The sequence below is a fragment of the Schistocerca nitens genome, chromosome 2 (assembly GCF_023898315.1).
Source record: "Schistocerca nitens isolate TAMUIC-IGC-003100 chromosome 2, iqSchNite1.1, whole genome shotgun sequence".
Lineage (NCBI taxonomy): Eukaryota > Metazoa > Arthropoda > Insecta > Orthoptera > Acrididae > Schistocerca > Schistocerca nitens.
Genome location: NC_064615.1, coordinates 942,294,723 through 942,426,593, shown reverse-complemented (window position 1 = coordinate 942,426,593; position 131,871 = coordinate 942,294,723). Strand labels below are relative to the sequence as shown.

At 41.6% G+C, this 131,871-nt stretch overlaps 2 protein-coding genes across 2 annotated transcripts; both read right to left on the bottom strand.

Moving 5' to 3' along the window:
• Nucleotides 1-20,325: 20,325 nt before the first annotated feature.
• LOC126234720 (dehydrogenase/reductase SDR family member 11-like) lies at nucleotides 20,326-57,404 on the bottom strand. Its single transcript, XM_049943468.1, has 6 exons — nucleotides 57,176-57,404; nucleotides 51,533-51,695; nucleotides 43,384-43,513; nucleotides 36,711-36,840; nucleotides 35,338-35,466; nucleotides 20,326-20,746 (listed from the first exon to the last, which is right to left on the bottom strand). Exons 1-6 carry the CDS (start codon nucleotides 57,311-57,313, stop codon nucleotides 20,705-20,707), a joined length of 732 nt encoding a protein of 243 aa, XP_049799425.1. The 5' UTR covers nucleotides 57,314-57,404; the 3' UTR covers nucleotides 20,326-20,704.
• An 8,728-nt stretch (nucleotides 57,405-66,132) lies between these two features.
• Nucleotides 66,133-129,597, bottom strand: LOC126234719 (dehydrogenase/reductase SDR family member 11-like). The gene is made up of 6 exons (XM_049943467.1): nucleotides 129,430-129,597; nucleotides 115,974-116,136; nucleotides 109,397-109,526; nucleotides 92,721-92,850; nucleotides 69,345-69,491; nucleotides 66,133-66,345 (listed from the first exon to the last, which is right to left on the bottom strand). Exons 1-6 carry the CDS (start codon nucleotides 129,565-129,567, stop codon nucleotides 66,307-66,309), a joined length of 747 nt encoding a protein of 248 aa, XP_049799424.1. The 5' UTR covers nucleotides 129,568-129,597; the 3' UTR covers nucleotides 66,133-66,306.
• Nucleotides 129,598-131,871: the final 2,274 nt, after the last annotated feature.

Below are 131,871 nucleotides of genomic sequence, written 5' to 3'. Positions count from 1 at the left end.
TCCTCATTATTTACATGATCTACCCATCTAAGTTTCAGTATTCTTCTGTAGCACCACATTTCAAAAGCTTTTATTCTCTTCTTGTCTAATCTGTTTATCGTCCATGTTTCACTTCCGTACATGGCTACAATCCATACAAATACTTTCATAAAAGACTTCGCTTTTCTATACTCGATGTTAACAAATTTCTCTTCTTCAGAAACGCTTTCCTTGCCGTTGCCAGCCGGTTGTGGTGGCCGAGTGGTTCTAGGCGCTTCAGTCTGGAACCGCATGACCGCTACGGTCGCAGGTTCGAATCCTGCCTCGGGCATGGATGTGTGTGATGTCCCTAGGTTAGTTAGGTTTAAGTAGTTCTAAGTTCTAGGGGACTGATGACCTTAGATGTTATGTCCCATAGTGCTCAGAGCCATTTGAACCTTTTTTTTTTTTTTTTTTGCCGTTGCCAGTCTACATTTTATATCCTCTCTACTTCGACCATCATCAGTTACTTTGCTCACCAAATAGCAAAACTCATCTACTACTTTAAGTGTCTCATTTCCTAATCTAATTTCCTCAGCATAGCCTGATTTAATTCGACTACAGTCCATTGTCTTCGTTTTGCTTTTCTTGATGTTCATCTTACATCCTCCTTTCAAGATATTGTCCATTTCGTTCAACTGCTCTTCCAGGTCCTTTGCTGTCTCTGACAGAATTACAATGTCGTCGTCAAACGTCAAAGTTTTTATTTCTTCTCCACGGATTTTAATTCCTACTCCAAATTTTTCTATTGTTTATTTACTGCTTGCTCAATATACAGACTGAATGACATCGGGGATAGGCTACAATCCTGTCTCAGTCCCTTCTCAACCACTGCTTCCCTTTCGCGCCCCTCGACTCTTACCACTGGCATCTGGTTTCTGAACAAATTGTAAATAGCCTTTCACTCCCTGTATTTTACCCCTGCCACCTTCAGAATTTGTAAGAGAGTATTCCAGTCAACTTTGTCAAAAGCTTTCTCTAAGTCTGCCAATGCTAGAAACGTGGGTTCGCCTTCCCTTATCCTATCTTCTAAGATAAGTCTTAGGGCCAGTATTGCCTCGCACTGCAACGGAATCCAAACTGATCTTCCTCGCGGTCGGCTTCTACGTTTTTCCAATCGTCTGTAAATGATTCGTATTAGTGTTTTGCACCCATGACTTATTAAACTGATAGATCGGTAATTTTCACACCTGTTAACACCTGCATGCTTTGGGATTGTAATTATTATATTCTTATTGAAGTCTAAGGGTATTTCTCTTATTTCATACATCTAGCTCGCTGGATGGAAGAGTTTTGACATGGCTAACTCTCGCAAGGGTATCAGAAGTTGTAATGGAATGTTGTCTAATCCCGGGGCCTTGTTTCGATTTAGGTTTTTCAGTGCTGTGTGAAATTCTTCACGCAGTGTCATATCTCCCATTTCATCTTCATCTACGTCCTCTTCCATTTCCATAACATTGCCCTCAAGTACATCGCCCTTATATAGACCCTCTATATACTCTTTCCACCTTTCTGCTTTCCCTTCTTTGCTTAGGACTGGTTTTCCATCTGAGCTGTTGATATTCATGCAGATGATTCTCTTTTCTCTAAAGGTCTCTTTAATTTTGCTATAAGCAATGTCTATCTTACCCCTAGTGATATATGCTTCTACATCCTTGCATTTGTCCTCTAGCCATCCCTGCTTAGCCATTTTGCACTTCACGTCGATCTCATTTTTGAGACGTTTGTATTCTTTTTCGCTGCTTCATTTACCGCATTTTTATATTTTCTCCTTTCATCAATTAAATTCAATATCTCTTCTGTTATCCAAGGATTTCTACGAGCCCTCGTCTTTTTACCTACTTGAGCCTCTGCTGCCTTCACAATTTCACGTCTCAAAGCTGCCCATTCTTCTTCTACTGTGTTTCTTTCCCCTGTTCTTGTCAGTCGTTCCCTAACGCTCTCTCTGAAACTCTCTACAACCTCTGGTTCTTTCAGTTTATCCAGGTCCCATCTCCTTAAATTCCTACCTTTTTGCAGTTTCTTCAGTTTTAATCTACAGTTCAAAACGCTGGAAATGTCATACAATTTAAAACCATGTTCCTAAACTTCTATCTTACCATTATACAATCTGTCTAAAACTTTCCAGTGCCTCCAGACCTCTTCCATGTATACATCCTTCTTTTATGATTCTTAAACCAAATATTAGCTATGATTAAGCTATACTCTGTGCAAAATTCCACCAGTCGGCTCCCTCTTTCACTCCTTACCCCTAGTCCATATCCACCCATTACTTTTCCTTCTTTTCCTTTTCCTACTCTCGAATTCCAGTCCCCCATGACAATTAAATTTTCGTCCCCCTTAACTATCTGATTAATTTCCTTTATCGCATCAAACATTCCTCGAGTCTCTTCATCGTCTGCGGAGCTTGTTGGCATATAAACTTTTGCTACTGTCTTAGGCGTGGGCTTCATGTCTATCTTGGCTACAATAATGTGTTCACTACGCTCTTAGTAGTAGCTTATCCGCGTTCCTGTTTTTTTTTTTATTCATTATTAAACCTACTCCTGCATTACCCCTATTTGATTTAGAATTTATGACCCTGTATTCACCTGACCAGAAGTCTTGTTCCTCCCGCTGCCGAACTTCACTGATTCCCACTATATCTAATTTTAACCTACTCATTTCCCTTTTTAAATTTTATAACCTACGTGCCCGATTAAGGGATCTGATATTCCACGCTCCGATCCGTAGAACGCCAGTTTTGTTTCTCCTGATAACGACGTAAAGTCCCCGCCTGGATATCCGAATGTGGGGCTGTTTTACTTCCGGAATATTTTACCGAAGAGAACGCCATCATCATTTACAATATATCTGCATGCCCTCGGGAATAATTACGGCTGTAGTTTCGCCTTGCTTTCAGCCGTTCGCGATAGCAGCACAGCAAAGCCGTTTTGGTTGATGTTACAAAGCCAAAGCTGCCCCTGCAACTTCTGAAACGGCTGCTGCCGCCCCTTCAGGAACCGCACGTTTGTCTGGCATCTCAGCAGGTTTCCCTCCATTGTGGTTGCACCTATGGTACGGCTACATGTATCGATGAGAAACGCAAGCCTCCCCACCAACGGCAATGTCCATGGTTCAAGGGGGGACTGCGTAAGATATAAAATGAAGAAGTGACTCTGTGATCGTGTCCACAGAACCACGCGATGCCGGTCGGCCACCGTTCCATCCTTTGCCAATGGCGTCCTTGACACGAAAAAAAAAAAAAAGGATTTTAATTACACAAAGGAACGGGCTGGCCTTGGAAGTGGTTATAGCACGAAAGTCGAATTGTAAGGCGTAAACAAAACTGTGGAACAGAGCAATGAGCGTGAATTACCTTGTTTGGTACTCACTGACTATAAGTAACCTCTAAATAGTCCGCCCCCGGTAGCTGAGTAGTCAGCGCGACAGCATGTCAATCCTAGAGGCCCCGGTTCGATTCCCGGGTGGGTCGGAGATTTTCTCCGCGCAGGGACTGGGTGTTGTGTTGTCCTAATCATCATCATTTCATCCCCATCGACGCGCAAGTCGCCGTAGTGGCGTCAAGTCGAAAGACTTGCACGTGGCGAACGGTTTACCCGATGGGAGGCCCAGCTCACACGACATTTTTTGTTACCTCTAAATATTTTTCTACAAGACTTATACTAACAGCAGGAGAGAAGCCCAGAACTGATTCAACACAAGTGAGCATACTGAAAAATACGGCGGAAAAATTGGAAATTTGTGGTAAGGTCTTATGGGACCAAACTGCTTAGGTCATCGGTCCGAAAGCTTACACACAACTTTTTTTTTTAAATCTTTATTAACACAATACATCAACAACTATATGAAAATACAAAAATAACCCACCACCTCAATAATTAGTGGGTCTATGTATTATACTAGTACAAAATACAGCAAGTTCTACAAATCATTATTGTAACTGGCTTAATTGTGGACAAGGTTAATCTATTAGGGTATTCTACTTTTCTAGTTTATTCTGCAGCGATTACAGGTGTGCCAGTTGTTGTTACAAACCTACTACTTTAAGGCCTGCTCACTGAGCTAAACCCATGTGAGCGTGCCCCTGGCACTGGGCTGGCCAAGTCTGTGTGGTCGCTGCAGTCCCTACTTGTTAGTATTTGTTAGTGTTCTAAATCTACTACTACTGCTAATTAATTAGTACTATGTCTAAAGTAGAGTGCAGTTGTCGTAGCCTGGTGGGTGATGTACTCGCTGGCCTGGTCCAGTGGTGCGGCGGATTCCAGTCATGAAGTGACTGGCCTGCTCCGCAGCCGGCGGTATGGCTAGTACATCTCAGTGTAACCCGGGTTCAATGTCATCTGTCTTGGGTTCTTAAAAAGTCTCGCAAGATCTTCTGTGATACCTCGTTTGCCAGTGTGTTAAGTATACTGAAGGTATCGGCACGTCGTATTAGGGCATAAGTGTCGTTGTCGGGTAATTGTGCCACATCATCGTATAACGGGCAGTCATAGATGATGTGCTCAGGTGTTCCGTCTTGAGCGCCACAGTCGCACGATGGTGTAGCTCTTTTCCCAAACCGACATAGGTATGTCGGGTATGGCCCATGTCCCGTGAGAAAGTGCAATAATCCCCTACTTGGCTCGAAGTGTGTCATCCCAAGTCGCTCTTTGATATTCGGTAGCAGCTGAAAGACCCTTCTGCCAGTTTCTTCATTCTCCCAAGATGTTTGCCATAACTCCTCCCCACTTCTCTTTATGGCAGGTTTATCTCCTACCTGAACCCCCAGAATGTCCCTTGTTTTACCTATCTTTCCTTTAGTGATCCAGTACCGTGCAACTTGTTCTCTTATTTTTATGTCTAATGGACATAATCCCATCAGCACCAGTAGAGCCCCCCCAGGAGTCGTTCTATAGGCCCCTACAGACCGCATTATCATGTTTCTTTGCACCCTTCTCACGGCCATGGCCGGCATCACCCTCGTGAGCCCGTGAGCCCAGACCTCACACGCATACATAACCTACTACTGATGACAGGATGCTGTTATGGTATAATTTGATGAGAGCGGGTGGCAGGTGATATCTTTTATGACCAATGTTGATGGGATTGTTCAGGGTTTCTATGGAAAGTATTGTAATGGTTCCGATATGAGATGTGTAGCTCCATTTCTCGTCGATGATTACTCCGAGATATCGCGCTTCGCGACGCCGAAGAACTGGTGTTCCATCTATTCTTACCGTGGGATTCCTGACCAGACTGCCTTTTAGGAGAAGGTATGTTGATTTGTTTGGTGTGATTTTCATTTTGGCTTGTTGACACCACTCAGTTAGAATATTTATTGCTCTTTCTACTTTTGGCTCAAGTTCTTCACGGCTACGGCCGCCGACCAACAGGAGGAGGTCGTCAGCGTAGGCTATCACGTCTAGCACGTCCTCGCTCAGTTGTAGTTTTTCTAGCAGTGGCTCTACATTTACGTCCCAAAAGAGTGGCCCCAGTACGGAGCCCTGGGGACACCCCTTCGTAATGGTCTTGCTTATCTTGTCGCTAGGCGATGATAACCAGACCTCCCTGTCCATGCAATAGCTCCTGAGACAACCATAGAGGGGCCCTGGGCACTCCTTCTCGCGCAAGCGGGAGAAGAGCGAAGGCCATCCCAGGTTGTCAAAGGCGCCACTGATGTCCACCATGATGCCGATCACATATTTGTACGGGCAGAGCCACACACCTCAGCCGCTAGGGCGATTGGGTCAGACGCCGATCGCCCCGGCCGGAAGCCGAACTGCCTGTCGCTCATCCCGCACAAGGTCCTGTGTGCAGTCAGTCTGTCAGCCAATAGCTTCTCTAACAGTTTCCCCATGATGTCTAGGAGACTTATTGGTCTATAAGACTTTGGCTCCATGGGATCTTTGTCCTTGCCCTTCTTGATGATGACCATATTTGCCCTTTTCCAGATCTTCGGGAATTTACCGGTCCTTAGACATTCGTTATATAAACTCTGTGCTACTAGCTGTGGGGCGAGGAACTGTACCACCTCCGCTACTATACCGTCTGGCCCTGGTGCTTTCCCCCTTTTTAATGACTTTATCTGTGGAGCAGTTTCTTCTTCGGAGAAAGGGTACACCCTGGTGTCGTTGGTGTACTCCTGCTGATCTGCCCTGCGGATTTGCTGTTGGGTCTCTGTTTCTCCATTTTCCTCATCATCTGGCAGTAGAGTCCGCAGGAGGACCTCGGCGGTCTCCCGCCAGGACTCTGTTGTTCTTCCAGCCTCTCTGACAGTGGAGAGGACCGCTGGAGACCTTATCTTTTCCCTGACCAGATTGTAGGGAACTCCCCACGGGTCAGTTTCAAGTTTAGTACGTAGTCCTTCCAGCTCTCCATCATTACCTGTTTTAATTCTTTCTGGACTGCTTCCTTCGCTTCTCTGTATTGCTGCAGCCAGTGTTGTTTTTCCGGCCAGACGGCACTTCGCTGGTAATACTTCCTCGCCCGTTGGACAGACTGGCGCAGACGTTCGAGGTCGGCAGTCCATGGGGAGGCCGCTACGGCCCTTCTCCTAGTCGGAGCAGCGGCGTTTACCGCCCTAATTACTGATCCCACCAGTTCCTCGGCGTACCTATCCACGTCCAGGTCACCCTCGGGCAATGGAGGAATACTACACTCTCGAGCCAGGCGTTCCCAGTTGGTTTTATTGAAGTTGTGCTGTTTCCCACCCCAGGTCCCAGCGGCACTCTTCCTGACTGAGTTGAAAGACGATCAGATTGTGATCACTTGTAGTGACTTTATCTTTTACTTCCCAATTTTGGATGTTGCTACTGATGTTAGATGTGGCCAGGGTGACATCGATGTTGGTCCCTAAACCACCTCCACCTGTATATGTGGGGGGATTTCCTGGTTTATTGGCCACAACTAGCTGTTGGGCCATGATCAACTCTTCAGCCTTTTCCCCATTTGCATCTCTGGTGCCGCTGTACCATAGGGGGGATTTCGCGTTCATGTCTGCCGTGATGATAACCTTCTTTCCCCGTAACGCCGTGGTCGTTTCTGCGAGATGATCTAAGTGGTCTTCAAAATTCCCTCCGTACTGGAAGTACATGTTTACTATGTATACCAAGCCAAGAGGCGTCTGTAATTCCACGACGTTACAGTGGCTGTTTGACAACTGCGTTATTGTTGTTGCCCTCAGCCCTTTATTCGTGATGATCAAAACTGCTTGAGGTTCTTCCCCAGTTGAGATGACTTGCCAGGAGGCTGACATGAAGGGGATTTGCCCAACCCGAGAATATGGCTCCTGCAGACAGATTACGTCCAGTCTCAGCTCCTCCACTATCCTTCGCAGCTCCTGCATGACAAAGCGGCTGTTGTGGGTGTTGATTTGTCCAATTGTTACTTTTGGTGACATTATGGGAAGCATGAGTGGAAGTTACATTCAGGCCAGGGTTTATTCCAGTCTGACTCTATTCGCCCATTAGCCAGGACAGACTGTGCATATATTTCGTCCATTTAGAATCTTTCCCCTCTCCTTTCAAACACTTTTTTGAGCAAGTCACGCAGGGCTCCGAATTCCGTGGGGAGGTTCATTGACCTTAACTGTATTCTGTCTACAGACTCCATTGTGGAGAAGGTAACCCTTCTTCCGTATTTATGCCCTACACGTACGACGTGCCTGAGTGGTGTAGTGAGGACAGCCGGCTGCTCCAGGCGGGAGAGCTGCATTGCGAATTCTAGGTTGGGATAGATTCTCCTAGGGTCTACTCCCGTGGGTCTTGTTGTTGCTGCCTCCAGTTGCGTTGTACTTGTGACGGAGTTATCCTGTAGGATTGCTTTGGGGGTGTCGCCTTGTGTGGGGATTGTGGTGTTTGTGTTTTGGGATTCTGGGTCATTAACTGGCGTGTGGCTGCTTGGTGTTGGGGTAGGTTGGCTTGTTGTTGCTGATCGGGCGACAAAATTTGCCGCTTCAGGGTTGAGTGTGGAGGTGACAACTGGAGGAACATGATTCACGGGTTCAGTCTGTATGGATATATCTATTTTGGATGTTGTTTGTTCATCTGCTTCTTCTGCTGGTTCTGTTTGAATACTTACTCTTGTCACGGTTATTTCTTGTTTCTTGGTGTTCTGTATTTGATTTATAAATTCTTTGAATTTACGTGCTCTTTCAGCGTCTCTTCTTTGTTTACTGGGGGATTTCCTTTTCTTAGCTGTTCTGCTTTGATTTACAGCGTCAGCCATAGTCAGTTCTGGCTATCAAGCGCTGTTCCAACATCTTGTAAGTTGGGCAGTTCCTGCCAGATGCCCCGCAGGACTTTTTACCTCTGCGTGTACATGGCACACAAACGCTTGTTTTGTTGCAGTTTTTTCTATGGTGATCTTCAGAACCGCACCTGGAGCAAGCCGGCTTCCTAGTACAGTATTTGTGTATGTGGTCGATATCTGCGCAGTTGTGGCAACGAGGTACCACCAGGAAGTCTTTAACATTTATGGCATGAAAGCCTATGTATACCTTGCCCATTGTCGTTAACCTATTCCAAAGAGCCCCTGAGACCTCCGCCACATGGTGGACTACATCTCGGTCCCTCGGTCCTGTTCTGAACCTTAACTTAAAATCTTTCATAAAAGTTTCAATGTTACACACTACTTAATCTAACTTACACTAACTTACGCTAAGGACGACACAAACACCCATGCCCGAGGGAGGACTCGAACCTCCGACGGAGGGAGCCGCGCGGACAATGACAAGACGCCAGTAGATGGTTCAAATGGCTCTGAGCACTATGGGACTTAACTTCTGAGGTCATCAGTCCCCTAGAACTTAAAACTACGTAAACCTAACTAACCTAAGGACATCACACACATCCATGCCCGAGGCAGGATTCGAACCTGGGACCGTAGCGGTCGCGCGGCTCCAGACTGTAGCACCTAGAACCACTCGGCCACTCCGGCCGGCGCGCCCGTAGACCACGCGGCTACCGCGCGCGGCGAAAATACGGCGGTTTGACTATAATGGTTACAAATGAAAAGGTCGAGTAAAGGCCAATGAAATAACAAAACTGAACCGTGGCCCTGCAGTTCGATTTACCTTTTCCGATTATCCACTTTGCCCCATATATCGTGAGTGGTTAACTCTTTGATTGCGACCAGAGGGTATGATGGAGGGGAAGGATGCTCAGTAGTCCTAGCTTGGGGGGGGGGGGGGGGGGCGAGCAGGAACGAAAAACGAGACTGGATGATGTTCGTTGAGAAAGCGTGAGCTCTGGTGCTGAGTTGAAGGAAGAGAGTCCGGGAATGAGCTGAGTGCAGTTATCCAGGCTGTGATAAAATTTGTCCTAATACTTGTGAAGTAAGTAAAGTGTGCTCAGAGCGGGCAAGTTTGGTGACTGAGATTGTCATAGTGGTTAAATGAAACCTGTGTAAGACACTGGTTGGAGCCGTTGTTTCATTTAACTGGATGTTTTCATTCGGTTCCTTAACCAGCACGGTAGCTGCTAAAGGCAAAGTACAGTTAAATTTTGTTCATTTGCGAAAATCTGAACGGGTTCCTTTTAAACTGTGTGTGCTCATTTGCTCTGAGCTTGTGCTTGTATTTCTTTCATGTGTTCCAGGTAGCTTAATAATAATGTGCTTGTAAATCCTAGAGCTTGTACTGATGTCTGACGAGTGTTATGTGTGTCATGGCTTAGTGGTTCCTTGTTACCGCTACGTGTAGTTTTTCCGTCACATGATGCCAGTAGCTACGCGCGTTCGTTCTGGGCATGATGCTTGAGTCTGATATTACTGTAATTCTTGAGACAACTTGCAGCGTTACTGGCGTGTGAAGTTTAATTCTTTTAAGTGGGTCAGAAAGTAGTTCATTTAATAGAAGGTTGTCTAAAATTTTAATTAGTTTTCAACTTTATAAGTGTCTTGCAATTTTGGTTACTAGTAAATTTTGTCACTGTAAGAACTCTTTGCCTTGTAGCCACAGCGATGTTCTGGAGTTTAAAGTTAATTGAGCGTTCAAGATTTATTTGAGAAGTTGTGAATGAGTTTTCTGTAATGCTTTTTTAAGTCCATTATGGACATGATCAGATAAAGGAATAGTTAAGATCCTGTTTATTCTCTGGGAAATTTATTCTGTAATAAATGTGTTTATTAGCTAATCTAGGCCGTCATCACTTCACCATCTAGCTCGTGGTTACCGCAACACTTTAAAAATAAATCTAATAAACATAGTCCACAAACAACGGTGTCCCTGATACGACGTGTTATTACTGAGTATATGAACACTTTGTAACACAATCGACAAGGAACCAAACTGTAGATATACGCTCGAGGATAAACACAACAAGTATTCCAGGTAGGCACCGTTCACAGGAAGGTTGGCTTCAGCACCTCTCCTCATTGATGCCCCCACATTTTAAAAAATCCCAGGCGAGTTTCGTGTTGAAATCTATCCACAATGCATTCCCAGAGGTTTTCGACACTATCAACCTGGCTGTAAAAAAACAAAACGCTCAAATAACCCAACTCAAAAAAGTACAACGTGTGCTAGTTGGGAGACCTGGTATGTCAAGCCATTGGCGAGCCGCAGCCGATGCACTTATTGTCGAAACGTTATTTACCGCCACTTGGATAAGCGGACTGGTCTGCAACGAGGTCGGGATGGCTTGTATATTTTATTGACCTCCTTGCAGGTCGCGATGACGATGCAGGATGTTGCGCAGGAGTCACGTAGAGCCAGGTGGACGGCTACCATAAGGTCATAGAAGTAGTGACGAAACAGTAGCCAGTTTATTCATTACAATCAGCACAGCAGTCGAAACATTTTGTTGCGGTCAGTGGCTAGCAGCGCATTAGCTGAGCACACGGCCTCAGGAGGTGGAGAATAACTAGTGATTCTTCAGCAGAAGGAGGTTCTTACTCATTGGTCTGAAGATGACGACAGTAGTGGCCGAAACCGGTCACCGTAATGAATAAATTGTGATCAAGACTGTTTTTGAAAGTAAATATTTGTAACACATTGATCACTGTCACTCCCATAATGTATACAAAAGTAATTACATTCAGAATGTCTATTTGTTAATGTGTTTTTAGCCATGTATTTTCTGCTTGGCCACATTAGTTTTACTACATGATCTTTTAGGCCAAACGTGAAATGTCAATTGTATGTTTATTACATTATTTTCTTAGCCACATGTGTTTACGTTTGAAAATTACATTCGGCATATACTTTTGAATTCACAATCATGATTTTAACACCAGTATGATGGATATATGTGTGTATGTGGTAAACAACATTGTGATACTTGACATAAATATTGCGCTTTTTGCATCAGTGACGTATATCTGCTGACATTTTAAACATTGAATTAACATTGTGACACTTTACAAGTACATAGATATGTAAAATAATTAACTTGTTGTACCTTGCACTATGGTACAATAATCGAACTTGGGACGTTTCAAGAGAAATGATCTGTTTGTGATGACAAGCAACAGGAGCATAAATCAGCAGTTGATATTTACTTCGTATTTTGAGATGTTTGGGACAGTACTTAAAGTAAAACTCCTTTTCATCAACTACGTATTTCTAATTCGTTAACTACTTTGCATAAGCAAATTTTGGTTTTCAGATATTTAAATACAGTATGCTATATACTCATTTTGCTATTCTGTACTGAATGATATGTAACCTCCAATGCAATTAACAGAGGTGAGTGGTACAGCAGTCCATAAACAGCTTTCTGCGGTCGTGAATGAAAACATAAAATTAAGATTGCAGAGCCGCCACATGTCGTAAAATAAAGAAAAGAAGAAAAAGTTGCATGCAATCTGTGGGTGCTCTGCAGTTTTAATCACTATTCCGCTGCAAGCAATGACTGCATTTTCTAAAATTGAAAACATAGTTGACGACATTTTTTGACACTACTTTACGCAATTCAGTGGAGGTTTCATATTTCTTAAGTGTATGCGTGTTTTGATGACCTATTTTAGATGTAGACATGCTACAAATGTAATGTTTTGATAAGTAATTCATGTCACAGATATTTTGAGCACAGCCAAGCATTAAAACGTGATTGGCTGGAGAGAGAGGAGGTTTTAAATTTCCCATTCTGCACAGCTGGGTTTAATTTCCCTATCTTAGATTTTGATCGCTCCTTAAACAGGGGGCTGGAGAGGGGTGAGGTAGAGGGAGGGGGTAAATGCTGATTCTTGATTAGGTCATTGATAAGGATGATGATATCATTGATGGAAGTGATGACATTATGCGTTCAGGGACATAAATGGTGTCGTGTGTATGTGAAGGGCACGTGTACGACCTTCATGGTCTCCTGATGGACACGAAATGATCTTGCAGTCATAATGGCCTCGATAGTAACTTGATAGACTGCTGTTGTGCACGTAAACTTTTCCTTAACGATTTTCATAACTTTTTCAGATTTAACGAGTTTTAAATGTTTAACTTACCACTGACACTGGAGGAAATGCCTTCAAAATATTTGCGATTGGATTCCAAATTACATGCTTCTGAACGAGTAACTACACTGTCTGATCAAACGTATGTGGGCACTACTGAAAGTGAGATTGATCGGAAGACACCACCAGACACTAAGCCGCCAGTGTAAAAGGAGGCGGGGATATTTTATTGTCAGTAGGGAAGCAGTAACAGCATAATGAGTCACTTAGGAGAGTGATTCGAATGTGGAGCAGTCATTGGATGTCACCTGAGTAAAAAATACAGTAGGGACAATTCAACCCTTCTAAAGCTCCCCAGGTTATCTGTTGGTGGTATGATTATACAGCGGAAATGCGAAGGAACATCCACAGCTAAACCGACACCAGGCAGAAATCGTCAAGAATGGTGGAGGGTGGTTGTAAAACGTTCAGCTAACGAAGTGACTGTATCTATGGAGTTAAAAAGAATGGGGTACAGTGGTAGAGCAGCTGTTGATAAGCCACGCATTGCAGTAATGAATGCTAAGCGACTCTTGAAATGATGTAAAGAGCGAAGCCATTGGACAATGAGTGACTGGAAACGAGTGATTCGAGGAACTACACTATATCCTGTGGCAATCCGATGAAAAGACTTGGGTTTGGCAAACGCCTGGAAAACGTTACCTGGCATCAAGTGCAGTGCCAACAGTCATGTACACAGAAGGTGGTGTTACGGTATGGTGATGTTTTGTGATTAGAGTGTCGTCACGTTATTGCGCTTAGGAAAACTCTAAATGTGGGAGGAAATGAACACATTTTAGAGCATTTTGTAGCGTTTACAGTAGAGGCACAGCTCGGAGACGATGGTACACTACTGGCCATCAAAAATTGCTACACCAAGAAGAAATGCAAGTGATAAACGGGTATTCATTGGACAAATATATTATACTAGAACTGACATGTGATTACATTTTCACGCAATTTGGGTGCATAGATCCTGAGAAATCAGTACCCAGAACAACCACCTCTGGCCGTAATAACGGCCTTGATACGCCTGGGCATTGAGTCAAACAGAGCTTGGATGGCGTGTACAGGTACAGCTGTCCATGCAGCTTCAACACGATACCACAGTTCATCAAGAGTAGTGACTGGCGTATTGTGACGAGCCAGTTGTTCGGCCACCATTGTCCAGGCATTTTCAATTGGTGAGAGATCTGGAGAATGTGCTGGCCAGGGCAGCAGTCGAACATTTTCTGTATCCAGAAAGGCCCGTACAGGACCTGCAACATGCGGTCGTGCATTATCCTGCGGAAATGTAGGGTTTGCAGAGATCGAATGAAGGGCAGAGCCACGGGTCGTAACACATCTGAAATGTAACGTCCACTGTTCAAAGTTCTGTCAATGCGAACAAGAGGTGACCGAGACATGTAACCAGTGGCACCCCATACCATCACGACGGGTGATACGCCAGTATGGCGATGACGAATACACGCATCCAATGTGCGTTCACAGCGATGTCGCCAATCACGGATGCGACCATCATGATGCTGTAAACAGAACCTTGATTCATCCGAAAAAATGACGTTTTGCCATTCGTGCACCCAGGTTCGTCGTTGAGTACACCATCGTAGGCGCTCCTGTCTGTGATATAGCGTCAAGGGTAACCGCAGCCACGGTCTCCGAGCTGATAGTCCATGCTGCTGCTAACGTCGTCGAACTGTTCGTGCAGATGGTTGTCGTCTTGCAAACGTCCCCATCTGTAGACTCAGGGATCGAGACGTGGCTGCACGATCCGTTACAGCCATGCGGATAAGATGCCTGTCATCTCTACTGCTAGTGATACGAGCCCATTGGGATCCAGCACGGCGTTCCGTATTACCCTCCTGAACCCACCGATTCCATATTCTGCTAACAGTTATTGGATCTCGACCAACGCGAGCAGCAATGTCGCGATACGATAAACCGCAATCGCGATAGGCTACAATCCGACCTTTATCAAAGTCGGAAACGTGATGATACGCATTTCTCCTTCTTATACGAGGCATCACAACAACGTTTCACCAGGCAACACCGGTCAACTGCTGTTTGTGTATGAGAAATCGGTTGGAAACTTTCCTCATGTGAGCACGTTGTAGGTGTCCCCACCGATACCAACCTTGTGTGAATGCTCTGAAAAGCTAATCATTGCATATCACAGCATCTTCTTCCTGTCGGTTAAATTTCGCGTCTGTAGCTCGTCATCTTCGTGGTGTAGCAATTTTAATGGCCAGTAGTGTAATTTGTATCAGCATGAAGTGCACACCCTATGATAAAGCAGCATCTGTGAGACAACAGTTTGTTTACAATAATGTTTCTGAAATAGACTTGCTTGCCCAGCGGTCCGACCAGAACACAGTGCAACATCTTGGGATGAGGTAGAACGTCGACTTCACTCCTGATCCCAGGTTGCAATATCACTACCTTGCGTGGTTTTGGGTTCTGAAGAGCAGTGGGCTACCATTCCTCCACAAACATTCAGACTCGTCATGGAACGTGTACCCAGTAGAAATTTAGCCATGAAATGGCAAGGACGGAGACACCGCACATTAATGTACATTAATAGGTGTCCAGGTACATTTGAGCATCTAGGTCTGTATACCCCCTGCTGTTCCCCACTTGTAACGTAAACGGTAAGTCACAGGATTGTATTTATGTTATTACAGCTTTGTTATAAGGTAATCTACACACCCACCCACCAATACACCCCCCCCCCCCCCACACACACACGCTCCCACACACACACACATCTATATAGCCAAGAAATCCAGAATGAGATTTTCACTCTGCAGCGGAGTGTGCGCTGATATGAAACTTCTTGGCAGATTAAAACTGGGTGCCGGACCGAGACTCGAACTCGGGACCCTTGCCTTTCGTGGGCAAGTGCTCTACCAACTGACCTACCCAAGCACGACTCACGACCCGTCCTCACAACCTTACTTCTGCTAGTATCTCATCTCCTACCTTCCAAACTTTACAGAAGTTCTCCTGCGAACCTTGCAGAACTAACAGCTCAGGTGGTAGAGCACTTGCCCTAGTCTCGGTCCGGCACACAGTTTTAATCTGCCAGGAAGTTAGCCTATAAATGTTAATACCATAAATTTTGAACTAATCTCTTTTTTTATGTGTAATTACCAAAGACCAGGAATTTATGTATGTTGATTCTTACAAAGAAGACAGCAACCAGCCACTGTTAATACTGCTATTTAATTAAGTATATAGCGCCGTAACCGGTTTGGAACTGACAAGCTCATCAACAGACGGCTGTTCACATGAGTTGGAAGATACACTTCACATAATCGTCAGTTTTCGATTTTTAGTCTTCCACTGAGGCGAAATATTCTTGGTGTAAAGTGTGTCTTGCAAATCATGTGAACTGGCGTCTGATGATGAGCTTGTCAGTTCCAAACCGGTTACGGCGCTCTTTACTTAAATAAATAGCAGTATTAATAGTGGCTGGTTGCTGTCTTCTCCTTTGTAAGAATCCACCTACATTAATTGTACACAGCCATGGTCTCACTATGTCAGTTTTAGACAAAATAGCATCAGGAATTTAATTCTACCATCTGTCGATTCTTGTGTTACTCAACTTGGTATGTCCATGTTGACTTCCGCATATGTCATTTTTTAATTTTTTTTTTTTTTTTACCATTTGCTTAGCCTGACGGAACTCTCCAGTGTGCAGCTATAGTTAAGCTGCAATCACTGGACAGTGATGTAAGCAGGTAAATGTAATATGTAAAATATGGGTTGTTCATTAATTAACTTCAGTACTAACTCTTAAATGGCCATTTCTACTTGATATACGTATAAGCTAGATTTAAAAGTTAAACATAAAAGATTTGTTTCACTGGCCAAAGCTATTCAGTGGACATATCACCGAGAATGTTTACTAAATAAAGCACTTTGTGTAACGTAAATTTTGTAGTAACTGCAAAGTAAATTTATGCAGGAATAGGAAATCTTGCTAGCACAAATAAACGCTCTTTAAAATATTTCTTAGCTACGAACACCACATGCTCTGCAGCTGGAACTACCTTCTTCTGTAACACTAGTTTGCGTTTCGACGTTGTTTTTACTAAATTTTGCCAAAGTAAAAATGTTCATCCAGAGTGACTGGAATGCTCTTTAAACCGTCACAGCTAAAGGTCAATAATTAAAGGAGCATGGACGGTCGTATCAAGGAAAAGAGAGTAGTTTGGGAATCGACAAAAAGGGCAAAATTAAGAGTAAGGACGCGCTGTTGCAAGCCGCTGCAATGTAAAAAAAAATCGTAATGTTTGCTGAGAGTAATAAACTGACATGATCGCATCTAACAAGCAATATCGACTTTACCGTGGGTGACTGGTAGGCAAGATCTGCCATTAATTGACACACTGCTATAATCATTAGTGAGCCAACCCACAGTGCGACCTTCAAGTAACGAAGATGTACAAGATTGAACCCTACAGCATACCGCCTACTATTAAAGCTTAGCCCAGAGCACCTTTAGTTGTACACTGACAAGTAGATATTGTTCTCATCAGCTGACATAGCAGCGGAGCAGTAAGATAGTGATTAATTTCATTTGATTCCTACTTCAATATTGATCTTCTGCTGGTGATGGGCCGCCGTCGCTTCCTCTGTGCATAGCATAATTTGAATGCGGCATGAAGCGCCATGCAGTCAGTACATCGTTCTCCCGGCTGTTGTCATCTTTCTAAGAGCCAATACCTCTCGTCTAAATACACTCCTGGAAATTGAAATAAGAACACCGTGAATTCATTGTCCCAGGAAGGGGAAACTTTATTGACACATTCCTGGGGTCAGATACATCACATGATCACACTGACAGAACCACAGGCACATAGACACAGGCAATAGAGCATGCACAATGTCGGCACTAGTACAGTGTATATCCACCTTTCGCAGCAATGCAGGCTGCTATTCTCCCATGGAGACGATCGTAGAGATGCTGGATGTAGTCCTGTGGAACGGCTTGCCATGCCATTTCCACCTGGCGCCTCAGTTGGACCAGCGTTCGTGCTGGACGTGCAGACCGCGTGAGACGACGCTTCATCCAGTCCCAAACATGCTCAATGGGGGACAGATCCGGAGATCTTGCTGGCCAGGGTAGTTGACTTACACCTTCTAGAGCACATTGGGTGGCACGGGATACATGCGGACGTGCATTGTCCTGTTGGAACAGCAAGTTCCCTTGCCGGTCTAGGAATGGTAGAACGATGGGTTCGATGACGGTTTGGATGTACCGTGCACTATTCAGTGTCCCCTCGACGATCACCAGTGGTGTACGGCCAGTGTAGGAGATCGCTCCCCACACCATGATGCCGGGTGTTGGCCCTGTGTGCCTCGGTCGTATGCAGTCCTGATTGTGGCGCTCACCTGCACGGCGCCAAACACGCATACGACCATCATTGGCACCAAGGCAGAAGCGACTCTCATCGCTGAAGACGACACGTCTCCATTCGTCCCTCCATTCACGCCTGTCGCGACACCACTGGAGGCGGGCTGCACGATGTTGGGGCGTGAGCGGAAGACGGCCTAACGGTGTGCGGGACCGTAGCCCAGCTTCATGGAGACGGTTGCGAATGGTCCTCGCCGATACCCCAGGAGCAACAGTGTCCCTAATTTGCTGGGAAGTGGCGGTGCGGTCTTGGCGTGCATCCGTGCGTCGCTGCGGTCCGGTCCCAGGTCGACGGGCACGTGCACCTTCCGCCGACCACTGGCGACAACATCGATGTACTGTGGAGACCTCACGCCCCACGTGTTGAGCAATTCGGCGGTACGTCCACCCGGCCTCCCGCATGCCCACTATACGCCCTCGCTCAAAGTCCGTCAACTGCACATACGGTTCACGTCCACGCTGTCGCGGCATGCTACCAGTGTTAAAGACTGCGATGGAGCTCCGTATGCCACGGCAAACTGGCTGACACTGACGGCGGCGGTGCACAAATGCTGCGCAGCTAGCGCCATTCGACGGCCAACACCGCGGTTCCTGGTGTGTCCGCTGTGCCGTGCGTGTGATCATTGCTTGTACAGCCCTCTCGCAGTGTCCGGAGCAAGTATGGTGGGTCTGACACACCGGTGTCAATGTGTTCTTTTTTCCATTTCCAGGAGTGTAGCTCCTCATTCGGCCTCACGCACTCGCGTGCTCCATACTCCACTTCTGCCACAGAGGTAGCGTGTACTGCAAACGAACCTGATAGCTCCGCGTGGCAGTGAGACATACTGACAGCTCAGCTTCGGAAGCGGACAAATAAACATGTTGTTATTGGAAATACAAGGTTGTCTGTCGAGCATAAACAGAGGTGTATATCATTCTCCTGTTAGTAGCATTGTCTTGCCACACAAGATCTGCCATTCGTTTCATCTTCTATACTGCCACTACTAATAATAAAACTGTAAAACCATTCTATCTGCCTATCTGTCTGTTTGAACGCGCTACTCTCCGAAACTTCCGGACTAATTTTGATTAGATTTCGACAAGAAACAGTAGCCTAGCTCGGGGTAACGTATAGGCTCTACTTCGTCAAAAACGGATCACAACAAATAGTTACCGTGATTTAAAGTTTTATCTAAATCCGTCGTGTCAGACTCTTTGTCAGTCTGAACAAGCTACCTCGATAACTACTTGGCGAATTTTCATGGCGTTTTGAAAGGTAACGCGAGCATCGCTTAGGACACCATATAGGCTTTATTTCATCAAACTCGGAACCCGAAAATAAAAGATTCGTAATTTAAAATTTTAAGAGTCTTCTCAGCTTGCTAACTGGTATGTTTCCCTTAGTGACGGCGTAGTACACCATAATCCCAACAGAAGCACGGTTAGGTTCGCAGTACACCGAAGAACCAGTAAATGGCGTTGTTAGAGTTTATAGCTTAGTGACAGAAGACCTTCGAAAGAGTGAGCGAGAGGCAAGGGGTTCCTCTTATCATCCATCACAATGAGAACAGAAAATTATAACATCCACGTTGTTGTTCCTGGATCACGCTAAACGTAGTTTGTAACCAGGCACTGAAACGGCTAACTATATTGTACCGTTCAATAAAAATTTGCAACGCTAAAGTATATTTCGAACATAAACACCAACCGTTATAACGCGAAACTTTAAATTTGCTAAGTGCTAATGGTGGAGATGCTCGTGGATATGGAATGGGAGAAAACGAAAATACGGAACACATTTTTTGTAGAAGAACTAATCTGCTTACTGTAATATCCATTCCACTGGCCTCAAGGATGGTAGTCGCAGCAGACACAGAATATGTCAAACATGTCGAAATACAATTTCACCTAAAACTTAGTACTCGTACCGTCAGAAACGTGCACAACAAATGACTAACAAATCTTTTAGCTAAATACAATGAAATGAAAAGAATTTACAAAGTTTACTAACACTGTTTGTTTTAGTAAGCTTAGATGTGCGAGGGGTGACTATCACACTCTCATTACATACTCGCCTGCTAAAAATTTTGTTGGTACTATAGATGAAGTTAGTCGCTAATAACTTCACCATGCCGTTCTTTATTACTAGTTGAACATTTTGTGATTGTTAACAGGTTAATGAAAAAGTGTCTTCCTCAGTAGTGGGCACACTTATAAAAATAAGTAAATGAGTCACTTTTAATGTACATCGCTTTTATTCATTATACTGATGTTGTGAAATGGGGTATTGGCTCGAAAAATGGAAATGTCATTCATCTCAAAATTTAATAAGAAGTAAATATACGGAGAAGCAATAGTTGAGTGTAGCAACATTTAAAAGAGGTTACTGAACCATGTTCGCATAATCTCTGCACAAATCAAATATACACGTTATTATTTGGGACTGTAGGTTGCAAGTACATAAAAGATAAAACTTTTTGTTTTATTGTTGCGTCACCTACGCCACGTAAAGTATAAATTTCAAATAAAATTTCGGAAGTATTATGCAGTGCCTCATATGATTATGGACTATATTAATGACACTCTGGTACTGCAATTATTAAAATAGGCATAAAGGTGCTACAGAACTTATTTACATGATAACTGACATCTGGAGCTTATTCTTTGTAGCAGATGTCTTCCCTACATTTCATTGACAGTTATGGAAAGGTTTGTAATAACAATTCTCCCTGAAGGTATTAGAAGCAGTTCTAAATATTTTCATGTGCTGTTTCACTTTTCCGGCTGTGATGAAACCTGCTGTGATGTCTCGGCACGACTGCAAGCACTGGTAAGTAATAAAGAGAATATATATGTTGCTCCTGGAAAATGGTGCCTTCAGTAATCAAAGCCAGTTGGACGGATGATTATTTCATGAACCTGAAACAAAAATAAAATTGCTTGAGTAAAATTAGTTGAAATAAAAACGAAAGCAGAAATTGTAAGGTGATGGTCTAAAGGTTTGTTCACATTAACGCCTGACGCTACAGTTCACATGGTGTTGGTTTTATCCTGAGACAACTAAATATCTCTAAAAATATTGTACGAAAAAAATGTTCTAAATGAAAAGTTAATATCAGTAAAAGGGAAAAACAAAACTAAAACACTACACCACAGTGGTACGACCAGAATGTTCATATAGATCTGTTGCCTAATGATGAACTATAAGATGGACAAACTATAGGTACTGGAAAGAAGGATTATTAGAAAAATAATGGGTGCAATTAAAACAGTAAATGGTTGGAAAATAAGAAGTAATGAGGAGATCTACAAAAAATATCTGAAGTAATGGCCAAACGAAGATTAATCTTTCTCGGACACTCTACCGAATGGATGGAAATAGACTAACAAAACAAATACTCCTATATTTCTGGAAGAAGAAATAGACAATAGCATGGATTACATAAGTAAGGAAAGATCTAGAAAGAAACAACATCAAAGAATCAGAAATAGCGGAAAGAAACCGTTTTAAAAATAAAATATCTGAATTTAGAAGGCTTTCAAAGCAGAAGAAATCAAAAATCTGGAACAATGTGGACGGAAGAAAGGAATAGACTTCTTGGGGAGAAAATGAGGGAATACTGAAAAAATAGTAAACAACAAACGAAAAAGAGGAAATGAAGTTGTTAACTTGATCTTAGTTGGTCAGTACGATTGTAAAAAAAAAAAAAAGAGGGGGGGGGGACCTAATCACTGGTCCTGCGTGGGCCTGATAAACTTGGTATTTTCAAATGTGAACACCCCTTTTTATTGCATATTCGGATTCTATGCAAAAAATACGTATGGTTTACTCTAACTATTGTTTTCCACCTTTGTGCTCTAACCTTTGTGCTCTAACGGTTGGTGCTTCTGTTCGATATTTACTTTACTGGTGCAAATTTAATTGCACAGTACACAATGGTTAGCCGTTTCAATACCTAGTTAGAAACAACGTTTAGCGTGATTCAGGAACAACAACGTGGATGTTATGATATTCTGTTCCCATCGGGATGGTTCATACCGGTGAGTTCCCTTGCCTCTCACAATTGGGGTGTTCATTTCGGTGAGTTCCCTTGTCTCTTACCACTGGGGAATTTGTTTTCGGTGAGTATCCGTGGCATGTGCTCCTGTCACGATCACTTCATGGACATTTTACCTCATTGCAATGGTTACGGTTTGTATTCCGCCGGTACCGCGTAGCGGCCAGCGCGAGAGTTACGATGGTTGGTTGGAGATACACACTGAAATCAGTCACCCTGACGGCGAGGTTTCCGGGAACGTCCAACGAAACCAAGCATGCCGATGATTTGGGGACTCTACACAATCAACCCCGCAGGGGACAGAAAACCACATTACCATACAAGTAAGTTACATTCCAGAAATGTGAATGTCTAGGCATATTGTAATGTTGTTACTTTAATTTGCTATGAAAGCGGTGCTGATAGACAATAAAAGCGGGTTAAAAGCTGTGAGCGGTCTGGGGAAGTTAACCTTGCATTACTGAGCAACTGTTTCACCAGGTATCCAGTCTAGCTTACCAAATTCCCAACCAGACTAAAATTAATTATAATCTTTTAATAGTCATACGACAACCGGTGATATGTATATAAAAAAGAGAATTTAAATAAAAAGAAATAAATCAGTTTATATTTGGAAATTTATTTTAACATTGATCATTGAAATTTCAGCATATTAAACTCGATTCATAACTAAGCTGGTGCCTTATTTAGGATTGTGATAATGTGAGATTGTAATCTTACGGAACACATCAAATATGGAGCCAAGATTGGGAGACTGCATACAACACTGCATTCATAAAATAACACACGAAGAACGTTGAAACATATGCAAGAGGAAATTAACCATAACCAACCGATTCAATTTTCACCCAAAGAAGTTACGTTCGTAGCGCAATCCTGTCCGTCATGTAATTACCACATACTGGTATACTAAATTCATATTAACTCTCTGTGAAATCTTCCCGAAAAGAATAGCTGAGGGCTACTTTGATGATTACACCACGTGCTTCACGTGGTCAACTTGGCTTACACAAAGAGTGTAACTCCACAATAATTCTGATAATTAAAATAAATTAGCTCGAAAAGCAATTTACAAAAGAAAAACCTTGAACTGGTTACTATCGTCTTACTATTGACCTGATGGGTCAAACAACTGTATAAACACGTGGTACTGGTCTCACAAAGTACACCCCACGTGGGTTGAACATAAAGAAAACTTGCTATAACGAAAAATATTGTCAAGACGAGACGTTATAATCTCACGCACATTCGCATTTAAGATTGATGATCTTAGTTAGAGTTACTGATCAACACGTGGTTCCACTTTACTCACAAAGTAGTGACAGAGCAACTACCGGAATATATTCTGAACTTCAACTCGAATTACACTGCGTAGCAATTTAAGATAACATTAGATATTTTAGAGCTAAACCTGAAATAAAGGTGATTAAATTTTCAGTTAGGCTGAACTTATGAAATCCATTGTCCTACGGACTTAGCAGACACGCGCTTAGCCGGAGATCTTACCACTTCAGACGCTCGCCGCGGACAGACTGACCTGGGCTCCTACAAATGGGGCTTCCGTATACAAAACGGAAGTGACCAGAGAGGCAGCTTCCTATACCAACATGACAAGGGACGGACAGGACCATACTAAGAATAGAAACCTCTCTGCTTTTAGAAAGCGTAGCTACCTGTTCCGACGTTGGTCCTACTGTTCTCTAGCAGACAGGCTTGTCTGCTACCCTCAAGCATGCAACTAGAAATACATTTGCTCATTCATCCTCTCACACAGAAGGGAAGGGGGATGACAGTATCTTATCATATACAGTATATAAAAGAAAGCGGATGTAGGTTCCGTATGAGACTGGGTGACATGAATTACATATAAACTGTGTTTTAAAGTGTAGTAGTGTGACAGATCGTTCTTGTTTATGTGTAAAAGTAACACGTTCCACTACTCAGTCTCCTCCCAGATAGTCAGAACCGCCACAGTAAATTTAGAAGAGGAATTTATGCCGTAAATGACAACAGATTTATGAAATTAACATGAAAGGAATCCAACAGAGACCTTTCAATATTATTTGTACAGTACATTTGTACCGTACATTTGCAACAGTAACGTTTGAACAACAATCAAGCTTTAGAAAACAACGGTTTACATTTACATCGTGAATGAAATGTGAAACCAAATGCGTCGGTTCTTAATTGCAAAAACAGGCACACTTGATATCTGTCCGTTACAGCGCCATCTAACACGAATGGAAAACAATGTTTTGAGCAAACCTTGCGTATTTTTTTTTTTGTGTAGAATCAGAAGATGCAATAAAATGGGGTCTCCTCATTTGAAAATACAAAGTTGACCTCGCCCACGCAAGAGAGAAGGTTAGGAGGTGGCCAGTTGTAGCAAAGGCAGATGTTCCCTTTACTTAACTTATGCTACAGCAAAGAATATCTGCAGTCTGGATAACAAATTGGCTCTTGCTGCACTATAAATTGTAGATTCGACCGATAAATTGCGTAGGGTTTGACGTGGATAAAAAAATCGGAAGAGTAGGTTTCTGACATTCAAATGACAGGGAACAATATAATCCCAGCAACAACGAAGAACGTATGGCAAACCATTCTTAAGGCTGAGAATAAAGCTGGTTAGAGGTATATGAAGAGGGTCTTGAAGTAGAACGCACAAGAAGGCTGTAACATTGCACGAGTGTTGAACGCAAATACAAAGAGCTCTTAACCAAAAGGAGGCTGAAGCACTGGGAAGCTTATCAGTTCTAACTAGATGTCCGGTGGATGCCCCAAGAACTGTAGCAAACAAAACTAAATCATCAGCTATCTTTTCCAAACTGAAGAAATAAGATGGGACATTAATAACTGTTTATGAATCTTCAGCCAAACTACTACCCCCGCCCCCGATGACAACGTCGTTGAAAATAAGGAACAGCAGCGCAGATTACGGACAGAAATGGAAGCTTCTTACAGAAAGAACGGAGTGATTATCTCGTTTACCGTGTAGGTCATATGTGTCACAGTAATAACATAGAATAGAAAACGGAAGGCGTCAAGTTCAAATGGCTCTGACCACTATGGGACTTAACTTCTGAGTTCATCAGTCCCCTAGAACTTAGAACTACTTAAACCTAACTAACTTAAGGACATCACACACATCCATGCCCGACGCAGGATTCGAACCTGTGACCTTAGCGGTCGGGCGGTTCCAGACTGTAGCGCCCAGAACCGCTCGGCCACTCCGGCCGGCTGCAGTCAAATATTGGTATTATAGTGCCCGCATTACTGAACGTACTTTTGAAGAATTTAATAACTGGACTTTATTTCTTCTGCTTTCAATGTCAAAGTCAGACTGATCCACGAGAATTGGATAGAAGTTATGGAGCCGTTTATTGACTCTGGAAACGACGGCAACTTCCTAGGATTTGCTGACATATCGTTAGCTAGAATCTGACTGTTAGACTTGCTGTAGGCTTCACACATAACCCATATTCCTTTTTTGGGCATATCACAGCCATACACTGATATGACAAAAGTCATAGGGTGCCTTCTAATATCGTGTCGGACTTCCTTTACCCCGATGTAGTGCAGTGACTCGACATGGCATGAACTCAACAAGTCGTTGGAAGTCCCCTGCAGAAATGTTTAGCCATGTTGCCGCTTATAGCTGTCAATAAATGTCGCATAAATGTTCGCTGGGATTCATGCTGAGCGATCTGGATGGCAAAATCATTCGCTCGATATGTCCAGAACATTCTTCAAATCAGCCACGCACAGTTGTGGCCTGGTGACATGGCGTTTCGTTGTTTGGAAACGTGAAGTCCATCTATGACTGCAAATTGTCTCCAAGTAGTCGAACATAACCATTTCCCGTCAACGATCAGTTCAGTTGGACCGAGGATACAATCCATTCCATGTAAACAGCCCACAACATTAGGGAGCCACCAACAGATTACATACTGCCTTCTTGACAACTTGGGTGCATGGCTTCGTGGGTTCTACGTCAAACTCGAATTCTACCATCAGATCTTACCAACTGGAATAAGGACTTATCTGACCAGGCGACGGTTTTTCAGTCGCCTAGGGTCCCCAGGAGAAGCATGCAGGTGCTATCGTGCCGTTAGCAGAGGCACTTGCGTCGCTTGTCTGCTGCCATAACCCATTAACGCCAAATTTCGCCGCACTGTCCCAACGGATACGTTCGTCGTACGTCCCACATTGATTTCTGCGGTTATTTCACCAAGTGTTGCTTGCCTGTTTACACTGACAAATCCACGCAAACGTCGCTGCTCTTGGTCGTTAAGTGAAGGCCGTCGGCTACATCGTTGTCCAAGGTGATATGTTATATCTGAAATTTGATATTGCCATCACACTCTTGACACTGTGAATCTGGGCCTATTTAATCCCCTAACGATTTTCGAAATGGAATGTCCCATCGGCTCGCTCCAACTACCAATGCGCGTTCAAAGTCTGTTAATTCCCGTCGTGCGGCCCTAATCAGGTCGTAAACTTTTCACACGAGTCACCTGAGTACAAATTACTGCTCCGCCAATGCACTATCCTTTTATACCTTGAGTATGCGACACTACCGCCATCTGTGTATGTGCATGTCGCTAGCCCGTGACTTTGTCACCTCAGTGTACACTTACTAAATGAATAAGGCATTTATCCACCCTGAGGCTGTTATTTATTTAAGCTTTTCTTTCGTTTCATAATCGGTTTCGGCTTTTTAAGCCATTGCGCACTAGTCATCTGTACAGAAAAACACACTATATTTACGCTACAAAATGGAAAACACAATGGTGTGAAAGTAAATTAGCGGAAATATAGTTATCTACAAAACTTGAAATATTTATAAAATTGGCAGTGTCTTCACGTTTAGTGTTTCCATTCGTTTTTTGCTTACAAAAACTTAGGTGCGCTTGATCTTTTGGCAGTTAATTTATGCACATCAGGTGGCACACGTGTAAAGATATACTGCTGTCCAAAGAATAAAAGTAAGGGCAGTGTAACAATTTCAGAGATTTAGTCATCAATATTCATTCATAAAAACAAAATAATTTTAAAGATGTAGCAAATGAGATGTTCGAAAATTTAAAATTTTACTAAATATGCATAATTTTTCCTGTTAGTGAAGAAACTATGAATGATTAATCCTAACTGTTACTGTGGGAACAATGAATGAGACTGCCATTTTGTTTTTGATTAGCTGTAAACAGCATACCATTAAAATTGTGCAGATACTTCGCGTTTCTTAGTTCAGTTTTTTCGTTGATAAGTTATCTGGTTGATTTTTACAATCAAACATCTCTATTTCGTATAGAATATTCATTTTCCTCTACTTGTCTGCATGATGAAGGATTTGGAGTTCATCGGCAATATTTCAGCAAGTTTCTTTGCAGCGTGTAAGATGCATCATGAATGCACTTGGATTATTTGTTTAGTGATTTCTCTCTTTAGAATAGCGTCATTGGTGGCTGACTGTTGCTTAATGTCCCATTTCTGTTTCTGCATTTCTTTAATTATTCGTGCTTCGAAGTCGTTCACATTGCCAAAGTTTCAAGGATTTTAATTTCTTTGTTAATATGATCTTCGTCAAGATCATGAATGCACTTGGATTATTTGTTTAGTGATTTCTCTCTTTAGAATAACGTCATTGGTGGCTGACTGTTGCTTAATGTCCCATTTCTGTTTCTGCATTTCTTTAATTATTCGTGCTTCGAAGTCGTTCACATTGCCAAAGTTTCAAGGATTTTAATTTCTTTGTTAATATGATCTTCGTCAAGCTGAAGATTTCTCATTCTGTATAATACTGCGTGAAATTATGCTTTTTATGGATTGCTGTATGGCATGGTCTGTTATTGATTAATGTATGTTCAGTTGTGGTTAATGAAAAGTTCCGGATTTGTGCATTGAAACCTTTTGTTTTATTGTGACATACACTAAATTGGTACTGATATTTACTTTGACTTCGCTGATGAATTCGACTTTATATTGCATACCATTTAGTTGTGAATGCGTCTTAGCAATGTCCTCCTCTGTAGCGTTCAGCAGGCCTAAGGTGTAATCGAAATGTTTATAGTAAATGACTTTGTCAGCTATCTGTTTAGATTTCTCAAAAAAATTCCTTACTTTGGCTTATAAATATGTCTGCCAAGGTTCCTACCTTGCAGCTGTCCATGACTAAAGTATCTGGTTGTGAGCATATTTTGAAAGCTGAAGTAGTTATAAGAAAGAGCTAGTTCCAACAACTGAATAAGGTCGCAGATTTTCCCTGGACATAGTTTCTTGTACTTAATTATTCTCAATTATATCTGTGATTTTTGTTTGAATAGCAATATTTTTGCATACATAAGTAATATTAATAGAAACAAGATTGCTGTTGTTAGGAATGCTTGTATTTTTGATTTGGTCGGTTAATTCTTGTGTAGTTTACGGTGGATAATTTTTTGAGTAAATAACTGAGAGTTTTGCATAAAATATATTAAGTGCTATCACACTATTAACAGTAAGTCAGATAGACCGGTGAATTTCATGAATTTTTGGTTGTGTGCATAACGTTGCAGCTCTGGGATTCATAATCATGCATTCTCTTACTTCTTGATCTGTCAAAAGGAAATTGCATTTTAATTGCTTTTTCTGTACAGAATATCACTGGACAATGGTTTAAAAAACGAAACCAGTTGCGAAACGTAAGAAAAATTAAATAACTAACAGCATTAGTAGCAGTTTTGGCAAACAGGTATCTTCAAGTCGTACAGGTTAATTTATGTCTTTTGCAACTGTACTGAAAGTCTTATTAAGAACAGATGCGTTACGTTTTATTCTAAAGCATTTACTGCAGTCAGGTTTTTTTTTGTTGTTTATTTCATTCTTCTTCTACTTCTTCCACTTGTATGGGTTGAGTTTTTGCAAATAGTACTTTCACAGCCCTAAATATATTCACGTTTCTGTGTTGAGAAGTATCAATGTCCTCTCTCCATTTCGTGTGTTTTGTTTTGCTATTCAGTAGCTATTGAAAACCAAACACACGAAATAGCAACAGGACGGTGATACTTCTCAACACAGAAACGTGAATATATTTAGTGCTGTTTGCAAAACTCCAACCAATAGACGTGGAGGAAGAAGAAGAAGAATGAAGTGAACAACAAAAAGCCTGACCACTGATGATGCTTTAGAATAAAATTAAACGCATCTGGTCTTAATAATTGTTGTTGCAAAAGATGGAAATTAACCTATTCAACTTGAAAATAACCATCTGGTAAAAAACTGTGTCCTGCTGTGTGAAGAAGTCCATAACTGCCTGCTGCCCATCCTCGTCTGAGAGGAATCATCGACCCTTCAAGGCCTTTTCAAGGGATCAGAGTTGTGATAATCGCATGGGGAGAGATTAGAACTATAGGACAGTGCTCGAGTGTCTGCCACTTGAGTTGGCATAACTTCTGATCTCTCCCAGATCAACCAGCGCCCTGTGTCCAGTTGCAACCAGCATGTAACTTGGCACACCATTCCACAATGGTGGTGTTCGACAAACATGCTGTCCCATAAACATTCTCCATTCTCCAATGGTGTCTAACAGCGTTGGTCCCTCAGCAGCTAGGAAAAGAATAACAGCATGTTGGTCCTGCTTGGACACATTCAGTAATAACACCGCCATAGTTCACATTTCCACATTTTCTGTGCGCACATTGTAAAGACATGAATGTCACACTGATCCCTCACCTACATGTTGTCGCCTATACATCAGTCGTGCTACGTTGCATGTACACTGCAACAACGCCCTCAAACAGGAACATTTTGATCTTTCCTTGTATAAGCTACGAGAATTTATGATTATAAGGTGTGACATTGTGTGGCAACAGAGAATTCCAGCCACTGTGATGGCAACTCACCTAGTGGCTTAGTATTTTTCCTAGTGTCCTAGGCACACGTTATATTCTCCGATTCACCTATGGATGTAATGTACTTCTTAATTTACGAATATGCAACAGACAATGAAGGTCAATCATTGATTCTGACGAAAAATTGGTGCCATAATCTACAGTTAACATTTCCACAACACCAGACTTCAGCAATCAGTTAGTCAGCATTGCCTTTCCCACTGTGTCAGCCTGCTGATTCGAGATAGCTATTGTTTCCACATAAAGAGAAAACTGAGCCAATGTAGCCATAATACAGCGATTCCACCGGTGTTTGCCACAAGGTCCTAAAATGTCCATGTCAATCACTTCAAAAGACTTACTAAATTCCAGTGACCTTTGCAGAGGAATATGCTGAGTCCATTGTTACACTGTATATAGTGTTTCGAAATTTATTTCACATCCTCTGTACACATATGGCTCCAGTAATGCTCAGCTACATGCCATTCGACGATTCTTCAAACCCATGGCCAGACATCATATGATAATGTGCTCATTTATGATAGGCTGGAGAAGACCCAATCTGGGTGACCCCTCTCTAAACACTGGCAGTGTCTGGTGTAGGAATGGTTCATAGACCAACAGCTAGTGGAAATGGTGCCTGGTTGTAGATGAGGTTGAGTGGCCCACCTCACAGTGATGGCGGTTGTGGTGCATTTCTCGGCATCGAGAGTAGTCGAAGACAGATACCGCTAGGTCCAGGGGATGAGTATTTATTTCAGGTTTTCTCAGCTTGTTATGACTGGGCCATGCCTCTGGTCATAGTGGTGGAGGTGGCACAGCATCAGGGTATGGCATGAGGTAACCTCACACACCACTGTTATGGGCTGGTGTCTTGAATAATGCTGTCTTAACATTATTCTGGGCCTTACAGTGGAATTTCACAGACGGCATGTTGTTCCACCTCGCCACAGATAGAAATCTGATGGGGAAAATGTTGGCACAACAGCGGGAAGAGCTGTGTAAGCTGGAATCTCTCTGATTTTAACTTCATGGTTTTTCTCGCAAAACATACGTAATAGGAAGCAAAATATTAGTTGACTCTTCTAGGAATGCATACGCCCAGAACATTAACAGTAAACCAATCTATGATTCAGAACACTTCTATTGCATTGTCTGCCACTGAAGTTGGCTGTGAATCTCTGCGATGTTTATACGCTTACTAAATGAACCTGTAAAGAAACACTCCGGTTTTGTTTAGATCTTCCCTGTTTCTACTATCAGTCCTATCTGGTACTGATCCCAGGCTAACGAGTAATGTTCAAGTACTATCCAAACGAGGGTTTTGTAAACTAACACCTTTGTGGCTGGATTACTCTTCGTGAAGATTTTCCGGTGACTCTCAGTCTAGAACCTAACTCACCCGTGATTAGTTTTACGGGGACGCTTCACTTTAAATCGCTCTGTAGGCTTTCTCCGAGATATTTTATCGATATGACTGCTTCCAGTGATCGTTATGAAATCGTGTAATCAAACAATAATGGATCTTCTTTCCTGTTTATGTGTAATGTGTTACATTTGTTTATATGAGGGTCAACTGCCAATCCATTCACCAAGTGTCGATCCTCTACAGGTCTTCCCGCGTTTCTCTACAGTTTTCTTGCGTTGAGAGTTCTCTGCGTACAACAGCATGATCCTATAATACTCCCTTGGGTTGCATGCAAAGTTAGTCTTACGTCTGAAGATTTCTCTCCATTGAGATTGACATTCTGCATTCTAGAAACGCTTCAATCCAGTCATACAGCTGGCCTGTTACTCTATACGCTCATAGTTTGTTCATTAGACGGCAGCGCGGAAATGTGTCGAAAGCCTTCCTGGGCGCCTGTATGTACTGCTTTCTGGGTCCCATGGACGAACAGACTGCGCTTCGTTTCACACGATAGTTACTTTGGGAACCCATTTTGACTCCTACGAATGAGATTTTCGGTTTCTTAAAATGTCGTAGTATGCGAGTATTAGCAGTCACTATATTGCGTTAGCTACAAAGCTAATGTAAAAGAATTTGGCCCTCACTACCCACCATTACAAAATAAATAAAGAAACAAAGGATTTACTGTACTGTCGACAACGAGGGAATTAGAGACAGAGCAGAAGTTCTGTGTGGCGAAGAGTTTCCAAGGAACCATTCTGGGGTTTGCGTTACGCGATTTCTGGAAAGCATAAGTCTGGATGGGTGGTTGGAAGTCTGAACTGGTATCCTCCCGAAGGCGAATCCACTGTATTACCAAGTTGCCACCTCACTTGATGCACCACATGCAAGTTTAAATGTGTACTTTTATCTTTTAACCATTTCGTACTCTTTTAAAAATGTGTTATATACCCTTCCAAATATTGTACATATTTGTTTTCTGTGTTAAACTATTCGTTTTACTACCGTAAACCATGGACCCTGTGGAGTCGGGGTGACACGCATGCATCGACAACGCAGGTAGTCGTACCGAAGGTATAACCACAACGGAGGCATGTTTGTTGAGGTGCTGGTCTAATCTATTGTTCCTGATCTGGCCTTGTAACATTAGCCAACATGGTCTTGCTACATTGGTACTGCGAACGGCTGGAAGCAAATGGAAATTACAGCCGTTATTTCTCGCGAGGGCATGCAGTTCTGGTGTATGGTGAAATGATGATGGTATCTTCTTGTGTAAAATACCGTTGAGGTATAGTCCCCATTCGGATCTTTGGACGAGAACTACTCATCAGCAGATTGTTGTGACGAGGAAAAAAAAGAGACCAACGTTCTACAGGTCGGGGCGTGGTATGTTAGATCCCTTCATCGGACATGTAGGCTAGGAAATTTGAAAGGGGATATGGAAAACTTCAAGTTAGATCTAGTGAGAATCAGTAAAATTCGGTGGCGGGAAGAACAGGACTTTTGGTCTGATGAGTACAGGGTTAAAAATACAACATCTAGTAGGTGCATTTCAGCAGTAGGTATAATAATAAATAAGAAAATAGGAATAAGAGTAAGGCACTATGAAGAGCCTAGGGAAGCATTCTCATAGCCTAGACAGACACGACGACAAAACCCATCACATTAATACAAGCCAAGTAGCTCCACATATGAGGACATCGAAATAATATGTGAGAAGATAAAAGAAATTATTCAGATAGTTAAGGGAGACCAAAATTCAGTTGTTATGAGGGAGAGGAATTTGACTGCAGAAACAGGAAGAGAAGGAAAAGTAGTAGGGAACAAGGACTGGGGAGAAAGGAACGAAAGAGGAAGGCGCCTGGTACAGTTTAATCGTCGCTCATACTTCGTTTGATAATCATGAAAGAATCCTGTTTATGAAAAGAGACATGGATACACCGGCAGGTTTCAAATAAATTATAAGGCAGTAAGACATAGATTCCGAAACCAAATACTGAACCGCAAAACGATTTCCGATTCAGATTTGAACTCTGACCATAATTTATTGGTAATTAATTGCAGATCAAAACTGAAAACATTGCAGAAAGGTAGGAAGTTAAGGTTATGGGACGCTGATAAGTTGAAAGAATCAGATGATCTTGAGATTTTCAGAGGGAGCATTATGCAACGATTGACTGAAAATGGGGGAAGCGAATAGAACTGAAAACGAATGGGTAGCTTTGAGAGATGAAACAATGACGGCAGAGGATGAAATACGAAAAAAGCGTAAGGACCAATAGAAATCCATGCATACCACAAAATACATTGTATTTAACTGATGAAAGGATGAAACAGAAATTCAGCAAATCAAGCATGAGATTATAACGTCTAAAAATGAGACTCGCAAGACGTCAGAAATGACAAAGTAGAAATGGCTACAAGAAAAATGCAAGGATGTAGAAGCATCCATATCTATAAGAAAGCTACATGTCGTCTACGGGAACATTAAAGAGGCCTTTGGAGAAAAAAGAAGAAACAGTATCAACATAAAGAGCTCAGATGGCAAGCCAGTACTAAGCAAAGTAGGGGAAGCTGAAAGAACATCATAGAAAGGCTACACAAGGGAAATGAATATGGAGGTAATATTACATAGAGGAAAGAGGAAGTAGATGAAGGTGAATTGGCAGATATGATACTGTGAGAAGAATCTGAGAGACCGTTGAAAGAGCTAACTCGAAACAAGGCCTCTGGAGCAGATGATATTCCCTCAGAATTATTACGGTCGTTAGGAGAACATAACATGATAAAACTATTCTACCTGATATGCGTGATATATGATAAGAGAAATTCATTCGACTTCTAGGAGAATGTAATAATTCTAATTCCAGGTCATAACAAGCATGACTATTACGGAATCGTCAGTTTAATAGCTCTTGACTGCAAAGTACTGACACGAATTATGGAAAGCTGGTCGAAGCCGGCCTCGCATAAGATCAGATTGGGTTCTGGCGAAATGAAAGAACACGCAAGTCAACACTGACCTTAGAAGGTACATTGAGGAAAGACAAACCGGCATTTATAGCATTTATGGATTTAGAGGCAGTTTTTGACAATGGCGGAATACACTTTTTGAAATCTACTGGTATAAGATACGAGAAGCAAAAACTTCTTTTCAACTTGTGCGGAAACCACATTGCAAGTGCAAGAGTCGAAGGTTGTGAAGGAGAAGCAGTGGTTGTGAAGGGAGTGATGAAAACCTCTGATGTCTGAGCATTGAGAGAGCACTGAAGGAACCCAACGAGAAATATGTAAAGAGAATTGAAGTTCAGGGAGAAGAAATAAATGAGGTTTTTTGACTATATTGTAATTATGTCAGAGACAGAAAAGGACTTGGAAGAGTGTCGATTGGAATGGATAGTGCCTTGAGGCTAAAGATGAACATGAACGAAAGTAAGACGATGGTATGGAATGTAGTCGGATTAAATCAGGTTATTTTGATACAATGAGATGAGGAAATGAGAGATTATAGTAGCTGATCAGTTTTTCCATTTGGTCCGCAAAATAATTGGCGACGCTCGAAGTAGAGAGGATCTAATATGCAGACTGGTAGTAGCAAGAAAAGCACTTTCAGAAAAAAGGGAAATTCGTTAACCTGTGTGTTAGGAAGCTTTCCCTGAGGGTATTTGTCTAGAATGTACCCTTGTACAGATGTGAAACATGGATAACATGCAATACAGACAAGAAGAGAACAGAAACTTCTAAAATGTGTGCTACAGAAGAATTCTGAAAATTAGAGTCTTATATTTAATAACTAATGAGGAGGTACTGAATTGAATTGGAGAAGAAAGAAATTTACGGCACAATTTGACTAAAAGAAGAGAACTGTTGATGGAGCACATCCTTTGGTATCAAGGAATCGTCGTGTCATATTATGAATGGGGCGGAGAGGTGGGAGGGGGGGGGGTAGGAGGGAGGAAATTGTAGATAGAGACTAAAGCTTCAATACAATAGCCTAGTGCAAACAGGTTGCAGTAGCTATGCTGGTATAAAGAGAGCTACATCAAACCATTTTTCCGGCTCAAGAACACCAGGGGGTTTAACACATAACGTGCTTTGATAGTCTATATAGATACGATTTCTGTTCTTCACGCACTATTCTATTGTAAAACTTCTTGTAAAAGATATAGTTACCTGTACTCGAGGATGCTGGGACAACATGTAAACAACAGCACCTGCAACGTCTTCTGGTTCCATACACGGGAATATATCGTATATCTTCTCGCTAGCGATTGCCGTTCTCGTAAGTCCCGGAGAAATCTCCTGCGAGTAATAAATGAAAGTTAAAAGTTACACTTTTAGTTATCAAAGTTCAAACGCAAAATCTCAGAAATAAATGTTGAGCGTAAATGCCTATCAGAGCTCTGCAAGGCGATAGCCTCGGTAAAGCGTGATGGAACCATGCAACCGTGAACCTAGCAAATTTAAGGCATCAACAGAAAAATGAACAACTCTTAAGAAATTGAATTGTGAGTTATTAAAATTTACTCCTAACATAACTGTTCATTAAGACTCTTATGTTTATGATCAGCATGACACAGAAAATGTATTATTCGCAAACGACTTCTGAACACGAAAGTAAGGAAGTGAGTCGTAGACAATATTATCGAGACATAGTCTGAAATTTATGTTTTAGCTTACTGCTTGAAGTTAAATTGTCGCGGAAAGAAAAGAGAAAGATTTTTTTTTTCCTTTTTCGCTGCCTGTCAGATTCAAATGTTCAAGAACATAATGAGCTTACCGTTCTGTGAGGAACACATCCTGAAGTTATGATTGATAACAAAACTGATACATGAGGTTGAGAGAGAGCGCGTGCTGTGAACATAAGCGAACATTTGTCTGTTATAGATTTATCGTTCGCCTGTGAAAACATTGGAAGAAAGAAATTTGAAAGTAGAAGACGTGATCGACGGGAAACGCTGACTTCTCTGGAAGCTTAGACTTAGCTGTGGTGAGTGTAAGAACTTTGGAAATATTTAGGATGTACTTGAAGCTAAGTACGACTTTTACCTAGAACTTAGATTTCATGGTATCTTCAGGAGACAATTAAAAAAAAAAATGGAATGTCCTTCCATCACATTGGTCAGGTTGATTCGTGATTCGAATGGAAGGCGTCACAGTAACCCACACGCTCAGAACCTTTTATGTACAAGGATATTTCAAAAAGTAAGTCACACATCATTACAGCAGACCAAAAACTTTAACTGAATGCTGCACTATGCTTCAAAGTGACACTGCTACGTGACACAATTTGACACGTGCAACTAATTTTTTTGAAATCCGCTCGTACTTATTCAACATATGACTTACAGTGATAAAAGTAGCAATTACTCGTCATCCTGTTTAGGAGAGGGCGTAGAACATCCAAACATTCTTTGAGAAACTATATTCTTTTTTTTTTGCAAATATATACGCAAATCGTTCGTATTTGACGGAATGAATTTCACACTTACATTAGTATGCATTTGAAATTAGCATGCAAGGTATAAATGCAATTAGAAACTCACGCCGACTCTAATTTTGCTTTTCCTGGCGACGAGATCTTTCCGAAGGCCCTCTAGTAGCGTCTTGACAGCCTGCTTGCTGGCGCAGTACATCGCAACGTCGCTGTTAAATGGTAGAATGTGTCCACATATGCTGTGAACACGAAAACAATACTTTGTAGACCATAAATACAATGAATATCATCGACAGAAAAAAGTTATGATATTTATATGAAAAGCACTGAAAGTGACAAAACTTTTTCTGGCATCGTTTTCCAACGGACAAAGAGGTCTCAACCTAGGTACAGTTACTGGCCTACTAGAGCCAAAAACAGCTACGGAAAAGCACTTGATTGACACCGCATTGGCGTCCCTTTTTGAGGTATCGAATGTGACTTGAGAAACACATTTCACATGTTATTTTGTTTTCACTCCAATGTCCGTAATTTCCAGTCCTGTAAACTTTCCAATACCAGCAAATAATATTGGATTTTTTTTCATCACATACAGGGTGACTATTATTGAACTGTAAGAAATAAAATCGTCATAATTTTTGGACGGTTTGCGTATAGGACGTTCCAACTGCACGGTTGGACGCTGGGCATGGTGGGAATGAGTATGCGTACATACGGTTTGGTTTAGCGACGAAGCCGACTTTCATTTGGGTGGGTTCGTCAGTAAGCAAAATTGGCGCAGTTGGGGGACTGAGAATGCGCATTTCGCGATCGAGAAGTCTCTTCACCTTCAACGGATGACTGTGTGGTGTGCAGTGTCCAACCACGGAATAATCGGTGCGATATTCCTTGGTGGCACGGTGACTATCGAACGGTACGTGAATGTTTTGGAAGATGATTTCATCCCCATTATCCAAATTGACCCTAATTTCGACAAGATGTGGTTCATGTAAGACGGAACTCGACACCATCGAAACAGGAGAGTGTTTGGTGTCCTGGAGGAGCACTTTGGGGACCGCATTCTGGCTCTGGGGAACCCAGAGACCACTGGCATGGACCTCGATTTGCCGCCATATTCTCCGGATCTGAACGCATTCTACTCCTTTTTGTGGAGCTATATTAAAGACAAGGGCTACGATAATAACCCCAAGACCTTTACTGAGCTGAATGTAGCCATTCAGGAGGTCACCGACAGCATCGATGTTCCGACACTCCAGCGGGTCATGCAGAATTTCGCTATTCGTCTGCGCCACTTCATCGTCAATGATGGCAGGCATATCGAACATGCCGTACCCTAAATCCGAGTATCAGTAGTGACGTTTACATGTTGAATGAATGTGTGCACGCCGTAGTTTGTAACTAATTTACGTTTTTTTTCATTTACTTCAGTAATTGTCATACTATCACTTTTGTGACACCAATTACAGGCAGGTGCTCTGTAAACACAGTATTCATTCTTGACTTTCTAAACTGCACCACAGTTTCAGATATAACACGGTGCATGTGGAGACCGTGGTCAAGTGTCTGGTTCTTCTCATCGGCCTGCCGTTAACCTGGAAGGCGCAGATAAAGTAATTTAATCAGGAATGTGAATCATAGATATTGCTGGAATTTGATTGCACTGATCGTCTGCACAGCTCTAATGCCATACCGGCCGGATGTATAATGTACTCAGCTCTACACATCCATATCGCTAGTTCATGTTATCACATGTCATGATCGCGCCTTTCATTATATCGTCATCTTGTTCCTTTCTTGGTGCATCCATCATTCACAAGCCCATCTCTTTTAATTTTCAGTACAGTCGGAATCTCAGTTTCGATTTGTTTCCTGGCGTGTTTATTTTGTGTCTCTGTTTGTGGTCCCCACTGCCAAAATGAAATTCTCCGCTGATCGTCGAACAACTCTCACTTGCTGAACGGCTATCTCATTAAAAGTCCATGTTTTACTTGCATAATTGAAAATGGTAAGACATACCCATTGTAAAATTTCACGTTGCCAGCTGATTTATCAAATGTCTATTTAGTTTACCAAAATCATTCCAGGCGGGTTTTTCTTGTTCGTTCAGTTGTTTTTCAACTGCTCTATATAAGACAACTCAACAACTGGTTCTATTAATCATTTTTATGCTTACTTGAGTTGATCTTTGCAGCTGGTAAGTTAGATTGATCATAATAACAATAGTTAGATAGTTAGTGACTGTAGTCTAGGGACACCATCTCTGAAAAGTAATCAAGGATGTTCCGGGGCCAAACCCAGCCACTGCTTTTGAATATAAATCATCAGTAATGGCGGCTGAAGACTTCCGCCATAAAAAGTCACCCCCCCCCCCGCTCTGAGGGGGGCCTTATCAATATAGGCGGAGGCTGAGGTTACTCTCTTGACCCTGGGCTGGGAAACTTCCCCAAAAAGGTGGAAGAATCAGCGGTGATCAACGGCACGTGGATGCAAAAGGCAATGCAAAACACCGCATTAAAGACGTATAATGTGTATCAAAAGGATATGTAGCTTGTTATTGGAAAAAGTGTTTGATGATCAAGGCAAAAGAATCCGTTTCAATCCTCCAATTGGGGGCTTGTAAGTGGCAGGTAACTATAAGGACTGCATAACCAACGTAAAGACATCGTTCTATGAAATGGAGCGTGTAACGTTAGAAGGCTGAGCGTTGTAGGGAAGCTTGTAAAACTGAGAACGAAATAAAAAGACTCAATTCAGATATATCGGGGGTTCGCGAAGTCAAGTGGAAAGAAGATTAGTATTTTTGTTCAGATGAATGTATGGTAAAGTTTACAGCATCAGAAAATGGTACAAAGGGAATAGGACTCGTTAAGAATGGGAAGATAGGACACAGAGTTACTGTGAACAGTTCAGTGATAGGGTGCCAGTGTTGTCCTCATCAGAATCGACAGCAAATCATCGCCAACAACAATGGTACAAGGACATTTAATCTCCAGCAAAGGTAGAAAACTTCAAAATATAACAAATGTTTGGGTATGGTACCACACACGAAGAAAACGATCAAGACTAGCTCAAGTGTACACTCCGACGTCACAGGCAGAAGCCGAAGAGATAGAGAAAGTATGTGAAAATGTAATGAGTATAATATACGGAAGAATGGAAAAGAAAATCGAGTATCTGTTAGATGACGATCAGTTTGACTGTAGGAAAGGTAAAGACACCGAAGAGGCAGTGCTTCATAATGGAACCAAAACTTAAGAAAAATGTGGGAATTGTCGACAGGGAAAAAGAGTTAGACAATGTAAAATGGAGCAAGATGTTAAAATTCTGTGAAAAGTAGGAGTAAGGTATAGGAATAGACGGATAATATACGGTATGTGCAAGGACTAAGAGGAAAAAATATGAATGGAAGACGGATAACGATGCACTGGAATTAGAAAGAATGTAATACAGGGATGTAGTCTATCGCCCCTACTGCTCAATCTGCATAACGAAGAAGCAATGACGTAAATAACAGAAAGATTCAATAGTGTTATTAAAATACTGAGTGAAGAAAGATCAATGACGAGATTCGCTACAGCATTGCCATTCTAAATGATGAAGAACTGTAGGGCAGTGGACTGAAATGAATAGTCTAAAGGATAAAAAAATGGAGGGAGATTAAACTGAAGAAGAATGGAAGTAATGAGGAGTAGTAGAAATGAGATAAGTAATAAAATTAACATCAAAATTGGGGACCACGAAGAAGACGAAGTGATGGACTTCTGCTATCTTGGAAACAACAAAATAATAGTTCATGGACGATGCAACGAGGACATGCAGACTAGCATACACAAAGAAGACGTTCCGGGCGAAAGAAGTCTACTAGTAGCAAACATAGATTTCAATTGGAGAAAGAAATTTCTGAGCATGCACGTTTGGACCACAGCATTGTATTGTAGCGATTGAAGAATTGTGGGGCAGCCGGAAAAGAAGAGAATCGAAGCGTTTGAGATGTAGTGGTGTAGAAGGATAATGAACATTACGTGAACTGCTAAGAATCAACGAGGAAAAGAATATATAGAAAATAGTGAGAAGAAGACGGAATAGGATGACATGGGATGCGTTAAGACCACAGGTAATAATTTCCATAGTACTAGAGGGAACTGTAGAAGATTAAAAGTATCCGACGATGTCGGATCCAGGCGTCAGGCTGAGGTGAAAGGTCGGCACAACAGAGGAATTCCTTATGGGCCGCGTCAAACCAGTCACCATACCGAAGACTAAAAAAGAAAAGTTAGCAGCTACAAATTGTTTCGCGTTAAATGTCACAGTGCAGACCATAGACGCCGGCAGTTTGGGTTACCTATGAACGTATACTTCTTAATGCCATTTTCAAAGTTAATAGTTTGCATTAACAATACGAAAAAATACTATTGTTCTCACAAAGCCAGAATTTTATAGCGCAATTGCTTTAAAACATAATTAAAAAATCAGGCAAATAAAATTTTTATAACAGTAGATCTACTTTATCAAGTGAATAGGTTTCATGAAAGTTTGGAGATAATGTAAATTCAAAAATGTCTTGAATATAGTTGCATTTGTGCAATCGTTGTTAACGAGTACAAATAGAGGAAAAGGGAAACTAATATGCAATACACTAATTGAAGTACACTACTATAGAGTGTTTCACGTATGACGCATATGTCTCCAGCATTGCAAGAGAACCAATCCCACTACTTGGGTCACAGCGGCAGGTGATACACTGATGTGCCAAAGAAACTGGTATAAGCATGCGTATTCAAATACAGAGGTGTGTAAACAGGCAGAATACGGAGCAGCGGCCGGCAACGCTTATATAAGACAACAAGTGTCTGGCGCAGTTGTTAGATCGGTTGCTGCTGCTACACTGGAAGGTTATCAAGATTTAATTGATTTTGAACGTGGTGTTATAGTCGGTGTACGAGCGATGAGACACAGAATCTCCGAAGGAGCGATGAAGTGGGGCTTTTCCAGTATGACCATTTCACAAGTATACCGTGAATATCAGGAGTCCGGTAAAACATCAAATTTCCGACATCGCTGCGGCCGGAAAAAGATCCTGCAAGAACTTAGCCAACGACGACTGAAGAGAAACGTTCAACGTGACAGAAGTGTAACCTTTCCGCAGATTGCTGCAGTTTTCAGTGCTGGGCCATCAACAAGTGTCAGCGTGCGAACCATTCAACGAGCGGTTCTAGGCGCTTCAGTCCGGAACCGCGCGACTGCTGCGGTCGCAGGTTCAAATCCTGCCTCGAGCATGGATGTGTGTGATGTCCTTAGGTTAGTTAGGTTTAAGTAGTTCTAAGTTCTAGGGGACTGATGACCTCAGATGTTAAGTCCCATAGTGCTCAGAGCCATTTGAACCATTTTTGAACCATTCAACGAAACAACATCGATATGGGCTTTCGGAGCGGAAGGCCCACTCTTTTCCCCGTGGTGAATGCGCGACACAAAGCTTTACATCTCGCCTGGGCCCGTCAACATCAACATTGCACTGCTGATGACTGGAAACATGTTGCCTGGTCGGACGAGTCTCATTTCAAATTGTATCGAGCGAATGTACTCTACGACTGCACGACATAAAGCATAACGCTTTACGCCTCGCCTGGATTCCTCAACACCGACATTGGGTTGTTGATGGCTGGAAGTATGTTGCCTGGTCGGAGGAGTCTCGTTTCAAATTGTATGTAGCGGATGGACGTATGCAGGCAACCTCATGAATCCATGGACCCTGCTTCTCAGCAGGGGTCTGTTCAAGCTGGTGAAGGCTCTGTAATGGTGTGGGGCATTTGCTGTTGGACTGATATGGGATCCCTGATGCGTCTGGATACGACTCTGACAGGTGACACGTACGTAATCATCCTGCAGCCACTCGTGTCCATTGTGCATTCCGACGGACTTGGACAATTCCAGCAGGACAAGCGACACCCCACACACCCCACACGTCCACAAGTGCTACAGAGTAGCTCCAGAACCACCCTTCTGAGTTTAAAGACTTCCGCTGGCCACCAAACTCCCCGGACACGAACGTTATTGAGCATATCTGGGATTCCTTGCAACGTCCTGTTCAGAAGAGATCTCCGCCCCCTTGTACTCTTACGGATTTTATGGACAGCCCTGCAGGATTCATGGTGTCAGTTCCCTCCAGCACTACTTCATACATAAGTCGAGTTCGTGCCACGTCGTCTTGCGGCACTTCTACGTGGTAGCGCGGGCCCTACACGATATCAGGCAGGTGTATCAGTTCCTTTGTCTCTTCAGTGTATGTCGCCTTTAGACGCCTTAGGAACGGCCTCGGAATGGTCCGAGAAAATCGTTGCGTCATTTAGCAGTTCAGACTGGCGTGTCACTAACATCTGATCACGGAGTTGTGCACAAAAACTGAAACTTTGCAGAAGAACAGTTGTGCAGCACCTTCAGCTAATGCGCCACACATTTCGAGTACCAGATCGCAGCATCAAGCGGTGATAGCCTAGGACGTCAGTTCTCGCTCAACGCCGCAGATGCGTTTGAGCCACACGCGGAACACACTGTATTTCACTTTCATAGCGATAAAACTGATTGGTAGAAGTAGAAAAGCTAGAGGGAATTAATATGACCAAAAACAGTTGACTACAGTATTTTGCTGAGTATATCTGTAATCGATTGCGAAAGTATGTGTTTAGTTAAGCTGTATAGCTTAATACTGTGGGCGAGCAAGAGGGTGTCTCACTGTTTTTCTACCAACTGAGCACGTAGCGTGTTTACTGTGGGTTTTGCAGTACCTGCAGATGTGGATGACGAAGCCATCATCGACGCCCCTGCTCAGCATGTCCTGCACGGCCTCCCTGGTGCAGATGCTGAGACCCAGCACGTTCACGTCTAGAAGATCCCGCCAAACGTCTGTTTGGGCAGCTGCTCACGATAAAAGAAAGACCAGTTACATACTTTGCGAATACGACGTCGCTCTGCTGATGGTTGCTCTTCAGTGTAACACATATTTAAAATGACATAATGCAACTGTAGGTTAGTGGACGTCTGTGTGGTATTGCAGTCTGTTACAGTCTATAGAAAAGTTACTTTATTAAATGCCCACGAGCAGCTGTAAAAGAGGTTGCCTCTGTACTGTAGAGCGGGCGCTTTTGGGGCTTTGCGAAGGGAATTCGATGAGTTACAGCCTTATCCTGGACGTCAGCGAGAGACTCGAGATCAGTAGGCGCAGGCTGACAGCATGTTTTATGGCCCTCATGTTTCCGAAGCGTGGGGCACTCCAACTAGCAGGTCGCGAAGACGCTGGTATTCTCAGTTGCCAGTGTGCCCGTAGAATACCTTGAACACTGCAATTCGGGAAAGATACGGTCACCATGATCAAGTGGCACCAGCTAAAATGTGTACGGCGATGAATGCTATCTCGGCGAATTCACTGGTAAAATCTTATCGGGTTATCAGCCAAGTCGTGGTGTTGTGTTGTCTCAATGATTAGACGAGTTTTCAACTCGTGGTATTCAGATGAATTGTCGGCTTGATATCCAGTTTGTTCTGTTATAGCGGATGAATAGCAGACCTCCCTTCCGAGGACCCAGCAGATTGGCCAATTGCATTCCTCCGGAAGAGGTGTGACGACCGGTTATGGGGGATGGGTGGTCACCAGCAGGATAGAGGGGGGCCAAGTGTCAAGTCTTGGTGCTGCCTGTCTATTTGGTCCGCAGCCTCCAACGCTTTCACAACAGAGCGTTCCTCACACACAGTTCAGGAGACATTAAGTGATAAACGTTGAGACGCTTGAAAAACTTTTTCCAATTTAATGACTTTGTTTCTGTAACTTTAGCTACGATCACCCCTAAAATATAGGTTTGACACTAGCACTATTTGCCAAAGAGGTCCAACATGAGCATATAACAGGTTTTTCATTTTCATGATTAATTAATTTTGGTTTTTACTTTTTCATTAACCTGTGAGTATTACCGAAACTAAAGAAACCTACATAATTAGGGTTTTTCGTCCTTAACTGTAAAGATTAGACGCGCTTAATATCAAACATTTAACACATGAACTCGGCCGTTAGCGGTCAGCGTGGTCGAAATGGATAGCTTAGCCTCCTTAGCTGAGTGGTCAGTGTCTCTGATTGCTACGCAGCGGGCACAGGTTTGATTCCCGGCTGGGTCGGAGATTTTGCTCTGCTCGGGCACTGAGTATTGTGTTGTCTACATCTTCATTTCATCGTCATCGACATGCAAGTTGCCCAATGTGGCGTCAACGGAAAAGACATGCAACTCGGCAGCCGAACTTTCCAACGTGGGGAGTTTAGCATTATTATTAATCGATTTTCAGTCTCATAGTTTAGTGTATTACGTCGGTGGCTTTTTATAATTGATAGGGGGCTGTACCATTATAGGCACCCCTGCCTGTGGGGACAGCCTTCGTCGTCGTCTCCCTCATGCCCTTCGTAAGGGCACTGACGACCATGCTGTTGATGGACCCACGGCTAGTTTCATCATCATAATCATCATCATCATCGTAATCATCATCACATTAACTCTTCTGTAAGTTAATCAAGTGTTTGAAGTTGCTTTAACGAATTGTGGGTGGGGAGCATTTACTGGTTGTAGTGTTAAATTCGTGTGATATTTCTTGTTTTTATAAAGATGCTTTTAACTGTTACCTGTTAATTAAATGAACTGATTCGTGACAGCGCCTCGAATGTTATTTCTGGCATTTGGAAATCCTAACATCCACTCAAATATTTAACAAAGTCGACAATTAGTGATAATGATCTGCCGACTGACATAATGAAAAATGGCTGGCAGTATCTCAAAACAACATGAGCCATATTATAGTTGTTTCGTATTATATATTTGCTCACTGGTGTGCATAGACATCCGCAAGGGAGGGCAAGAGAAGCGTTTGACCACTCGTGGAATCTGGGTACAAATTTTTTGTTCATAACAAAATTTTCACATATTTTCAGCAATGATTGCCTGCTACTACAGTAAATTCCAGTTTTAACATTGCCGAGCGGGACAGAATATACGGTGACGTTATCAATGACAGTTTTCTCACACCATGTGGCTATAATTGAAGATATGCGCGGAAAACGAGCTAATCCTCAAATATAAAAGCTGAGAGATAAGTGTTGCCATCTGTTGCTGGGTTAAGGGAACTATCAATATTGACATTGGTCTCACCCACAAATATCCTAAAGTGATATTTAGGGGTGAGACCAATGTCAAATTTGATAGTTCCCTTACCCAGCAACGGATGGCAACGCTTATCTCCAAGCTTTAACATTTGAGAATTTGCCCGTTTTTCCGCGCAATTCTTCAATTGAAGTGCAACTACTCAAAGAGGTCCGTTGTGATCTGTAATTACCGTATGGCAGCAAAACTTAGTAGATATGCTAATGTGTTAATCCGGAAGCGATTTACCCTAGGGAAAAATTAGTTCTAATTTTAGCCACGAGATGCAAATCTGTCGCTGTGAATAAAGGAGAGACGTATAGAAATGTTTCCATATGTAATGGATTAAGAACAGGATGTGGTCAGAAAAGGAAAAACAAGTAAGAAAGGCTTAATGCTGATTTTCTTATTAACCTCCGCTCACACAATTTGTTCAATACGAGCAATGGAGACGTCGACGAGTTCAGAAGTCGTTCGCAGCAGTTCCGATGGAATCTTAGCAACGTGCTCCTGTACGCCGGATTTCAGGTCAGGTAGAGACCGAACCTGACCCTGGTAAATGCGTTCTTTTAGAAATCCCCAGTGTCAAAAGTCACATGGATTCAGATCAGGTGAGCAGGCCATACATCTGGAGATAAGACGTTCGTGGAAGGTTGTAATAAGCAGGCAAGCGACATGAGATGTTTGCCTCATATTGCATCAAAACAGAGATTTTCACACAGTTTCACTCTTCCAAAGCAGGAATCACATGCTGTACAAGGTTTCGATAACGTGCAAATGTCACGGTACACCTGTCTGGCCCACAAGGCGTATTCTCTTCAAAGACGAATGGACCGAGAATAATGGCGCTTGTGAATCCACACCACACAGTCACATACGGCGAGTGCAATAGCTCTTTGTGCACAACACGCTGTTTAACAATACCCCAAATTCGGCAGTTCTGTGTATTCACTGCACCCTGTAGTGTAGAATGTGCCTCATCATTCCATAAAATATTGCTCTGCCACATGTCATTCGTTCCAGAAACAGAAGATTGAATTCGGAAAGCTAATGCAGATCGTAAGGTTTCAGTTGCTGTACCGTCTGGATCCTGTTCGGGTACCAGTGTGAAATAGTCCGCAGAACTTTCCGCACTGTGGACCACGTGATGGACAATTCTCGTGACACTGCACGAGCTCTAACTCTAGCCTGGGCACGAGAACTTCCACCGGGATAGGACACCTTCCTATTCGAAGTGCCGCACCAAACTCACCCTTGTTTTCGAATTTCATTATAACCTTCTTTAAAACTTTTAACGGCATCGGGCATCACCTGAGACCGTTCGGTCGGCGACAGTCCCTCAATGCAGCACAGTATTTGCTACCGTTCACGTAAAACTGTTTCACTAACAGCGCACAGTATTTCTTCTCGATAGCCATATTGTTCTCTCACATTATGATTTGTCAGATGACAGTGTGAATGTCGCACCGTTATATAAACAGCGTACAACACCAGATTTGCACCTGGTGGCCGCAACTGGAACTTATTTTTTCAGCGCAGCTCAGCAGCAGTCCAGACTGGGCTTCCGTGTGTAGATGCACTTTAGTTATAACCACCCCGTATTCACGATGTTCACGGGAAATTATTCCGGTTCTTTGATGCGGCGGCGGTTTTGGTGCCGTTCTGCGGTCAAGACGGCGGCTAATCTTTCACTACACTGGAAAACTAGCGTCCACAGTGTTTTACTTGTCCCTTCCAGGTGCAGTCGTTACCGAACCGCAGCTAAAGAAATTGGTGTGGGGCAGCCGATGCCAATTTTCAACACTCTTTGAAAATGCCAGTGGTATAAATGCCCATCATCCATACACAATTCCCGTAAGTTCACCCCTCCCTTTGTCGCCGAACGGAATCACAGCGGTAGTTTACTATTTGTCTGTGTGTAACGTAGCGAATTATTACGAGTTGTCAACTAGCACTGATAGCGTAGCTTTCCTTGGAGCCGCGAGATTTTGGTTCTCACGTTAAGCACAGCTGACGCTAGCTACTGGGCCGATCGAGCCGTGTACTTGCTTAACGCTGCGTCCAATGCGTTACACATGCTCGCTATGAATCTGAAGAAATACTGTTAAATATTAATCGATCTTTTTCATACTTTATGTAACAATTTCTGTGAATAACACAACTATACTATTAAAATTGAAAATCAATAACTTCAATACTTTCGGAGATACAAATTTTTAACTAAAATACGTAATAACGTGCTGCTAATGTGAAACCAAGTTATGGACTATAATGTATAAATCTGCAGTATCAACTGAAACTACAATCAAGAGGATAGATTCATATAATTTAATTTTCTGGAATTTTCTTTAGTTTCATTGCCACAGGTTCCTGACGTAATTAAAACTACACTGGAAAATTATTACTTCGTTGTGTTTTGGTTGTGTGAGTGTTTTGAAGAGACTGAGAAAGTTAATTGAGGACATACATAAAGTGAAAATGTGATATTTTACTTAAACTATGTAGATGTAAGTGTGAGAAAGTTGTGCAAAAATTGGTTCAAATGGCTCTGACAAGGGAACCTCCCCATCGCACCCCCCTCAGATTTAGTTATAAGTTGGCACAGTGGATAGGCCTTGAAAAACTACACAGATCAATCGAGAAAACAGGAAGAAGTTGTGTGGAACTATGAAAAATATAAGCAAAATATACACACTGAGTAGTCCACGCGGAAGATAGGCAACATCAAGGATACTCTGAGCTCCGGAGCGCCGTGGTCCCGTGGTTAGCGTGAGCAGCTGTGGAACGAGAGGTCCTTGGTAACAAGTCTTCCCTCGAGTGTTGTTGACAAAAATCGACATATTACTGAATATTTTGTGGAAGTTTGAGCCTTGTGAGTGGTTTATTTAAGGAGATATTTACCTGTGAACATTTCATGTCGTACATAATCTCCGCATGGATTGTTTCGTGCAGATAACTAGACATTATGGCGAGTACTTCTTTACAAGAAGCCTACTGAACGACTGAATGTGTTAACTTGCAAGTAAGGGCTGTTTATGACGCTCAAAATATCGGGTCGGACTAAATATATTCTGGATGCTCTTGAGTGTGAACTTGTTACAGAGACAGTCAGTAACATCGCATTATCGATGTGGAGATATCAAATACGAACTTCATAGCCATTTTGTTTGTTTTAAAGAAAATAAACCAATTAAAAGGACGTTTTTGACATTTTTTCAAACGTCTCATGCAAGAATCCCAAAGGCCTAATAGTTTAGCTTAGTAATTTTCGGCTACTACCCAAGGAATAGAGTTACGTGGCCGTTCCGTGGTACATGTTTAGTCGAATTTTCGTCAACGCTGCTTTTGCCGGCTAAACCAGCACCTGCCATCGCAGAGTGAAGTGGCAGACAACCTGAAGCCTATCCAGGTAGGCGGACAGACTGGTAGTGTGTGGACATACAAGGTGAGAATGTGGGTCTCGCGGGAGGCGTGCGCGAGATAGTCTCTGCAGTCGCACTATCTTCTGTGCCCTCGGTGGCTCAGATGGATAGAGCGTCTGCCATGTAAGTAGGAGATCCCCGGTTCGAGTCTCGGTCGGGGTACACATTCTCACCTCTCCCCGTTGGTATATATCAACGCCCGTCAGCATCTGAAGGTATTAATATAATTCTAATTTAGATAGTTTTAAGGCTAGTGAGAGACCAACCCTCCCCGGTGCATGTGGACGTAGAAGAGCAGTGCTGCATTATTGATTGTGCATTCAGTTTTACACGACAGCGGTGTTGCAGTGGTCTCTGAATGCTGCCCTGCAGTTCTGTACAGCTATACTTAAACTTAACAGGTATCATGCGATTTTGTAGCGTAAATAGTGTCGTGGTATCTGTCAGATTCCAGAATTTTGCTTTGTATAAAACGATATTGTCTTGAGTTGTATACTGAACTGAGCTAGTAATAGCATGTATTTACAAATATATGACAACGAAATAACATACTAAAATATTAATAAGAAAAAAGAAAATACGTAAGTGGTGTTCCGAAAAAGTGGACTTTCCTACAATCTCAAAAATCAAGGAAAAAACTTTTAGTTATTGGTCCTATGCTTTGCCACTCTTTCATGAACAACCAAGAATCAGAAATAAAATTGTTGGAAAATTTCAACGAAAAATTCACATCTTGAGGTTAACTTGTTGATGTTCATTTGTTAAAGGTCAGAATTTAGGCGTTATGTAAGCACTCACTTTTTCCGAATGCATTTTGAAATTTAGCTCATTTACTGACAGAACTCGTTGACAATAGCCAGTCTCTTCAAGGTTGCCTTGAATGCTAGCGTGAATTTGCTACAGTCTCCATATTATGCAAATTAATTACGAGAAATTATCAGTAATAACCATTATATATTACAGCATAATTATCAAAATAAACACAAGATGTTGATTACGCCGTCTGGCGAATAAGAATCGCGTATCGTACGTCGGCGACACGTCGCGGCGACTTCACTGTGCATTTAGTGAAGATCAAACAGGGCGAATGCCACTCCACCTTCACTGCAAAAAGTCAGCGCTCCAGCAGAAAGCTGCACGGAGGGAAAAGCTGAAGCCCCCTGCAGAAAGTACGACAGCCGTCTCACAGACTGTGTTACCAGTTAAGGGTTAAAGTATGGAGCCAAACATGTGAGCCGAAAGAGAAAATACAATTTTATGCGCTAGGAGAAAAGAAAAATGATGTGAAATCTCAGGGTCGAAATTTTGACATCTGCAGGAATGGGAGATGCAACACCGCCCTACATACAGAATGCTGCACTTCATATGGTTTGGCTGGGCAGTAAAGTGATAAACTGAAGAGAAGTTCATCTAGTCGTATTATACTGGCTCAGGGTTACACCTCACATAATCAACGCAAAAAATGTTGCTTGCGGAATGCATTCTCTTCCACTTTACTTATGCCAGTGTACATTAAAAAAATTGAACTCATGAAAGTAATACAAGGCATGCATTAGCACAATCAGCTCTAAAATTCTGTATGCAAAATTAGTGTCAAGAGATATGATCAAGCATTTTTTAAAGTTTATTCCCTGTCCACTTCATTAATGTGATTGTTTTGTTTATAATTTTTGTTGGTATTCAACAGGATTTCCTCAATTGTTCTTTTTTAAATTTCCGATTTTTAATTTAGAACGTCAGTCTAACATTATTGGAATACGAACTAATTTTTGTGAATATTTTCTAGCTATATTTCATAACTCGCATATCCCGGATTAAACCATACTCAGAACGTTTACTCAAGACGGTGGCATCCGTATTGATACTTATTAGTATTACTGGGGCAGTATCCAAACCCACCGAATTAATTACCATGTATTAAGAAAATGTCAATTTTTAGAATATTGTTTACTCTTCAATAAATTTATGCGGACCACATGCTGATCTGTTGTTATAAAAGGAAACGCAACATCATTTTCGCCATTAACGGAACTACCGAATGTTACAGTTATGAGCGAAAAGTTGCACAAGTGTTCCTTACTTATCCTTTAAACCATTAGTACTAAAGATAACTTACATCTAAATCAAGGTAGTTTTTAGTGTATGTGTAATGTTTATGTGATATATACCTGTCGCTCTTCTAAGACATATCTTAAGAATGACTTGCAATGTAACACGTCTGCGTATATTGTATTGCCCAAGCGTAAGAAAGAATATGAGCAACGTTTCGGTTGACTTTCAGAACTGCACCTGTTTTCCTGTTCTAATGGCTTAAACCTTCTTGTGCTAATACTCACATGTCAGTTCGGCGTTCTTGCAGAGGCCAGCGTTGTTGATCATGATGTCGACACCGGACAGATGGTCCCGTATCCATTTAAAGGCCGCCAGAATGCTGTCCTCATTTCTGAGGTCCCCCTCCATAATGTGTAGGTTGCTAGTGGCGTCTTTCAGTTTCAGTGACTGTGGAGCAATACCTTTACATGAGTCCACGGCAGTCGAGTAGAAAACTAAAAGAAAGTTCACTCAAAACAAAAATAGAAAGGCAACGCACCACGAAGGAATTATCCGAATGGGACGGAAATCATTAGATGTGAGGCACATGCACAAACAAATGATTACAGTTTCAGAAAAACTGGATGATTTATTCAAAAGATAGAGCCCGACAAACAGAGCAAGTCAATAACGTGCTGGCCCTCTTCTGGCCGTTATGCGAACAGTTATTCGGCCTGGCATTGACTGATAGAGTTGTTGGAGGTCCTCCTGAGCGGTACTATGCCGAATTCTGTCCAATTGGCGGGTTACGTCGTCAAAATCCCGAGCTGGTTGGAGGGTCCTGCCCATAATGCTACAAACGGTCTCAACTGGGGACAGATCCGGCGCCCTTGCTGGCCAAGGTAGGGGTTGGCAAGCAAAAAGACAAGGAATGTGCGCACGGGAATTATCTTTCTGAAATGTAAGCCGAGGATGGTTTGCCATGAAGGACAACACATCGGAGCGTAGAATATCATCGATGTAGCAGTGTCCTGTAAGGGTGCTGTGGGTGACGGCCAAAGGGGTCCTCCTATAAAATAAATAGCACCCCAGACAATCACTCCTGGTTGTCGTACCATATGGTGAGTGGCAGTCAGGATGGTATCCCATCACTGGTTGGGGTGTCTCCAGACACGTCTGCGCTGGTCATCAGGGTTCAGTTCGAAGTGGCACTCATCGCTGAAGACAATTCTACTCCAGTCAATGAGATTTCAGGTCCTGATGACCACCGAAGACGTGTCTGGGGCGCCCTGGACAGCGTTGGATACCAACCTCGTGATGCAAGCTGGTCCACAACTCTTGTAGCGGTCCTTGATATCCTCGATAGTGACACTTCGATGGAGCTGACATTTAATCTGGTAGCTCATATTATCTATCAGTGAAAAACATTTGGCCTTGCTATCCACGGAAATATCTTAACTTCACACAGGAAATTCAAAGACGCACATATTATGTGTGGACAAGCAATGTAGTGTTGAAAAATGCCATCACGATACTAACGCATGAGAGTTACTACATGAGAATGGAGAACGTCGGTGATATTCCGTTGCGCCATTCGAGTTCCCTCAGTCACAATCCGCCATGACTTGTTATCGTGTTGATCGCCCGCCACACTATGACGTCAGGAGTAACACAGCTGTGCCTCTCCTGAGCATTCGAAGAATGGGACCTCTCCCCAGGTCATGCCGTACTTGCTGACAATGGTCACGTGGGATGTCACAGAATGGGTACTCATCGCTGAACACAATACTACGCCATTCATCAGCAGTCCATTCTTCCTGTATGAACACCACTCCAAATTCAGTCTTTCGAGTTGGAGACTGCCTACACTACGCTTGTCCGTCCTCTTTTAGAATACTGCTGCGCGGTGTGGGATCCTTACCAGGTAGGACTGACGGAGTACATCGAAAAATTTCAAAGAAATACAGCACGTTTTGTATTATCGCGAAATATGGGAGAGAGTGTCACAGAAATGATACAGGATTTGGGCTGGAAATCATTAAAAGTAAGGCGTTTTTCGTTGCGACGGAATCTTCTCACGAAATTCCAATCACCAACTTTCTCCTCCGAATGCGAAATTATTTTGTTGACACCGACCTACATAGGACGGAACGATCACCACGATAAAATAAGGGAAATCAGAGCTCGGACGGAAAGATATAGGTGTTCATTCTTTCCGCGCGCTATACGAGATTGGAATAATAGAGAATTGTGAAGGTGGTTCGACGAACGCTCTGCCAGGCACATAAATGTGATTTGCAGAGTATCCATGTAGATGTAGATGTAGATGTTACTGGCATCCTACGAATGTGACGCCTGCTGGTAGTCTGCAGATTGGTACAAGGAATCCATTACTTGGTCTCTGATGACAGGCACAGATGAGAAGGGGCTACTGCGTGCTGGGTGCACATTATGGCGATCTTCCCTTGTAGTGGTCAGACGTGATCGGCCAGGGTCGTGGCGACGAGTAGGCCGGCTCTTACCTTCACGCAGTACAACATCGCTTTACTGTCACTTCTGAATGCCTCACAAGTCTGAATGTTACACAATTCGACCAGCTGGCCAATTGGAGACCCACAACGAGATCCATTACAAACATTGACAAGTGCTGATAACGCCGTCTCATACGGATTCACGGCAACTTCGTGTCCTTCACAGTAACACCCTACCAGGTTTGGTAACAACACTAAACACGAACAACACTAATGCACTGTGGTGACTGTTCTACCTGTCACAGAGAACTGCAGCCCTAGCTATTTACATACCCATCGATGGTGTTTACATGTATGAAGTGACCCTGGCATCTGACCATGTCTCCTGAGTGCTTCACTTGTTTGACAGTTAGTGTAGATGAAAATCGAAAACAATTTATTACACAATTTTAATTCTAATTCAAGTCACTTATGTGCTAACAAGTATACACACACACACACACACACACACACACAAACAAACAAACATACTTACACACACATTTACACAGAAAACACACGCGTATATGTGCTTTAAAAATACTTTGCAAATTGCATCATTTACCCAGTTATTGAAAAATTTAATATGTGTTTGTATGTCACCATGTCAGTGATCGGTAACAAGGACTCTACACCAGTGCGTAATATTTTTCTACATTTTCATACGTGTCATAATAAATTTAATCTCGTGATAGCAGAGGACAGCTGATTAGCGTATAGCTTGGCACTGCATTCGCACTTCGATGTCATTTTGCAATTTTTGTTTGCTATTAAATGTACTGGCTGTGCTTTTTGACTTAGGTCAGTGGCGTAGCGAGAGGAAAGGGGGCGTCAAAATGTTAAAATGTGTGTGAAATCTTACGTGACTTAACTGCTAAGGTCATCAGTCCCTAAGCTTACACACTATTTAACCTAAATTATCCTAAGGACAAACACACACACCCATGCCCGAGGGAAGACTCGAACCTCCACCGAGACCAGCCGCACAGCCCATGACTGCAGCGCCCTAGACCGCACGGCTGGAGGCGTCATGAGGGTATATCATACTTCCCCGCCACTCGCAGAGGGACGCCAAATCGTCTCGAAGACAAACAACATTTTCTGGAAAATATGTTATTGTTAGAGCAAATTCTATGTATTATATTACTATATGTGTTTCTGGAAAGGGGGGTGGGGGGGGGGGGGGGAGCAATAAAGTGTTGTGCCCCAGGCGCCGTTGGGAGGGGGGAAGGGGGAGGAGGGCGCCAATGAAATATCGTGCCCTGAGGACCAGTTACGTTCACTACGCCACTGACTTGAGTTTTGGATCAATTGTGACTGATTCACTGTTGAAGCACTCATTGGCAGATATTGAAGATAGAGCATCACATCTTTCTGCCTAAGATACCGAAACAGATATGGATCAGATTTTGAAACCGGGAAAGCAGCTGTTTGAGTTAGTAAATGCCCGATACTTTCACTTGTAAACGCTCACTACGCCACTGACTTGAGTTTTAGATCAACCGCGACTGATTCACTGTTGACGCACTCATTGGCAGATATTGAAGATAGAGCATCACATCTTTCTGCCTAAGATACCGAAACAGATATGGATCAGATTTTGAAACCGGAAAAGCAGCTGTTTGAGTTAGTAAATGCCCGATACTATCACTTGTAAACGCTCACTGTTGACATGTAAGGGGCGGTCAGAAAGCTTCCGTTAGAAGGCAGTACAGTCCAAAATCGGTATCCCAATCAGGCAAAATAGCCTTGTGCATTGACGCAATCATCCCACCGATGCATCGGGTTGAAGATACCTGCTTGGAAAAACTCCATGTCCTATGCGTGAAGAAATCAGGAACTGCCTGCTGCACATCCTCGTCCGATAGGAATCGTCTGCCCTTCCAGGTCCTTTATAAGCGACCGAACGCCGGATGATCGCGTGGGGAGAGATCAGTACAATATGGCGGATGCCCGAGTATCTCCCACTTGAGTTGGCTGTAACTTCTGCATTACGACTTCTGCGATATGAGGATGTGTGTTATCATGAACCAGCAGCACCCTTTGGCGCATCATTCCACAACGGTGTTTTTCGACAGATATGCTGCCCCATAAACATTCTTCATTCTCCTCTGTGTATCTACCAGTCTTTCTCCTTCGGCAGCCAAGAAAAGAATAACAGCACGTTGGTCCTCTTTGGCTCATTTGGTGCCGGCCGCTGTGACCGAGCGGTTCTAGGTGCTTCAGTCTGGAACCGCGCTGCTGCTATGGCCGCAGGTTCGGATCCTGCCTCGGGCATGGATGTGTGTGATGTCCTTAGGTTAGTTAGGTTTAAGTAGTTCTAAGTCTAGGGGACTGATGACCTCAGATGTAAAGTCCCATAGTGCTTGAGCTATTTTTTTTCTGCTCACTTGGTAATAACGTCGCAATAGTTCACGTTTCCGCATGCACCGCACGTACGTTCGAAAGGCACGAACACAACACTAATCCCTTGTCTGCATGTCGATGCTTGTATACCGGCATCGGAGTCGCGCAACGTTGCGTATAAACTGCAACTTCGCCTGCAAATGGAAACTTTTTGATCGCCCTTTGTGTTCCAGAGTAAGAGAAAGAGCGAACTTCCCGTTCTCTGCCAGCACATTAGTTGGCATAGTCTCATTTGTACGAGAGTGAGCTCAAAAGTAGTGCCTTCGAATTCTTAGAATTTTGTACATAAAACAAACGTTATTAACATTCTATATCTTTATTCTTCATGTGTACGTATTTGCAGTTCTCTGCCGCTAGAGTCCTCCGAATTTTAGCGAGTAACACTGCGGTGAGTAACAGAACTATGTCGGCGCTTGAGAAACAGCGTACTGCAATCGAGTTTCGAATTCAAAGAGTTGGTCTAAGCATGAATCACCCTCTCTTTCAGCAAGCAATGCCAGACCACACATGAACGCTGCAGCATTTGCAACTAGCCGAATCCTTGCTTCACTGTCAACGATCGTCCTCCATACAGTTCCGATCTGGCCCCATCCGATTTTCATCTGTTACAAGACGCCTTTGAGGACTTTGATAGTGATGAAGCGGTGAGAGCGTAGATGAGCTTGCGGCTCCGTCAACGGACTTTGATCCGTAAGAAGAACGTAGCACAAAGGTGTTGCATATGTTGAAGCACTCTACAGCGACGGTATCAAAAAACCGGTACTTCGTTGGGAGAAATCTGTTCGTCACCAGGGACGATGAGAAATAAATATGTAGACATAAAGAACCGAGATGCAGAATCTTAATAACGTTTGTTTTGTTTAAAAGGCCTTAACAGTTTTCACATAAAAAATTCGGAGGCCTTCTTTTTGAGCACGCTCTCGTATAAAAGACAGTGTTGAATACGAAGCTGAAATAAAGTGAAAACACCGTCATGACAGCGTCTTACGAAAGTAAGTGCCGATTAGTACAGATAACGTGATCCATATCTACCTGAAGTTTGTCGACTGCCTTGTCGAAGCCAACGACGGTGATGCCGTGGCTGAGTAACACCTGGGTGGTGGCGAAGCCGATGCCTGAGTTGGCTCCCGTCACCATGGCAACACGACCGGCGTACTTTTCGATCCCCATGGTCGCCGACTGCACACTACGGCGTCGCTGTATCGACGGATTTCCTTAGGCCGCAAACTCTGCCTACGCTAACAAGCTGCAGCTCGCAACAGTGCATCGCGGCTTACTATCGCGCAACAGCTGTGATAACATAAAACACTTGAGTTATCTTTCTTAGATAATTATTCCGCCCACGTCACCTATTTTTCGGAGATTCGGAATTTTCATAACTTTTGCCGGCTCCTGCTTATATATTCCCGCTTATTTGAGATTGCCACGTCATTGAAATACATCCATAAAAATTAATAATTTCCGTGTCTAGATGTCAATTGTGTCACTTCATTCTAATTTTACCGCCCGACGTGAATCCATGACTAAGACAATGGGTGTGAACAGAGGAAGATTTTGTTGCCTTTCCGGTATTCTGCCCTCTTCTATCCATACGTTCCCTAAATCTATACACGTATATGCCGTGACCCACAGTACTTTGGTAGTCATGGTCCTGTTGGATTTGGTGTACCCATATCTTTTTTCCAACGTTTTTACTGACAAGCAGCCAATTATAGAGGGGCGTGTGATTTTAACGTGGGTTCTGAAGAACTGTCCTCTTTGATGTCTTTGATTTTAAGAAATCGTTGCTACCAGTGAAATTAGGTGTACGCACATTATGTCCAATAAATTCCTGTAACCCTAGTTCAAACGGTGACAGGGTCCTGTAGTCTCCTTTCATTATCATTTTATTTGCTTTCCAATGATACAGAACTCTCTGGCATGCGTCAGTGAATGAATGTGGGTGTGTTTCATTTTGCTATACAGTGGTTTAGTCTGCTACAGAGAATCAGCGGTAGTCGTACAGAGTGGCCAACTCTTGTAGTTTTCAGGTAGGCAAAGAGGTTTGCTCCCCTTGTGTGAAAGTTACAAGTGTTAGGTTGGTGGCGGAAGCCTCATCTCTGGGTTTTCCTGGCCACAGGGTCGCATGGGAAACGTTGGAGTGTGTGAGACGGTCAGTCTGGTTCCAGCTCGTTAGGGTCTGTAGCCGAAGTCTCTTCGAAGAAGGGTGAGTTGACTTCCAAGCGCGTGGCGCGTTGTCGCATAGCAAGAGGGGAGCTTTTGACTTTTGGTCTCGCGTTTCATCTTACAAACATTGATTTGCTGGGTCGCAGCAAGGATTGCAAGGCTTCTGCAGACTTTCAGTTTGATTCCTAATGCGGACTTGACTTTGATCCGTAAGGAGAACGTAGCACAAAGGTGTTGCATATGTTGAAGCACTCTCGGTTGAGTATGAATGTTTGTGTGCCTGCAACTGCGTGTGTATGCATTCAAATCTTTTCAGAATCTTGGTAATTTTTACTTCTTTGTGAATTTCTACTTTTGAGCATTTCTCGCAGGAAAGACGTAACACTTCGATGTGGCGTTGGTATGCCATTGGCGCAATTTTGTTACTAGTTTGCCATGTTCGTTCAATAATTGTATGACCAGAGTCTACAGTCATTCAGAGAAGAATTCCTAGTTTTTAGTCAGTCACACAATACAGAGCAGTATTAATCGATCCACATCCTCTGGTGCGCCGCTGCGAAAACTATTCCGGGACACTTACAAACTTCATTTTGCTAAAAATTTTGAAATATTTTGGTTGACGGAAGTGGATGCCAACCCACTGTACAGAGATAAATATATAGATATTAAATCAATGTCATGTGTTTTTGTCAACATTATATATTCTGTCAATAACCGACGGCGAAGCCAATCAACAAGTCTCTTTGCCCTTCATTGTTTTTTTTATGTCGAAACATACAGGGTAGAAGCGTGCGTTGCAGGAAGAAGAGTTACATCATCACGTACACTACTGGCCATTAAAATTGCTACACCACGAAGATAACTTACGACAGACGCGAAATTTAACAGACAGGGAGAAGATGCTGTGATATGCAAATGATTAGTTTTTCAGAGCATGCACATAAGTTTGGCGGCGGTGGCGACACCTACAACGTGCTCACATGAGGAAAGTTTACAACCGATTTCTCAAATGGCTCTGAGCACTATGGGACTCAACTGCTGAGGTCATTAGTCCCCTAGAACTTAGAACTAGTTAAACCTAACTAACCTAAGGACATCACAAACATCCATGCCCGAGGCAGGACTCGAACCTGCGACCGTAGCGGTCTTGCGGTTCCAGACTGCAGCGCCCTTAACCGCACGGCCACTTCGGCCGGCCCCGATTTCTCATACACAAACAGCAGTTGACCGGCGTTGCCTAGTGAAACGTTGTTGTGATGCCTCGTGTAAGGAGGAGAAATGCGTACCATCACGTTTCCGACTTTGATAAAGGTCGGATTGTAGCCTATCGCGATTGCGGTTTATCGTATCGCGACATTGCTGCTCGCGTTGGTCGAGGGCCAATGACTGTTAGCAGAATATGGAATCGGTGGGTTCAGGAGGGTAATACGTTACGCCGTGATGGATCCCAACGGCCTCGTATCACTGGCAGTCGAAATGACAGGCATCTTATCCGCATGGCTGTAACGGATCGTGCAGGCACGTCTCGATCCCTGAGTCAACAGATGGGGACGTTTGCAAGACAACAACCATCTGCACGAACAGTTCGACGACGTTTGCAGCAGCTTGGACAATCAGCTCGGAGACCACGGCTGCGGTTACCCTTGTTGCTGCATCACAGACATGAGCGCCTACGATGGTGTACTCAACGACGAACCTGGGTGCACGAATGGTAAAACGTCATTTTTTGGGATGAATCCAGGTTCTGTTTACAGCAGCATGATGGTCGCATCCGTGTTTGGCGACATCGCGGTGAACGCATATTGGAAGCGTGTATTCGTCATCGCCATACTGGCGTATCACCCGGCGTGATGATATGGGGTGCCATTTGTTACACGTCTCGGTCACCTCTTGGTCGCATTGACGGCACTTTGAACAGTGGACGCTACATTTCAGATGTGTTACGACCCGTGGCTCTACCCTTCATTCGATCCCTGCGAAACGTTACATTTCAGCAGGATAATGCACGACCGCATGTTGCAGATCCTGTACGTGCCTTTCTGGATACAGAAAATGTCCGTCTGCTGCCCTGGCCAGCACATTTTCCAGATCTCTCATCAAATGAAAATGTCTGGTCAATGGTGGCCGAGCAACTGGCTCGTCACAATACGCCAGTCACTACTCTTGTTGAACTGTGGTATCATGTTGAAGCTGCATGGGCAGCTGTACCTGTACACACCATCCAAGCTCTGTTGGACTCAATGCCCAGGCGTATCAAGGGCGTTATTACGGCCAGATTTGGTTCTTGTGGGTACTGATTTCTCAGTATCTATGCACCCAAATTGCGTGAAAATGTGATCATATGTCAGTTCTAGTATAATATATTTGTCCAATGACTACACGTTTATCATCTGCATTTCTTCTCGGTGTAGCAATTTTAATGGCCAGTAGTGTATATAAACTTATACGATTATCAGGTGAAAGAAATTCTTGATTGATTACCTCTTTAAATCTCAGCAGTACAACTCACAATTAGTTAAAAACGAAGACACAAAGGACAAAATTCACACGGTCCGCAAACACTCAGTTCATCCCGTGCGGTGGTGTTCGCGAAGTCCCCATATCACTCTTGACCTTGTATGCTAGGGCGCTCCTGTCTGTGATGCAGCATCAAGGGTAACCGCAGCCGTGGTCTCCGAGCTGATAGTCCAAGCTGCTGCAAACGTCGTCGAACTGTTCGTGCATATGGTTGTTGTCTTGCAAACGTCCCCATCTGTTGACTCAGGGATCGAGACGTGCCTGCACGATCCGTTACAGCCATGCGGATAAGATGCCTGTCATTTCGACTGCTAGTGATACGAGGCCGTTGGGATCCATCACGGCGTAACGTATTACCCTCCTGAACCCACCGATTCCATATTCTGCTAACAGTCATTGCCCCTCGACCAACGCGAGCAGCAATGTCGCGATACGATAAACCGCAATCGCGATAGGCTACAATCCGACCTTTATCAAAGTCGGAAACGTGATGGTACGCATTTCTCCTCCTTACACGAGGCATCACAACAACGTTTCACTAGGCAACGCCGGTCAACTGCTGTTTGTGTATGAGAAATCGGTTGTAAACTTTCCTCATGTGAGCACGTTGTAGGTGTCGCCACCGCCGCCAAACTTATGTGCATGCTCTGAAAAACTAATCATTTGCATATCACAGCATCTTCTCCCTGTCTGTTAAATTTCGCGTCTGTCGTAAGTTATCTTCGTGGTGTAGCAATTTTAATGGCCAGTAGTGTACGTGATGATGTAACTCTTCTTCCTGCAACGCACGCTTCTACCCTGTATGTTTCGACATAAAAAAAACAATGAAGGGCAAAGAGACTTGTTGATTGGCTTCGCCGTCGGTTATTGACAGAATATATAATGTTGACAAAAACACATGACATTGATTTAATATCTATATATTTATCTCTGTACAGTGGGTTGGCATCCACTTCCGTCAACCAAAATATTTCAAAATTTTTAGCAAAATGAAGTTTGTAAGTGTCCCGGAATAATTTTCGCAGCGGCGCACCAGAGGATGTGGATCGATTAATACTGCTCTGTATTGTGTGACTGACTAAAAACTAGGAATTCTTCTCTGAATGACTGTAGACTCTGGTCATACAATTATTGAACGAACATGGCAAACTAGTAATAAAATTGCGCCAATGGCATACCAATGCCACATCGAAGTGTTACGTCTTTCCTGCGAGAAATGCTCAAAAATAGAAATTCACAAAGAAGCAAAAATTACCAAGATTCGGAAAAGATTAGAATGCATACACACGCACTTGCAGGCACACAAATATTCATACTCAACCGAGAGTGCTTCAACATATGCAACACCTTTGTGCTACGTTCTTCTTACGGATCAAAGTCAAGTCTGCATTAGGAATCAAACTGAAATGCACAAAAATGCTCAAAAATATAACTCATCATACAATAAATATTTCGTGAATTAATGAAGGTATAACACGTCTGTAGCTCAAAATAAGTTCGTATATTAAGAATTATTTGCAACTACAGCCAACGAAGGTTACTTTAGGATAGCTGGAGGAATAAAGACAAAAGCGAACAGCCAGACTCCTCCTAGCTGCTCACCAAAAAGTTTGAAGATTGTCTCTTCTTTTACTGTACAGAAAACGCGAATTTGAACATAGTCTCTTTGGCTGCAAATATTTACACGAAATTTTACACAAATATGATCTTTTATAAAGGATTATTACAGTACCTGAAGGTGGCGTAACAGCTCAAATGGCTCTGAGCACTATGGGACTCAACTGCTGAGGTCATTAGTCCCCTAGAACTTAGAACTAGTTAAACCTAACTAACCTAAGGACATCACAAACATCCATGCCCGAGGCAGGATTCGAACCTGCGACCGTAGCGGTCTTGCGGTTCCAGACTGCAGCGCCTTTAACCGCACGGCCACTTCGACCGCTGGCGTAACAGCCGAATACCGCTTTGTAAAATAAAGGGCTAAATACTGTAGATTATTACACCAGTTTTGTCTGTTTTTTCTTTCACAAAGGATTGTTTCCTTACAATTCAAGTATTCCGACTGCAAACGTTTTTCTGGGCTGCTGCCACGTACGCCAGTCAGAAAACATGGCGCTTGATTTGTAAAACCTGTTCAGCAGATGAACTATTTCCGCAGCGATCTTCAGTACAGAATAGAAGAATAGTAGTCACACTGTAGATGTTATGTGATGTTAGGAACATTATGATTGTTTACCGCACAAGTGGATTTGAGCTAATGAGACAATATTAAGTAATTATACACACAGTGACGTGAACGAGAGATATAACAGCGAAACAGATCGGCTCACTTTTCGCTGCACGTAGTCCTTGCTTACCTGCTGGTACGAATTATTTATTTATTTTTTTACAATGCCTGCCTTTTGGCACAGGAAGTGATAGCGAGACTGCTAAGTGCAAACTCGGCTAAGGAAGACGAATCTGATGTCAATCTCCATCTCAGGCCTCATTCACAAATCGATCTTACCAGAAAACCTAATACAGACTAGTTTTTCTGTATTAATGGTGTGGGAGAAATGAGCCAACAGAAACAAACGGGCTTCATACCCGGTGCAGGAAAATTTTAGAAGGCAACCACTGTAAAGCGACCAACAGTTCTCATGATCTTTAAGTGTAAGAAAATAGATGAATTAGGAGCCATTCCTTGAAAAATTATTCGAGTTAACTTTAACTTCAAACGCATAATTGTTACTGTCGGTAGTATTTCCATGACGATTCGTGAAACTGCCATATGCACTTTCTGGAACTCCTTTAACGTCCGTGCGTGCACCAACGAGCTCCTCCATTGCTGCCACAATCCATTGCGGTGTGTTCGTGAACTCTCCGTGGATGGTAAAACCTTGCACCAATTATTCCTCTGATTTCTTTCACGCTCAAAGGAATTTTGTGCACGTATGGTCGGTTGCTTGAGTGGAGCGAAAACAAGACTCTCTAGAAATAATGCTATGGGTTTTTGTCATACTTCTCATAGCCAAATGAAGAGTGGAATACCTACAATCAAATTGACCAGCTTGAAGTCTATTATTGTAAAACAAGTATTTATTTGCTTGAAAATAATCAGGATGATTAGGAAAAAAAATAATGATTTGAAGGAAAATATTTGTCCGAATTTCCAAAGCCAAACGAAGAGTGCGTAATGGACAAATGGGGCATCAACTTGTCCAACGTGAGGTCTAATTTTCCAAAACAATATTTAATTGCTATAAATAACGCAGGTGAAAAAGGAAAACTTAGTTAACGAGTCCAGGGAAAACTAGACAATGAATTTTGTCCGAATATTTATATGCAAACGAACAGTCAAAAATGTACAAATGCGCTATCAAATTACCCTGCGTGTTTAGTTTCGCAAAAAAAAAAAAAAAAAAAAAAAAAAAAAAAAAAAAAAAAAAAAAAAAAAAGACACTTAATTACATGAAAGTAATCACGGTAATTATGAGAACTCAATTATTTACGTGAGAGAAAAATGAAATATTTCACTAACAGCTGCTGCGAGCTATATAAATGAGGTCTCAAAAAGTTCATTTATCGAAAGCATAGCTATTTTGGGCATGAAAAATTAGATTAGTTTGAAATTTAACAGTCAAAATGCTTCCTTCGAATCAAGTACGAAATTCAGGGCATTTCGAGAACAGAAGACGCTGGGAAAGCCGGATATTACTTCTGTTTTACTCGATGACTTTCCGTTTGTTACTACGAACTGCGTCCTTTCTGACAGGAAATCACGAATCCAGTCGCACAACTGAGGCGATATTCCACAGCCACGTTCGCCGCCACAGTCAGTTTCTAGATACAGAGTGAAGGAGGATATGATTCGGCACGAAGAAACTGGGAACTGGGCTGGATTTTCCGTAATCCGCCAAACTGATGCCGTTATGAGCCGACTGGTCGAGCTGACACCGGGGAGTAATTTCTCAGTGATGGCCGTTGTAAAAAAAGTTCTTAAAGATCTGTCAGGAGGCAGCGCTTTACAGAAGCGCGGTAAGCAGGCGTAGGACACGGCCCATGAGAATGCCTACATTCTGCTCCTGATTCTGACTGGATGAATAGCCTACATGTTAAATAATTTCGTGGAGCGTTTCGGAGCTTGCGAAATGGAGAATTTAAAGGGCAGCCCACGCGCTATGAAGCAGGAAGCTGCGGGCCTTCTATGATGGAGTTACGTGTTTTAAAGTGCTTATCGTTCCCGAGTTTTGGACGCAGTGGTGCTCTGTGATCATCGAGGTTACAGAACGATTACAAATCATTCGAAAGTGAATTTTCGTGCCCGGGTGTTGAATTGCGATAACCGACTCTCCTGTTTTTCTCAGCGTGATTTGTCGATTAATGAGACTAGACTTCCGCAGTCGAAAGAGGCCTTAGTGCAGAATCTTGGAGCCATCAGTTAGCTGAAGCCGGTGTTGGTTGAAAGTGACGGACTTGGCTAGGGTTAAGATACCATTTAATTTCACTTATTTAGTGCTAATCTCAGTGTGATGTTTTTGAGTGACCTTGTTCCTGTTGGCTTTGAACTGTGTTTGAACTTTGCTCAATTCGTTCACCACCCTAGTCAACTGCGGCTTCACGATACGTATATTATTGTCGCGATGTTATGTCGTTTTCGACGGAAAACGCTTCTAGAAACCGATGACCTGACACTGGGTGAAATGTTAATTAAATCAAGACTCTACGCTGTCGACAGGCGTTGATATACATCAACGGCGACAGTTGAAAATGTGTGCCCCGACTGGGACTCGAACCCGGCATCTCCTGCTTACATGGCAGACGCTCTATCCATCTGAGCCACCGAGGGCACAGAGGATAGTTCGACTGGAGGGACTTATCCCTTGCACGCTCCCTGTGAGACCCACATTCCCAACATAATGTCCACACAGTACATTTGTAATGGCCCTGCCCATTACACTCATTACTCGCGGCAGACAATCTTACAGAGTCCCGTAAGAGTTCGGGCAATACGTGTGCATCCGCACATAAGAAGAAGGTCAATGGCCGGTTAGCCTTAACTACATGAAGATGGTATCTGTTCTTTCGGAATAGCACTGATTAATAAGACTAAAATATGGAACCGTAGCAATTTCGATGACTTCGCAGTGAACATTGCTGAAATATTTACAGTCGTCTTTATTTACTAAGTATTTATTTCATTAGTTGTGTGTGATAAATAAAAAAATGAAGTATTTCATGAGTATCAAAAGAGAATAGGGTATTCTGCGTCGCTTTTGTCTGTAAACAGGAAAAGGTTAAACTTTTCAATATCTTTATTAGTGGTCTCATGGATATTGTTCTGGACATGCAGTATGAAATACCAAAAAGTATGCAAAATCGTAGAAAAAAAGGAAATGTAGAGATACATTTTTTTAACGTGAGAGAAGTTATCCACAATATAAAACGTTTATTCAGAAGAAATTGATGAAAACGGTGAAGTCAGAAGAGCAGAGACGAGCTCATGAGCTGCCAGTAGGATAGATAATGACGTCGTGAACCTGAAACAAAAATACAATTTAGTCATTGCCAGTTTAAGAGAGAGTAAAAGTAGTGAATAAGCAAAGAAACTTAGGAAACACAACCGAATTCTAAGAATATCTAGCAATAGATATTTCTGTTACACGGCTTGCCTGTCACTCTCTCTACGGCCTGTTCCTATTTCCTTCAAAACTTCTGTTCTCAGATCAGATATTTTTCTGAAGTACTTTTTCTATCAGTCACCATAACTATGTATCACTTTAAGGAGAGTGCAATGTAGTTTGGAAGGGTCTAACAATCACTATGACTTCGGCACAGAAATACAAGCACATAATAGTGCGGAGCTGATACACTATGTACCGTAAAGGGCAACCGACATCTTCGTTGACAGTAGATAAGAATCGAACTTTCAGACGTTGCTGATCGTGCTATTGACGGAAAGGATTGTAATCATAGCGGGATTTTGACTGATTAATTAATTATGCCTATCCAACTACATCTTTAATCCTCCAGGGCTGTTTAAGTCTCATAAATTTTCATTCCACCAATGTTCCTACAATACGACGTCTAAAAATAGAATCAATTACGTTCTTATTCACTGCAAAATTTGTGTCTGACGTCGGGCGAATTAATATAATCAAATTAAACTCAATGTCAGTTACCTTTGCGAGAATTTTAAGCCTCATTTACAATTGTTTTCCAAATGTGATGAGTTCAGTGAGACGTTCATGGCGTCGTGGCCGAGCATCCCTACGGTAAACAAAGATCAATCAATAACCTACGATAAGCTAAGTCAATAGAACAGTAACTGGGGAATCGATAATAGTCGATATGTGGACCACGGAGAATGAGCTATACACAAAAACCATTGTCAAAGGCAAGTGAATGAGAGATTGGTCTAGAAATGAAGAAGAAAACAGAGATCTGATGTCTGTTTGCTCAGTCTACGGAAGTTGTTTTACACTGAGGCGACAGAAGTCGTGGGATACCACCTAATACCGTGTGGGACCTCCATTTGCCAGGCGCAGTAGAGCGACTCGACGGGACATGGACTCGATAGACGTCCCCTGCAGATATACTGAGCCATGCTACCACTACAGACGTCCACAATTACGAAAGTGTTGCCGGCGCAGGATTTTATGCACGAACTGTCCTCTCATTTATGCCCCACAAATGTTCGATGGGATTCATGTTGGGCGATCTGGGTGGCCAAATCATTCGCTTGAACTGTCCATAATGCGCTACAAACCAATCATGGACAACTCTAGCCCTGTGACATGATGCACTGTCATCAATAAAAATTCCGTCGTTGTTTGGGAACATGGAAACCATGAATGGCCGCAAATGGTCTCCAAGTAACCGATTATGGCCACTTCCAGTCAATGATCGGTTCAGGTGGACCAGAGGACCGAGTCCAATCCTTGTAAATACAGTCCACACCGTTATGGAACCACCACCAGCTTGCACAATACCGTGTTGACAACTTGTGTTCATGGCTTCGTGGGGTATAAACCACATTCGAACCGTACTATCAGCTCCTACCAGCTGAAATCCGGTTTCATCTGACCAAGCCACGGTTTTCCAGTCGTCTAGGGTCCAAAGTTACGGTCGCAGGCCCGGGAGAGGCGGTACAGACATGCCGTACGGTTAGCAAGGGCACTCGCGTCGGTCGACTGCTGCCATAGCGTATTAACTTAAAATTTCGCCGCTGCTCTCAGTCGTTAAGCGAAGGCCTTCGGCCACTGCGTCGTCCGTAGTGAGAGGTAATGCCTGAAATTTGGTATTCTCGACACGTTCTTGACACTGTGGATCTCGGAATACTGAATTCCCTAACGATTTCCAAAATGTAATGTCCCACGCGTCTGGTTCCAACTACCATTCCGCGTTCAAAGTCTGTTAATTCGCGTCGTGCTGGCAGAATCACGTCGAAAACCATTTCACATGAAACACTTGAGTAAAAATAACAGCTCCACCAACGCATCGCCCTTCTAAACCTTGTCTACGGGTTACTAGACCATCTGAATATGTGAATATCACTATCCTGTGATGTTTGTCACTTCGGTATATAATGTTGATTATGATTAGAAGTAAGTCACACAGGGGCGCGAACATTGCATAATTTGTTACATTTAAGAAAAACATGAAAATTTTCTGTTGTGATTAATTCAGAACCAGATAAGAGGAATGGTAACAGTAAACACTTTATAGCTCTTCAAGAAACAGAAATTTTTGGCCTGGATGAATTCCAGCTCGAGAGCCGAAATACGACATACAAGCGCGTGCAACCGTTTTCTTTTGTGGATATTGAATCAAGAAAGCAATATTTTTTTTTTCTACTGTACTGTAATCCTTTCTAAAAGGGGTTATGTTCTCAGATAACTGAAATTAAATTTTCTATAAAGAAAATAAGAACCTACCATGGAGATGAGCAAAATAAAAAAGCATTCTGTTTTAACGGACAACATTCAGATGCGTTCGTATAGACCTTTACTAAGGGAGCGAATGGTCGCAGTCTGTAAATTACTGAACCCTTTTTCCATGCGTTTCGGAAATTTGTGTTGCTTGTGTGGTCTATACGTATGAAGGAAGTTATGAGCAGCGCTAACAGTCAAAAGAGTTGATCTACAAGTTTCCGTCTATAAGCTCATGGTTCATGTCCTGCGCATCATGCCGAATGCACAATTTTTGAGAGGGAAAGATCCGTTAAAGGTTTTGATAAAAAAATTAACCTCATCCAAAGTATTTGTTTGTTCCATGACTCTCTCTTCCATCACCTCGTAGCAAACGATGTCCATTTTTCTAGTAGATGATGAGAATGACACTCATTAAAACGAGGCGCCTTTCTGATGAGTATGCACGGGTAGAGACCCAATAACTTTATATATGTTAAACTTCCCTGTCAAGGCAACGAGATTCTATAGAAGGTATTACAAGTGTTGTATAGTCCAAAATAAAAATATCAGAAGGTAATCGATTTTCTGAGACGCGATGTAGATCGGTAGGAGCCACATGAGCTTACCTGGACTCGTGGGTGCTGCGACAGCATGTAAACAACGGCCTCCGCGACGTCTTCAGACTCCAGGCAGGGAATCGTGTCGTAAACGTTCGGAGGAAGACCATCGAAGTTCGTGAGAAACTCTGTCCTCACGGCTCCTGGAGAAACTTCCTGTTTTGAAAGATGGTGCATTAATTTGGGGCTTGTCTCTGACTCTTCATATGTGCAATTATACCGGGTGATCAAAAAGTCAGTATAAATTTGAAAACTTAATAAACCACGGAATAATGTAGATAGAGAGGTAGAAATTGACACACATGCTTGGAATGACATGGGGTTTTATTAGAACAAAAAAAAGTATTGCCAGACGTGTGAAAGATCTCTTGCGCGCGTCATTTGGTGATGATCGTGTGCTCAGCCGCCACCCAGGTCCCCAGACCTCAGTCCGTACGATTATTGGCTTTGGGGTTACCTGAAGTCGCAAGTGTATCGTGATCGACCGACATCTCTAGGGATGCTGAAAGACAACATCCGACGCCAATGCTTCACCATAACTCCGAACATGCTTTACAGTGCTGTTCACAACATTATTCCTCGACTACAGTTATTGTTGAGGAATGATGGTGGACATATTGAGCATTTCCTGTAAAGAACATCATCTTTGCTTTGTCTTACTTTGTTATGCTAATTATTGCTATTCTGATCAGATGAAGCGCCATCTGTCGCACATTTTTTGAACGTTTGTATTTGTTTGGTTCTAATAAAACCCCATGTCATTCCAAGCATGTGTGTTAATTTGTACCTCTCTATCTACATTACTCCGTGATTTATTCAGTTTTCAAATTTATACTGACTTTTTGATCACCCGGTATTTCATGACAAATATTAGCGGATTAAATTGAGTGACGGATTAGTAAAAACACGACATCAGTTATCAGAAATTGTCAGGAAGACACAGATGGAGTACCCAAAAGAAATGGAACTAACTTTTTTTCTAGTCAGAGCTTTTGTAGTACTGCGTTTTGCCGCTAGGAGCGCATGGAGCGAATATTCCAGTCATTAAGCCGAGTGCCGTGGCTGAAGGAGGTCTGGACTAGTTTCGGCAGAGTTTATAGTGAATAATATTTTGTATGGCTATCGCTTTAGCAACCGCTGATTTTCATGAACAGTGTGCGAAGGTGAAATTCCACTCCTTGCTCGTAAAGAGTCGATGGAAACTCTTGAAACTTTAAAATCAGTGTCCAAGGACGCTGCTGTGTGGGAAACTCAAGTTTATGAGTGGTTTTCCCATTTCAAAAATTGTGAAATGTCGACTGATGACAAAAGTCACTCTGGTCATCCTTCCACAGCCCGAACACATGAAAATGTTGAAAACATTCTTGCAGTCGTCAAAGATGATCGACGACGGGCCATTGAAGATATTGTAGAGCTGTCAGAAGTGAACTTGACGTCAATGCAGCAAACTGTGTTGGAAGATCTGGGAATGAAAAGGGTGGTTGCCAAATTCGTGCCACGACTGCTGCCTGCTGAACAATAACAAGATAGCGTGGAAGCATGCTGTGCTTCGAAAGACAGATCCCGAAATGATACAAACCTTTTTTTCGAAAATTATCACAGATGATGAAACTTGGTGCCTTGCTTACGATTTTGAATCAAAGCAACAGTCAAACCACTGGAAAACTTCAAGTTCGCCTTGCCCCAAGAAAGCTCGTCAGGTGAAATCAAACATTAAGACAATGCTGATTTGTTTTTTCGATGAGAGAGGAGTCGCCCATTCAGGCATTCTACTTGGAAGTTTTGAAAAGATTGCGCAACTTTGTGAGGTGGAAGCTGCATGATTGCCTACGTTGTGGCAGTCAGGTGACTGATTTTTCCATCATGACAATGCCACTACTCACAAAGCCCTGTCTGTGCGGCAATTCTTGGCCAAAAAGGTCTGATCCGTGTTTTACCGCTCGTACTCACCCAACCTTACCCGTACGACATTTTTTGTTTCCTAGAATGAAAAGAGACATGAAATGAAAGCATTTTGCTGATGTTGCTGAGCCGGCCGCTGGTGGCCGAGCGGTTCTGGCGCTACAGTCTGGAACCGCGCGACCGCTACGGTCGCAGGTTCGAATCCTGCCTCGGGCATGGATGTGTGTGTTGTCCTTAGGTTAGTTAGGTTTAAGTAGTTCTACGTTCTAGGGGACTTATGACCTCAGCAGTTGAGTCCCATAGTGCTCAGAGCCATTTGAACCATTTTTTTGATGTTGCTGAAGTGAAGAAAAACACGATGGAGACGCTGTCAGGCATCACAAAAGATTGAATTTAAACAATGTTTTGAAAAATGGAATAACAGATCAGGCAAGTGTATTAATGCAAATGGATAGTACTTTGAAGTGGTTTGAAGGTTTGTGCTTAAAATGTGAAGAAGTAAGTTTAAAAAATTGCTCCATTTCATTTGGGCACCACTTCGTCCCTACGTTTCTCATACACATAAACATTAAAATACGATAATTAAGGATGGGTCCGACATTTTGCAAATGCACAGATTTTTTTTTTGGTTTAACACCCAAACGTAAAAGGCACTCAAGATGGATAAACGGCAAACAATAAGAAAAATGGTCCGATTTTTTACCAAACTGGTATCTTCAACTTGGCGCGTTGGTGGGATGATTGCCTCATTGCCCACGGCGAATTCTGCCTAAACGCCACACCGATTCTGGACTGTGTGACCATTGAAGGAAAATTTTTGATTTCTCCTTAAACATTTTATTTCCTACCAGCTTACATTTTTCTGAAATGCCTCATCCGCCTCCACTATGAACTATATCTTCAATCTTTAGTCTTTCTCTATACCTTTGAGTCCCAGTTATATTTTGTTCCTATTTAAATATAAATTGCACATGGCTATAACTACTAGTCATGTCAAAACCAGGCAATGAATGCCTAGATTGTATTTGGCTTTTATATCTGCGGTTGTCTAGAATATAATCTATTTGATATCTAGCACTATCACCTGGTGCTGTCTGTGGATAGCGTCTTCTGTTAGGAATTTTGAATGATGTGTTCAAATGGTTGAAATGGCTCTGAGCACTATGGGACTCAACTGCTGAGGTCATTAGTCCCCTAGAACTTAGAACTAGTTAAACCTAACTAACCTAAGGACATCACAAACATCCATGCCCGAGGCAGGATTCGAACCTGCGACCGTAGCGGTCTTGCGGTTCCAGACTGCAGCGCCTTTAACCGCACGGCCACTTCGGCCGGCAGAATGATGTGTTCGTCAGGATCGTTTCACAGTGTTCACAGAATTCTTATAGCCTTTCGCCTCTACTATTCATGTTTTCCATCCCGAATTTGCCTACCGAGCGAGGTGGCGCAGTGGTTATCACACTGGACTCGCATTCGAAAGGACAACGGTTCAATCCCGCGTCCGACCATCCTGACTTAGGTTTTCCGTGATTTCCCTAAGTCACTCCAGGCAAATGCCGGGATGGTTCCTTTGAAATGGCACGGCCGACTTCCTTCCCCATCCTCCCCTGATGCGATGAGACCAATGACCTCGCGGTTTGGTCTCTTCCCCCAAGCAACCCCAACCCGAATTTGTCAACCCATTCTGGACTGAGGCAGCTGTCCAGACATTGGAGACACCTATTACCATAACACTGATGTTTTTATTTGTTATTCCTGGAAGTTCTCCTATTTGATCGTGCTTATCTTCTACTCCCTATTGTTCACTATTTCTTGTATTGTGCATAGGTATACTGGAGAAACCTTTAGTCGATCTTTAACATGGTAGGTATTAATCACACTGTTCTTCCATTTTCCATAAACAGGTAGGGAATTGCTACATCACTTGATACAGATTTTTCTTTCCAGTAAAAATACCTTTGCAGTTTCTGATACATCTAACACATCTAGTTCAGCATCTTAAATTTCTAGTTTTCCAGAATTTAATTCTTCTGTTTTTGCAACTAAAGTGGAATTATTGCATTCCATGTTGCAATTTTAAATTTTCTACTACTTTCCGTTTTTCAAGGGTTTCGCTGAATGTGGACCTGAGAAACCTTGTTGTGGCTGCTTCTCATGGACTGCGATTACCATGGTCTGTGGTCTGATTTATTTCCTTCTTTCTATCCATTTGGCTACAGAACTTGTGATATCACTAATGTATTTTATGCGGTGGTTTCTCTTTGGTTTCCGCCTTCTCTTGACGTTGATTTTCAGTGAGATTCATCCACCTTTGGGGTGCATTTCTCAACCCCAGGACAAGAGATTGCCCTAACTTCCTCATAGTGATCGTAAGGAAGGGGACCGTTTATAACGGCATCCATTTGGTCCCCACTCTTGTTGGCAGCCTACGGCATTCATCCCGTCACCACGATTAGTCGTAAGTCGGGAGAGTCAGTTCATTGGAATAGAACACGGGCCGGCCGGTGTGGCCGTGCGGTTCTAAACGATTCAGTCTGGAACCGTGTGACCACTACGGTCGCAGGTTCGAATCCTGCCTCGGGCATGGATGTGTGTGATGTCCTTGGGTTAGTTAGGTTTAAGTAGTTCTAAGTTCTAGGGGACTGATGACCACAGATGTTAAGTCCCATAGTGCTCAGAGCCATTTGAACCATAGAACACGGTGACCTTTCCTCGTTCCTCGGTTTACTGAAGAGATGAAGTCTTGTTTTGTCAAAAATGAGTTTTATGGAGAACTTATAGCAGGGGAAGGGATAGAAAAAGAGACTGTAAAAGTAATAAAACACTACACACCAGACTAGAAAATCCTGTCCCACTCACTCACTAGAAAACCGTTAATATGTGAAACGTCCCCTTTCAATAATAGTACACTACTGTGCTTAAACTGACACACAATATCTTTTTTTTTAGCGCAACGCAATCTGACTTTAAATAATCTCTACAAGAGAATGGCCCTGACTAACATTAACCTGTACTTTTCACAAATCACTTACCTCACAAAAATCTTGGTTACTCCCACTACTGCAATACAGCGAGCGCCACTACTGCCAGCTAAATAAAAGATTCAAACTATGGAAGGCACTAACTACTGATAGGGATAGTTAGCAAATGAAAGATATTAATAGAGAACAAACAATGTATTTACCTCAATAGTCATAATATATATAGCAGTTCATGACAAATTTCAAAACTCCGCCATCTCTCTCCCCACATCCACCACTGCTGGCGGCTGACCGCCAAATGCGCAACGCTACGCGCTGTTAACAGCCAGCTGCCTAACACTACAATGGCGAGTATTACTACAATGCGAAGCAGCCACAGACTGCACACAGCACAGCCAGTGATTTTCATACAGAGGTGGCGTTACCAATAAAAAACCTAAACAGCCTACTTACATAGCCCCCATGCTCCCCACAAAAAATTTTACAAATTTTTTTGGGCACTGGCCAATACATTGAAAGGTGGCTACACTGAGCCACAGCGCCAGAGATCGCTAGAGAGCATTGTTCCGCCGCCTCCACGGGAAGTGATTATTGAGATGTCGTAGTAGTCAGTGCCTGTCGAGGACTCGTAGTAGTCAGTTCGTGTTGAGATGTGCTAGTAGGGTGTGCTTTCTGAGATGTGATACTGAAAAGTTCTTGTTGAGATGTGGTAATAGCGAGTCGGTGTGGAGATATATTGTAATGATTAGAGTGATTTTGGTCAATATATGAAGGTAACGAAACTTGATTTATTTTTCATTATTTCCATGTTTTAAATAATGCGTCATTACAGGTTCAGTCAACAAAGCATCTGGCTTGTGTTCTTGTATTAGAGCGTAATTCTGGTTTTCTTGAGTAATTATGGTATTTTTATTTTCTTTAATTAATTCAGTATAAATGGTATTTGAAATTCTTGTCTTTTGAAGAAGAACCGTGCCAGATGTGTACGTTGAGTCATACTTCCACACACAGAACAGTTATACTTGTGCTTTGGTTTCGTAGGTTTTATAGTTGCTGGGGACTTAATTAATTAATTGTGTTAATGAAAATTTCCATTTCATTCTTTGTTGTTGTTCTAAGCAGTCAGATAGCGTAATAATACTAGTCAGGGCCAACCGTTACGAGACTTCGTAACCGAACAGACAGCTAATAAATCAAAAAATTAAAATTATTTGCATCATACATTTAATTAAGCCCCCATGCACGTGGCGACCACTGCTTCGGATCGTCCCTTGGAATCTTCTGATTGTAAAAATAGTAGACAGTAGCATTGTTGTAGCAATTTGTAGTTTAGTAATTATAGTCTGTTTTGCATGTGTAGATTTGGTAATTGTCATTCTTATAATGGTATTTTTTTCAGAATTTAATTTTGTTGTCTTGTATACGCGTTTGACAATTTAGTGCAATTATTTCAATTGTTCGATTAATCGTGTTTGAGGGAAACATTTCGTGTGAATGGTATTGTTGGAGATAAAGTGTCATTGTGTGTAATTTTCATATAGTGACGAGTTTTGTATGTTTTGTAAATGATTACGCGATCGATGAAAAATGCAAAAATGATGGATAGTGAGAATGACGAAATTGTTAACATGGCGAACTCGCCAACAGAGGAAAACAGTATCATGAATAATGAAGTGGAAAACAATTTAATAAGTCGGGAAAATAGTTCGGAACCATTTCAAAATTTTTCTCAATCAGAAAATTCACAGAATACGAGATTAACGATAGAAGATTCTGAAATAGTATCGAACACAGATAGCTTTACAGCCATGACGAAAGAAGTTGGTTTTGCGGGAAATTTTAGGGGCGAAAAGAATTTCGAACCGGCTATTATGGAGCAGTTGTTGGGTGCAATATTAAATTTGGGATCACAGTTACGATCTGAATTAAAAACAGATAGGGAAACAATGGAAACACGGTTAGACTCACTGGGATCACAGTTACGATCTGAATTGAAAACAGATAGGGAAACAATGGGATCACAGTTACGATCTGAATTAAAAACAGATAGGGAAACAATGGAAACACGGTTAGACTCACTGGGATCACAGTTGGGATCACAAATAGGAACAATTAAAGCAGAGATGGAAACAATGGAAACACGGTTAGACTCACGAATAGGGACATGTTTCAAAAACATGAAGGATGAATTAAAGAAAGAGATTAGAGAGGAAGTACAACCGATTTTGAATGCTCACAATAATAGATTAATTGTAGTAGAGATTAGACAAAGGGAACAGGATAGAGAACAGGAAGAAAGAGATCGCGTGATAGTACAAAAATTTTCAGAGTTAAATTTACAACGTGCACACGATAAGGAAGAAATATTTGAGAGAATCGAGGAATCCGTTCCAAATGACAGAATAAATAACTTAACGCAACAGTGTGAACAGTTAACTACTAAATGTGACAATACTGAAACCCGAGTCGCGACACTTACGGAAGACGTAAATAAACAGAAAGAACAAATAGGTGATTTATCGGAAAGAGTTGAGGAGATTTCAGATAAATTGACAAGTCTTAGTTTAAATGGGGATAGAGATTCAGATGATACAGCTCCATTACCATTTGCAGAAACCGAAGAGTACCAGAACATAAATAAGCATGTTGAAAATCAGGGAAAGTTTAATGAACGCGTTAAAAGGGAAGTAGAGGCATTACGAAAGCAAGTCAAACAATTCGAAGGTGAAATTGTAGGAAAAGACAGCAAAAGAAATTTAGAATCACAGGTAGCAGAGGGGTTTGAAGAAAGTAATTTGTTTCATTTACGGGATGCAACAAGAGAGCGCCAGGCGCGCGAACTTGACAATAATCGACATTCAAACTGGGACAGACGCGGTAGGTCTTTGTCGCCACGAGGCGAAAACTTTGACTATAAACACTTTTTGACTGTTCGGAAATTTAAGATCTTCCGCAATTCTAAAAATGACATACATCCATGTGCATGGTTAGATCAATTTATGTATGCACTCCCACCAAATTGGCCACTAAGTCACAAACTGGAATTTATGTGTGGATATTTAGAAAACGAACCGGCGACGCGGATGCGTGCACTCATTAGAGATTGTAATAATCTGAATGATTTTTATCATGCATTTCTATCGGCATATTGGTCCGAAAACACGCAAGACAGAGTCAAACACAGTCTTATTATGCAGCGTAATTTCAAACAGTCTGAATTCCGCACGCCAGCAGAATATTTTGAAGACATGATTCGAAAGAATCAGTTCCTTTCCAACCCTTACAGCCCGACTGAATTAATTCGCATTTGTTTAACTAAGCTGCCACAATCCATAAGACAAATTGCTTTAGCCGGAAGATGTAAAGACGACATTGAGACTTTTAAGACTTTGCTACAAGAACTTGAGTATGACAACGACGACGGGACTTCTTGTAATTTTTTCAGTAGCAGTAATTACAATACATTTTCAGAGAAAAGGGATAGTGATCGGAACGGACGTTATTTGGGTAACTTTGAGAATGACAGACGTAACAGACAGGACAATAGATACCAGCCTTATGACAATAACAGACGTTCTAACAGAGATTACACAGACAATTATAACGGTAATTCTTACCGGAATGATCAATCATACGGAAACAGTAATCGGTATCATCAAGACAGAAATTATTCATACAATAATAGAAACTCTTACTACAGAAATAACCAGGGTAGTAGGTCTAACAATAATTTCAGAAGTGACAGTCGAAATTATACAAGAAGTAGTTATGCAGACAGACAGGAAACCAGAAATTTTAATAACAGACACAACCAAGAATTTGCATCTAACAGACAGGAAGGACCTAATTGGCATCCTCCGCGTGACAGAAATTCAGAGAGACAAGTGGAAATAGTAGAAATTGATCCGCGAAATGTCGGGAATAATCAAAGACGTGACGCAGACAATCGACAATGACTAGCAGCTTCGGCTTCTGGCAGCAATATAGACGGTTCAGAAAGTAATGACACTACGACTTTACACTACGTACGCCTGGAAGACATGAGAGACATTTTGCTAGATGAAAAGGAAAATAATGTAGACGCATTTTTACATCCTGTTATTGAAGTATGTGTGGGTAAGAATAAGTTCACTGCAGTTTTAGATTCTGGGAGCCCATTGAACGTCATTAGTGAATCAGTTTTTCGTATATGTGAAAGAACTATTGCCTGTCCTGTGTTACCTATTTCTAAAACTACAATTCGAGGAGCGATTTCTGGAAAAGGTGTGGAAGTTAAACAACAGACCAACCTAAATTTCATTTGTCAAGGATACGAATTGTCTGCTAATTTTATTATTGTTCCATTACTCAGTACACAGATTATATTAGGTATGGAGTTTCTTAACACACATAAGGCAATTTTGAACTTTAAAGAAGGAAGTGTGAATTTGACTGTTGCCGGAATGCCGAAATGTTTGAAATTTTTCGAGTGTTTAGCAAGATCTGAATCAGATACAAAATGTTTAAGGTTTCTTACTTCTGATGCTTTCGTTGAGCATTATGACGACAGTGTGTTTATTCATGACAATGACAATAGATACAGAGACGCGATGGAGGATATAATTAGTAGCGAAGAATTAATTAATGAAAAGGTTAAAAAAGCTGAAGTGCCAGATGACGTTGCAAGAGAAGAGCTGCACCATATTTTGACTTCACATGCTACAGTGTTTAGTCATCACACAGGAACTATACAAGGCTTACAATATTTATTTAAAGTTAAAGAACACACACCATTTCGAGGAAAAACGTACGCTATTCCTTTGGCTTACAGAGACAAGGTTAAGAATGAACTTCAATACATGTTAGATCAGGGCATTATTGAGCCAGCAGTCAGCCCTTATACCAGCCCATTACACGTTGTTCTTAAAAAGGATGGATCAATTCGTTTGGTTCTGGATTCCAGACAGATAAATAATATTATTATTCCTGAAACTGACCGTCCACAAAATTTAGATGAACTTCTTCAACATTTCCATGGAATTAAAGTTTTATCCACGATTGATATGCGCGCAAGTTTTTGGCAAATAGAACTCCACCCTGATTGTAGAAAATATACTGCCTTTTTAGCCTTTGGTAACTGTTACCAGTTTCGGAAATTACCGTTTGGACTTACTGTATCTTCTGCAGCATTTATTCGCAGTTTAAATGAAATTTTACCTGTTTATCTTCGTGACAATATTACTTCTTATGTTGACGACATTCTTATTGCTAAACGTTCTTGGAGTGAGCACAACAAAATTTTGGATTCATTATTACGTATTTTTGCACGAGTTGGCATGACAGTGAACTTGGAAAAATCAGAATTTGGTCGTTCTCAGGTGAAATTTCTCGGTCACATTATTTCTACAGAGGGTATTCTCCCTGATCCAGAGAAACTAGACGCTATTCGTAATTATGCTGTTCCTTCCACAAAACGTGATGTTCGTAGTTTCCTTGGTGTTTGTAATTTTCTTAGACGTTTTGTTAGATTGGACAATTTGGCCACACCTCGTTTATGTGAATTATCTGGAAAAAATTCTAATTGGTGTTGGGATGAGGAAGCTCAGTCAGAATTTGAACAACTTCGTGATGCTTTAGTTGCTGCCCCACTTCTTTCACATCCGGATTTATCTAAAGATTTTTGTTTGGCGACGGACTCCTCATACAAAGGCCTAGGTGCACACTTATTTCAAGAGATAGAAGAAAACGGCGTTGTAGTACAGAAGACTATTGCATTTGGAAGTCGTGTTCTCTCTAAATCCGAAAAGAATTATTCGATTACGGAACTTGAAGCTTTGGCTGTTGTATGGGCCTTCACAAAATTTCGCACATTTTTGTTTGGCAGACATACTAAGGTTTACACCGATCATCGAGCTCTGGAATTTCTTATGTCAACAAAATTAACTCACGGCAGATTGTCACGATGGGCGTTGTACCTACAGGAATTTGATTTTAGTATTGTTTACATACAGGGATCTTCAAATATTGTTGCTGATGCTTTATCACGTGCACCTATGGGTTTGAAACAAAGAGCTGAAGAGGACTGCAAAGAAAACCATTATTGTTTGATGTATATTCAAGGTGTTGCGTTTGAGAACTTTATTTCGTCTTCGCTCCAGGACATCGCTAAGGAGCAAAATAAGGATCCAATCTGGAAGGACATTAAGGAAAAGTGGAGGAGAAAGGAAAGCGTAGCGATTAGACAGCATTATTTAGTTCGCAATGACATTCTTTTCAAACGAAAATCGGTCGACAACTCTGTTTGGTTAGTTTGTATTCCTGATGAGTGGGTCAATAAATTGATTTGGTACACACATTTCAGTTATGCGCACTTTGGTCCCAGAAAATGCTTTCATAAATTGCGAGAAAATTGTTACTTCAGTAATATGGAAAAACGTATTCGATCTGTTCTTGCCAAATGCAAATTATGTCAAAAGGCTAAGCCGCCAACAGTTTCTCACAGAGCACCGTTGTTTCCTATCATTCCAGCGAAATTAAAGGAGATGGCTGCAGTCGATTTGTTCGGTCCAGTGGTTCGTTCTACTAATGGTTTTGCGTACATTTTCGTAGCAGTGGAATTGACATCAAAATATGTGTGTTTTACACCGTTACGCAAAGCAACAGCTCGTTCAGTATCTAACGCTTTCATCAAACATTTTCTTAAAGAAGTTGGTCATGTTGATAAGGTTATATCAGATAATGGATCACAGTTTCGCTCTAAAATTTGGCTTCGTACTCTACGGCGTCGGAAAATTAAACCAATCTTCATTTCACTTTTTCACCCTCAGTCTAATGCTTCAGAGAGATGGATGAAGGAAATCAATAAATTGTGCCGTCTTTATTGTCATCAGAATCACAGAACTTGGGATCAGTATCTTCATATTTTTCAAAACATTCTGAATGAACTTCCTAATGACTCAACTTCTTTACCGCCTCTATTGATATTAAAAAATAAAGTACCAACAATTCGCATTTCTGAAATCGTTCCTTTTCCGCCTTCACGGAAACTGCGGCATTCTGAAGTTGTCAACCTGGCTCTACGAAATATTGCATCGGCGGCTGCTAGAAGAGAGAAATCAGCTAAGCGTCCTGGTCGTTTAAAAATCTTGTCAGTTGGCCAGAAGGTGTTAATTAAGTCCCACCGTTTATCTCATAAAGGAAAAGGCTTATGTCGCAAATTTTTTCTGCTTTATAACGGTCCGTATAGAGTTCGCAAAATTATTCATGATAACACTGTTGAAGTAGAAACTCTTAAATCTCGGCGCTCTAAGGGAATACATCATATATCGAACGTAAAAATTTTTGTAGAATGACATACTTTAGAGAAACTAACAGCTACGTAAACATGCGGAGAATGCAAGAGTACCGCGCTGTGTTTTGGCGGCGGCACATACTCAAAGCAACAGTCAAGTGGCGCGCCGCACAAGGCAGTCGTTGACCGCAAACAATTACTTCCTACGTCACGCGCCTACAGCTGATCGAGCGCTCAGTGCGAATGCACTGACAGACGTAAATAAATACACAGTTTAATTTCTCCGAATAAATTCTGTATAAAGCTATAAGGACTTCATAAATTATGTTATTAACGTTCAGTATTTTTCAGGATACGGTTGTATGAAGTATTTAAGACCTTCAGGTAAACTCTGTGCGTGTCCGACGTTAAGACGACTTGCTTTGGAGAAAATTTCAGGAAGAATGTAATTTCGAAAAAAAAAAGGTAATAAACTAAAAAGGGTAACTATTAATTGAGTTTATTTTTCAGGTAACATAATTCCACTTAGGTACGTACTTTAGACGTAATTTGTTGCTCGCGATTACGTGATTCATACTTTGTGCTAAATTTCATGTTCTATGAATTTACTTGTGAAGCGACGTGCTTGTGTACATTTGCTGATTTTGACAATTATTGATTAATGAACAGTGTTATTATTTGTGTATATTATGCATCGCTTGGCTGCTATGCTTTTTCACTGATGTCATATTTTTTAATTATGTGCCTGCTGTGCTTATTTATTTAAATTATAATTGTCACCTGATTAATTGTGCTGATGTGGTTAGATATGTAAGTTATACTTTGTGATTTATCTGCTTGCGCCTTCATGGGTACTTATTAAGATTACATATGAACATTTATTTGCTTATGTCGATGTGATGCTAATGACCTGTTTATTGTGTAAGGCATGTTTGCTGCTGTGCGTATGGATTGCATATTTACACGTTTCTGTTTTGTTGTCATAACTGCTCTTCAATTTAGAATATAGAAATGCTGATATACTGTGTACGTACATAGAGTTTAGGTCACACTATTGTATTAATTATAGATTGTTCGCTTGGCAGAGCCTCGTTGTAAGAATTGTGCTGCATCCACTTGTTGACATTCTGTTCTCTACTGGTATATTTACTCGCTATTGCTTGTTTTGCTTACGCTCAGTGCCTTATATTTTTAAGATAAGAAAATGAACTGCTATAATTCGACGAACGACATTAGTACAAGAAAGTCATAGAAGTCACATGAGCTGAGGTTTTATGGAAGCTGTATAAATTTATGCTAATAGGAAGGAAGCTAACGACATGACATACCAAAACTAGGTTTAGACCATTGACAGTATTACACTGCATTTTTCGTGAGCAATTGAAATAGGAAGTGACACTTGACACAAAAAATACTCCACATGTTTGCTTCTGCTTTGATTCTTGAAGTGGTGTACACACTGTGAAATATTATGATCATTCACACTCCGTAATCGTACTTAATTACTGAGAGTTATTCGAACTAAAGTCTGTTAGAGGTCAGGTATGCATTTCTTTTATTTAATGATGGACAAGGAACCAAAATGTATCTTATAATTTATAATGAGTAGAAAATTTGGGTCAGATGGATTACACAGAGGTTGTGTGTGGACACTGTGTCTTCGGATTGTATGGGATGATGAATTGAAGTTGCACTAGGATTTTGTCTGTACTTGTTCGAGGAGACTGACTAGAGGAAAGAGTTGTTATGGAAGTGAAATGATATTGGTGCTGAGGTTTATATGTATCGACGTATTATTGAGGTATTGAGATTAGGTGAAGTTGATGATTATTGGAGTTTTGGAGGATAAGAGGTAAAGTAAATGAGGAGCATATTGTTTTGTTGGTTTATATGGAACAAGGAGGATGAAGATGGCAGACTAGAACACTAAAGTGGAAGGAAGATTGTCTATACACACACTTGTTAAATCACTAAGCAGTATATACTTTTTTTTGAGAGAGGAAGCATGTGCATATCTTGGCTCACTGACAGTTGTTCAGCAACAGTACAATTTGATCTGGCTTGGCAAACATTGGTCTAGACATGATGACTATGACGTTGACTAACTATTATTGACTGTTATACATTGCTGCCACTACTACTTGATACACATAATGAACATAAAATTTCGACAGAATTGCATTTACACAGTTAACACTATTCAATTACACAGTAGCACTAATGTGGATGAAAGATGAGTGAGTGTGTTTTGTGTGTTTTCCTTTTATAATCCCAGAGAAGTGATCCCAACCTATCTCCTAAATATTATTTCACTTGTTTGTTGTGGCTTGCACTGACACCCATAAATATTATAGGTTAACTGTTATTGTGTACTGTAATAGTTAATGTGTCAATTACCTGATATCATTTGTGTGTTTATTATGATTTGTATGTTTAGTGTAAGAGCATTGATAATAATTTGTTAAAGAAATTGTATGTGCATTCAAACTATTGTTCATGACTGAACTGTCTCAGTAGTTATGGTGAATAGTATGGACTGTTACTTGCACTTTTTCTACATGATTGGTGCCACAAGGACATGTTTAATTTCTGCTGATGAACAGTGTGATTCGTGATAGTGATAGTCCATAAAGACTGCGGTCAGCACCTGATCAACATTGCTGGTGCCACTAATGGACTGCTTCTACTGAAATGGTGTTACTTGTTGGTGTCTGCACCTGCTCAACATTGCTGGGTGCCACTGATGGATTGCTTCTACTGAAATGAAGTCACCTGTTGGCTGTGTGCACCTGATCAACATTGCTGGTGCCACTAATGGACTGCTTCTACTGAAATGGTGTTACTTGTTGGTGTCTGCACCTACTCAACATTGCTGGGTGCCACTGATGGACTGCTTCTACTGAAAAGATGTCACCTGTTGATGTCTGCACCTGCTCAACATTGCTGGGTGCCACTGATGGATTGCTTCTACTGAAATGAAGTCACCTGTTGCTGTGTGCACCTGATCAACATTGCTGGTGCCACTAATGGACTGATTCTACTGAAATGGTGTTACTTGTTGGTGTCTGCACCTGCTCAACATTACTGGGTGCCACTGATGGACTGCTTCTACTGAGATGATGTCACTTGTTGGTGTCAGCACCTGTTGACCATTGCTGGGTGCTACTGCTGGAACTGTCAACTGATTATTCTTGAGCTATGGAAAGCGTTTATGTGAATATTTGTATAAACTGATTTTTTGTGTATTACTGTTTGTGAAAAGTTATGAGACTCTTACGTGCACATATTCGTCATTGCTGACGCTATTGATTGAACTGTTTAACCACGTAATACTTGTGTAAACTGTTATGTAAAGTCACATGTATGAAAGAATTTGTATTGCTTACTGTATTTTATATATTAGGTTATTGAAAGGTCAGTGCAAAGCCAAAATTTTATCTTGTTATATGATATTTACGTATTAATATTATCTTTTATTTTTGTCTGTATTTTTTTGACGAATTTGGTGGTATTTTCACCACCAATGCTGGCAAAAATACCATCAAATTCTAGCCGTGGAGGAAGGGCATATGAAAGGTGGCTACACTGAGCCACAGCGCCAGAGATCGCTAGAGAGCATTGTTCCGCCGCCTCCACGGGAAGTGATTATTGAGATGTCGTAGTAGTCAGTGCCTGTCGAGGACTCGTAGTAGTCAGTTCGTGTTGAGATGTGCTAGTAGGGTGTGCTTTCTGAGATGTGATACTGAAAAGTTCTTGTTGAGATGTGGTAATAGCGAGTCGGTGTGGAGATATATTGTAATGATTAGAGTGATTTTGGTCAATATATGAAGGTAACGAAACTTGATTTATTTTTCATTATTTCCATGTTTTAAATAATGCGTCATTACAGGTTCAGTCAACAAAGCATCTGGCTTGTGTTCTTGTATTAGAGCGTAATTCTGGTTTTCTTGAGTAATTATGGTATTTTTATTTTCTTTAATTAATTCAGTATAAATGGTATTTGAAATTCTTGTCTTTTGAAGAAGAACCGTGCCAGATGTGTACGTTGAGTCATACTTCCACACACAGAACAGTTATACTTGTGCTTTGGTTTCATAGGTTTTATAGTTGCTGGGGACTTAATTAATTAATTGTGTTAATGAAAATTTCCATTTCATTCTTTGTTGTTGTTCTAAGCAGTCAGATAGCGTAATAATACTAGTCAGGGCCAACCGTTACGAGACTTCGTAACCGAACAGACAGCTAATAAATCAAAAAATTAAAATTATTTGCATCATACATTTAATTAAGCCCCCATGCAACATATTTGTTAAAATTTTTCATAATCGTAATTACAATAACAAAGAAATCAAATGCACACGCTTATTGATACAATGTTGGTCAAAAGCTAAAATTTTCTCACAGTCCATAAAGACAGTCCTGATCATTCATCACATTGCAGTGTTTTTCCCAAAGTCTGAGCAGTAAAAGAAAATGCACACGGAAGTAGTGGATTGCCATGCAGTCTTGAAGAAGTAGTGTTGTCCTTCCAACGGAAAGACAGTGCTGACTCTTGACATGCTGACAGGTAATGGGCCACAACAGAGCAAACCCACAGCGGAGTCAATCGAAGTTTTGAAGAATATTGGTGGGTAGGTCATCACAGAGCAGACCCACTGTAGTCCTGGTAGAGATTACGGTATTGGTGGGCCGCCAAAGATGCAGACCCACTGTAGTCCTTGTAGAGATGGCCAGCAGCCATCTGTTGTGACTATGCAGGTGCACAATCACCATTGAAGAGTCTTGCGGATAATAGAGCAAGTCCATAACCACCACTTGTGCACTCACAAAGTTTTTGAATTGTCCTGAGAACCAGCAATGCTGTTAACCAGTCCCTTGCTGGATTATTAACACACGTGCAAACACTAACAGTCCCTATTCTCACATATTGTCCATATACTATGACCAATAGAAACGTGTGCAGTGAAATGTAACTTACAAGTTACTTAATTTGATGACCTGGTGTCAATTACAATTTTATAACAGAAGAATACAATTACAAAGGTACAAAATACATCATTAAAGAACATAACGATACAGATAACATTTGTAGTACAGGTTTTACAATAGAATAGAAATAAACATATACATCAGTGTTACAAAAATAATGACATAAGTACATACATATAGATCAGAATAAATTTTGAAACATCAACTTCACACATGAGCATTAAAACAAAACAGAATAAATAATGTCTAAACATCTTTACAAAGAAAATAACATATTATTAATGCAAATTATATTTGAGGATAACAGTATTCCTCATCATAGTGAATGTAGCTTAGTACTAGAACAGAAAAAAATTTCTATGAAACAGTACACAGAGACAGGAAGAAAAGAAATACACAAGGGTACACAAACACATAGCATAATAACACAGAGGGAAAGGACACGGTTTGTTTTCAATATAACATTTGGTACTGCAGTATTTTGCGAACAAAACCTTTTTTGTTCTTGGAGATCTCCCTTCATTCATCATTATTCCCAAAAAGTCCTATCTATACCTCCTTTTTGTATTCCAACCATATTTCTTTCAAAACAATTATGGCTCATTGTACAATACTCATTTTGGCCCAAAACGTTTTCATATCCCTTCAATGCATTTCTTTCCATTCATCACAACTAGTTTCTTATATAGTCTACCCCCTCTTAAGCTAACTTAAATCTACTGAGCTCAGATATTAAACTAAGGGACGAGGCAATGCAGCAGCACAAATCAAGTAACAAACATCAATGACAAAAATTTCAAGCTGGCAAAGCAAGCTACAGTAAATCTAAATTACCAAGCAATTCAACATTACAACTAATATGAGGCAATGCGCAGCAAACAAGAAAAATAAATCAGTAGTAAAACTGGCTTAACAGCGTAATACAAAGTCAAATTCAGTAACATTATGCCTGGCAAACAGCAGCAGAAAATGAAATACCTAAACATGACATAGCTCAAGCAAAAAAAATAGTACACTAAAGATAACAATGCAGATAAGGGAAATGTATAATCACATCTTAATGTCTATGTAATTAAAGTGGTGCGCCACAAGAAGTTATTCTACCAAAAAAAATTACCCAGTAGTTGAAAAGAAAATTCCGTATGCAATTCCTGTGAAGGGAAATATCTTTTTATGCTCCTTCGTTTTTTTTGAATAGATCATAAAATTATTTACTGGATCTGTAGGCATAAAATATTTATATTAGTACATCTATTAAATTTTATTTTAACCAATGCTGCAGTGCAGCTAGATACTAGATATTAAACAAAATGAGTAAATATGTACAAAGGAAGGCATGAAACATCATTCATTAGCCATAGGGCATTTCATAAGGTAGTACAGAAAATCTCTCAACTCTCGTAGAAAGACGCTTGTCATAATCAGGTGTGCAGATGTAAAAATATTTCTCGTCATTTCATTAGGCATTTCTGTAAATATCATAAATTAAGAGCTCCACAGTGTCAACATATGTTTTCAAGTTCGACCGTGTCGTTTTTGCGATGCTTTCTACAAAGGAACATCAATAGCGAGAATAATGGCCTCTTTTCTTTTTCTACCTGTGCCGCTGGAAGGCACACGCTAATGGCTTTTTTTTTTTTCTCGGGCGGCTGTCGCCCATCTGGGTGCCCACGGACGTATTACGTGCAGGTGGTCACTTAACTTTCTTACGGAAATATATACGACAGCAGTTTCCGCTACAGTGGCAGTCTTGTATAAAAATATTTCACAGGTCAAGAATTAGCGTTGCAAATCTGTAGAAACAAAATCCTATAAATATAAGTGTCCAAAAAAAATATTCGTCAGCATTGTGATACAGTCACACATTTACACACATTTCATAACCTTGAAGTACGATTCTTGGGTTCCAACAACCTTTTCCACAAGTCAGAGTCCCTAATCACTTTTCATTACTCCTTACCTTATTACACATATACAGATTCGTCGACACGTCAATCTTGCGACGACACTTCACTATTTCATCGTAATAAATACATAGCATAATCAAATTCCCCATATAGCATCAAATTGTTCATCATAAACATAGCTCAACAACATAATACACATCGTTGTCGTAAAAATAACATCATAATACCTCAGTCAACTCTCAAAATCGTCGTAGCTTCCTCCAATAATTTCAAAACCTAAAAAAATTCTCTGCTCATGTCAAAAGTGTCATCCGCCTCAAACGCACTTCAAAAATCATGATCCCATACCAAATACATCATTCAGAGTTCTCATAGTATCACAATGGTTCCAAAAAAATATGAACAGTTCACAAAGTACTGACAAAATGCAATTTCATACGTGTGAAGTTATTCAACTGTGTAATTACGTAAACATCTGTCACTAATGTAGTGAAAAAAAAAATGTTTATCTCTCAGTTACATGATCAGATAGCTGTGTAATTTGTGTGTTAGAGAAATATGGTACCGATGTGTAAAGTTGTATAAGCAAATACCATATTAGCTAGGGTTCCTTGTGGTTGCCACACACATGGTACACAAAGTAAGCGTGTACCCCCCTGAGGATTAATGTAATTATACCCTCAGGTGTTACAGATTACAGCAATGGAATGAAATATATCACGGAAAACCCTTGTATCATTGTACTTCAAATATCTTAAAAAAATAATTGTTTTAAGTGCGAAATTAATGACTCAAATACGTGTACTGTAGCGCTAAATTGTGCGTCATGTTGGAAGATAACCTCTGTGAAAGTCTCGTAGTTATCGTCCTCCGAAAGCTAAGTTATGCAGAAGTCAATGTACTTACCTCATGATAAACAAAAGTGAAATGCTTTGTGTATAGATATCTTAGTTATTACGCTTATTACCGTGATGAAGAAAGTGCTGTGCTGTAACGTATTGTTGTGCTACAGAAAAGGCTGTCTCCTTGTAGCTATACCACAAAAGTTACTACTAAAACATGTTTTACTTTCCAGAAGAATTCAGAAAAATTGTGCAGATATAAAACAGATACACCGCAAAAGCAACAATGTAAATTGTCACTCATTAGTAGCGTCGTGATAAAATCGTGTAGCTGTCACATAAACTAACCTCTGTGTCATCTGGTATCTCTCAGAAAGCACTTTAATTTCAGAATGTATTTTCAAATAAACCAAAATGTAGCATTAAAATCTCATTAACAGTACTGGTAAATGTTCTAAGTAAGCGAGCCTTATAGTCGTTACGTAATCGTGCAACAAACAAGCAAGAATGCACACACACAATAACACTGTGTCGTCTGTTCACAATAACAATGCATTCGTAATTTCTGTTTAAATAAGTTCTCTTGGTTCTTGATTGGATATTTAACTTCAAACATTGTTGTATGTTAACAGTTTCTTAAGTCTGACAAAGCATACTAGAAATGTGAAGCGAAAAATTTTATAGCAAAGACTAAGTTAAAAAGCAGATTATCTCTCAATAAACGGTTTTCCATGTGAAATGTGGTGTAAACCTTTATTCTTCCTAGTACGCAGAGTTTCAACTTCAACGCAATTATCATGTGGTATACGTCGGATTCTGTAAGGTCCTTTGTAAACTAGAAAGAATTTGTGACTCAAGTATTTCATCATCATGATGCTATGTTTTACTCGGTCTTGTGTGGCTTGAGACCAATATGCTGAGAGGAAGGCATGATAAAAATCTCCTTCACTGTGACAATCGTGAATGACCGATCGCATTCTTACAGCTGGTTCATTCTCCAAGTAGCCACACATAAATTCTAACCTGTGCTCCAATGACCAGTTGGGGGGAAAACAATGAGAGAATTGATGGAGCCACGCTTGTGGATGAATGTCGTTGGCAGAATTCTTAAATGTTTTGAATTTACGTGTAGTAATGAACAGCTTATAGTCAAAGTCATCATGTCGGCGAGTCGCATATCGGTCATTGTTACGTCGTTTCGGCGGTTCCACTTCAAAATTCGGTGCACATTGCCAGTTTCTTTCATAACTTCCGAAATGCCCTGTGTTATTATTTTGCGTCTTTTCCGTATTTCTATGTCCCTCTTCCCGTGTTGGAGCGCGAGTGTCCTCTGAAATACGTAATTCTTGTATTACCTGTGTCAGCTGATCTTGTACTTCGCGGATTTCTACTTGGTGTTGCGTATTAATTTGATTCAGATTTTGTTTCAGTTTCCTAATTTGTTCGCTCTCTTCTGTGTCATTAAAGACTACCGGTTTTGTGTCATTCAGATTATCATCTACCTTCGTAGATAAATTATTTAGCTGATCCGAAAGTTCAACTACTTTCTCTGATAATGTACTAATTTCCTCCATGTGTCTTTCTACTGTGTCCTTTAAGTTTTCCTGGGTTTTTGCAAGTTGCGTAACCGAATCGGTAGATGCAACTGAGTCAATTTTAGCTTGCAAGGTCTCATGATTTTCATGAACAATAATTTGCAGTTCTTTTATGGCTGCTTCGTGATTCTGTAATGCTTTTTCATGCCGCGAAAAAATAGGTTGAAAATGCTCACAAATTTGTGTTTTTACATCATTACAGACTTTTTGACATTTCGATTCAATGTTATGTAACTCGGTAGTTAAATCTTCACGTGTTTGTTCAAGCTTGTTTTCCACTGAGTCTAACTTTTGAAGCTTTTGTTCCATTGCCTCTAACTGTTGCTGTGTTTGTCTCTGGTGTTGTTCCATTGTGTCTAATTTTTGAAGCTTTTGCTGTGTTTGTCTCTGATGTTGTTCCACTGTGTCTAACTTTCGAAGATTTTGTCCCATTTGTTGCATTAATTGCAATAATAATGTATTAGTGTCTGGAATCTGTTTCTCTATGCTTTTTTTGCAGTGCATTTTCACCGGCAACATTCACATTTTGACAAGCAGAAAATGTGTCTTGACTCATTTGAGAAAACGGTGAGGACCCAAAACCTGAGTCTACAATATTTGAAAAATTGTGTCCTGTCATACCCGATTCCTGAGGCGAGCTGTTGCCGACCGATCGATCGATAATGCTTCCCTCTTCACTAATTGTTTCACTGTGCACGCCATTGTTTGCCGCCCGCTCCATTTCCCTATGCACAATTACCAAATTACTACTTTGAACATCAGTTAATTCATTACTCGGTGGCGCTAACACACTGCTTTCGTTTTCACTGTCATTTCTCAGTTTACTTTGGAGCCTAGTATTACGTTTTTCACACGCCATTATTGTCACAGTATTTCACACGACAACACAGAAAAACACAATTTGAAGAGCAAAAATAGGGGAACACATTAACATAGCACTGAAAATAATATCTAGTTAATTGCAGCTGCGAAATACTTGGTGCAAATCTACATGCGTGCCACACCTGTTTTACTGTACAACAATGAAAGACTGCAACTACAAAGGAGATTCTCTCTACAATTACGCGCTAGCAATAAACAACATCTACACTAATTACACAAACTACAAGAAAAAATCAGAAGATTCCAGTGAGGTATCCTAGGCTAAGGGTCGACATATGAAACGTCCCCTTTCAATAATAGTACACTACTGTGCTTAAACTGACACACAATATCTTTTTTTTTAGCGCAACGCAATCTGACTTTAAATAATCTCTGCAAGAGAATGGCCCTGACTAACATTAACCTGTACTTTTCACAAATCACTTACCTCACAAAAATCTTGGTTACTCCCACTACTGCAATACAGCGAGCGCCACTACTGCCAGCTAAATAAAAGATTCAAACTATGGAAGGCACTAACTACTGATAGGGATAGTTAGCAAATGAAAGATATTAATAGAGAACAAACAATGTATTTACCTCAATAGTCATAATATATATAGCAGTTCATGACAAATTTCAAAACTCCGCCATCTCTCTCCCCACATCCACCACTGCTGGCGGCTGACCTCCAACTGCGCAACGCTACGCGCTGTTAACAGCCAGCTGCCTAACACTACAATGGCGAGTATTACTACAATGCAAAGCAGCCACAGACTGCACACAGCACAGCCAGTGATTTTCATACAGAGGTGGCGTTACCAATAAAAAACCTAAACAGCCTACTTACATATGAATGATACTTAAAATGAAGAATTTGTTTTAGGCTTATTGTTTGATGAGTGGAATATACAAGATATGTAAAGAGCCTTTAGTAGGGATGTGAACTACTTTTAACAATATGGTGATGGAACGGTGGTACCTAATGTGGAAATATAACGGTCGATGGCGATGGCTAGTTTGTGATTAAGAACTCACCCCAACGCGAATCTTGCTCTTCCTGGCGACCAGGTCCTTCCGGAGTCCTTCCAGCAGCGTCTTCACGGCGTGCTTGCTCGCGGTGTACATCGACAGGTAGGCGGCTATTGGAGGATTGTGCGCCACAATACTGTGAACACAGAGGGCGTCGCATGTAAATGACGAGTCTTTGTGTTTGCTATAATAGCCTAAGATGCATAAATTCACTAAGAGATTAGTTAGCTCATTGCAGGTAGAACGGTCACGACAAAGAACAAGTATGTTCAAGTGTGTGTGAATTCCTGAGGGACCAAGCTGCTGAGGTCATCGGTCCCTAGACTTACACACTAATTAAACCAACTTACGCTAAGGACAAGACGCAACACTCATGCTGAGGGAGGACTCGAATCTCCTGCGGAAGGGGCCGCGCGATTCGTGACATGGTGCCTCCAACCGCGCGGCCACTCCTTGTGGCGACAAAGGACGGTGACGTGAAGACAAGAGATGACTGTGGTGCTAGCCAGTAATTTTGTCTCTACGATTAAATATTAGCATAGGTACACCGAAAAGTGAAGTCTTGTTGATGAAATTTTAGTAACTTATTTTGATAGGTAGGATAGAAAGGAGATGAAATATATTCTGTATGATCGAAAGTACAGGGTGTTTCAAAAATGACCGGTATATTTGAAACGGCAATAAAAACTAAACAAGCAGCGATAGAAATACACCGTTTGTTGCAATATGCTTGGGACAACAGTACATTTTCAGGCGGACAAACTTTCGAAATTACAGTAGTTACAATTTTCAACAACAGATGGCGCTGCAAGTGATGTGAGAGATATAGAAGACAACGCAGTCTGTGGGTGCGCCATTCTGTACTTCGTCTTTCTGCTGTAAGCGTGTGCTGTTCACAACGTGCAAGTGTGCTGTAGACAACATGGTTTATTCCTTAGAACAGAGGATTTTTCTGGTGTTGGAATTCCACCGCCTAGAACACAGTGTTGTTGCAACAAGACGAAGTTTTCAACAGGGGTTTAATGTAACCAAAGGACCGAAAAGCGATACAATAAAGGATCTGTTTGCAAAATTTCAACGGACTGGTAACGTGACGGATGAACGTGCTGGAAAGGTAGGGCGACCGCGTACGGCAACCACAGAGGGCAACGCGCAGCTAGTGCAGCAGGTGATCCAACAGCAGCCTCGGGTTTCCGTTCGCCGTGTTGCAGCTGCGGTCCAAATGACGCCAACGTCCACGTATCGTCTCATGCGCCAGAGTTTACACCTCTATCCATACAAAATTCAAACTCGGCAACCCCACAGCGCCGCTACCATTGCTGCACGAGAGACATTCGCTAACGATATAGTGCACAGGATTGATGACGGCGATATGCATGTGGGCAATATTTGGTTTACTGACGAAGCTTATTTTTACCTGGACGGCTTCGTCAATAAACAGAACTGGCGCATATGGGGAACCGAAAAGCCCCATGTTGCAGTCCCATCGTCCCTGCATCCTCAAAAAGTACTGGTCTGGGCCGCCAGGTCTTCCAAAGGAATCATTGGCCCATTTTTCCGATCCGAAACGATTACTACATCACGCTATCTGGACATTCTTCGTGAATTTGTGGCGGTACAAACTGCCTTAGACGACACTGCGAACACATCGTGGTTTATGCAAGATGGTGCCCGGCCACATCGCACGGCCGACGTCTTTAATTTCCTGAATGAATATTTCGATGATCGTGTGATTGCTTTGGGCTATCCGAAACATACAGGAGGCGGCGTGGATTGGCCTCCCTATTCGCCAGACATGAACCCCTGTGACTTCTTTCTGTGGGGACACTTGAAAGACCAGGTGTACCGCCAGAATCCAGAAACAATTGAACAGCTGAAGCAGTACATCTCATCTGCATGTGAAGCCATTCCGCCAGACATGTTGTCAAAGGTTTCGGGTAATTTCATTCAGAGACTACGCCATATTATTGCTACACATGGTGGATATGTGGAAAATATCGTACTATAGAGTTTCCCAGACCGCAGCGCCATCTGTTGTTGAAAAGTGTAACTACTGTAATTTCGAAAGTTTGTCTGCCTGAAAATGTACTGTTGTCCCAAGCATATTGCAACAAACGGTGTATTTCTATCGCTGCTCGTTTAGTTTTTATTGCCGTTTCAAATATACCGGTCATTTTTGAAACACCCTGTATGTGGATCACTGTTACTGGACATTTATACAGCGTGTGTCCACCCTTCGCCTCAATGACGGCTTGAACTGCTGGGGACACTTTCAGTGAGATGTCTCAATATCTGTGGAGGAATGGCAGCCCATTCTCCCTCAACAGCCGAAACCAGTGGAGGTCGTGATGTTGGAACCAGGGGTGTGGAGCGAAGTCTATGTTCTAACTCGCCCCGGAGGTCTTCCATTGGGTTCAGGTCGGCACTCTAGGAAGGCCAGTCCATTTCAGAAATGTTATTGTCCATAAAAAATTGCCTCACAGATGCTGCATTATAATAGGATCCATTGTCGTGCTGATGTAATCATCCTCTCCGAATATTTCATCTACTGTAGGCAGTACACAATGCTATAAAATGTGTTCGTATCCTTTCCCATTTAGCGTTTCCATGAGCACAGTAGGAGGACTACAACGTAATCACGATAAATTTCCCCATACCATAACACTACCTCCTCAGTATTTCACTATTGTCACTACAGATGATGACACATAACGTTCTCCAGGCGTTTACCGAACACGAAACCTTCCATCGGAATGCCAGAGGTTATGTTGTGATACAAATCACTCGTTTCTAGTCATCCACTGTCCAGAGGCGTCGCCCTATACATCTCCTCAAGCGTCGCTTAGCAATGGCTAAAGAAATGTGTGGCTTTTGCGGTCCTGCTCGACCATTCGGTCCCATTCTTTTTAACTCCCTACGCACAGTCTTGTACTACATGAGCTGCTGGTAGTACTTTCGAATTCACTTCCGCTAACTTCAGGACTCCTTTTTTTTTCTTTTTTTTTACGTCTACCTTCCGCAATACGGTTAGGTCTGTCTGGTCGTGGTTGTTTCTTTTCATTTATGCTTCACAGTCACAATATCAGCAATGCACTTGGGCAACTTTAGAAGGTTGACTGAGCTCTGTTGACAGACCCATGCTGTTGTTACTCCTTTCTTAATGACAACACATACTTGCCATCTCCTTTTATATTGGCAGATCCGCCTCTCATGACATCTAGTGGTCAATCCCGCATTACGTAGGGGCGTTCGGATAGTTTTCATCACATAATGTGCCATAATCCCTGTGTGCAGTGGTCCACCGCAGAAAGCGCATAACATCTCACCTTCAATGTCGAAGAGACAAGAGTGGAGTTGTGTTGCACACGCGAGGCACGGAATCACATGTGACATGACTAGAATCTACCAAGACTATCTTTCTACAAAGTAAGACTGCAACGCCTCTTACCATACCCAAACTTCCTGTCCCCAAGTTCCTACCTGCCCCACTGACACGTCGCTGCACCCAGCCAACTACCTACGTCCCTAACCGGCTTCAGAAGACATCAAATACTTTGTCATCACTCCACCATTTTGAACATCCCCAACTTTTCCTACAAATCAAACTGGATGTCCTCTCTACATTCTGTGTCAACGCCACAGCTAGAGTTCCCAAAACCACTCCCACTTCATTTTCACCAAAGTAGATACCCTCGCAAAATTCCTCTCACGCTTAACAATGTGCTGTACATTCCATCCTATTGCAGCCAACCTCCTCAAATGCACACCAGATTCTATCCCTTCTATTCAACCGTTGTATGTCCACCTATAAATGCTCCCTTCTTCAAAAAAGAGATGGCTTTAAAACCAGCCACTTGCTCCTCCCCGCTCCACTCACCTGACAGCCCCTTCCTATACTCCTGTTTTACCCGGAGCTGGTAATACTGCCTCTGAAAACTTCTCCCATAAAATTCAACAGCATCTGTCCGCATCGTTAGCAGCAAAACAACGACGCCGCATTAATCGCCACTGCAGTCTTCATCACCACATCCAGATTTCGTTGTCTTCTGTCAATTTTTTTCTATATGTTCAGTCTCCACATTATAATTTTGAATTCATACGGGTGAAGAGAATTGCTGTAAGGCAGTCCCTCTCCCCCCCCCCCCCCCCACTTTTTCCAATGGGGAATGAAAGAAGGATAAAGAAATATAGAAGGAAATTGAGGATTTGCATGAAGTCAATCAGTTTGCTTCTGTAAATGTGAAGGCAGCAGAGATGGTTGTGATCTAGGCTCCATAATGGAGACTAGGCCTAAGAAAAAGCACTTTCATAGAATTTCTGGAACTAGAGAATGTCATTCAACAATTTACACACATGTCGTCGCACGTTAAGATCAAAATCAACAAGAGTGACGCACTGTCAAAAGAGAATACTTGGCAAAAACAGACATAATGTCTGGTAGGATACCCGCAATGAATGATTTTAGAATGTTGCTTATATTCCGTCTTTATTGCAAAATGTGTATTCATATGACCGGTTTCGGTTCCTCTAGAACAATCTTCAGATCTGATATTTCGGTTACAGGAGTAACCCGTCCAAATACAGCAACTTTCACATGCTATGTCACATTCAGCAGCATGTGAAAGTTGCTGTATTTGAACGGGTTACTTCTGTAACCGAAATATCAGATCTGAAGATGGTTCTAGAGGAACCGAAACCGGTCATATGAATAAACATTTTGCAATCAAGACGGATTATAAGTAACATTGTAAAAGAGAGTATGTATACTGGGTTTCCTCCAGACACAGTTCTGGTGCGATACGGATAACAGGTGAACCACAGTTGGGGAGTGAAATGGCGCACTCACTAGAAACGCACTACAACATTGGAGTACGTGGAACAGTGCGATTCTTGAGTGAAAACGGTATGTTGCACAGAGTTAACCCTTGAAATTCTGGCTGTGTATGGGGCACATGCAATTCGTGTGCAGCCGTAATGAAATTGTGCTAACTATTTGACAAGGCAGCACAGATTTGGCTGATGCTGATCGGAAAAAAAAGGCCATCGACAACGACAAAATACGACTGAACCCAGGCAGACGAGGAACTGATTCACGGGAATCTTAAATCTTCAGACGGTTGTAAGTAGGCTGTTTAGGTTTTTTTATTGGTAACGCCACCTCTGTATAAAAATCACTGGCTGTGCTGTGTGCAGTCTGTGGCTGCTTTTCATTGTTGTAATACTCGCCATTGTAGTGTTAGGCAGCTGGCTGTGAACAGCGCGTAACGTTGCGCAGTTGGAGGTGAGCCGCCAGCAGTGGTGGATGTGGGGAGAGAGATGGCGGAGTTTTGTAATTTGTCATGAACTGCTATATATATGATGATATCAAGGTAAATACATTGATTGTTCTCTATTAATATCTTTCATTTGCTAACTATCCCTATCAGTAGTTAGTGCCTTCCATAGTTTGAATCTTTTATTTAGCTGGCAGTAGTGGCGCTCGCTGTATTGCAGTAGCTTGAGCAGCGAAGATTTTTGTGAGGTAAGTGATTTGTGAAAGGTATAGTTTAATGTTAGTCAGGGCCATTCTTTTGTAGGGATTTTTTTGAAAGTCAGATTGCGTTGCGCTAACAAAAATATTGTGTGTCAGGTTAAGCACAGTTGTGTAAAATTGTTCAAAGGGGACGTTTCATATGTCGACCCTTAGCCTAGGATACCTCACTGGAATCTTCTGATTTTTTCTTGTAGTTTGTGTAATTAGTGTAGATTTTGTTTATTGCTAGCGCGTAATTGTAGAGAGAATTTCCATTGTAGTTGTAGTTTTTCATTGTTGTACAGTAAAATAGTTGTGGCATGCATGTAGATTTGCACCAAGTATTTCGCAGCTGCAATTAACTAGATATTATTTTCAGTGCTATGTTAATGTGTTCTCTTATTTTTGCTCTTCAAATTGAGTTTTTCTGTGTTGTCGTGTGAAATACTGTGACAATAATGGCGTGTGAAAAACGTAACACTAGGCTCCAAAGTAAATTGAGAAATGACAGTGAAGACGAAAGCAATATGTTAGCGCCGCAGAATAATGAATTAACTAATGTTAAAAGTAGTAATTTGGTAATTGCGCATAGGGAAATGGAGCGGGTTGCAAACAGTGGCGTGGACAGGGAAACAATTAGTGAAGAGGGAAGCATTATCGATCGATCGGTCGGCAACAGCTCGCCTCAGGAATCGGGAATGACAGAACACAATATTGCAAATACTGTAGATTCAGGTTTTGGGTCATCACCGTTTTCTCAAATAAGTCAAAACACATTTTCTGCTTGTCAAAATGTGAATGTTGCCGGTGCAAATGCACTGCCGAAAAGTGTAGAGAAACAGATTCCAGACACTAACACATTATTATTGCAATTAATGCAGCAAATGAAACAAAGTCAGAGTCAAACACAGCAACAGTTAGACGCAATGGGACAAAATCTTCAAAAGTTAGACACAACGCTTGAACAAAATCAGAAACAAATGGGACAAAATCTTCAAAAGTTAGACTCATTGGAGCAAACTCTTGAACAAACACGTGAGGATTTAACTAATGAGTTACATCACATTGAATCGAAATGTCAAAAAGTCTGTAATGACGTAAAAACACAAATTTGTGAGCATTTCCAACCTATTTTTTCGCGTCATGAAAATGCACTACAGAATCACGAAGCAGCCATAAAAGAACTGCAAACTACTGTTCATGAAAATCATGAGACATTGCAAGCTAAATTTGACTCAGTTGCATCTACCGATTCGGTTACGCAACTTGCAAAAACTCAGGAAAACTTAAAGGACACAGTAGATACTCTGAAACTTGGTTCAGAAAAACACACTGAGGAAATAAGTACACTATCGGATAAAGTAGCCGAAGTTTCAGATCAGTTCACTAACTTATCTACAAAGGTAGATGATGATCTGAATGACACAACACCTGTAGCCTTCACTGACACTGAAGAGTATGAACAAATTAGAAAATTCAAACAAAATCAAAATCAAATCAATACACAGTACAAAAGAGAAATCCGGGAAGTGCAAGATCAGTTGGCACAAGTAGTACAAGAATTACGTATTTCAGAGGACACTCGCGCCCCAATACGGGAAGAGGGACTTAGAAATACGGAACAACCACAAAGTAATAACACAGGACACTTCGGAAATTATGAAAGAAATTGGCAAGGCACACCGAATTTTGAGATGGAACCGCCGACACGACGTAACAATGATCGATATGCTACTCGCCGACACGATGATTTTGACTATAAGCTGTTCATTACTACACGTAAATTCAAAACGTTTAAGAATTCTGCCAACGACATTCATCCACAAGCGTGGCTCCATCAATTCTCTCATTGTTTTCCTCCCAACTGGTCGTTAGAACACAGATTAGAATTTATGTGTGGCTATTTAGAGAATGAACCAGCTGTAAGAATGCGATCGGTCATTCACGATTGCCACAGTGAAGGAGAATTTTACCATGCCTTCCTCTCAGCATATTGGTCTCAAGCCACACAAGACCGAGTAAAACACGGCATCATAATGATGAAACATTTCGAACAATCTGAATTCTCCAGTCTTGTGAAATATTTTGAAGACATGTTGCACAAGAATCAGTACCTGTCAAACCCATACAGCCCCTCAGAACTCATCCGCATTTGCTTAATGAAATTACCTGAACATATACGACACATTATTTTGGCAGGACGTTGCAAAGACGACATTGAAGCATTTCAGGGACTCTTACAAGAATTAGAAATTGACACTCACAATAGCGGAACGCGAAACCAGGAACACAACAATTACAGGTCACATCCGTCGCAATTCCGCGATGAAAGAAGTAATAACTGGACACGACAAGGCTATTCTTTCAACGTAAATCGAGACCGAAACAGACACCACCCGTATGACAACCGTTGGCAGAGTAGTAATAATTACAGGGAAAGATCACCTCTCCGCGGTAATGACCATCACAGAGACAATCAGAGAAACAGACAATATGGGAACCAAAATAATTATTATTACGGGAGACAGAATAGCTTTAGACGCAACGGTCCAGCGCGCAGTTACGATTCAGGGAGAAATTCTCCACCACGTGAAGGACAAGGAAGAAATTATGAAATCTACCGACATACCGACAGACCTGAATTGCATCAGAACTGGCGGGATTCAAACAGAGCAGGGCCCTCTCGTCACGGTGAATTTGTAGAAGTTAGGTCTCCAAATCCCAATAACGACGCGCGCCGACAAAGAGACAATAGGCAATGACTCACACCGCTGGCAGCAACAAAACGCACGTATGAAACTAACGACGCAGCTGCCGTATCTAGTAATTACGTAAAAATGGAAGACATTAGGGACATCTTACTCCAAGAACACGACGTAAAACATAACAACATTGCATATCCTGTGGTTCACATTACTGTAAATGACGTAAAATTTACGGCAGTACTTGACTCTGGCAGTCCCATTTCAGTAATTAGTGAAACAGCTTTTAGCAAATGCAACAAATCGAACGATTGCCCCACACTTCCGTTACGTAAGATTAAATTACAAGGTGCAATCTTTGGAAAAAGTGTAGATGTACGCCAACAAACCAACTTAGAATTCTTTTGTCAAAGCCACAGTTTCTCTATGAACTTTCTTATTGTTCCATTATTGTCGACGGAAATTATACTGGGAGTAGACTTTTTGAATGAATACAAAGCAATCTTAAGCTTTCACGATGCTGAAATAAGTTTAGAAAAAGAAGGTAAGTCAGTAGCTTTGAAATTTGAAGATTGGCTCTCAAACCATGACGAAGAAATTAATCGGCTTTACCTCCTGTTAGACAACAGTTCGGAATTTTCGACGGAACTTGACACTAACAATCACTCTGCAAGTACTGACAGGGGTGATATCGACGGCGCATTTGATACTAATGAGTTAATTCAGAATAAAATTCAAACAATTGAGAATTGTAATGACAATGATAGGCAAGACCTTTTTGAGATTTTACAAGCACATTCCACAGTTTTTACTCATAAAACAGGAACAATCAAGGGATTTCAATACCAATTTCGTGTTCGTGAGCATACTAAATTTTGTGTTAGACCATACGTAATTCCGGCGCATTATAGGGACCGTGTTAGAACAGAAATACAATCTATGCTTGACGAGGGCATTATTGAGCCTGCAGTAAGCTCATACAACAATCCATTACATGTTGTTGAGAAGAAAAATGGATCAATCAGGCTTGTCTTAGATTCGAGACAAATTAATACTATCATTATTCCTGAAACAGACAGGCCGCAAACGTTGGAAGAACTTCTTCAAAATTTCAATGGTGTAAATGTGTTGTCTTCCATTGATCTCAGATCCAGCTTTTATCAGATCGAACTTCATCCAGAATGTAGAAAATACACAGCTTTCCTTTGTTTCGGCGTTTGTTATCAGTTTCGGAAACTTCCTTTTGGTTTGAACATTTCTTCAGCAGCATTCATTCGCGGGCTAAATTCCATATTACCTGAGTTCTTAAAACGTCACATCACCTTATATGTGGACGATATTCTAATAGCAGAAGCTTCATGGGAACAACACAATCGCATCCTCAACAGTTTGTTACGTATTTTTGCAGAATCTGGAATTACAGTTAACTTGGAAAAGTCTGAATTCGGTAGGTCAAAGGTGAGGTTTTTGGGACATATTATTTCTTCTGAAGGCATTCAGCCGGATCCTGAAAAGTTAGAAGCAATCAGAGCCATTCCAGTTCCATCCACAAAAAGACAAGTCCGCAGTTTTCTAGGTCTCGTAAATTTTTACCGTCGTTTTCTGAATATGCAAATCCTTGTTACACCAAAACTTTGTTCTCTCACTGGAAAAAATACTATTTGGAACTGGGACGAACAAGCACAGTTGGAATTCAATTCTTTGAAAGAATCGCTACTTAACGCGCCAATTCTAGCTCATCCAGATCTGTCACAAGATTTCTGCCTTAGCACGGATTCTTCTAAAGTCGGTCTTGGTGCCCATTTATTTCAAGAAGCCACAGAAAATGACACTACTGTTCAGAAAACCATTGCTTTTGCTAGCCGAGTGCTAACAAAATCTGAAAAAAATTATTCCGTTACTGAATTAGAAGCTTTAGCTATCGTTTGGGCATTTAACAAATTCCGTTTCTTTCTTTCTGGTAAGCACGTAAAAGTATACAGTGATCATCGTGCATTACAATTTCTTATGTCCTCAAAATTAAATCATGACAGGTTAAAACGTTGGGCATTGTTTCTGCAAGAATTCCGCTTCACAATAGTCTACATTCCCGGCAAGGAGAACATTGTTGCGGACGCACTGTCACGCGCACCGGCTGGGCTTGAGAAAAGTAACACAGAAGGCAACCTCGAGAAAAATTTCAGTATTCTTTACATTCAGAAAGTCGCCTTTGAAAACTTCATCACCACATCTTTAAAGGACATTGCTCATGAACAAGATAAAGATCCGATTTGGAAAGACATCAAAAGCAAATGGCATGAAAAGACACACACACAGATTCGGCATTATTATCTGGTTAGAAACAACATACTGTTCAAACGCTGCACTGTTGATGACAAGCTATGGGTACTTTGCATTCCTGACGATTTTGTTAATAAGCTCATTTGGTACATTCATTTCAGCTACGCACATTTTGGTCCACGAAAATGTTATCATATTCTTCGAACGACTTGTTATTTTAACAATATGGAAAAGAGAATTCGAAGAGTCTTGTCTATTTGTAAACTTTGTCAAAAGGCGAAACCATCTACTGTCTCACATCGTGCTCCGTTGTTTCCTATTATTCCTTCTAAATTAAAAGAATTTGCTGCAGTTGATCTATTGGGACCCCTTGTCAGAACATCGAATGGATTTTCGTACGTTCTAGTCGCTGTTGAACTTACTTCCAAATTTGTTTCTTTCACTCCGTTACGTAAAGCCACTGGACGATCTGTATCCAACGCCTTTGTTAAAAATTTCTTACGTGAAGTTGGCCACGTTGCTAAAGTCATTTCAGATAACGGACCGCAATTCAGATCTGCTGTTTGGTCTCGCATGCTTTGCAACCATAAAATCAAACCTGTTTTTATTTCATTGTACTCACCACATTGTAACCCCTCCGAACGGATTATGAAAGAAATCAATAAGCTTTGCAGACTTTATTGTCACAGAAAGCATCAGCATTGGGACAGATATTTACACTTATTTCAAAACGTGCTGAATGAAATGCCTCATGACTCCACTGCTTTACCACCTACTCTTGTACTGAAGAATGAAAAACCACCGAACAGAATCAGAGAGCTTGTACCTTTCCCGAATACACGTAAACTTCGACACAAAGACATAATTGATTTGGCTCTTAAAAATATAAAATCTGCAGCAGATAAAAGGAGAAAACTACACGGTGAAGCAAATGCAAAGAAATTGTATATTGGTCAGAAAGTTCTCATTAAAGCTCATTCATTGTCACATAAGAAGAAACACTTGAGTCACAAATTCTTTCTAGTTTACAATGGACCTTACAGAATCCGACGTATACCACATGATAATTGCGTTGAAGTTGAAACTCTGCGTACTAGGAAGAGTAAAGGTTTACACCACATTTCACATGTAAAACCGTTTATTGAAAGATAATCTGCTTTTTTTTAATGCAACATTTTGGTTTACTTGCAAATACATTATGGATTCAAGGTGCTTTCTGAGAGATACCAGGTGACACAGTGGTTAGTTTATTTGACAGCTACACGACTATATCACGACGCTACTAATGTGTGACACAATTCACCTTGTTGCTTTTGCGGTGTATCTGTTTTATATCTGCACAGTTTTTCTGAATTCTTCTGGAAAGTAAAACATGTTTTAGTAGTAACTTTTGTGGTATAGCAACAATGAGGCAGCCTTTTCCGTAGCACAACAATACGTTACAGCACAGTACTTTCTTCATCACAACAATAAGCGTGATAACTAAGATATCTATACGCAAAGCATTTCACTTTTGTGTATCATCAGGTAAGAACATTGACTTCTGCAGAACTTAGCTTTCGGAGGACGATAACTACGAGACTTCCACAGAGATTATCTTACAACATGACGCACAGTTTAGCGCTACAGGACACGTATTTGAGTGATTAATTTTGTACTTAAAACATTTATTTTTAAAGATTTTTGAATTACAAAGAAAGTTTTCCGAGATACATTTCATTCCATTGATGTAATTTGTAACACCTGAGGGTATAATTACATTTATCCTCAGGGGGGTACACGTTTACTTAGTGTACCATGTGTGTGGCAACCACAAGGAACCCTAGCTAATATGGTATTTGCTTATACAACTTTACACATCGGTACCATATTTCTCCAACACAGTATTACACAGCTATCAGATCATTTAACTGAAAGACAAAATTTTTTTACTACGTCAGTGACAGATGTTTACGCAATTATACCGTTGGATAACTTCACACTTACGAAATTGTATTTTGTCTGTACTTTGTAAACTGTTCATATTTTTTCGGAACCATTGTGATAATATGTGAGCTTTGAATGATGTATTGGGTATGGGATCATGATTTTTAAAGTACGTTTGAGGTAGATAACACTTCTGAAATGAGCAGAGAATTTTTTTTTAGGTTTTAAAATATTCAGGAAGCTACGACGATTTTGAGATTTGGCTGAGGTTTTATGATGTTATGACGACGATGTGTATTATGCTGCTGAGGTATGTTTATGGTCAAGGAGCTGATGCTATATGAGTTATTTGATTATGTTATGTATTTATTAACAGGAAATATTGAAGAAGCGTCGACGAATTTGTATATGTGTAATAAGGTAAGGAGTAATGAATAGTGATTAGGGCACTCTGATTTGTGGAAAAGGATGTTGGAAACCAAGAATCGTACTTTAAGAGTTATGAAATGTGTGTAAATGCATGAATGTATCACAATGACAGCGAAAATTTCTTGGACACTTATATTCATAGGATTTTGTTTCTACAGATTTGCAACGCTAATTCTTGACCTGTGAAATATTTTTATGTGAGACTGTCGTAGCGGAAACTGCTGTCGTAAATATTTCGGTAAGAAAGTTCAGTGACCACCTGCACGTAATGCGTCGTGGGCACGCAGCTGGGCGACAGCCGCCCAAAAAAAAAGCCATTAGCCTTCCAGCGGCACAGGTAAAAAAAAAAAAAGGGGGAGGCCATTATCCTCGCTATTGACGTTCCTTTAAAGAAAGCATCGCAACATTTCACGGCTATTGTCGTGCTAATTGAGAGAAATACCATATGGCTTGCTTTATGTATTTATTAACTCATTTTGTTTAATATCTAGTTTCTAGCTACAATGCAGCACTGGTTAAAATAAAATTTTATAGATGTACTAATATAAATATTTTCTGTCTACAGATCGAGTAAATAATAATTTTTGTCAAAAAAAAAAAGGAGTGAATGGTAATATTTTTTTTACAATAAGTTGTTGTGGTGCACCACTTTAATTACTTAGACATTAAGATGTGATTATACATTTCCCTTATCTGCATTGTTATCTTTAGTGTACTATTTTTTCTGCTTGAGCTATGTCATGTTTAGGTATAAGTTGCTGCTGTTTGCCAGGCATAGTGTTATTGAATTTGACTTTGTATTATTCTGTTAAGCCAGTTTTACTAATGATTTCTTTTTATTGTTTGCTGCACATTGCCTTATATTAGTTGTAATATTGCAATTGCTTCGCTAATTTCTAAAATGCTGCTTCGCAAATCTGCGTTTTTTTTATTGCTGTTTATATTAATTGTTTTATGTGATGCTGCATTGCCTCGTCCCTTAGTTTAACATCTGAGCTCAGTAGATATAAGTTAGCTTAAGAGGGGGTAGCCTATAAGATAATGAGTAGCGATTAATTGGAAAAAAAATGCATTGAGAAGCTATACGAGTAAAGTACAGAAAGCAGGTATAGGTAGGATTTTCTTGGGAATAAATAATGAGGTAAGAAATATGTGAAATAAATACAGAAAGCATGCTTGGATAGGATTTTTTTGGTAGAAGCAAAGGTTGAAATAAGACGAAAGATCTATGGAATGAAGTTTTGGGTTGGACTGCAGTACCAAATGTTACACTGAAAACAAACCCTGTCCTTTCCTTTTGTGTTATGCCACTATGTGTTTGTGTACCCTTGTGTATTTCTTTTCTTCCTGTCTCTGTGTAGTTTCATAGAATTTTTTCTTCTTCTAATACTAAGCTACATGAACTATGATGAGGAATACTGTTATCCTCAAATATAATTAGCATTGATAATATGTTATTTACTTTGTAAACATGTTTAAACAGTATTTGTTCTGTTTTGTTTTAATGCTCATGTGGAAGTTGATATTCCAAAAGTTATTCTGATCTTTATGTATGTACTTATGTCATTATTTTTGTAACACTGATGTATATGTTTATTTCTATTCTTTTGTAAAGCCCCTATTACTACGAATGTTATCTCTACTATTATGTTTTTAATGATGTATTTTGTACCTTTGTAATTGTATTCTTATGTTATAAAATTGTAATTGACACCAGGTCATCAAATTAAGTAACTTGTAAGTTACATTTCACTGCACACGTTTCTATTGGTCATAGTATATGGACAATATGTGAGGAGTAGGGACTGTTAGTGTTTGCACATGTGTTAATAATTCAGCAAGGGACTGGATAACAGCATTGCTGGTTCTAAGGACAATTCCAAAAACTTTGTGAGTGCGCAAGTGGTGGTTATGGACTTGCTATATTCTCCGCAAGACTCTTCGATGGTGATTGTGCACCTGCACAGTCGCAACAGATGGCTGCTGGCCATCTCTACAAGGACTACATTGGGGCTGCATCTTTGCTGACTCACCAGTACCATTATTTCTGCAAGGACTGCAGTGGGTCTGCGCCTCTGGTGGCCCACCAATACCGTAATCTCTACCAGGACTACAGTGGGTCTGCTCTGTGATGACCTACCAAACGATATTCTTCAAAACTTCGATTGACTCCGCTGTGGGTTTGCTCTGTTGTGGCCCATTACCTGTCTGCATGTCGAGTCAGCACTGTCTTTCCGTTGGAAGGACAACGCTACTTCTTCAAGACTGCATGGAAATCCACTACTTCCGTGTGCATTTTCTTTTACTGCTCAGACTTTGAGAAAAACACTGCTATTTTACCGTCATGAACGATCAGGACTGTCTTTATGGACTGTGAGAAAATTTTAGCTTTTGACCAACATTGTATCAATAAGTGTGTGCATTTGATTTCTTTGTTATTGTAATTACGATTATGAAAAATTTTAACAAATATGTATTGGCCAGTGCCCAAAAAAATTTGTAAAATTTTTTTGTGGGGAGCATGGGGGCTATGTAAGTAGGCTGTTTAGGTTTTTTTATTGGTAACGCCACCTCTGTATAAAAATCACTGGCTGTGCTGTGTGCAGTCTGTGGCTGCTTTTCATTGTTGTAATACTCGCCATTGTAGTGTTAGGCAGCTGGCTGTGAACAGCGCGTAACGTTGCGCAGTTGGAGGTGAGCCGCCAGCAGTGGTGGATGTGGGGAGAGAGATGGCGGAGTTTTGTAATTTGTCATGAATTGCTATATATATGATGATATCAAGGTAAATACATTGATTGTTCTCTATTAATATCTTTCATTTGCTAACTGTCCCTATCAGTAGTTAGTGCCTTCCATAGTTTGAATCTTTTATTTAGCTGGCAGTAGTGGCGCTCGCTGTATTGCAGTAGCTTGAGCAGCGAAGATTTTTGTGAGGTAAGTGATTTGTGAAAGGTATAGTTTAATGTTAGTCAGGGCCATTCTTTTGTAGGGATTTTTTTGAAAGTCAGATTGCGTTGCGCTAACAAAAATATTGTGCGTCAGGTTAAGCACAGTCGTGTAAAATTGTAGAAAGGGGACGTTTCACGGTGAACACGTTCACATACGGGTTCTCGAACGTCTCCGTGACCAAGGAGTGGATCTCTACCGTCGAGGAAGAAAACGACTGAGAGAACGTTCCGACCGTTGTTTACAAGAACTTAGTGACTACGTTGAAAACTAGCGTCATGTGTCTGTGTCACTGGAAGTGAAATTAAGAATTCAATGAAAGTTATTTTGCTTGCCATAATAATGTGTAAATCACTTTTTGAAGCGCTGTCGTACAGGGATCAAGAGAGAACAATAACTATGTAAGATCAGGAGGGAAGTGCTCGGATTGAGAAAGGCATAAGACAAGGATGCAGCGCGTCTCCTTAAGCAAAGCAAAGCACGTACAGCTTGCCACCAAAATACCTCGATACAAGATGCATGGCGTTTCTAAAAGGTCCAGGAAGTAAAATGTTTAGAAACATGAACTCATAAATGGCGACATTTTGGAGGGATATCAGCTGGATGGAAACTTGAAAATTGAATTTTTTGATAAAGACAAAAAAATGGCTCGGAGCACTATGGGACTTAACATCGATGGTCATCAGTCCCCTAGAACTTAGAACTACTTAAACCTAACCAACCTAAGGACAGCACACAACACCCAGCCATCACGAGGCAGAGAAAATCCCTGACCCCGCCGGGAATCGAACCCTGATAAAGACAGTTAAATCAGTAAGTCGCACATATACCACGTGACAGAAGGGGAGTCGGCTAAGACGTTACGTACTTGTTGTACTGAGCCCTACCTGCTGACGTGGATGATGAAGCCGTCGTCGACGCCTCTCCTCAGCATGTCCTGCACCGCCTCCCTGGTGCAGATGCTCAGACCCAACACGTTCACATCCAGGATGCGCTTCCAGTCTTGTGTCTTACCGGCTGCAAACACAAAGAATAGCGGTTTTCATAGGCAGAATGTTCACAGGAAAGAAGCAATATCGTAACTTACGTTTCGTTCACTAGCATTAGGCATTGTTCTAGTTTCCGTCCTTTCATAAAATTGCTAAAATTGTATTCAAAGACCCCCAGTCCCCTCAAAGGTGCCATTTGGCTTTCCCATTAATAGATAAAAAAATAAAAAGAGTGCAGAAAACGTAAATCTGGATGACCGGATGGGGACATTATCCCTACCTCTTCCCAGTGGGAATCACTGCGACATCTCACTCGGTACCAGAATACACTGGCAGTGTGTCTTTGAAAATACAATACAGAAAGAAAGAAACAGCATAAGAGTGCTACAGGAAATTTGGAAGAACTGATGAGCACGCCAGATTCAGAATTTAAAAGTAATAGGAAAAGTACATAAAGTATATCCGTAAAATAAGTAACGGAAAGACAGAGAATTAACTTACTAGATAATTAGATGTTTCCTGTCGTGCCTGAATCGACTGCTGTGTCAGTTCTTGAAGATTGCTGGGTGGAGACTGATATGAAAGCATATGTCTTCCCGCCGCCCCGGCCGCGGTGGCCGTGCGGTTCTAGGCGCTGCAGTCCGGAACCGCGGGACTGCTACGGTCGCAGGTTCGAATCCTGCCTCGGGCATGGATGTGTGTAATGTCCTTAGGTTAGTTAGGTTTAAGTAGTTCTAAGTTCTAGGGGACTGATGACCTACGATGTTAAGTCCCATAGTGCTCAGAGCCATTTGAACCATCTTCCCGCCGCATACCAGACATGCTCTACGGATGATGAATCAGGGGGCCAGGCAACCTAGTCCAAATGTGGTGTGAACTACTGTATGGCGTCTTGCTTACCTTGGTGGTCATGAATGGTATGGCAACATACTAGCGACCATACAAGCCGCCTTCAACAATTACCAGTTCCGTCCTACTGGCGGATTCAATAACTCCCAACACCATGATTTCAGGAGTTCCAGAAGTTATGAAACGTCCCCTTTGGAAAATTATGAATGACTGTGCTGGTAAACTTCTACGTTATTTGATACAGAGACAACTGAGTAAAACTGAACGTACTCAGACAGTTTTCTCTTTACTTATTCTGATCACTAAACTGACACACAATATTTTTACCGCAACGCAATCTGACTTTCAATATTCCCTACAAAAGAATCGCCTATACCTTTCATGAATCACTTAGCTCACAAAAATCTTCGTTACTCGAACCACTGCAATACAGCGAGCGGCAATACTGCCAGCTAAATAAAAGATTCTAACTACTGAAGGCACTAACTACTGATAGGCATAGTTAGCAAATGAAAGATTTTGATAGAGAACAAACAATGTATTTACCTTCATAATGTTCAAAAGTCATCATATGTATCTATCAATTCATGACAACCATCTTTACAAATTTCCTTTTTCTGGCGGACACACGTCCAGATTGTCCGCTTACAGTAACCTCTCAAAACTCTGCCATTTCTCTCTCCACATCCACCACTGCTGGCGGCTCACCTCCAACTGCGCAACGCTACGGGCTGTTCCCATCCAACTGCCCAACACCACACAAGCGAATATTCCAACAGTGAATCCAACCAGCTACAGACTGCACACAGCACAGTCAGTGATTTTCACACAGAGCGCTACGTGGCGTTACCAACATAAAAACTTAAACAGCCTATGTACAGCCTACCTACAAAGTTGGTTCTCGAGAATTGCAGTTTCCTGTGGTCTTCCAACAGGTCTTACAGGGCACCTGACTACCACAGTCAGGAGGAAGACTCTTTACTGAACAGCACAGAACACAAGTTCCCAGTTAACTATGTCTACACACTGTGTTTAGAAAACTTTCTATGGTTCCAGTGTAGCAAGTTCCTGCGCCACACTGACATACGGTTTGGCAACAGTGAGGGGACGTTAATGTACGAGTAAGCAATAACAGGAGAGCCTCCGCCTAGCACGCGCACAGTTTGTCTTCAACAATAAGTTGTTTTTAGACACGCAGTCCCAACTCAGACCTTTTTGGTGGTGGTAAGTTCCTATACGACCAAACTGCTGCGGTCATCGCTCCCTAGCCTTACACACTACTTAATCTCACTTAAACTAGCTTACACTAAGGACAACACACACACCTATGCCCGAGGGAGGACTCGAACCTCCGACGGGGGGAGCCACGGGAACTGTGGCAAGGCGCCTGAGACCACGCGGCTACCCCGCGCGGCACAGACCTTGTTGTGGCATATTTTGAGATTCATTTTTAGTTGCAATGGTGTATGCATTGTCCAGGTAATGTGTCGATTTTTCAGTAGGGATAAGTTTTTGCTGAAAGGAATAATGTTGAAGATGACTCAGTAACAGAAACAAGTAACAGTAACAAAAGTGCGAAAAATCCGATTGCAAGTTTAAATCTCGTGGAAGGAGTGCAAGCTACTGGAATATATCGTTAGTACCAAGAGAATTATTTACACTTTGGACTGAAGTTCACTGAACCTGAAAACAGTTCGTTATTACCAAGATGTGTCGTGTGTGAATAAAAACCTATGCAATGAATCCATAATCTCTAGTAAAATGAAAGGCATTTGAATAGCAAACATAGTCACTTATCTGGGAAAGACAAGAACTATTTTAGCCGAGTGATTTCATCAGCAGAAAAGCAAGCCAAAGCGGAGAGCAAATACTTCCGAAAAAGCACAAGTGGCTTGTTACAGACGTGCCGAAATGGTAGCGAAAAAATGCATCCCCATACTATTGCAGAGAATGTAATATTTCCTGCATGTAATAAAATAGTGAAATCGATGTTAGATGATGGCGCCGAGAAGGAAATATCTTTGATTCCATTGTCAAACGATACTGTTTCCAGCGGATTGATGATGTGTCTTCAGGCATCCAGTGCAATGTCCATGAAAACCTAAGCGACGGTCGTGTATTTTCACTACAGCTTGACGAGTTAACTTATATAAGTGAAAAATGTCACTGAGTTACATATGATTTGTTGATGAGGATTCGATTACTGAACGATTCCCTTCGTATACAGAACTGTCCTCACATGTGTATAATTCTATATCCAGCGAATTGGAACAAAACGGGCTATCCTAGACAAGCTGTCTTTCTGTTTGCACAGACGCTGCACCAGCTCTGACTGGGAAGATTCAATGGGTTTGTTGCAAAATTGTAACAATATTTCCCGTCCGAAGCTTCAACACCGTGCTTCATGCAGCGTGAGGCTCTGGTGGTGAAGACTGTCCCAACACAACTTAAAAGTGTTTTAGATTCAGTAATTAACTTGATAAATTTAGTTAAGCCTAGAGATCTTCAGACAAGGTTCCTCAAGCAGTTGCTCCACGAGGCGAGATATCGACATCACACTTTGGTTCAGCACACTGAGGTCCGCTGGTTGTCAAAAAGCAGAGTCCTGGAAAAATTTTGCGATTTGGCAAAAGAGCTTTTAGATATGTTTAGCATCGAAAAACCAGAATTTGCAGCTTAGTTAAATGACGAGGCGTGGTGGGCAAATGTAGCCTACTTGGCTGATATTTTACGCCATTTAAATAACCTGCAAGACGGTATGTAAGGAAAAGGAGAAAACGTTCTGAGGTCAAGTAATAAACTCACCGGGTTCTTAAAAGAAATTGGAATACGGCAATCACAAGTGGTAAAGAAAATCTAAGTTGTTTCCTCTTATTTTCGAGGTTGATTCAAACGGTGACATAATCTATGAAGTCATTTCAGATCACCTCTTGTTTCTTGAGAATAACATTGTACAATATGTTTCCTCCCTCGCTCTAGACAAATACGACTGGGTTCCAATCCTTATGCAATGTCTCCAGAATCCACCCCCAACCCTTTTCTGGAGGAAGAATAGCAGCTAGCAGAACTTCAGACAGGCAAACATTTCAACTACAATATGGTGAACTACCACTGATCAAGTTTTGGAAGTTGCTAAAGAAAAAGCACCCAGTAATGATGATTAGTGACAAAGTACACCGTTAACTCAAACACTGATTTATTAAAATACTTCCCTACGCGTAATTGGTGACGTCAAATATAAGCTCCACTATACAGACTGTTGATGCAGTTTATTAAGTGGTTTGGGTATCGACGTTTTCACATAAATACTCAAAGCCTCTCTCTGCGCAACATTTCTAATGCTTTTTCAAAATCTAAGAAATCTGGATATATTTTTAGGAGGAGATTAACACACTGGTACTTCTACAATTTGAAGTTTTTCTGTGATGTCCTTCCGTAACGAGTGACAACACTTTTGCTGTAAGTGTTGGAAAGTCTGAAAAGTGTTCAGTGAACAGTTATTGATCAAACAAAAAATTCTAAACTTAAGCAATAATCCACCATGCTTGACCACCTCTATATTAATCACATCAGGCCCTGTACATTTTTACATATATATATTTTTAATTTCATTGTTCATTTCCTGTAAGGCAATAAAATATGTGTTAACATATTTTTTCGTGATGACTGCTTGTCTCTGGATTACACCATAGGTCCTCGTAATGTTCTGGCCATTGTTCCTGACTTATTACAAGCAGAAACAGACGCCAGTTTCGTGGAAATTTATCGGCCTCTGTAGCTGGGGCCACTAACGCACGCCTGTGCCGTGGCGCTTTACCCTGAGCTAGCTGGTTCGAATCCTTGTGGTGGAGGAAATTTTCACCTCCAGTGTTTGTCCGGCTAGCAGGAAAAGGTACTGGCCTTAAGTTGCTGATCACCAGATTTTGCAACAATCTCGTGGATTTAATTCCAAACCTCTCCACAATGTCTCTTAAAGTGAGGACCTGTGACACCATTGACGGTGATCCGTTTGTCGCAGGGGGCATTAAGCTCAGTCATCTGCTTGATACTATTCAAGAGGAGTCGCCTATTCACCCATTCCCTTCTATCACTATCATACAACACAAAGATACCGGCACACTACACGCAGACTCATTACAGTCACCTACAGATGCAGATGAATAGGAAAAAGAATCCTGTAATGTTTGAATACTCCATTAGTAGTTTAGTGCTTGACACAGTCACGTCGATTAAATATTTGGGCGTAACATTGCAGAGGGATATGAAGTGGGACAAGCATGTAATGGCAGTTGTGGGGAAGGCGGATAGTCGTCTTCGGTTCATTGGTAGAATTTTGGGAAGATGTGGTTCATCTGTAAAGGAGACCGCTTATAAAACACTAATACGACCTATTCATGAGTACTGCTCCAGCGTTTGGGATTGAGGGAGGACATAGAAGCAATTCAGAGGCGGGCTGCTAGATTTGTTACTGGTAGGTTTGATCATCACGCGAGTGTTACGGAAATGCTTCAGGAACTCGGGTGGGAGTCTCTAGAGGAAAGGAGGCGTTCTTTTCGTAAATCGCTACTGAGGAAATTTAGAGAACCAGCATTTGCGGCTGACTGCACTACAATTTTTTGCCACCAATTTACATTTTGCGGAAAGACCACAAAGATAAGATAAGAGAGATTTGGGCTCGTACAGAGGCATATAGGCAGCCATTTTTCCCTCGTTCTGCTTGAGAGTGGAACAGGGAGAGAAAATGCTAGTTGTGGTACGAGGTACCCTCCGCCACGCACCGTATGGTGGACTGCAGAGTATGTATGTAGCTGTAGATGTAGATGTACAGTCAACAGATACCCATAAGAGAAGGAAATGACGCATTGTGCGCAGGGGAAGAAAACTTGTTGCAAATGGGATGTTGAATAAACCATCGGTACATGCCACACGACTCATTCTTTGTTTGTGGAAGAACCAAATAAAGAAACGATTTTTTAAAAAATTGAATGACGAATTGAATGATTTTTCAGAAATGAAACTAAAGAGAAATTTAATCGAAACAGAGAGAGTGGAAGCCTGAAGTTTTTCACGTAGTTGACGAAGACAACGTTGGAGATGTAATGTAAGCTTGGACTCGACAAGAATGACGAAAAAAGTCGGCGTGTGGTTAGCAAAGAAACCATCTCAGCATTTTTCGTAAGTAAGTTCGCGGAACCATGGAGAACCTGAACACGGGTTACTGGAAGGGGCTCTGAAAGTAGTCCCAACAGAACGTACATCCACACTAAGCCACGACTGTTTTTTTAATCCAAATTAAAAGGTTCTCCAGCGCATGGTAAGACGCTGGCCTCGTAATAGGAGATGAGCCCAAACCACCATCCGGTCTCCATGTTGAGCCTATGTTACTTGGTCAAATGTCAAAATTGTTCTTTTAACAATTTCATTCTCCATCCAGGCAGCTGTCAAAGCGACATAAAACATTGTCATTCTCGACTTTCAAAATCAATTTCATCTACTAACATGTCGCCATCAGATTTCAGAAGATGCGAGTATTTATCAGAAAAACTGGAGAATTGTGTTGCTTGATAGTTACACAAATTTCATGTTTTAATGTTGTAAATTTGGAGAAAAACACTCGACTACTTACTCGTCAAGTTGCAGTCGTTGCCCAAACCGGCGTTATTAATCAAAATGTCGACGCCAGACAAGTTTTCTCTGATCCACTTGAATGCTGACAGGACGCTTTCCTCATTGCTGACGTCACCCTCAATAGCGTAAAGTTTACCGGGGGCGTCCTTTAGCTCGAGAGCCTGAAAAGAAAGCGTAAATCCAGAAATTATTTCTCTTGACTGGAACTTGTGTCAACTACTCCATCTTTTCGGAAGAAAGATCTCGAGCCTGAAATAAAAGCATACATTGCTACAACTCATTCTCTTCCCTAAGACTGCTTTCCTACAGTAATAAATCAGTGGCACCACTCATTTCCCAAGGCCACACTACACCACAAGATTATAAACTCAAGTCAAGGAAATATCTATGGAAACAGTAATTTATGTAATACGCGGAAACGATCTAATGTCTACAGGAAAATGTTGGAGGAGAAGGTCTATGATATGTGTCAACTGATCCATAATCAGAAACCGTATGTGGTCTTTAGAAGACGAAGCTGCATTTTGGAAAGATGTCGGTTGTGTCCAGTTTGGTAATCGGTTCTGCAGCCAAGTGATGTACTGAAAAGCGGTATCTGTGCACTATGTATGCATTGATCATGGATTACTTTTGGATAATTGTGTCCATATGCAAAAATGTGAGAAATTTTTAGAGGGAGCGTGAGTAGACAAATTAATGAAGGTCCTTCATTGAGGAAAGACGTTACTACAATTAAAATTAAGGTCAATAAGTAAGATGTAAAGTGGTGGATGCGAGAAATGTCACGAAAAGTTATCGTCTCTTCGTCAATGATAAATACATCAAAAGAAGGCGTCGTATTATCAATAGGAACGAACAGCTGTTTACCAGTGCAGATCATCATCATCATCTTGGACAATTTCCAGCCTCTGGCCGGGTCTGTATGGAACATAGGCCTCTCCACCGTCTTCTGTCTTGCCACCATCTCTCCGTCTTCACCTCGGTCCAGTCTTCTCCTTTCTTCTGGACGCATTCCTCTACTCCTTTCAGCCATCTGTCTCTCATTCTTCCTCTTGGTCTCTTTCCTTCCATTTTCATCTCGTGCATCCTCCTGGGTATCCTCTTCTCCTCCATTCTCTCAACGTGTCCATACCATCTCAGCCTTGATTGCTCTATCTCCTCCTGTAATGGTTCCACCTTCATTAACTCTCTGATTCTCTCATTTCTTAACCTGTCTATCTTTGTCACTCCAGCACTGTTTCTCAAGAATTTCATCTCACTAGCTTGTATTTTGCTTTTCTCTCTTCCTTTCATAACCCAGGTTTCTGATGCATATGTCAGGATTGGGACATAGTATGACCGGTATATAACCGTTTTACTGATTTGGGGTACATCCTTGCTCCATATCAAGCTTCTGACACTCTTCCGAAATGCATCTGCTTTTCTCTCCCGCTCGTTTATTTCTCTGTCTTTTTTCCACCTTCCTGTGTCAGGCTTCCTAGGTACTTGAAACTCTCCTCTCTCCTCAATCGTTTCTCACCAACTTTTATTCCAGTTGTTCCTCTCTCCGTCTTTCTTGTTGTGATAATCATCTCACTCTTACTTATACTAAATTTCATCCCATATTCTTGTACTGTTTGTTCCCATTCGTCCAACCACTCTTGTACTTCCTCCTCCTTATTCCCCCAAATCATCAGATCATCTGCAAACACCATAGGTTTCATCTTCCTTTCACTAATTACTTGTGCTACTGTACTCGTTATATCATCCATCACTACAATGAATAGTAATGGTGAAAGTGCCCTTCCCTGCCTCAGGCCATTCTTGTGTTCAATCCAAGCTGATCTCTCTCCTCCCACTTTCACACAGGTGACACTTCTGTCGTACATTTCCCTTATCCTCCAAATAATCTGTTTTGCTACACCTCTGTTCTACAGGGCTTTCCACACTTTGCTTCTACGTACAGTACACAATCATACGCTTTTTCAATGTCCAGGAAGGTCATTAGTAGATCTATTCCATATTCATAGTGCCGTTCCTGCAGTTGTCTTACAGCAAAAATTAGATCCATCATGGAACCCCCTGTTCTGAAGCCATGTTGCTCTTCTCTCATTCATCCTTCTAATTTTGCCTGAATTCATGCTTCCAAAATTTTCTCAAAAATCTTTGCATAATGACTTATCAGAGTTATCCCCCGATAGTTCTTGCTCTCTTTTCTATTTCCATTATTAAAGATTGGGACAATTATTCGCTTCTTCCAGTCTTCTGGGATCATCTTCTGACTCCACACAATTTTCATTACTCGATATAGCCATTGTATCCCCACCTCTTCTGCTGCTCTCACCATCTCTACACTTAGCTCATCCATACCTGGTGACTTCCCTCACTTCATCTTGCCTAATGCCTCTTCCACTTCTCCTCATGTAAGTTCTTTTTTCTCCTCCGCTTGTTCCTCCTCATCCAGGTCCCCATTCTGGTTCAGGAGTTCTTCAAAATACTCCTTCCACATATTCTTGAGTTCCTCCTTATTCTCTACATCTTGTCCACTTTAGTTCACCATTTGAGCATAATCTGTCGTACTGTTCTTCCTCTTAGTCATACCATATAACACATTTTTTGAACCTTCACTATCCTCCTCTATCATTCTGGTCCACTGTTCCATCCACTTTCTTCTTTCCTCCGCCACCAGTCTTTTTGCTTCTTTCTTTCTTGCCTGATACTCTTCCCTTGTCTCTACTGTTCTCTTCTGAAACCATACCCTAAAGGCTGTGTTCTTCTTTTGTACTATATCCTTTGTTTTATCATTCCACCAGCGTGTTTATTTCCATCCCTTTTTGTTGCTTGTCCTCCCACATATTGCTTCCGCCGCACTTACTAATGTTCCCTTGAGTCTTCCCCATTCCTCTTCTACCGTTTTCGGTTCATCTTTTGGGATGCTTTCCTTTACTACTTGTAGGTACTGTAGCCTGCTTTCTTCCTCCTTCAACTTCCATACCCTTATACATCTTTTCTGGTTTTCTGTCCATTTATTATCCTTAGTCCCTCTCAGGTTCATTACCAGCAAACGGTGGTCGCTATCCAAGGCCTCTGATGGTAATACTTTAATGTCAATGACGTTCCTATTCATCTCACTATCATACAGGAAGTAGTCAACTATCGACTTTCTCTTGAAGCCTTGACTGCACCAGGTAATCTTGTGGCTATCCCTTTCCCCGAGCGGTTCTGGCGCTACAGTCTGGAACCGCGCGACCGCTACGGTCGCAGGTTCGAATCCTGCCTCGGGCATGGATGTGTGTGTTGTCCTTAGGTTAGTTAGGTTTAAGTAGTTCTAAGTTCTAGGGGACTTATGACCTCAGCAGTTGAGTCCCATAGTGCTCAGAGCCATTTGAACCATTTGAACCTTTCCCTGAACCAAGAGTTCCCAACCAGCAAGCCATTCCTTTGACAGAGTTCCTCATTTCGGCGGCTCCAACCCTCTGGTCCAAGCACACTTTCGCAGCCTTGTCTTTCCCTTCCAACGTGTGCATTTAAATACCCCAATACTATCATATTCTTCCTTCCCATCTGCTTCTATATTTCCTCCTCAGACTCTTGCTTCTCCTCAGAAGTGCAACCCATTTGCAGTACATACACTTGTATTACCTCTATGGTCGTCCCCTTGAGTGATATTTTTGTCTTCATCAAGCTATCACTTATTCTCTTCACTTCCTCTTTTGATCCATCTCTTACTACTATTCCGACTCCATTTCTCCTTCTCTCCTCATTTACACTCCAGTGGAGTCGGTAGCCTTTCCTCAGTTCTCTCCTTCCTTCTCCTTTCCATTTCGTTTCAGCTAACCCCAATAGGTCTAACTTCCTTCTTTCCATCATGTCTACCATCTCCTCCACCTTTCCAGTCAATGTTTGTATATTTAATGTGTAATGCACACTAAGGGAGAGTCACTCTTACATCAAGAATCTACAGATACAATGAAACACGTGAGCCAAAGGGAACTCTTTAGCAACAAACTGATAATAGTACCACACAGTTATTCAGAAGTCCCTAGTGTTTTTAGACCAATGCTTGTGGAAACCAACTGATTCGGTATCTGTCGATGCCCACTTTTAGATGGATTCCATGAGACTTAAAAATTTAAGTAGTTTATTGAATATAGAACTGATGGTTTTTCAAAGTGCCAAAAATAATGTTAGAGCTGAAGGACGTGGACAAGTTGTAATTAGTGAAATACCTAACCAGAGTAGCTGTCACCAAATCATGTCAAAATTATCCACATTCGTAGTAATTTCCAGAAAACAGGCCTTCTCAGTGGTGGAATAATTCTTCACCTAATACTGTAAAATTCTCACCTAACCACAAGTGCGGCAATTTTCAATTACCCTCAGCCCATGCAACATAGCATATGAAAGAGAGATACGACTGTCATGTTTAAATTTTTTGCGTAGCAAACATGCAGCACTGGGGAAATCAGTTATTTAAATAATGATATGTTAAATATCTTACGTTTCCAGATAACACTCACGTACGATCTTCTGCTGTATTGTGGTAATATAATGTTAGAAGGTGCTACTAAAAAAAATTTCAAAAATAGGTTATACTATGTGTGAATAGTGAAAATATTGAAGTGCGTATCACTGTCAGATACCGTCTCCTGCACAAATTATCTTACCACTTAGTTTACAGGCTCTTGCTTGTTTATCCCACAATGTTCTATGACGACTGTCGTGTGTTGGTTCGCGAGCTCATCAAGAAAAAAATAACGAATCTGATATCAAATAAAAACCCTAACTTCAGTGCAGATTGCAATATTACTCTTCCATAAGGAGTAATTGTCTTTCAATATCCCTGCCTAGTTGCACGTTCAACATACCTGGGCATGATGCAATACTCTAAGCTTCCGAGAGAACATAAACATCACTGTAATGTTCGATTATTATCATAATGGAATATGCTGTGTAACAATATACATAAGATACAAAGATTATCTATGAGGTAGTTTTATACGGTTGTATAAAATAGTCTTGCCGTGTGTATTTCATTCAATTGCATAAACTGAAATACAGTGCAGTTCACAAAAGTTTATCACCAATGAAAGTTCAACGATTTCTCGTGAATTTTCACAGCATCATTCTGAAATTAAGAAATGGCTGGTTAAATTAAAATACAACCGTACATCTTTCGAGAATTATTCACGTGAAGAGCTTATCGTGATAGGCACCATAGACGAAATCATCGGAAATGTGTTAGATCTGGTAGTGAACCAATTATGTTTGAAACATAATAACAAAAGTACAGAATAGTTTATAGGAAGAGTTAACTGTGAGAAAGCATAGTGCAAGATGAGACAGACATTGTTAGAATATTGACCAGAGTAAAATGCGAAAACGAATTTTACAGCATTTCAGAGAGAAATAACCGATTTTTATGAGGCTGCTTGTTATGATGAACGACTGATTCTGTCACTTCACTGTGCAAACGAAACACGAATCACAGTGATCGCCAAAACTGGCAGTTAGGCGAGATTTTTTTTGTATTCGTTTCCAAAAGTAGTGTAGAATGGTGAAGTAGTATGTGCCAGTTATTTGAGAAGTTTTCTGTGCCATCTAGCTAAGGAAAGATAAATAAATAAAGAAACTGTGACACGACAACACAGTCATCGAATCAGAGTGTCTTTATGTGGCTGAAACACTTATTTTAAACAGAATGAGATACATAAGGAAACCAAAAGAGAGAACAAAGGTAATTAGGAAAATTTTAGGTCCAAATTATAATTAAAAAAGAACATATAGACTAAGAGCAAATAAAGATATTTGGAGGTACATTTATTCAAATATCAAATAAAAACGGTGGCTCCAGTTCTACGGGCATATTAAAAGAATGGTACCATACTAGTTGTGGAATGTCAAGAAATTCGCTGTTAAGCTAAAATTTAAATAATAAAACGGATTGGAGTAGTAAAGAAAGACTCGAAGGAAGCTGGAATAATACAACTGATAATTTAGAAAAATACATTTTTGGGCAGAAAACGCAAGCCAAGATAGTGGGTCCAGCAGGAAAACCCAAGAAGATCGGAAAGACTTGGTGCGACGAATGGGAAAGTGCCCATTCGGAGGGAATGAAAGTGGTACAGGCTCGGAGAAAACCTAAATCAAAACTCTAAAAATACTCTCTGTTGTACATCGCGTGATCCATTAGGGCCCAAGAATAAAGAACCTTTTACTTTTTCGTGGTCTTATCACATACCTTCATGGTCGGCATATTATTCTGGATTTGACAATGTTAATGGTAGAGGGCGGCCGGATGCACTATCTGCCTAACCCCTCCCCCCTATCCCTTCGCCAAATCGCCACCACCGCTTGTAATGTTATGTGTGCCTCACTGTTTTTTTTTTTTTCTTGAACTAATTTGTGCCTGATTTAATTCTGAGAAGCTCAGTAATGTATGTAAATACCAAAAATGTAAATGTGATTCAAAAGTACTTGAAGTGAAGTGAAGCGCAGCTGGACAGCAAGAAACTCTTTAGCGCGCAATCCCCGCAACGATAGTATTAGAGAATCTTTGAGTATGGACTCTAAAAAGAAAAAAAATATATTAAAAAAGACTGTTAATCTATATCTTGTGGAAAGAGGACGTGTTGCTAGGCCGTCGCTCAGAACGTATTGTTATATTTAATGAAAACTGATATTCTAGTGATAAAACCGAGTGAAGTATGTGTAACAGTTGCCAAACATTTATTCGTACAAAATTTTTGGAAGTGAAGACTAGAAATATCTTGTTTTTGGAAAAGGAGCGGAACTTCATTGTCGTTGCCGTCTATCAGTCGACAGAATTGTAACTGTACAAAGCTCACTAAAATACAGGAAAAGAAATGCATTCTCTATAGTTTACATTCAATAAGTAACAACCTCTCATAATTTATTAATTACAGTAATTGGATTATGTTCTTGTACAATAGTATGGTGCTCAACTCCACTAACCAATTTTGATGTAGCAGGACGTGTAGTTTGAAGGAAGTTTGTGTGTCAACCAATCTCCTTTCCTCACGGAAAACAGATTGCTCTTTGATCTTACTTACTTACAACAGTGGTCCCTTAGGTATGAAAAGATACGAAAACTTGGGCTCAAAGCTATCCGCAATAAGGCCAAGTAACTAACAGAGTCGTATTTTAAACCTTAAACAACAATAACTTCCTCCGAATTGCAATACGTCAACAACTGGTGCAGAAGCTGATCATTCAAGGAGGCAGCAACCAAAAATTCAGGTACCAGTTACGACTTAAAGTAAAAATCTCAATCAAAACCATCTCTCTCTCTCCAAACACATATTTAAAATTCATAATATTATTTTTTTTTAAAAATGTCATATTACACGCTCTCTCCCAGGACGGAATTCGTATGTCCCATCTGTCTGCATCTAGTGCTGTCCTACGTGAAAGTATGATGCAAATGTTTACTGAGGCGTCCCATCTAGTCGAATGTGAGAAACCGCCTAAAAGTCACGTCAAGGCTTGCCGGCATACCGATGCTCGCCGTTGATACGCCGGGTCGATGCGATCGGGGGGACGGTGCGCCGTCCGAGTCCCGGAAGCACCGTGAAAACGCATGTGTGTAGGCGGGCGGATCATCGCGAACGTTGCATGGGGGCTTAATTAATATATAATGAAAATAATTTTAATTTTTTGATTCAGTAGCTGTCTGTTCGGTTACGAAGTCTCGTAACGGTTGGCCCTGACAAGTATTATTACGCTATCTGACTGCATAGAACAATAACAAAGAATGAAATGGAAATTTTAACACAATTAATTAATTAAGTCCCCAGCAACTATAAAACCTACGAAACCAAAGCACAAGTGTAACTGTTCTGCGTGTGGAAGTATAACTCAACGTACGCATCTGGCACGGTTCTTCTTCAACAACACAAGAAATTTTAAATATCATTTATACTGAATTAATTAAAGAAAATAAAAATACCATAATTACTCAAGAGAACCAGAATTACACTCTAATCCAAGAACACAAGCCAGATGCTTTGTTGACTGAACCTGTAATGACGCATTATTTAAAACATGGAAATAATGAAAAATAAATCAAGTTTCGTTACCTTCATATATTGACCAAAATCACTCTAATCATTACAATATATCTCCACACCGACTCGCTATTACCACATCTCAACAAGAACTTTTCAGTATCACATCTCAGCAAGCACTCCCTACTATCACATCTGAACACGAACTGACTACTACGAGTCCTCCACAAGCACTGCCCACCACGAGTTCTCAATAATCACTGCCAGTGGAGGCGGCAGAACAATGCTCTCTAGCGATCTCTGGCGCTGTGGCTCAGTGTAGCCACCTTTCAACGTAAGAAATAACAATAAAAAAATTATCAATAAAAATTTGAGAATTCATAAACTGCACTATGCTCCAAGCCTTCGATGTACTGTCTGTCGAGAAACAGCAGCTGTCAGCGGCGGGCACCTATGAAGTAGTCGTTCAGCTGAGCCGCAGCTGACCTGTTACTGATAAATGGTGAACTTCTACTGTGTCCGTGCACCGTCACCAGTGCCTTGAGATTAACCCTGTGGTGCTTTAAATGCCGCTCAAGCCGCAGTCCATGTCACCGCCCCTTCAGTGTGGTCAGCGGAAAGGGTTTCAGATCGCGATTCTCTGACGCAACTTTGTGCACTTAACCAAGACTCTACAAACTGCTGGTGAAGAAACTACAAACACGTCTATCGTTTCACGTTTCTAACGCATTCTTAACTCCTTTGCTTATCTGTGAATAAAGTGTCTGCTGATTCAAATGGCTCTGAGCACTATGGGACTCAACTGCTGAGGTCATTAGTCCCCTAGAACTTAGAACTAGTTAAACCTAACTAACCTAAGGACATCACAAACATCCATGCCCGAGGCAGGATTCGAACCTGCGACCGTAGCGGTCTTGCGGTTCCAGACTGCAGCGCCTTTAACCGCACGGCCACTTCGGCCGGCCAAGTGTCTGCTGAAGCACACCGTTCTCCTCCCATGCACAGAGACGTCTTTTGAATAAAACTTGACAGCCACGCCAATACGTGTCCACGAGTGGTGGAGGGGGGGGGGGGGTGGAGGAGGGGAGGGCGGTGGCAAGAGCACCTGCCCCTCACACTGCCCCCATCCCAGTTTGTATAACAGTTTTTTTCATATGCTGAGTGGATAACCACCAATTCTCTTCAATACAATAAGTTTTTTGTATTACATATATAATTTAGTTCTTATGGCGTGACATGTCTCGAAACTGACAAATTCATTTATACCAAAAATGGCTATTTTAGAGCTTTGCTTCTCTCCCTCTCCCCTTGCCCCCACAACTGAAAAATTTCTGCTGATGCCCTTGACACTCCCATCCTTGGCTTTCCATTTATACTTTCATTCTATTACCTGTAAGTGGTGTACCTGAGCAGTTCACTGTACATTTACTGTGTACACCAGACTGTACAGAGCTCTCTTTCCTTCAAATCAGTGGGTATGGCGATAGCAAATTGACAGCCTTTGTCTACATCTACATCTACATTTATACACCACAAGCCACCCAACGGTGTGTGGCGGAGGGCACTTTACGTGCCACTGTCATTACCTCCCTTTCCTGTTCCAGTCGCGTATGGTTCACGGGAAGAACGACTGCACGCGCTCGAATCTCTCTAATTTTACATTCGTGATCTCCTCGGGAGGTATAAGTAGGGGGAAGCAATATATTCGATACCTCATCCAGAAACGCACCCTCTCGAAACCTGAACAGCAATTACACCGCGATGCAGAGCGTCTCTCTTGCAGAGTCTGCCACTTGAGTTTGCTAAACATCTCCGTAACGCTATCACGCTTACCAAATAACCGTGTGACGAAACGCGCCGCTCTTCTTTGGATCTTCTCTATCTCCTCCGTCAATCCGATCTGGTACGGATCCCACACTGATGAGCAATACTCAAGTATAGGTCTAACGAGTGTTTTGTAAGCCACCTCCTTTGTTGATGGACTACATCTACATTTATACACCACAAGCCACCCAACGGTGTGTGGCGGAGGGCACTTTACGTGCCACTGTCATTACCTCCCTTTCCTGTTCCAGTCGCGTATGGTTCACGGGAAGAACGACTGCACGCGCTCGAATCTCTCTAATTTTACATTCGTGATCTCCTCGGGATGTATAAGTAGGGGGAAGCAATATATTCGATACCTCATCCAGAAACGCACCCTCTCGAAACCTGAACAGCAATTACACCGCGATGCAGAGCGTCTCTCTTGCAGAGTCTGCCACTTGAGTTTGCTAAACATCTCCGTAACGCTATCACGCTTACCAAATAACCGTGTGACGAAACGCGCCGCTCTTCTTTGGATCTTCTCTATCTCCTCCATCAATCCGATCTGGTACGGATCCCACACTGATGAGCAATACTCAAGTATAGGTCTAACGAGTGTTTTGTAAGCCACCTCCTTTGTTGATGGACTACATTTTCTAAGGACTCTCCCAATGAATCTCAACCTGGCACCCGCTTTACCGACAATTAATTTTATATGACCATTCCACTTCAAATCGTTCCGTACGCATACTCCCAGATATTTTACAGAAATAACTGCTACCAGTGTTTGTTCCGCTATCATATAATCATACAATAAAGGATCCTTCTTTCTATGTATTCGCAATACATTACATGTGTCTATGTTAAGGGTCAGTTGCCACTCCCTGCACCAAGTGCCTATTCGCTGCAAATCTTCCTGCATTTCGCTGCAATTTTCTAATGCTGCAACTTCTCTGTATGCTACAGCATCATCCGCGAAAAGCCGCATGGAACTTCCGACACTATCTACTAGGTCATTTATATATATTGTGAAAAGCGATGGTCCCATAACACTCCCCTGTGGTACGCCAGAGGTTACTTTAACGTCTGTAGACGTCTCTCCATTGAGAACAATATGCTGTGTTCTGTTTGCTAAAAACTCTTCAACCCAGCCACACAGCTGGTCTGATATTCCGTAGGCTCTTACTTTGTTTATCAGGCGACAGTGCGGAACTGTATCGAACGCCTTCCGGAAGTCAAGGAAAATGGCATCTACCTGAGAGCCTGTATCTAGTATTTTCTGGGTCTCATGAACAAATAAAGCGAGTTGGGTCTCACACGATCGCTATTTCCGGAATCCATGTTGATTCCTACTGAGTAGATTCTGGGTTTCCAGAAATGACATGATACGCGAGCAAAAAAGATGTTCTAAAATTCTACAACATATCGATGTCAGAGATATAGGCCTATAGTTTTGCGCATCTGCTCGACGACCCTTCTTGAAAACTGGGACTGCCTGTGCTCTTTCCCTATCATCTGGAACCTTCCGTTCCTCTAGAGACTTGCGGTACACGGCTGTTAGAAGGAGGGCAAGTTCTTTCGCGTACTCTGTGTAGAATTGAATTGGTATCCCGTCAGGTCCAGGGGACTTTCCTCTGTTGAGTGATTTCAGTTGCTTTTCTATTCCTTGGACACTTATTTCGATGTCAGCCATTTTTTCGTTCGTGCGAGGATTTGGAGAAGGAACTTCAGTGCGGTCTTCCTCTGTGAAACAGATAATCCAAGTTTTGTTGGATACAGAAATGTGAAATGCGCTATGGAATCAGTAGAGTGTGTCCATGATGTCTCTGACGTGCCATATTTACTCCTCAAATTTTTTTTTGTGAATTCTCTTTACTCAGTCACTTGAAGACTTCAGCCCCACGTGATACCTCACACAATGTAGCAGTGGTGAAGACGAGGTTCCACAAAAATCTCTTCTGCAATATTTACAGAACTACATTAAAAATGAATACTCCACTCTGCAGAGGAATGTTCTCTGTTTTGAAACTACTTCGCACATTAAAACTGTATGCTGGATAGCCCAGCTGGCAAAAGTCTCCAAAAGGCATAACTTCGGATTAGAGTCCAGGTTGGACACGTACTTTTAATGTGAGAGGACATTTCAAAATACTGCACACTCCGGTGCAGTGTGAAAGGCAGTTCGCTGTGAATAAATATACACTACTGGCCATTAAAATTGTTACACCACGAAGATGACATGCTACAGACGCGAAATTTAACCTACAGGAAGAAGATGCTGTGATATGCAAATGATTAGCTTTTCAGAGTATTCACACAAGGTTGGCGCCGGTGGCGACACCTACAACGTGCTGACATGAGGAAAGTTTCCAACCGGTTTCTCATACACAAACAGCAGTTGACCGGCGTTGCCTGGTGAAACGTTGTTGTGATGCCTCGTGTAAGGAGGAGAAATGCGTACCATCACGTTTCCGACTTTGATAAAGGTCTGATTGTAGCCTATCACGATTGCGGTTTATCGTATCACGATATTGCTGCTCGCATTGATCGAGATCCACTGACTGTTAGCTGAATATGGAATCGGTGGGTTCAGGAGGGTAATACGGAACGCCGTGCTGGATCCCAAAGGCCTCGTATCACTAGCAGTCGAGATGACAGGCATCTTATCTGCATGGCTGTAACGGATCGTGCAGCCACGTTTCGATCCCTGAGTCAACAGATGGGGACGTTTGCAAGACAACAACCATCTGCACGAACAGTTCGACGACGTTTGCAGCAGCATGGACAATTATCTCGCAGACCATGGCTGCGGTTACCCTTGACACTATATCACAGACAGGAGCGCCTGCGATGGTGTACTCAACGACGAACCTGGGTGCACGAATGGTAAAACGTCATTTTTTCGGATGAATCCAGGTTCTGTTTACAGCATCATGATAGTCGCATCCGTGTTTGGCGACATCGCGGTGAACGCATATTGGAAGCGTGTATTCGTCATCGCCGTATTGGCGTATCACCCGGCGTGATGGTATGGGGTGCCATTGGTTACACGTCTCGGTCACATCTTGTTCGCATTGACGGCACTTTGAACACTGGACGTTACATTTCAGAAGTGTTACGACCCGTGGCTCTACCCTTCATTCGATCCCTGCGAAACCCTACATTCCAGCAAGATAATGCACGTCCGCATGTTGCAAGTCCTGTGCGGTTATTTCTGGATACAGAAAATGTTCGTCTGCTGCCCTGGTCAGCACATTCTCCAGATCTCTCACCAATTGAAAATGTCTGGTCAATGGTGGCCGAGCAACTGGCTCGTCACAATACGCCAGTCACTACTCTTGATGAACTGTGGTATCGTGTTGAAGCTGCATGGACAGCTGTACCTGTATACGCCTTCCAAGCTCTGTTTGACTCAATGCCCAGGCGTATCAAGGCCGTTATTACGGCCAGAGGTGGTTGTTCTGGGTACTGATTTCTCAGGATCCATGCACCCAAATTGCTAGAACATGTAATCACATGTCAGTTCTAGTATAATATATTTGTCCAATGAATACCCGTTTATCATCTGCATCTCTTGTTGGTGTAGCAATTGTAATGGCCAGTAGTGTAGAATTACGGATAAACTCCCTACAAGAAGCCTACCTTGACCCTGTCGACTCTCCTTGCGAGTCCGACCACCTTGAGCCCCTTCCTGAGCAGCGCCTGCACGATGGCGGCTCCTATGCCGGAGCTGGCGCCCGTTACCAGGGCAACGCGACCGGCGTACGTCTCTATACCCATCGTTGCCACTGAATGCGTCGCCTGCTGCCGTGTCCTCTCTGACTGCTGCGGAGAAGCGCAACTCGCTTTTTATAGTCTTGGCCTCCAGCTGCCTCGCAAATGTGCTTCGTCACAACATTCCCCCCTCCACTTTCGTTTCCTACACGTGATACATGGCAGATGCGCCACAGCAACGTGCGGAACCGCAACCGCCTGCAGATAGGCAACCGAATCTCCCACATATGATCAATCCTCCTTATCGCGCCCCTTCATTTTAGTTTTGAGTCTCAGCGATTAGATAGTACCCGTACTGCAGTCTTTCTGCACTTCTGTTGTACGAAATTTCTGAAACCAAATACCGTGATGTTCAGGTTCGCGTCTTGATGGTCTCCGTGCTACGACTCCCTGTAAGAAGCGTAAACGCCCCACTCTTAGCATTTCACATTCAAAATACCTAGTCGTGCTACTTGGGCATCAACGAACACCGCAGCTGTGAACCGCCCTGAAGAGGATCGCAGCAAGTCTGTTGAAACGTCGACAATTTAGCTGTTCCAGTAGTTACAATGTAGTGGCCCAATACTCAGAATTATTTTCTCAAAAATGAACACTTTGTTTCTGAGTCATTGCTGTTGCACGTACATCTCAACTGCTTCATACATCGAAAAGTTGCTCAATTGATTTTATCTTCATCTAGTAAAACTATTCAATTAAATATTTTCGTACTTTCTGTGCAGTTTATCATCTGCTGCTGTAAGAAGCAATATGAAGCAGACATCTGGACTCTGACCCAAAAGATAAAAACAAAGCTCCTGGCATTTTAGAATGCTAATCTGAAACAGATTTATGGCCGAGTGAAGGATAGAGATGCCTGAAGAAAAAGGAAAAGCCGTGAACTGCAAGAGTTGTACAAATCGCTGAACATTGAGGCACTGAGTAAGGAGAGAAGACTGAAGTAGTATGAGCATGTAATGAGTCAAGAAGACTATGTCATCAGGCAGGTGGTAGAACAAGACATACTTTAACTTACGTAAACAGCAAGACGCAACTCTCAACCGTTTTCGATCAAATCGAGTTTGAAAATTGTAGACGTGCTTATAAACGTAGTGCGACCACTGGCTTTAGAGTCCGCAGCCGACCCTCCGGCCGCGGTGGCCGAGCGGTTCTAGGTACTTCAGTCCAGAACGTCGCGACTCCTACGGTCGCAGGTTCGAATCCTGCCTCGGGCATGGGTGTCTGTGATGTCCTTAGGTTAGTTAGGTTTAAGTAGTTCTAAGTTCTAGGGGACTGATGACCTCAGAAGTTAAGTCCCATAGTGCTCAGAGCCATTTGAACCATTTTTTTGAACCGACCCAGTAGGCATTTAAGTTTCATAAGTGTGCGGTCTGTGGATCGAATTTTGTTGTAGGCAGTTCTTTTTTTCATTCCCACATAATTTTATTATGACCACGCAAATTGTCAATATTTAATCATTCATTTATTATTTTCCTAATCTTTATCCTCAAAAAACGAGTAAAAGGAGATTGAAAACGAGATCTTCCAATCAAATCAGTATACTCATCTTGTTTCCATCTGTGACAAATATAATGTGCAATCCACGGCGCAGTGCAAGAATCTGGATGATATTGATTCTAGATACAACGAATAACAATAACTAATTCGAGTACATCACATGTAATGAACGCCGAATTGCTGCCTGTGCATTTTTGTTTACAGGGTGTCCGTTGCAAAACAAACTTCTTTTACATTTATAAACGGTTTTCACTCGTAACACAGTTTTGCGGCGTAGCACGCAGCGTATCAACGAATACTGGTAGTACCGGCAGCGAGATTCGATCCACAGACCTCCCTCTTATGAAACTGAGCTCTTACTCGCTTGGCTGCGGGCTGCGTACATATGTGCGACCACAAAAAATGTATAAGCACTCCTAAAATTTTGAAACTCGATTTTCTTGGAAACAGTTGAAGAGTTGCGTCTTCCTGTTGACATAAGGTGAAGTCCTGGTGTGTTCTACACACCCTGTCAGTATGAATTGATTGAGTGAGGGGGTGTTAGTACGGTCCCCTTGTGAGGTGGATTAACGGGGCCAGAGATTATGATGGGACCAGTCGCAGAAGAATACATGGACCGAAGAAGATAGGGGAGGCTGACTGGTGAGGACAACGAGTGATTGCGGCTTGTGTAGTCAACCTACTAAACAAGTAAGTAAGTATAGCGGCCAGAGATAAGGCAATATAACTGCACAGCAACTTGCACTAACCACTGTATACAGAGGGAGCGTATTCGAATGCGACGTTGTGTCAAAATTTCAAAGCAGTTAATGAAGA

Bases quoted from the DNA above. Each gene is read 5' to 3' on its own strand.
- LOC126234720 (XM_049943468.1), bottom strand. From the start codon at position 57,313: ATGGGGATCGAAAAGTACGCCGGTCGTGTTGCCATGGTGACGGGAGCC. The intron at 35,467-36,710 runs GTGAGTTTCTAA...TATTACTCGCAG, and splicing joins AAAGCAAAATTAGAGTCGGC to GAGATTTCTCCGGGACTTAC. The intron at 20,747-35,337 runs GTAACTATATCT...TTTTTGTTTCAG, and splicing joins CCCAGCATCCTCGAGTACAG to GTTCATGAAATAATCATCCG.
- LOC126234719 (XM_049943467.1), bottom strand. From the start codon at position 129,567: ATGGGTATAGAGACGTACGCCGGTCGCGTTGCCCTGGTAACGGGCGCC. The intron at 116,137-129,429 runs GTAGGCTTCTTG...CTTTCTTTTCAG, and splicing joins GGAGAGTCGACAGGGTCAAG to GCTCTCGAGCTAAAGGACGC. The intron at 109,527-115,973 runs GTAAGTAGTCGA...TTGTGTTTGCAG, and splicing joins CAACGACTGCAACTTGACGA to CCGGTAAGACACAAGACTGG.